The 143569-nt window shown below is 44.0% G+C and overlaps 4 protein-coding genes across 8 annotated transcripts; 1 reads left to right on the forward strand and 3 right to left on the reverse strand.

Moving 5' to 3' along the window:
• Positions 1–1311: 1311 nt before the first annotated feature.
• LOC113447504 (SLAM family member 5-like) lies at positions 1312–50343 on the reverse strand. 2 transcript variants are annotated; one of them, XM_087914129.1, is made up of 10 exons: positions 50212–50343; positions 33763–34077; positions 31097–31351; positions 29144–29179; positions 20257–20358; positions 14806–14841; positions 10970–11022; positions 8210–8308; positions 4537–4638; positions 1312–3295 (listed from the first exon to the last, which is right to left on the reverse strand). In XM_087914129.1, the coding sequence occupies exons 1-10, from the start codon at positions 50264–50266 to the stop codon at positions 3218–3220; spliced, it is 1131 nt and encodes a 376-aa protein (XP_087770255.1). In that variant the 5' UTR covers positions 50267–50343; the 3' UTR covers positions 1312–3217. The 2 variants fall into 2 exon arrangements, with proteins under 2 accessions (XP_087770255.1, XP_087770256.1); XM_087914130.1 differs by lacking the exon at positions 29144–29179 and having other exon boundaries at positions 50212–50336.
• Positions 50344–56904: 6561 nt separating this feature from the next.
• On the reverse strand, positions 56905–76783 carry LOC113447473 (maestro heat-like repeat-containing protein family member 7). The gene is made up of 19 exons (XM_087914176.1): positions 76664–76783; positions 76318–76397; positions 75461–75596; positions 73898–73987; positions 72533–72637; positions 70333–70468; positions 69761–69879; positions 69263–69412; positions 68564–68718; positions 67788–67935; positions 65668–65849; positions 65059–65196; positions 64387–64501; positions 63514–63657; positions 61597–61773; positions 59907–60056; positions 59106–59231; positions 57428–57530; positions 56905–56963 (listed from the first exon to the last, which is right to left on the reverse strand). Exons 1-19 carry the CDS (start codon positions 76757–76759, stop codon positions 56905–56907), a joined length of 2409 nt encoding a protein of 802 aa, XP_087770302.1. The 5' UTR covers positions 76760–76783.
• Positions 76784–104580: 27797 nt separating this feature from the next.
• Positions 104581–115443, forward strand: CX3CR1 (C-X3-C motif chemokine receptor 1). Its single transcript, XM_026717741.2, has 2 exons — positions 104581–104660; positions 114030–115443. The coding sequence occupies exon 2, from the start codon at positions 114042–114044 to the stop codon at positions 115092–115094; it is 1053 nt and encodes a 350-aa protein (XP_026573526.1). The 5' UTR covers positions 104581–104660; positions 114030–114041; the 3' UTR covers positions 115095–115443.
• A 2785-nt stretch (positions 115444–118228) lies between these two features.
• On the reverse strand, positions 118229–130659 carry LOC113447451 (SLAM family member 5-like). Of its 4 annotated transcripts, none has more exons than XM_087914132.1 (6): positions 130367–130659; positions 127809–128126; positions 126472–126726; positions 125942–126001; positions 122839–122958; positions 118229–121264 (listed from the first exon to the last, which is right to left on the reverse strand). In XM_087914132.1, the coding sequence occupies exons 1-6, from the start codon at positions 130419–130421 to the stop codon at positions 121191–121193; spliced, it is 882 nt and encodes a 293-aa protein (XP_087770258.1). In that variant the 5' UTR covers positions 130422–130659; the 3' UTR covers positions 118229–121190. The 4 variants fall into 4 exon arrangements, with proteins under 4 accessions (XP_087770258.1, XP_087770257.1, XP_087770260.1 ...); XM_087914131.1 differs by having other exon boundaries at positions 118229–121267; XM_087914134.1 differs by lacking the exon at positions 125942–126001.
• Positions 130660–143569: the final 12910 nt, after the last annotated feature.

Consider the following 143569-nt stretch of genomic DNA (forward strand, 5'->3'; position numbering starts at 1 on the left):
GGGGAGGTCCAAAGACCAGGAGGTGGTCCTTCTCCTCTTTCAAAACAGCTGGCTCGGTTCAAACTGGATCCGACCGAGAAGGAGGCTCAGCAGAAGCGCCTCACTGAGGACTACGAGCATGGGCTTTCCAAGCAGAAGGAAGACCTGCAGGAGTGCAGGGTGAGGTCACGGCGCCTGGAGGCTCAGCGGGCCGAGATGGTCAGCCAGTGCCAGGCCCTGATGCAGTCCCACTGGAACGCGGCCCTCCGGCTCTTCGCCATCACCGGCCCTTCCCTCTGCCCTGCCCCAGGAGGCTGAAGCAGACCCCAAGTCAGAATTTCTGCCCCACACCCTCTGCCCCACACCAAAAGAAACTCTCTGCTGCAACACAAACGTTCATTGCACGTATCCGGCCCCAGGGGGCGTAGTTTGAGGCCACCGGATTGAATGCAATATTAAAAAATGCCAATCATTTTTCTGCGGACCATCAAAATTTTCTCACAGACCACCAGTTGGTGACCGCTGTTCTAGTCCAACCCCTTCCAACAGAAGACCTTACACCATTCAGACCAATGGTGGTCCAATCTCTGCTTGAAAAACTCCGGTGTTGGAGCACCCATGCCAAGGATTGATTGTCCGTCAGGAAATTTCTCTTTAGTTCCAGCTTGGATCTCTCCTGGATAAGTTTCCATGTGTTACGTCTCGCCCTGCCTTCAGGTGCTTTGGAGAATAGGTGGACCCCCTACTTTTTTTGATATTGGAAGACATATCCTGTCACCCCCTAATTCTTCTCTTTATTAAACTAGACTGTTGTGGTTTGCCGGCAGCAGGTGCGGACGGCTGAGGTCTCGGAGAGCGAGGACTCGGAGGAGGGGCCTGCATTTGAGGCAGGGATGGGGCCAGGACCATCAGGGAGTGGAGTGCTGCCTCCGGAGATTGTGGAGGCTGGCAGCAGTGAGGAAGAGCACCCCGAGGAGCCTGTGCCCAGGGTGCGTGCACGCAGGGCTGCTCAAAGCAAAGAGCAGCTGCAGCAGCACAGGTGACTCAGAAGTAAGGCTGCAAGGTGATGGCCTCTTCCTTAAGGGATAAAAGCCAGCTGAGAAACCGGAGTTCTTTGCAGGAAGCAAAGAAGTTTTTGCGCTCAGGCCTTGTGGACATGAGAATACCTGAATTGGTGTTTGGAGATTCTTTGATTTATTCTTTAGGAAATTTATCTGTTGTTCTTGGCAGCCTTGCAAAACCTTGGCAAGGCTCTTTCTTGTCAGAGCTAATTAGTTGGAAGCAGCTTTTTATCTGTGAAGGAACAAGGTTCGTAAATGAAACAGTAAACGGTTATGCTGTTACCTTTGTCTTGTGTTTACTCGCTTGGAACCACAACCATTTCCTACAACCATTCTTCATACGTTTTAGCCTACAACCTCCGAATAATCTTTGCCACTCTTCTCTGCCCTCTTTCCAGGGTTTCAACATCTCTTTTTTATCAGGGTAACCAGAATTGGACACCAATTCCACATGTTTCCTGACCAGTGCGGTATAAAGTGATACTGGCACTTCTCATTAATGCAGCCACAATTGCATTGGCTGGTTTGGCAGCTGCAGCACACAGCTAGCTCATATTTAAGTCGACAGGACATTTATTTCTCTACTTGATATTAAAAATCTCCAACATTTCATACCATATATATATATAAATATTAGGCTGCCCATTTATCTTTTTTTTTAAAAGCACTTTTTTTTACACAAAATATCTACCAAGACAAGCTTCTATAAATCTTCCAGACATTATTTCACAAAATTACACATTTTACAGGTGTAGGTCCTTGATTTACGACTGTGATGGAGCCTGCCCATCTTCGTTGTAATTTGTGACAATTCTAAAATAGCCCACCCATGTGACTGACGTGCTCTTGTGACTGACGTGCTCTTGTGACCTTTTTGTGACCCTAACCCTGACCCTAACCCTAACCTCATGATCATAACAGAGCTTAACCTAGCCGGTCATAAGTCAAGGCTGGTCATAAGTCGAGGATTATCTGTACACAGGTTTTCCCACTTAATGCCTTTTTAAAAAAATAACACTGTTGAAACAATACTGTAACATTCAAAGAACTTCGGAGCGGAACAGATGAGGTTTCATTTGTCTATCATTTAAAATTAAGAAACAAAGAGGAAAGAAATTATTCTCTCGCACACACCCCTCCTCAAGGGGTCTAGGACCATGATGGAGAACCTATGGCATATGTGCCACAGGTGGCACGCAGACCCATTTGTGTCAGCACACGAGCCGCAGGCAAACTTACCTCACTGCGCATGCATGTGCCTCTCAGCTGATTTTCGGCCCATTTGAGGCCTTTTTTGGCCTCCCAGAGGCTTGAAGAAAGCTTCTGTAGCCTTTGCAGGCTGAAAAATAGGCCCATTTCATCACTTCCTGTATTTCCGGAAATACCGGAAGTGACAAACGGGCCTATTTTTCGGCCTGCAAAGGCTACAGAGGCTTTCCTCAAGCCTCTGGGAAGCTGAAAATCAGCTGGGAGGCGCAGTGCAGGTAAGGGGCCGGCGGGAATTGTGCGCGCATATGCGGGAGGCATGGGGGATGTGCACATTGACTTCTGGTTGCTGCACAAAAGCACGCATGCAAGCGTACACACAATTTTTGGCATAGGAGCCCAAAAAGGTTAGCCACCACGGGTCTAGGACAACTCACCACGGCCAAGTCACCGTGGGACAATTCAACCCTGTATTGATCATTTCATTCCGTTACTTTTATCATTGGTGACCACGTTTTCGTTGAAATTCTTGTAACTCTTCTTTTTTTCTGTACTGACTCTTCTGTTTTGTTGTTTTTAATGACCCCTTTTTCTGGACGGACTGTTTTATTATTATTAGGCGTACCTCCGTCAAAATTAATTTGACTTTGTATCTGTTGAATTGTCCTGTGGCGAGTCGTCCTGCAGCAAGTCGGCTGTGGTGAGTTGTCCCATCCCACTCCCCAAGAAGTCCAGGAGTGAAAGTTGGTGGCGATCCTAGAATGACCATGACTCGTCTTCTCCACTTCTCTCTCTCTCTCTCTCTCTCTCTCTCTCTCTCTCTCTCTCTCTCTCGTGCGTGGAGGTCTTCTGCAGGTGTTCCAGGCTGCCATTGGGAGAAGGAGCTCAGGCATTTCCTAGCTCTGGTGGTGGGGAGCGCATCTCTTGCTGGCTTTGCAGACGGTGTGTGTGTGCGTGTGTTAAACAAAGGCTCACGGGCCAGAGGATTTGATAGAAGGGGGACTTTGCACCGTTTCATAGATGGTCCTGCAGCTATTTGGGTCTTCACTCTGCCAAGGAGAAGACAAAGAAGAGGCTCTAAGAGAGCTGAGACCTACTTGGAAAAAGAGGGATTATGGGGTGGCGGGAAGGCTAAGCGGTTTGGTTTTTCTCCCGCAATGAAGGTGAGAATGGACAGGAATACAGAATAACAGAGTTGAAAGGAACCTTGGAGGTCATTTAGTCCAGGGGTTGCCAACTGGTGGGCTGGGGATCATTGGTGGCCTGCGTGAAAATTTTGGTGGTCCGCAGAGAAATCTCACCCCCAAAGCAATTAATCCAGGCTGTGCGGGAACACAAGGCTGCGCCACCCACAGGGCCCGCGGGAACACAAGGCTTCAGTCGCTTGCATTGCAAACAACATGAGGTAGTGAGGGGAGTGGGGGGAAGGGTGGAGGGCGGGGGAACTTGCCCCATGCACCCCACGCGCCTGGCCTGCCCACCGGGCTGCTTCTTTCCGCTTCTTTCTTCTGCTGCTTTTGCCTGAACACAAGGAAAGCAGCCAAAGTCTTTCTTTCTCTCCCCCAAACTCCTCCAGAAATGAGACTTTGGACCCTGCAAGGCCTCCTGCTCCAAGAGGCTGCGCCGGTGCGACAAGTCTCACAAAGACTCATTTCTGGTGGAGTTTGGGGGAGAGAAAGGAAGAATTCTGCTGCTTCTGCTGTTTTCTTTGCATGAAGCCAAAAGTCTCTCTCCGTCTCTCTCTCTCTCTCCCTGAGAACGGAGCTGCAGATGGTATCCTGTGATCCCAAATAAAGAATGATCAACGGGATGGGAATTTTTCTGCAGACTTTTTTGGGGGATTTTCCCAGGGTCTCTGTTGCTTTCTGCAGAGACCCTGGGAAAACGTCAGCAAGCCACCATCAGTCAAAATTCATATTAGTGTCCGTGGGATTTAAAATTATGAGTTTGGTAGTTCCTGAGGCCCAAAAGGCTGATGACCTCTATTCTAGTCTAACTCCTGCTCAGGGCAGGAGACCCTATATCAGAGGCACCAAATGGGCCATTTCATTTGTTATTAACTGGCCAAGTATCTCAACTGTTATGCATATTTGTTTTGCATAAACATTTTTATGTAGCTTTTCAAAAATGGTTTTAAAATGTTTTTACAGTTTTAACTGTATATTATACTACTAGCTGTAGTAGGATGTGTGAATGTAGTACAGCTGATGGTTTTCAATTCACAACCTCAGGAACTAGATTCATTTAGGGGAAATGTAGACTGGGATACTGAGGTGTCAAAGCCACGTGCCTCCTGAGCCTTGGTGACCTCCGAATAAATGGTTTTCTCTGCCTGGTTTCGGTGGCTGCGCTGTCCCTTCTGTATCTTCTCATCATCTGTTTGCAAAGGATTCTGCAAAAGACAAGTTGCGGTTAGCTCAACGTTTCTCAACCATATCAACTTTAAGATGTGTACTCCTAGACTTCCCTAGTCAGGCATGTGTCAACTCGTAAAGTATTCCTGGCTTGCTCTCGAGTTGCCATAAGGAGGAGGAGGGGAGGTCTGACGGAGCAGTTCATTGCTATGATCAGAAGCACATTCCACACGTACCTTTCTCCAGATTGTGTCTCAAGTTACCAAGCCCAGCTGGAGAGGCGTGTTTTCCACAGCCCGGGAAAATGCTTCGTTGACAATGTGATTTATGACACACCTTGGGAGGAGGTGAGGAAACAGGATCATAGGTGAACAGTAAATGACGTAGGGCAGAGCTGACTGCACTTGGGAAAAGTGCCGACGTGTTGCTCCTAATAAATAATTGGATTTCTTTTGAAACTTGGCTCGAGGCTCATGAATTAATTAGGGCATTCGTCGGATGGTGGCTGGGGAATTCTGGGAGTTGAAGTCCACATATATCTTATAGTTTCCCAGTATGAAAAACAATGTATTAGACTAAGTCTGGAGAAATTAAATCTTTGCCCTCCCCATAAATATCTTTAGAAAAGGCCACTACAGGTAGCCCTCAAGTTATGACCATAATGGAGCCTGCCCATTACAGTTCTAAGTCATGACTGTCGTTCAGCAAGATCTTCGAGATTGATTTTGGGAAGAAGGGCGGGCTGATTTGTCGCCTGGTTTCCCTGTACCACATGGCGCCATCTTCCCCCCGTTCAATCACATTGATTCTTTGCACCTGTTTCCAAAATGGCACCCACTTCGGAATAGGGCCGCGGGGCCTCCGTGTAGGAAGGCAGTGTGGCACAGAGGCTACTCCCTGAAGGAGAATCTATGGAGAAGGTAAGTGTGACAGGAGGTGGAGAGGAGGAGTGGCTGGGACACAACAGGGAGGGATGAGGGCTTGATAAGCAGGGAGGCAACTGCAGAAGAACAGATTAACAGAGTTGGAAGGGACCTGTGAGGTCATCCAGCCCAATCCCCTGCCCAAGCAGGCGACCCTACACCGTTTCTGACAGATGGCAGTCTCTTCTTGAAAGCTTCCAGGGATGAAGCTCCCACAACTTCTGAAGGCAAGTTCTGTTCCATTGGTTGGTTGTTCTCCCTGTCAGAAAGTTCCTCCTTATTTCTAGATTGAACCTCTCCTTGGTCAGTTTCCATCCATGATTCCTTGTCTGGCCTTCAGGTGCCTTGGAAAATAGCTTGACCTCCTCTCCTCTCTGGGGCAGCCCCTCAAATATTGGAAGGCTGCTCTCCTGTCTCCCCTGGTCCTTCTCTTCCCTAGACTAGCCAGGCCCAGTTCCTGTACAGTTGGTTGTAAGGGGCTACATTTTGGTCATGTGATGCTGCAGTATTTGAAACTTTGGGTAAGGGTCTTAAGTCTCTTTGCTCAGTGCCGTCACAATTTCAAACCACTGTTGAATGAACGATCACAAATCGAGGACAACTATTTTTATGAATTTCCAGACACCCTAAACTATTTAAGTATTCTAGTTTCCCAGAGTGGCTTTGCAGAACAGGTGGCCAATGTATTGTTCCTTCTGAAGAAGAAATATATGATCATATTTATGACTTTTTGAAAAATACAAAATTTGCATTGTATATTTTTAGCGCATTCGCAGGAAATTGAACTCTGCTTTAGAACTTGCACAATCCTTTTTGAAACCAGGAGCAATTAGGGGAAGCCCAAAGGGCCATAAAAAAATCCAAAGGTCTAAGACTGCCACCTGTCAGAAATGCTGTAGGGCCTCCTGCTTGGGCAGGGTGTGGATGGTTGGACTGGATCAGAGGTCACCAACGGGTGGCCTGGGGACCACTGGTGGTCCGTGAGAAAATGTTGGTGGTCCGCAGAGAAATGTCCCCCCCAAAGCAATTAATCCAGGCTGTGCAGGAACACAAGGCTGCACCGCCCACATGGCCCACGGGAACACAAGGATTGCGTCACTTGCATTGTGAACAACACGAGGTAGTGAGGGGAGAGGGGAAGGGCGGAGGGGGGTAACTTGCCCCACTCGCCCCACGCGCCTGGCCTGGCCACTGGGCTGCTCCTTTCCACTTCTTTCTTCTGCTGCTTTTGGCTGCAGGCAAGGAAAGCAGCAAAAGTCTTTCTTTCTCTCCCCCAAACTCCGCCAGAACTGAGTCTTTGGGACCCTGCAAGGCCTCTCCTGCTCCAAGAGGCTGCGCAAGCAAAGACTCATTTCTGGCGGAGTTTGGGGGAGAGAAAGAAAGATTTCTGCGGCTTCTGCTGCTTTCCTTGCATGAAGCCAAAAGTCTCTCTCTCTCCCTCAGAATGGAGCTGGAGACAATATCCTGCGATCCCAAATAAAGAACGATCGATCGGTAAGAAAACGGGGCGGGGAATTTTCCTCCACTCTTTGGGGGGATTTTCCCAGGGTCTCTGCAGACACCAACATCAGCAAGCCACCGTCAGTTAAAAATCATATTAGTGGTCTGTGGGATTTAAAATTATGAGTTTGGTGGTCCCTGAGATCCAAAAAGTTGGCGAACCCTGAACTGGATTCCATTCCATTCCATTCCATCCTATTTTCTATTCTATTCTATTCTATTCTATTCTATTCTATTCTATTCTATTCTATTCTATTCTATTCTATTCTATTCTATCTGCATTCCCCAACAGAAAGTCCAGGCAAGAATCCTGCACGAGGTTAACTGAAACATTACTCCTTAACAGCTTGTTATGATAAAGGCAAGGCCGTGAGCTCCCAGTTTCAAATTAAGTCAGTTCAAACAGAGAAATAGACAAACCTCAGTTCGGGCAAGGCGGTCTTTGTCTCACAAAACACACAAAGAGAAATGCAAACAGTTGTGTGCAACAACAAAACCACTGCCCTTTCCTCCTATTTATTCCCCAGCCAGGGAGGGGCCAGTCAGCACCTACAAGCCTTGTCTGGCTTCCGGAGATGACTCATTGTCCTCTGTTGTTCACCTCTCTTATCTGCTCTGAGCATATGCATATCTGGAACAGGCCCCAGCTGTTCCTCCTCCTCGCTTCTTTCTGACTCCAAAGGCAGCTGCCTCTCTGGCTGGCAAATGCTGGCTGGCCCTGACTCTATCTCTGTGTCTCATGCTGACCATCCGTCAGAGCCTTCCCTGAGCTCCAGAACTGACCCAAGTTTTTTTCCCAACCTCCTTCTTCTCTGAGTCTGCCACCCACTCTGCTGGTGGCTGGCGGGCCACAACACCCGGCCCACCAGGCTGGGAAGTCGAGGCGGGTTATGGGTCCCATCAATTCGGGATGTACGTCTGGTAGGAGTATCGCAAAATGGCCTTCTTGGTTTTGGCGCCTTGTCTAGGGCGCATCATTCTCCTATAGCTATAGTTGTCCCCTGTCCCATTGCTTTTCAGAAAGGCCCTAACAATATGGTGCTATCGGTGGTCTCCTGGGAACCCTGAAGGGAGAAGGAGCTTTTCCGTTGTGATTTTTAATGTCGTGAGACACCTAGAGTCATCGATGTGTGAATTGGGCAGCCATAGAAATTGAATAAATAAATAATCAAGAAATATTTCCCACCGGTTTGGGATGCTGCACAGAAGCATAAACCGTGTAGGGCATCTCCTGGATGTTCTTTGCGGCTCTTCTAGCTGGCTGATTTGTCTTCCTCCTGGTTTCCTAGGAGTTTTAAAAAAGAGAGAGAGAAGTTAAATATTTATTGTCACCTGCCAGGCTTTCAGCAATTCTGAACTGAAAGGGAGTAGATGCTATGGGGAGAGATGGTCTCCTGCTTCTTCCGACTCTGGTTACAGCAATGTGTGTGTGTGTGTGTGTGTGTGTGTGTGTTTGTGTGTGTGTGATTCACCCCAAGGTACCTGCATAGACAGGTAAACTATTTTATTTTAGTTCTTTATCTTTAGCTTACATGTGACTTTTTACCTTTTCGTTTGTTTGACTTTTACTTTTCATTCATTTTTTATTTCACCTTATATTGCCTCACTTTTCCTTTCCCTTTCACTTTTTGCATTGCTCTTTACTTTACTTTCTTTTTCACTTTATTTTACCTGACCTTACTTTACTTTCGTCACTTTCAGTTTTACTCTACTTTTTACTCTACCCTTTACCTTGATTTTTTACTTTCACTTTCACTTTCACTTTCTCCTCTTTACTATACTCACCTTATCTCAGTTTACTTTATTTTCCTCACTTTCATTTTTTACTCTAGTTTTTACCTTTACTTTATCTTACCTTGGTTTTTACTTTCACTTTCTACTCTTTGGTACACTCATCTTATCGGTTTATTTTTTTTTACTTTACCTTACTTTTATTTTTTACTTTCACTTTCATTTTATACTCTTTTTACTCTACTCTTTACCTGACCTTTAATTTTTATTTTCACTTTCACTTTTTACTTTACTTTTTATTATACTCCTTACTTTACCTTATTTTCCTTTTTTATCTTGCCTTTATTTTTTACTTTCACTTTCACTTTCTATTCTTTACTATACTCACCTTACCTAATTTTATTGTTACTTTTTTGTTTGCTACTTTCACTTTCACTTTCCACTCTACTTATTATTTTATTTTTTACTTGGCTTTATTCTATTCTTTCCTTTATTTTTTTCAAAATCACACAGCCTCTCTAACCCTCCGTGTGGCTACAGCGGGGATCTTCAAACCTGACAGCTTGAAGACTGGTGGACTTCCACTCCCAGAATTCCTCCTCCTCCAGTCATGTTAGCTCAGGAATTCTGGGAGTTGAAGTCCTCATATCTTAAACTTGCCAAATTTGAAGACCCTTGGGCTACAGAGTCAGCCCCACAGTCCTCTTTATGGCAAAGGGCCACCAATGATTTAGGCAGTGATGATATAGTTCAGTGTTGGACCAACAAGAGCTTTACTTCAAGGTTCATTGATGGTGAGTGTCCCTCTGGAAAATTTAAAATGAAGAAGCTATGAGTAATTTTAGTGAGATTTATTTTTAATTGTATATTTGCCGTAAGATCAAAAGCTAACATGTTTTTTCCTCTTAAAGAAGCCAAGGTGTCATTTCCTACCATATTATCTGAAAGTTATCAGTCAGTTTTTTCTTTCCTTTTAAGAAAAATTTAACCGTAGGATATGCGGCACAAAATTGGACACGGCTCAGACTTAAAAAAGAAAAAAAACCATATAACTTTAGAACCACAGTGCCTCAAGGAACACCCACAACACACTGCAACACACAGCAAGTGGGTGCCCGTCTCCCAAATATGAATCTCCACCCGCTTTCTGGCCTCCAGCTCTTAAGGAGCCTTGTGCAAAATCCTCCTTTGAGAAGACCTACATCCAACCCTGTTTTACTCCGTTGAGAAGAGTATTCTTTCTTTCCCACACAGGGGATGTCTTTCTGGAAGTGTGGATTTCAATTTCCAGGCACACAATCCTGCACACAAACCTATGATTGAGAATCCTGGGAGTTGACACCACTTGCCTTAAGGAAGACTCGGCTTTGAAAACCGGACGGCCATTTCAGATTTCATCCCATAAGGGGCCTTCCTTCCCTTTGTGGAAGATATGAGATTGAGTTGGTGACACTCAAGAACAAGGGTCTTCAAAACTTGGCAAGTTTAAAAGTTGTAGACTTCAACTCCCAGAATTCCTGAGCTAACATGACTGGAGGAGGAGGAATTCTGGGAGTTGAAGTCCACAAGTCTTAAAGCTGTCAAGTTTGAAGACCCTGATCTCTCTCTCTCTCTCTTTCTTTCTCTCTCCTATCTATCATCTACCTATCTAACTATCATCTCTTTCTCTGTACCTACCTACCTACCTACCTATCATCTATCTATCAATCTATGTATGTATCTATCATCTATCATAAGGGTCTTCAAACTTGGCAAGTTTAAAACTTGTGGACTTCAACTCCCAGAATTCCTGAGCTAACATGACTGGAGGAGGAATTCTGGGAGTGGAAGTCCACAGGTCTTAAAGCTGTCCAGTTTAAAGACCCCTGCACAAGAAGAATCTGAGCTCCTCCATAGTAGCTGAATGAGGTGTGTGGAGGAGGAGGAGGAGGCAAGTTCAAGGGGGTGACTTGGACTTCAGTGGACCAGTCCAGAGTTCTTCAAACTTGACAACTTTAAAACTTGTGGACTTCAACTCCCACAATTCCTCAGCCATCTGGGGAATTCTGGGAGTTGAAGTCCACAAGTCTTAAAGTTGCCAAGGTTGGAGAACCCTGATCACCTTGGTCCATTCCAGGAGCTTTGGAAGACCTTTGTGAGGAGGGGGTTGGACTAGAAGACCCCCCAAGGTCTCTTCCAAGCCCTATGATTCTGTTTCACGTTCTTAGGAACTTACCTTGGGCTGGTTTCCTATTAAGGTGGAATCAATCCTAGGTGAGTTTTCGATGTCTGCAAAGAAAAATTGTGATGGTTATCCAGATGGACCCTGGTGGAACTCAAGGGCTGGTTGTGACTGTTTGGGATGATAACTGCCAAACCTTTTTAGGGCAAGATAAAGAAATAAAATTAAGCAGTGAAAATATAATTCCCTTTCCTTTCCTCTGGCTTGGCTTTTTATTTCTTTGTTCCTAAAGGGTGTCTCCCTTTCCCAAGCGATGCTGAAAAGAGCCAACAGTAATTATTGTGTTGATAGTCACTGAAGCAGACAATTAATTTAATTAAAGGGCTCATTGCTGAACATCAACAGAAGTGGAGGAAGGTGCATTTAATAAAGCCTTAATGATTGTGTGCAAACTTCATTAAGTGGGCCACAAGTCAGTCAGTTAGTCAGGCAAGTTGAATCAAATAATATTTTATTTCAAAATTAGCACAAACAAAAGAAGCTTCCCTCCCCAAGAGAAGACATGTACAACCAAAGTAAAAAAAAAATACTACATTTAGTAACAGAGAACAAACCCCAGTTTGTACAAAACAACACAGGCAAACGAAACAACCCACACAGTTATGAATCCTGTCTGATCCTTTGGTTCCGGAATAAAATGAAACATTTCCCTGTACATGTTGTGAGCATTCCAAAGCCTGAAACAAAAAAGCCAAAGAGGTCTCAGCATTATTTTAAACCCATTGGTGTTTCTTGTTTAGGAACAAGAGGAATGAAATTAACACATGTTAAACATGTTCCAGCTATAAATGTAGGCGTTGCTTTCTATTCAGGCAGAAATGCTTTGCACCCCCCAAAAAATGCACCATTTTTTTTTCCTCCTATCTTTTTGACAATAAATGTATTTTCTTAGGAGTCCGACCATTTTCTCCTCCGTTCTGTCGGGCCTCTGTCTCTCCAAGTTAATTTCCATGTCTTTTCTGAAGACAAGACATTTTCCTTCTCCTTCACCCAGCCAGGTTGTGCTTGTGGGTTGTTGTGCTTCCCAAGAGGATGTTGTGGGTGCCTATCTGCCCTCTGAATTCTTGTTTTCCAAAGCACAACTTGTAAAAGCAAAATAGGTACAAACTTTCTAAGAAAAGCATCCGAGGACGGTGTCAGTTTTCGTCAGAAGAGAACGAAGAAAGGACCTTCTTCAGGTTCTCAGATCATGGACCACAAGCCAGAATCAGAGTCAGAATAGAGCTGGAAGGGACCCTGGAGGTCTTCTAGTCCAACCCCTTGCTCAAGCAGGAGACCCTATACCATTTTCAGACCAGTGACTGAAAAAAAATCTCCATTGATGAAGCACCCACAACATCAACCCACAAAATGAAGTTACAACAAGCCAGATTCAGAATATTTGTCTTGGCTACTTAATCAAACCAGATGACATTGGATTATACAGCACGCAGTGTCATATAAGCTAACCAGACAACACACTAAGACACACACATACACAAACCCACCCCAATGTTTTAATATCGTCGACTCTCCCCTATTTCACAGGCTTTTGCTTTGTCAGTTTTTAATTTTGCTGTAATTCATCTCCTTACACAGTAAGAAGTTCATCTACTCTCCCTTTTGTTTAGAAAAAGAGAGACGGAAAGAGGAAGGAAGGCGAAAGAGAAAAGAAGGAAAGAAAAAATAGAGAAAAGGAAGGAGGGGAAAGAAGGAAGGACTACATGTTTAGTTCAGGAGTGTCAAACTCGCAGCTTGTCAGCTGGATGCATCACATGTTGGCCCCATGTCCACCCCCGGTTTAGCAAAGGGGGAAAAAAAAGTCACGATACACAATGTGACAACTACACGGCACCGCAAGTTTGACACTCCTGGTTTAGTGGGAAAACAGCAGAACAAAAGCAACGATTAGATTGGCTAGTTGTGGTTGTTATTTACTCTGGGGCAATCAGATGCTTGTGCCCTGTTCCCAGTCCTGGGGAAAGCAGAGATGGAGGAAGAAGGAGGGGTACGAAGAAAATCTCTCTTGTCCCACTCAGGAACCTGTAGCCAAATAATTGGGAGAGAAAAAAAAAAGAAAGAAAACCCAATAGCCTGTGATTAAAACTTGGTCATTAGTGAGAATTATCCATGGCTCAGCAGTAAAAGGGCTCTGCCTATTTGCAGGGGCCTCGTTAATCGGAAGGGAGAATGGTTTAAAAGAGCTGCAACCCAACCCTCATGCATGAATGATCAGGTCCACCTCTGCTGAGTGCAAAAGCTAACTACTTCATTGTGTTCTGCCTGTCGTATAGGAATCTCCCCGCTCTGGCAGCTTTCCCTTGGGATCAATTAGATGAGGCTCCAAGGAATTCAGGAATGGCTGATTCTGGTCTTTTTTCTGGTTGCACCATGACTCTAGACTAGCTCTGTGCTTGATTCCTCCTCCCTTCCCAACACCAACCCTATCCCAGCTGCAGTTTTCAGGAGATGAACAGCGGAGCGGCTGCTGGCTTGACAGCTTCTTACTGCAGCCGGGGCAAAATTAGAGCCAGTTGAACTTTACCAAAATGAATATTGGGATTTATTTTCATGATCAGTCATTAACTTTGCTTTGCTGGTGTTGCGTTTTCAATTTTTATTAGGGTCCCCCCTGCCCTAAGCAGCCCCATGATAAGATGGGCAGCAAATTTATTTAAGAAATAAATAAATAAGTGATATCAGAAGGTTAAAAGTCCACGCTGGTGTTGCCTCTCCTCTGCCCGCTTCCCGCTTGTCCTTCTAAATTTTGGAATTGTTCCATTTTTTAAAAAAAAAAAATGTGAGGGGCAACTGCCTCAAGCATCTCAAAACATTTATGCTAACAATGATTCTGGTTTGGCAGCCTTCTCAGAGGAGAAATTGCAGAGTGGACGGGCTGTCCTCCACTCTCGTGACCTGGTGGTTCGTTGCAAGAGTGTTATATAGGATAACTGAGTCGGAAGAGACCTGGGGGGCCTTTTAATCCAACCTCCTGTTCAGCAGGAAACCCTACGTCATTCCCACCAGGCTCCAGGTTGACTCCGCCTTCTGTCCTTCCGAGGTGGGTAAAACGAGGACCCCAAATTGTCGTGGGGAAGAGGCTGACTCTAAACCACTTAGAGAGGGCTGGAAAGCACTGAGGTCTATTGCTATTCGAGACAAGCGATCTTCCAATCTCTTTTTAAAGAGATTGGAGCAGCCCCAACTTCCGGTGGCAAGTTGTTCCACTGGTTAATTGTTCTCACTGTCTGGACGTTTCTAGGTGGCTGCTCTCCTAGTTTAGTTTCCAACTATTGCTTCTGGTCCTGCCTTCAGGTGCTTTGGTCAATAGGTTGACCCCTTCTTTCCGATGAGAACCCCTCAAGTACTGGAAGATTGCTACCGTGCCACCCCTAGTCCTTCTCCTCTCCAGACACACCCAATTCTGACAACCATTCTTCTTCGGTTTCAGCCTCTAGTCCCCTAATCATCTTCGTTGCTCTTCTCTGCTCTCCCTCTGGGATCTCACTTGACCAGTCTTCAATTGATCAACGCTGCCAACCCCACCCGACCCCCGAGCATCCTGACTGTGCACCAGTCTCCAAAACCCGGGAGCCCCTGACAATTAGCAGTGTGTGTATCGTGCCAACAATTGATCTTCTGAACATCTATCCCTGGAGGTGTTCAAATCAATTCTCTTGTCCTTTGCTATGGTGGTTCCATATATATATATTTTGGGGGGGGGCAGGGGCGTGTTTTTGCTTTTTGTCATCTTTCTCTGTGGGTGGGTGTGCCTGTGCAGCACATCTTCCTGTCTTATGTGGCAGGGGTTTGCAGTCTCTTGGGGGTGGGGGTGGGGGGGAGCTTGTTACCTGAGCGCGTTGTGAAATGTTGATTCCTCTTGGCAGCTGTGGAAAGAACAGAAGCCGAGTGAAACGCAGGAAGTGGGTGGGTTGTGAGCCGCAACTGCTGCCTTGGTGCAAAGTTGCGGTTGTATGCAAATACGTTGTGGCTAATCTTAGCAAAACTGACAAGGAAGTGTGGGTGGGCGGGGAAGGGGCAGGGTCTAAGGTCGATTCTCCAGCAAAGAGGAGAGGAGTAAAAAGAAAAAAAAATCAAGATGGTGGACACAGCCACGGGGCTCCAAATCCTGCCCTTTGGGTTGTGTGTTGGCTAGGAACTCACCTGCCGAGGAAGGAGGTGGCTTGGAGGCCTGAACGACGCAAGGAAGAGCCCAGATTAAAATGGTTGGGCCCTCCTATCCCTGGAACATCCATGGAGAAATACCATATTTCTCGGTGTATAAGACACCCCCCGCCTCAAAGTGGATGGAAATTCTATGCATCTTATACAGCGAATGTTGCCAAAGCCCCTCCCACCCACCGCCCCCCACCCTTTGGCCTCTGCCTCCCAGCAGTTTACCTCCTTGCAGCAAACAGCAGACAGCCTGGTCAACTTCAGCACAGCCTGATTTAGCATGAGTAGCTGATTGTCGGTTGGATCGGCCTCCCGGTATACCAACAATCAGCTGTTCCAGTCTGCAGGCACAACCATTGCCTATCGCCATCTCTGCATGCCCCATTTTCAGCCTCCATGCGCCCCACGGGATGCGTGGAGGCCAAAAATGGGGTATGTGGAGACCGAAAATGGCATGTGTGGAGGCAGTGATAGGCTGTGGCGATCCCTGCAGCCTGGAACAGCTGATAGTCAGTATTCTGGGAGACCGATCCAACCGACAATCAGCTGCTTGTGCTAAAATCAGGCTGTGCTGAAACTGACCAGGCTGTTTCCTGCAAGGAGGCAAATTTATTTTATTTATTTATTTATTTTTGAAGCATGTTTTAGATAACAGATATAATTAGGAACATGATTATGAGTATATGAAATGGGTATGAATAAAAGGGGACATTAGGACAGGGACGGTAGGCACTTTGGTGCGCCTATGCCTGCCTCTTACAGACCCCCTTAGAAAAGGGGTGAGGTCAACAGTAGACAGTCTAAGGTTAAAGTTTTGGGGGTTTAGGGAAGAGACCACAGAGTCAGGTAGTACATTCTAGGCATTGACCACTCCGTTGCTGAAGTCGTATTTCCTGCAATCAAGTTTGGAGCGGTTTACTTTGAGTTTGTATCTATTCTGCGCTCGTGTATTGTTGTGGTTGAAGCTGAAGTATTTATTCATTGACAGGTAGGACATCATAGCAGATAATTTTATGTACTACGTTTAGGTCAGTCCGAAGGCAGCGTAGTTCTAGGTTGTCTAAGCCCAAAATGACACGTCTGGTGGCATCAAGTATTCTGTTGTGAGCAGAAGAATGGACGACTCTTCTCGTGAAATATCTCTGGACTCTCTCGAATGTATTAATTCTGATATATGTATATGTATATGTATATGTCATGGCCTTGTTGGAATCTGATTCCAAGGGGGTGATCGAACAGCTGACAGGGAGTGGGAGTGTGGCTCCGGTGACTGTGGAGGAAACGGGGGAAGGGCAAAGTCTGGCTGGGCATTCAGAGGAAGACCCAGGCCCACCCCCACTTCATCCTAGGGCATGCAGGGAGGAACGGAGAAGGGACCAACGTGGCTTACGGGAGAGGAAAGGGCCCTGATTCCCTTCATTAGCTGCAGCTGGGAAAACAGGATTTAAACAAGGCGTTTGCGCACAGCACCTGGCTGGAAGCAAAGCATGCATTATCTTTGTTTGTCAAGTCCTATCTGGGTTCTGGCGTCCTCCCAACTGTATGTGTTTCGTTATCTTCTGCAATTCCTTCTCCTGCCCTGTTTCATTAATTGTTGTGGTGTGGTTTGCGTTGGTTTTTATTTATTATTTATATGTACTTTTGGTTTGGACTAAATTTCTTCCCTTTAAAAACTGATCTTGGGAGAGTTTTTTTTCTCCAGCCGACAATAACTGGACATTTGAGGTCAAGTTGGAGGAATTAAAGAGACTTTACCTACTTTTTTTATTTTGTTGCTTTTGTGCCATGCCCCGGGTCATCACAGTAAATATATATGCAAATGTATATGACGAGGTCCCACTTGCCATCTTCAGACTGGTGCTTTGGGTTTCATGCTTGTGTGAGCAAAGTGTGATCGGAGCTGCCGTCTCCCTATATATACTGGTGGGGAGGTTGGCTGTGTTGTCATTTCTTGATTGGTTGATGGAGTTGATGTTTGCAGATTGGCTGGCTTTTTCATAAGAACATGTGTGGCTGAGGTATTGGCTGTGTGTCTATCAGCCTCCTGTGTTGTAATGACCTGGGTAATAGGCTGTGTGATGACCTTCTGAGTTCTATTGTTGTGATATCCTGGGTCTTGTCCAGAAACGGCTGTGAAAGTCTGACTCACAGTCGAACACTATACAGAAGCCTGATGATGGCAGATGAGATTCTGCCAAAATGTTGCTACAACTTTAAAAGCACAACTATAATGACGTGGGAAAATATCTGAACAAAGACCTAGAAAACTTTGAATTACACCATCTTCGGTCTGATCTAAGTATGGTATATAAAATCATACATTGCAATGTCCTACCTGTCAATGAATACTTCAGCTTCAATCATGACAATACAAGAGCATATAATAGATACAAACTCAAGGTAACCATACCAGACTTGATTGCAGGAAATACAACTTCAGCAACAGAGTGGTCAATGTTTGGAATACCCTACCTGACTCTGTGTTTTTTTTCTCCAAACCCCAAAAACTTTAACCTTAGACTGTCTACTATTGACCTCACCCCCTTTCCTAAGAGGTCTGTAGGGGGCGTGCATAAGTGCACCAAGGTGCCTACCGTCCCTGTCCTATTGTTTCTTTTATTTTTCTGATATGTACACATTTCATGTATTCATAACTATGTATATACTTATACCTATTATCTTGTAAGCAATTGACAAATCAAATCAAATCAAATCAAATCAAATAAATAAATAAATAAAGCTGATATATATATATATATGTATGGATCTTTGGTTGTTCAGGTTTTCTCCCGCGTAAGATTCGAAGTATCTAGGCAACGTTTCGATGAAGTCTCATTCATCATCTTCAGGCTTCTGTCTTCAGCTCTGTGCTTCTCAGAGTGATGTGAGATTGCAGCTGCTTCTTCCTTTTAACTGCTAGTGGGGGTGTGACTTGATTGGGTGGGGGCTTGGCTGTGTTCTGATTGGGTGGGGTGTGTTCTCATTGGTAGGGGGTTTGGCTGTGTTCTGATTGGTTGGGGGGTTGGTCGTGTTCTGATTGGCTGGAGGCGTGTTCTGTTACCACCACCCAGCACAGATCAATTCCGTGACACCACCACCCAGCACAGATCAATTCCATGACACCACCACCCAGCACAGATCAATTCCGTAGCCAAGACACTCATCTCCAGAACAAAATGCTTAGCCGATGAACAACACCAAAAAACCGAACTACACACTCTCACCAACGTACTTACAGCCAATGGATTCCAAAGAAAGAAGATTACCCACCTAATCCAAAAAGAAACCCCAACCAAAATCCAAGACAGAGAACAAGAAAACGGCAAAGCCCTCCTCCCATATATAAAAGGCACCACAGACAAAATCAGCAAGATCCTCCAAAAACACAACATTAAAACAGCATTCTGCACAAACAGAAAAATATCCACCATCGTAAGAAACCCCAAAGACAAAATCGAATTAGAAAACCAAGGAGTATACGAAATCCCTGCACTGCCTGCCCTACTACATACATTGGACAAACTAACAGAAGAATAAGTGCACGCATTGAAGAACATAAGAACTCAATCAAAAAAGAAGAAACGACCTCTTCCTGGTCCAACACCTCAAAGCCACAGGACATGAGATTGACTTTATAAATACCAGAACTATCGCCAAAACTGAACACTTCAACAGCAGAATAATCAGAGAAGCCATAGAGATAGAAAAACGTCCACACAGCATGAACAAACGAGATGACACCTCCCGCCTTCCAGCCATTTGGAAACCCGCCCTCATGAACAGACGAGTACCTAACATGAAGAATGACACCGGACCCACACCCATGAGAGCCACACAAGATGCCACCACCACACTTCCATGTAGAAAACAGACTCACACCCACTCAGAAGATGAGACACGACCACGGACCAGAAGCCGCACTGCAGCTGCATCACTACCCACTTCAAACCCCTCCGAGCCATACATGAAGCAAACCGACACCCACTATGAAGATGCAGAAGGACCATGAACTCGAAGCCAAACAGCAAGATCACAGCTCACCAACTCAAATCCCCCAGCAACTAAGACTAACCTGAGCACAACCAAGCCCCCACCTGAACAGAACACGCCTCCAGCCAATCAGAACACGACCAACCCCCAACCAATCAGAACACAGCCAAACCCCTACCAATGAGAACACACCCCCACCCAATCAGAACACAGCCAAGCCCCCACCCAATCAAGTCACACCCCACTAGCAGTTAAAAGGAAGAAGCAGCTGCAATCTCACATCACTCTGAGAAGCACAGAGCTGAAGACAGAAGCCTGAAGATGATGAATGAGACTTCATCGAAACGTTGCCTAGATACTTCGAATCTTACGCGGGAGAAAACCCGAACAACCAAAGATCCACATACAAATACCATGAGAACCTCAGAAATATATATATATATATATATATATATATATATATATATATATATATATATATATATATATGGATCTTTGGTTATTCGGGTTTTCTCCCACGCAAGATTCAAAGTATCTAGGCAACGTTTCGATGAAGTCTCATTCATCATCTTCAGGCTTGTGTCTTGGCTCTGTGCTTCTCAGAGTGATGTGAGCTTGCAGCTGCTTCTTCCTTTAACTGCAAGCTCACATCACTCTGAGAAGCACAGAGCTGAAGACACAAACCTGAACTTGATGCATGAGACTTCATCGAAACGTTGCCTAGATACTTCCTATACATATATATATATATATATATATATATATATTTGTTTTCTGAGGTTCTATATTTTTATGTGGATCTTTGGTTGTTCGGGTTTTCTCCTGCGTAAGATTCAAAGTGAGAAGCACAGAGCCGGAGACAGAAGCCTGAAGATGATGAATGAGACTTCATCGAAACGTTGCCTAGATACTTCGAATCTTACGCGGGAGAAAACCCGAACAACCAAAGATCCACATATATATATATCTCCAAAAGCTAGGTGTGTCTTACAGTTTGGGGCGTCTTATAGTCCGAAAAATATGGTAGATGGTGCCTTGGGATGGGGTGAGGGCCTGCCAACCTGGTGATGGGGAAGCTGGTCAGTGGAGGGGGCGCTTTCTAACAGGCTCTGCAGCTGAGAAACGCCACCCTGTACCTTTCTTCATCAGCACACAAATGACGATAGCAACGACAAGCAGCAGTATGATAACAGCTACAATCACTGCCACGATCCATGCATTGCTTGGAAGTTGTTTGTCTGCAAGAAAAAAGAACAGAGGTTGCGTCAACCCTGGTCAAACAGGAGGAATCCTGCAGAGGTCTGTTCCCTAGGCCAGTAGTCCTTGATTAGTGACTGTTTGCAGTTCTGACAGTGGTGAAAAAATAACCAGCCGTCTCATTGGTGACCTCCGCAGGTCTGTAAAGTGAAGAAAAACTGGAGTCCTATCATCAGGGGTTTTGTTTAGAAACTGCTTTGTTTAACGGCCAGGTTGCCGGTTCCACCTGTGGTTGCTAAATGGGGACTCTCTGCATGGGATAATTTTCCTCTATCCACCATTCCCAGCAAATGGCGGAGCTGAGCTGGCAACAACAAAAAGTCACCAGAATAAGGCAGCCTCAAATCTCCCTTCCTTCCCTGTCAGGATTATGCTGACCTCTCGTAGAACATAGAACGATACAGTTGGAGTCAGGGGTGGGATTCAGCCGGTTCTGACCAGTTCTGCAGAACCGGGAGCGGAAATTTGGAGTCATTTGGAGAACCGGCCAATCCCACCTCTGATTGGCCCTTCCAATCCCATCTATTCTCTGCCTCCTGAGTCCAAGCTGGGGCTCCTTTGGTTGCCCTGCACAGGAGAAGGGAGCTGGAAAGCAGGTTAGTGGGGTTGAGGGAGGAAGGGGGATTTGGCAGCAACCTTCCCCTGCCACGCCCACCAAGCCTCGCCATGCCATGCCCACCATCCATCCCCACAGAACTAGTAGTAAAAAAAAATGTGAATACCACCCCTGGTTGGAAGGAACCGTGGAGGTTTTCTAGTCCAACCTGGTACCCAGGCAGGAGACCTTGTGCTTCTACATCTGGAGCATGAGGTGAAGAAACGTAACTTTGACTAACTCCGCTATGCAGTTGGAGCAGGAATATTATCCCAATCGCCGAAAATCCCTTTTTAAGCATCTTTTCCAGTTACAAGTGCCCAGAAAGTCTATGGCTTCCTATTGGACAGATGTTGAGAAAACCCCGAGCCATCGAGAGATTCAGGTCAACAGTTGAATAACTTTCAAGATTTTTATTTATAGCTTCAAGGTAATATAATTTCCCTGTTCCTTGTGCTCCGCCATGGCACAAGAGCTCGGCAGACATTGCAGTTATTTATTTATTTATTTATTTCAGATGTTGTTAATCTGCCTTTATTATTATAAATAAGTCAAGATGGTGAATGTATATTTAATATTCCATACTTCTCCTCTGACTTTCTCCTAATGATTGGCCCAAAGTCACCCTACTAGCTTTCATGCCAAGTTGGGACTCGAACTCACCATCTTTTGGTGATTGGCCCACTTAGCCAGCTGACAAGCTTAAGGCGGGACTAGAACTCTCAGTCTTCCAGTGATTGGCCCAAAGTCACCTGGCTAGTTTTTATGAACTTAGACCTTAGGATCTCCTAGTTTCTAACCTGGTGCCTTCAACCAACCTCCTGCTTAGGCGTGGGGGTTGGACTAAATGACCTACAAGGTCCCTTCCAACTCTGATTATCTGTATCTACCACTAGACCAGACTGCCTAAATGGAAGTAAGTGGAAGACATGAATTGCAGGAGAGGGATGTGTAACTTGCACAAAAGAAGATTTGAGAGCTGAATGCCTGCCCTAAGCCAAGGACTAGATTTCATGATGTAAATCATTAACTATAATAGTTTCATATGATTTAAACCATTTACTTGGTTACCTAGAGTGGCCCCAATAATAGCTAACCATAATTTACAAAGTTCATCACTACATATATCTCATGGATAAGCATATCTGATCAGGAAGTCAAAATAAAAAATAAATTATTTCTCAGCGTAAAATGTCTCAACACAATCATTTCTCAACATTGCAACAAACCTCATCCTGCCTTTAAAAATTGTCAAATCATCTCTGTATACCATATATAGGAATACATTTGCAGATGGGCCACCAGCAACAGTTAAAATTCACATCCTGCAATTCATTTCGAGTTTTTCCCCCCAAATAATACATAATTAAGAGCCCAAAGCAGCAACAGGCCTGCAATTTTAACCACTTTTTTTTTTACATTTGTTAACTGGCCCCATGAAAGCAATAATTGTGATTATAGATAAATTATAGATAAAAGCAAATGATTGTATATAAAGATGTATCAATGTAGATATTTGTACGAGATTGATGTGTGGAATAATTTGTATAATAATGATGACACAATACTGTTAAAGTCAAGATTAAAGTGTGTTAAAGTTGAAAAAGAACAATAAAAATCATCAAAAAAAAGAAAAGAAAAGAAAAAGAAAGCAATAATTATGTTTGGGGATTATGCACTTTGGCTGAGGAATTCTGGGAGTTGAAGTCCACAAGTCTTAAAGTTGACAACGTTAAGAAACTCTGTTTTAGGAAGTTGCCTCAGTACCCTGGACAGGTGTTTATGGCTGTTTTTACTACCGGTTTGGTCGAACCGTTCCGAACCGGTAGCATACCACCACTGGTTTGGAGTGATTTACACAATTTACAACATTTTTTTTTCCTGAAAATTGCCCTTTACTTCTGGTTTTCAGCAAAAATGCCTATAACGAACAACGACTTCTGCAAAAACAGTTGTAAAATTGGGTCTGCTGTTGTGATAATCTGCTTTATAACTGTCATGACCCACAACCATAATTCAGCTTTTGGGGCTGTGTGCGCTGTGACCCCTGGGTTTTGTTATCCAAACTTCGAGGATTCATGAATTGTGGGGACACACAGCCTAAAATTCATTCTTGCATTAATCAGGATAAGTCAAGTTATAAATACAGTATTTCTTTCTTTTTTTTAAATTAGTTTGTTAAATTTATGTCTTGCTTTTCCTTCCAGGCATTCCCTGCCCTGGGGGGGTTGGAGGAATTTTCATGGGTACACAGGTGGCTACATGTCCTATGAGAGCCAGAATCTAGCAGAGAGAACAGATAAAGCAGCGAAAATTAAAGAAATACAGGTAGTCCTTGAGTTAGGACTGTAATGGAGCCTGACAATTACATCCGTAACCCGAGGATTTGCAGCAGTGAATTGCGTAGCTTGACCGCAGTCCCTCCTGGCTTTTGCCCATGCGTCCCCTAATCAAATGGGTAGGTCATTAACTGCCCATGAGGTATCTCAAAGTTAGGGATGACCATGCAGGGGGCCTGCAAATGAGAGAGTTCTGCAAATGCACCGAAACAGGCGAAGGAACGGCCGGCTTGCAAGGTTAAGGCCTAATGGCTGTGGAGACCCAGCGAGGCAAATATTGTAGCACCTCTGCTGTTATTTGTACCGTGTTTCCCCCCCAAAAATAAGCCCCCGTCTTATTTTCTTTGGGGCTTGAAAATAAGCACTAGGGTTTATTTTGAGGGGGATGTCTTTTTAAAAAAAAATTAACAGGAGGCCGCGAGCATGGGGGCCGATGGGAGGGGGAGTGATGCTGCCGCCAGCCCACCCTCCATCTCACCGCCTACTTGCATTCAGTGCAATGGGCTCTTGGGGCGCCCCAGCCTCTGCCCACTCTGCCTGCTGGCCTTCTTCTCGTGGGACACTGGAGTTTGGGTCATGCTCAGGCTGTTGGTAAAATGAGGCAGGAGGCTGTTCAGCGTATCAGGATGGCATCTCCCTGCTCCCCATGCCTCTGCCTGGCTGCTGGGCCTTGCAGGGGCTCTCCACCCTCCTGGCCATGTTGCTCGTGGGGCAACTCGGCCCAGATCTATGACCTCTAGAGAGCCTAGCCTGTTGACACCTTCGGGCTGTGCCCCTACCCTGCCCTGTGCGAGTTCTGTGTTGGCCCTGCAATGGGTCGGAGGATGGAGGGGGAGAACACTGCTTCCTCTTCTGTGCCTCCAAACCCCAACTTCCTTGGCCAACAAGCACCCAACCTGCGCTCCTCTCGCTGGAGCAAGACATAAAATGTTGCCCGCGGAGGCCTGCAGAGGCAACGCTCTGACGCAGCTCCAGAGCAAACCTCCACCTTCCCTGCACAGGACTGCAGGGCTGGAGGCCTCCACAACCTCTGCAGACCAAACCCACCTCCTGGCAATGCTAGCTCGGTGGGGGGCACAAGGCGGGAGGGGGAAGCAGGCAATCCCGATGTGATGCATGGCCTTTGTCAGAGTATATTCATGAACTGGAATAGAGTTTAGTAACAAGGTCAGCCAATGAGAGCAGACTTGAGAGCTGAAACTTAAAGAGAGAATCTAGGCCTGGTTTATCTCTGTTCTGGCTTAGCTCTAAAAGTGAAAAAGACACTAACTTGCTGGCTTGTCTGCTGAAGTTGAGTTGCTGTTCTGCTCTGAACTTGTAACATGTCTGCTTCTGTTTGAGTTTGCTTCCTGTTGGGGAAATCTACAGCTGGTATTGTAAAATGTACTTCATGTGTTTATAAAGAAGTTAAACAAAGCCTCAGCCATCTGTCTTTACTTTTCTGGCGCTGAATTTATGCTGCAATACTCTGAACAGCCTTCTGCCTCATTGTACCGTAGCAGCAGTCTGAGGAAGACCTGAACTCCAGGCCTTGGAGAGTGCCAACTGTGATCTCCACCTGCTCCGTAGCCATAAGGTGGGGCTGTGGAAGAGAAGGGACCCTTGGCTGCGAGGTTACTTGGTGCCGTGGGCAGAGCCAGGCCTGGTGAAAGTGGACCTCCAGGCACATGGAGAGACAGAATGAGAGGCAGCTCCTGGCCCTTCCTTGACTCAGCCAATCTGTGGGTCTGTGGTTAAGGGACCGAGCCTCCATGAGGTGACCAGGGAAGGGAAGGAGCTGCCATGCTAAGCACTGACTCAGGGTTCCCTGCCCATATTTGTGAGGGGACACATGGTTGGGCTGCCTCTTTTGCTGTCCACCTCCACCCCCTTAACTAGGGCTTATTTTGGGGGCAGGGCTAATATTAGGTGCACACTTAAAAATCACGCTAAGCCTTATTTTGGGGGGAATCAGGGTAAGTGTGAATGATGGCCGTGGTGCTGCAACATTTACAATTTCAAGACTGCTATAAGTACTTGGGGGTGTGTGTCTTGATTGCAACTTTGAACAGTTGCTAATTGAACTGTTGTAACTTGGGAATTACCTGTAAACTCAAACCAGACATAGTTAGCTTAAATAGTGTATCTTTATAACAACATCCTTGTTACTGTTCTTTGGGGTTCTTTTTATTTATTTACTTATTTTATTTGTTTGTCAAGCATGAATGAGAAAGCAAGTATAAGTATGAACATAACATATAAACATACAAGTATAAACAGGCATAAGTACATACATCATAAATGAGTATGAATAAATGGATAAATGGAAACAGTGGGACAGGGACGATAGGCACGTTGGTGCGCTTATGCACGCCCCCTTACAGACCTCTTAGGCATGGAGTGAGGTCCACGGTAGGCAGTTTAGGGTTAAAAGTTTTGGGGGTTTGAGGATGTAACAACAGAGTCAGGGAGTGACTTCCAGGCATTTGCCACTCCGTTGCTGAAGTCGTGTTTTCTGCAATCAAGTTTGGAGCGATTTACTTTGAGCTTATATCTATTGTTTGCCTGTGTGTTATTGTGGTTGAAGGTGAAGCAGGTAGGATGTTGTAGCAGACAATTTTGTGTACTAAGCTTAGGTGAGACCATAGGAGGCATAGTTGTCTGGGTCCAAAATTTCAAGCCTGGTGGCATAAGGTACTCTATTATGAGTGGAGGAGTGGAGGACTCTTCTCATGAAATACCTCTGGACTCACTGAATTGTATTAATGTTGTTAGGAACATAAGTCACCTAACAGGTATTTGGGTTAGAAATATATAAACCAGGATAGACATTTTAATACTGTCTCTTTAAAAGCATGCTAAAAACTGCAATTGGATGTGGTTACTCAAACGGCCATAAGATGGAGCTAGAAACCTGGGTTGTTTTAGTCTTAGTCTGAGTCTCAGAAGAGAGTGTGAGTGTATCTCTGTTTCCTTCTGTTGGAAAGTGTTGCTGTTCCTCCATTTTTCCTAATTGACTGCTATATTCATGAATTTAATGTAAGTCTGATACTGAACTGTTTTTGACACTGGAATTTGATATTTGGATTATCCCTGGATTGAAAAACTGACTGATTTACCTGTGAATGACTTTGGACTGCTTATTTTGGACTTTGCTTAAACCTTTCTTGAAGTAAAAACCTACGTTTACTGTACAGTGTATCTGTGTACTGTGTGTGTATTATTCAAACACTTCTCTCAAATACATCTCCCTGTATGTGCTCATCCTCCTAATGGGGAATTACCTCAACAAATGTCCATTATACAGTGTGGATTCCAGGCAGATGAGCTGTATTCGAGTATTGGTCTGGCAAAGGTTTTGTATGCCCTGGATTGCAGTTTGATGTTACCAGAGAAGAAGCTTTGCAAAATTAGGTTAACACCTCTTCATGCCTTTTGGGCATTGCTGTTACAGTGAGCTCTGGGGCTTAGACCTAGGTTCTTACACAGAGTGAGGGTCGTCTACGAGGTTATATCTGCCCAGGTTGTATTTAGTGCTCTGAATTTTGTTGCCAGTGTGTAAGACAGAGCATTTGTTGATTGAGATTTGAAGTTGCCAATTGTTTGACCATTCTGACACATAGTCAAGGTCCTTTGTAGGACAGCAGCATTGTCAGTGGTGTTAAATAGTTTTAAGTCATCAGCGAAGAGGACGCAGTTGCTTATAATGTGATCACAAAGGTGATTTCTGTAAATTAGAAACAGAGTGAGTCCTAGAATGCTTCCTGGGGGACACCACAGTTAACTGGTACAGGGTTAGAAAAGGCACTCCTTATTTTGACTCTTTGTTGCCTGTTTGATAGGAATGCAGCTATCCATTTGTGCAGTAATCCAGGAATGCTGTAAGAGCATAGTTTGAACAGTAGCTTGTCATGCGCCCTGAATCAAAGGCTTTGCAGAAGTCTATGTAAATTGTGTCTATTGCTTTACCCTGATCGAGTTTGTGTAGTCCAAATGTTTCTGCAGTGTAGGAGTTGTAGAATACAGGACAATTTTTTCCTGAAACTAAACTATTTGTTAGAGAGTACATCGTTTGTCTCTAAGTGGAGAGTAATGGATTTTACAGACTCACTGTTTTATGTACAGCATTCACAAACACATCAGCGTTATTAATCTACAACATACGAAAACACACCACTTAGCTTTATTAACGTCCAACATACATAACATACATGTTTTGTTAATCTACAAGATATATAACACACTTTATTAAGTGCAACACATATACACACCCCTATATCAAAATCAACAGAAATGGACACAGAAAACTTACAGATTGGGTGAACAGTTATAATTCTGATAAACTATTCAATGGTACCCAAGGGTGAGTTGAGTGATTATAATTTCCCCTAATTTAGCCAATTGTATTGTTCATATTGTCCTATTGTTCCTTTCCTCTTTATGACTCTTCCCATTTACAACTTTTCCTATATTTATTCCTGTTTTTCAGCTGTTCGCTTTAACTTTTTGGATAGTTTTTTATTTTCTTTGTTTAATCGTTGATTGATGTTTTGTGCTAGCACTGATGATATTACCCAGTTTGAGTAATGAAACATCTGCAAGGAGACAATTCAGCTCGGAGAGCATTAAAGACCCCACAGTTCAACTCTGAGCTATAAAGATTCTCCTCTATTTTTATCAATGTTCACTTCCCAGAAGTGTACTGCAGGTAGCCCTGGACTTATGACCACAAGTGAGCCCAAAATTTCTGTTGGTAAGCAAGACAGTTTCACCCCATTTTATAACTTTTCTCGCCACAGTTATTAAGTGAATCACTGCACTTGTGTCAACTCATAAAATATTCCTCTTGTCTTTTTAGAGTTGCCAACAGAAAGGGAGAGGGGAGCATACAGCAGCTTGCAAACAGAAACTGCATTCCACAAATGTTTTCAAAGATGGTAACTAGATGACTGGAGTTTCTGCCTTGCAAAATTCTAACTGGAGAGCCTGATGGATGACTCTTAGCTATGGCTGTGTCCCATTGGAGAGGGTAACTGCCCTGACACTTTGCTTGTCAAAAGGTCGCAAAAGGGGATCATTTGACCCTGAGACTGTCATAAATAGGAGTCAGTTGCCAAGCCTTTAAATTTTGATGACATCCTCATGGGGATGCTGCAAAGTGCATAAAATGGTCGCGTCCTTAATAAGGAACTGTTGTAAGTTGAGGACTAACTATATAGGAGACTCATTAGTTCCCGTCCCTCTCGCCATCCTTCAAGGATGGGTCTCTTACAGGGATGGTGAATCTTTTTGTTGGGGTGTGTCAAAAGCGCATGCGCATGCTGGCACCCACAATGCAATGCACCCTTCCCCCCTGTGCATGTGCATGCCAAACCCCCACCCCACCCCCTTACCTGCCCTGCGCATGCGTGCACCTCCCCGCTGGTTTTTGGCCTGTTTGAGGCTCTTTTGCCCTCCCAGAAGCTTGGTGGAAGCCTCTGCAGCCTCGGGAGGCCGTAAAACGGGCCTGTTTCAGCACTTCTGGTATTTCCGGAAGGCCCATTTTTTTGGCCTACCGGAAGGCCCATTTTTTGGCCTCAAGCAAAGGCTTGAACCTCCGGGAGGGTGAAAAGGCCTCAAATGGGCCGAAAATCAGCTGGGAAGAGCACGCATGCACAGTGCAGGTAAGTTTAGCTGGGGCTCGTGTGCCTGCACAAATGGCTCTACTTGCCACCTGTGGCGTGCGTGCCATAGGGTCGCCATCACGGGTCTATTAGGTGCTTTTGGGGGATGGGGGGGGGAAACCCTTTGGAAAACTGCCAAGAGGGAGGGGCAAGGAAGGGTGGAAGCTATAAAGAGGGGGTTGGAGCTCACCGTTTATTTGGGGGGCCTCCGTCTCAGGTTTCTCCTCTGGGGTTCACCATGTTGGGCAGAAGGCAAGTGCAAGAGAGCAGATAGAAAGGAAACAGAGATCAGACAGTGAGACATTGCGCATCTCTGGCTTGGTGAAGCCATCCGATTAACAGCTACCAGACCCCCAATAACCCTCCTCGGAGCCTATCGTCAAACCTGGTTAATTTTGCAGCCATTTTCTCAGGTCAAAGCCCTTTTCCTCTGTTCTTCACAACCAACGCAAAACAATGGCAAATGAAAGCGAGGAGGAATGAGAGCAAAAGTAAGGCAGGAAACGCATGCAACGAGATCATTATCGTGTGTGTCCGAGTTAAGGCTTGCAAAAGGAATTGAGCAACTGCATTCGTCAAATGCCACCGAATGTCTTGAAGCATTAATCTCCCTCTTAAACACAGGACACAGGCATCATTAGCTATCTTAAGGTAAAATCGTCTTCTCTACCAAACTGCAAAAACATATTTCTATCCAACAGCTTTGCCAATGTAGGAAGTAGATTTAACTAGGTAACATATCTTCCCAATAACTGGAATGTCTGTGCAGGGTCATCGTCACCTCCATCCTCTAGAGATCTGTCCCAGCAAAGAATCCCAATGAGGAATTTTGACTCCTTCCCGATTCCTAACTCCCCTGATTTAGTGTCCCTGTTGGGAGCAGGGGGGCTCAGGTGGGAAATTAGCCTACAAAAACACAAGCAAGCGAACTCTTGGAAACTCTTATCTGGCCTTTCCCAAGCGAAAACTGCCAGTCAGGAGATTCCTGTATTATAGGCAGAGAACAATAAAGTTGCTAGCTTGAGCTCTACATGTGTGGGTCAGGTTGACAGTCTGTAGATCCTACAATCGGGGCACACCAAAGCAATTTGGCTGCGTTTCCCCAAATTCACCGGTCAGCTTTGCTGAAAGCCTGTTCTGCATCCCATCAGCCCCAGAGCCAGTTTCTTTTGCTTAGAAGATGGTCTCTGTGTGGGATTCGCTAAGAGAGACATCCCAAGGAAACATGGCTGGTGGGGCCACAAGGGAAAAATGCACCCCGGTGTGCCTCGGTTGCCAATCTCAGGGGAGCTGAGATGCTCCAGAGACCAGAGAAATTCAGCCACCAGCTGCTTTCAACTTCTCGATGTAGGTGGTCAATGCAGGGGTGGGATTCACATTTGGTAACAACCAGTTCTGTGGGCATGGCTAGGTCATGTGACTGGGTGGGCGTGGGTTTTTTTTTTTTGCAGCAACAGCCCCCCCCCATTTTTTGGCCCTCCTGGGCCTCAGGGAAGCCTCCTGGGTGAAGCAGTAAGTAAGCGAGGGGAATCCCGGCACAGCTGATCGTCAGGAACAGCTGATCGTCAGGAGGGGAAAAAAAGAAATACCTTGAGGAGTGACTGGGCAGGGGAGAATGCAGTCAGCGATGTCGGGCATGCGCGCAATGTTGCGATAACATTTGCGATAAGGCCTGACTGGGCGGGGAGGGGAGGGGCAGGTGGAGAGGGGCGGGGCAAGCAGAGAGGGGCGGGACCAGCCAGGGGCACAATTTGCTGGTTCTCCGAACTGTGCAGAATCATAACAACCGGTTCTATAGAACCGGTCCAAACCGGTAGAATCCTACCCCTGGGCCAATGGAAAATAGAAATCTAGGGAGCCGAATAAGATTTCCAGTGCCATTTGAAGATCCCTTCCCCTCTATCAAAAGAGGAATTATAAATGGAAGGAATATGATTGGTGATGGTGGTTAATGTCTGTAATTCATATGCCTGCACTGGATTCTGATTTTTCTGGATTGTGGTTGCAGCGCAACCCCTTTCCAATCGGTCTCCTGCACAAATAACAGAGGGAAGTTGGGCCTTCTGAAGGACCTTTTGTCTCCCAGCTAAATGTCATATTCATCATTGGTCCCGTGGACTCTTTCAAGGAGAGAAAAACTTACCAGCACAAACTTTCTTTAAAGAGACTGTTGTGGACGCCTTGCTAACCGGGTTTTCTGCTGCACAAGTGACGTTGAGATTGAGATCGTGGGAGGTGACGGTCACAGAACTCCCAAGGGGGGGATTCTTGCTTTGGACATCTGAGGGCCAACTGAATTTCACCCCATCTTCCCAAGTCCCTGCAGAGCAATTCAGCTTCCAAGTTCCATTTCCAACTCCAGTGCAGGACACTTTCATCTCAGAGTCCAGCAAGCGCCCTGAGAAGAAGATGGAGACATCACATTGTGAAAGGACACAGAGTCACAGGGGGGCCAAGGAGGAAGGAGGACAGCAACAGCGGTGGCTCAATCCATGGACTTGCTTAGATTAGAGCCGGGAAAATAATGTGCTACGCATTTCAGTCACAAATAATAGCAATCCCAGAATAATTCCCCCCGCTCACATATGACACTCATTGGACAGGGAGAGGCCCATCAGGATAGAGGGGGGCAGGCACCCCTCATCCTTTGCAAGCCCTTTTCATACCAAACCAGGGATGGAGGGCAAGATTACAGATTAACAGATTAACAGAGTTGGAAGGGACCTTGTTAGGAATGTGGGTGGGGGGAGGGGGAGGAAGGGAGGGCTGGGAAGCCAAGCAGTACCAGCCTGTCCAGGAGATACTCCCATCTGGCCCAAGGTTCTAGAGGTGGAGCTCTCACCTCACAATCAGGAGGCTATGAGTTGGATCCTAGGGAGAGGCTAATATTTGGAATAGACTCTCCTGCTTGAGCAGGGGGTTGGACTAGATGACCTCCAAGGTCCCTTCCAACTCTGTTATTCTATGTGTCACCCAAAGGAAAGAGTAGATTTGATCACTTATTGTACCCTATGACTATTATTAAGTGTTGTACCTTATGATTCTTGACTCTTGGCGGATGTATCTTTTCTTTTATGTACACTCTAAAGCATTTGCACCAAGACAAATTCCTTGTGTGTCCGGTCACACTTGGCCAATAAAGAATTCAATTCAATTCAATTCAATTCAATTCAATTCAATTCAATTCTATTCTATTCTATTCTATTCTATTCCATTCCATTCCATTCCATTCTATTCTATTCTATTCTATTCTATTCTTTAAACTGACTGTTTCCTAATATGATTTGATTGCTTATTATTCTGTCCTTTGATTCAATTGTTGAATATAAAGACAGAGAGATAACTCTACAAATTCTTCCATACAAAGTTTCTTTTATTGGATTATATTAGGTATCCTCAAGGTAACTCACAGTTATGTCGAGATGCGTCTAATGTCCAATTCTTTGCAAAGTTGAAATCATAGTGTAAAATGATAGTAATCTTTCCCCTATTTCATCCCATAGTAGCAGAGCCAAAGGAGAAGCGCTAGCATGAAGCTGGGATCCAAGCAAGAGTAAAGAAACCCCCCCCCCAACCCACCAAGGATCAATTCAGTGACCAATCAGGATTACAGATATGGCCACATGACATGAACTACATTTCCCAGGATACCTTAACTACATTTACCATGATGCATTCCCTTAAGGGGACAGCTCCCAATTCCTAACTAAACGTACCAATTCCCATTAACTATAACTGGCTGGACAGCACACTTATTGTACCCTGTGACTATCGTGAAGTGTTGTACCTGATGATTCTTGACTCTTGACGAATGTATCTTTTCTTTTATGTACACTTGAGAACTTATGCACCAAAGACAAATTCCTTGTGTGTCCAGTCACACTTGGCCAAGAAAGAATTCTATTTATCTATCTAGATGGACAAGGTGCAAATCAAGGGTCCATTACCCAAACAACAGCAATACTTCTAACTGGACAATGACTGATAACAAGGAGGAAGCCGGGGGTGGGTGGGTGGGAGGGAAAGTTAACTCTATCTATTTTTAGGCATCAAAGCAACAGATTTCACCCTGCTACTTCTGTAACCACTTTTGCTCCAGTAAAGTATACTTTTCGGGTCTGTGTATCTGCCATTCTTCAATGGAAGAAGAAGGTGATAGAACTAATCCTTTCTGATGTAACCTGAATATCTTAATTCTTGTAATGAATCTGTATAACTTGCCCATGATATACAACTGGGGGACTGGAGCCCAGGGGCCTGGAAACTTGTCACCTCTTGGAGAGACGGCAAGCGGAGAAGGGGCCATAAAAATTTCAGCTCTGAAAGAAACTTCCTGGGAATTTCTTCTCAACTACGTTCCCAGAAAAAAAAAGGGGGGGGAATTAACACGTTGATTCTTTGTATTGACAAAATCCACACCAGACTAAGGTGGGGAGGGGTTCTAACTCCCTTTATCTAAGCTGCATGCCTGGAGGGATATCAGACCCTGCTTTGAATATCGCCTGGATCTTTTTCCTTTTCAATAAAGAATTCCTTTTGAAATACCCAGTTTTCCAAAGTTCATTCTTATCGTCTAAAGGGGAAAGAGTCTGGGCCTTACAATACTCTTGGTCATGTGAATGACCTGGGAGTCTTTCTTTACTGACTAACTGAAGTGGGATGGATGAAACCAGGTTCCATCCAGAATGTGTGTCTCTTCAGAAACTGGACACCAACACCCACCCACCCACAATGCCCCCCCCCCATCTCCATATCACATATCACAAAGGAGGGAGGCCCGGAATTGACTGCCATGGGTGGGATACTTACGAAATATTTGCAGATCAAAGGACTCATCCACCTTTTCTGCACCTAGTGGAATAATTCCTGCTGTGAATCTGCCAGCATCCCCTTTCTTGAGATGGCTGAGATGTAATTCTCTGCAGTCCTTGGAGACGTTCACTCGCTTTCGATAGGCTGGGTCGGGGACCAGGAGGCCACAGGGATCCTTAAAGGTCCCCACAGCAATAATTTCAGACTTATTGCTGGCAACTTTAGTCCAGGAAATTGAATCAAATGGTGGAGAGAACTTCACTCGGAACGTGACAGACTGTCCCAGAATGCCATTCACTTGTGCTTCGATGTCTTTGGTAAAGTCAGAGAGAAGAGAGAGGAAGCCTTCAAAATTGGCTCAAAAGAGACCTTCTAAGAGACATTTAATTTCTCACTCAGAGAAACCTTTTCTGAGAAGGGACAAAATTAGGGGTGGGATTCAAATTTCTTAACCACTGGTTCTGTGGGCTTGGCCTAATTTCACCTCCGGGAGGGTGAAAATGGCCTCAGACTGGCCAAACATCAGCTGGGAGGCGTGTGTATGCACAGTGCAGGTAAGTTTGGCTGGGGCTTGTGCGTCCACACAAATGGCTCTGCGTGTGTCACCTGTGGCACACATGCCATAGGTTCACCACCATGAGACTATTATATCCCAGAGGTCTTAAAGGAGCTGGCAGAGGTCATCTCAGAACCACTGCACCACATCTTTCAAAAATCCTGGAGCACCAGGGAACTCAACCAGAGGACCGGAAAAGAGCTGATGTGGTTCCCATCTTCAAAAAAGGGAAAAATCAATCAGCCTAACATCAACACCCGGGAAGATACTGGGAAAAATGATAAAAAACCAAATCTGTGAACGTCTAGTTGGCTAGCTGTCAGGATTCCGTCAGTTACCCCAATTAAATCATGAGTCTTGAGCCAAACTTCCAAAACTTCAAAAGGATTTCCGGCACTGCCTGGGTAGAGCCGACTCTGAGGCACATCATTCACTGTCACCCTTCACCTTGGTTTTCCCTCCACCCCCTGAGTGTATCATGATTCATATTCTCCAATGGGACACCTCCATAGCTCAGAGTCATCAATCTGGCTCTCCAGTTAGAATTTTGCATAGCAGAAACTTCAGTCACCTAGTTACTATCTTTGAAAACATTTATGGAATGCACTTTCGATTTCCAAGCTGCTGCACTGCTTTTTCAAACCCCTTTCCCTCCTCCCTTTCTGTTGGCAGCTCTAAAAAGACCATAGAAATATTTTATGAGTTGGCAGTTATAATTAGTTGAACCTGATAATTCTTGACCCTTGACGAATGCATCTTTTCTTTTATGTATATTGAAAGCATTTGCACCAAGACAAATTCCTTATGTGTCCAATCACACTTGGCCAATAAGGAATTCTATTCTCTATTCTATTCGATTATTCTATTCTATATTCTATATTCTATATTCTATATTCTATTCTATTCTATTCTATTCTATTCTATATTCTATTCTATTCTATTCTATTCTATATTCTATTCTATATTCTATTCTATTCTATATTCTATTCTATTCTATTCTCTATTCTCTATTCTCTATTCTATTCTATATTCTATATTCTATATTCTATATTCTATTCTATTCCATTCCGTTCCATTCTTATTGCTATTCTATTCTACCCTACTCTATTCTTATGGCTATTCTATTCTATTCTATTCTATTCTATTCTATTCTATTCTATTCTATTCTATTCTATTCCAAAAACCAAAGGTATAAGTACCTTTAGGCAAAACCTGGCTCAAAACCAATAACTGTGAGAGGGACTTTGGAGTCCCAGTGGACGATCACTTAAGCAGGAGTCCTCAGTGTGCGGCACCAGTTAAAAAAGCTAATACTTTTTTTCTGTTTGGTTGTATAAACAGAGGCATAAAATTGCGTGAAGTACTAGTACTGCTTTATAAAGTCTTAGTAAGACCACACCTGGAATATTGAATCCAGTTTTGGTCCCCGCATTACAAAAAAGTTGTTCAGACTTTGCAGAGAAGACCAACTAAGATGATCAAAGGCCTGGAGACCGAAATGTATGAAGAACAGTTGCAGGATTTAGATGCGGCTAGTCTAGAGAAAAGAAGGTCTGGGTGGGACATGATAAGAGTCTTCCAATATTTGAGGGGCTGCCCCAAAGAAGAGCCGGGGGGGGGTCAAGTTATTCCCCAAAGCACCTGAAGTCGGGAAAGAAGGGATGGAAATTAATCAAGGAGAGAAGCAACCTGGAACGAAGGAGGAATGTCCTGAAAGTTATGGGAGGCTGCTCTTTGCTAAGCACTTCGCAGTGGCTTCTTGGATTGTGGACAAAGGATCCCCAGGTTCCGTTTCACGGTTATGATGCCCTCACTATCAGCTTTTACAACATGACTTCAAAAGAACAGTGTTGCTACTCATGCGGTCTTCACTTCTCCTCTCTCCCACGTTAACAGCTTCCCTTATGATTCTCCTTCCCCATTTTTGTGTTGTTTACTCTAGATGCAAAGCCAAACAAAACCCTCAAAATATTATTGCGGACAAATTCTCTTGAAAACTCCTTTTGGTCACATGACTCTGGGGTACCCGGTGCTCAGCACCTGGGAGAGCATGTTATTTGGCAAGTCTCATGCTGAGATGTAACTTCATACCCTGACAGTCTTCAGGGTCTCCATGACTGAAATAAGACATCTTCAGAGCTGCCAAGAGTCTGAACCAACTGAGGTGGGCTTACTCTGCCAATTTTGCCAAAGGTTAGGATGGATCACCTTCTTTTTTCCCAGGACTATCACATGCCTTTTTCTCAAAATAGTTGGTCAACAAGGGCATGAGCCTTGTTTGGGAAAGTCTTGGGTGTTTTTCAGCACAGGGGAAGAGAAGGATGCCTATTCCTGGTTCTCCTTGACAACCTGAAAGGAACCTGCTGAGATATTTTGGATCAGGGCTTCCTAACCTTGGCCTCTTTAAGATATGTGGACCAACATCCCCAGAATCCCCCAGTCAGACAGCCATTCAATTCTGGGAGTTGAAGTCCATGTGTCTTAAAGGGGCCAAAATTGGAAAACTGTCCTTGGAGGACCACTCTCTGGACGTCAGATGAGTTGGAGAGTTTCAGGCTCCCTCAGCCATGTTCACTGACATGTACCTCCTTCAGATGGGTCTTGGATGACCTCCATCCTCCTATTATGCACAAACATTGAGCTGAGAAAGGTCCCCAAGACAGTGAGAGAACAAGCTGGAGCATCCCAATGTTCATGTGATCAACATTAAAATAGGTCATCCAGGTTTTGTGCAGCAAAATCTTAGATAAGGTGCTTACATGCTCCACCAAAAGGGAAGGGTCTAGCTTTATTCTCTTGTAAGACGGAGCAGCATTGCTAAAGATGTGACTAACTAAGAATTAGGCAAGTAAGGAAGATGTCCAATGGCTTTGAAAGAGTCAGTCTTGACCATAAAGGGGAACTTTAAAAAAATGTCAAAACAGTAAGAAAGGTGAAGTCAAATTTCTTCACACTTAGAACACAGAGTAATAGTGTTGGAAGGGACTGTGGAAATCTACTAAGTCACCCCTAACTGCCTGCTCAAGCAGGGGAACTTACTGTAGACCATTCAGGCCAAATGGCTGTCCAGTCTCTTCTTAAAAATCTCCATCAATGTTGGAGATGTCGGGTTCACAGCCTTGGCTGAGTAGCTGAACAGACCAGGGTCATCCCTGGTGTAAATATACACTTGAGAAAGGAGAGGAGGTAAGGTCCTCATTAGTTAGGGCTAGAGAATATTTGGACAATAGAGTCAACCTATTCTCCAAAGCAGGGATCTCCAACCTTGACCACTTTAAGACATTGGACTTGTCCACAAGTCTTAAAGTGGCCAAGGTTGGAGACCCCTGCTCCAAAGCACTTGAAGGCTAAACAACAGTGGTGGGATTCAAATATTTTTGCCACCGGTTCTATGGGAATGGCTTGGTGGGTGTGCTTTGTGCGCGTGCACATACATTGCACGTGCGCGAGCCAAACACACACTTTGCGCAGGCGCAGAGGTGTTCTAACTCACCTCCTACACGATCCCGGTTGCTTCAGCAGCTGCCACGTGGCATCCTTCTGTGCCATGCAAAGCAGCCGCGTTTCAAATTCAGCAGATAAAGGATGGGCCCAGGAGCGGAGCGGCGGAGAGAACTGGTTTGGTCCCCGCTGCTCATCGCTGCTACTGGCTCACCAGAACCGGGCTGAGCCGGTAGAATACCACGACTGCTGAACAGGAAGCAGTGGATGCAAAGAAGACACAGCCAATCAAAAACTAAGGAGAAACTTCCTGACAGAACAATTAATCAGAGGAACAGCTCGCCTTCAGAACTTGTGGGTGCTCCATTTCTCTAGCCGTTGTTGGGCAGCCATCTGTCTGAATTGGTGTTGTCAGCCTTCAAGATCTTCTACTATTGCTTTGCATCTTTCGGCTGCCATAAGTAACGGGGGGAGGAGGGAGTAAAGTCTGGGAAGCGAGCTGGAGGTGTTACATTCTTGTGTTGTGTAAATGAGGAGTGGGGGGGAGTAAAAATTCCTGCTTTTAGGTTTCTATTTCTCGCTTAGCTTTCTTTTCTCTGCGCAGCTGCAAACCTTTATCAAAATATGCCAAGGTCAACGGACAGAGGCCTCATCACCACCTGAAGGTGTCCACATGATCATATCCAGAACTTTTAATTGGAAGAATCTTTTGAACTATGGGGAGTGGGAACAATTCCATCCCTTTGTATATGTGATCTGTGCGCCTAATTTCTCAGATTCAGAATCCTACCGATGCTACCACTTCATTTTCAGTAAAAAGAATTCTTTTCTCTAATCTATGGAGTCTGAGTATTTCTTTCTTGGATTTTGAATGGAGCACCGCCTGACAGGTGTAGGGTCTCCTGCTTGAGCAGGGGGTTGGACTAGAAGACCTCCAAGGACCCTTCCAACTCTGTTATCCTATTAGTTTTCTCTCCATTCTCAAGATCCACCAAAGCAGAAAGAGGCGTCCATCTTTCTTGCGATATTCAGGTAACAAGACTTCCTTCAGGAACGGAAAAGCCATTCTCACAATTATCTCTCAAAAAGGTGTAAGGTGATAAGAAGGCAGACCAAAGACAAAGAAAGGATCGAAGAGTTGAAGGCAGGAGTGGGGTGTTTCTGGTTCTGTGTTTGCTGCTGTTCGGCCCACCTGGGCTCTTACCTGTCCTTTATTTCCTGCTTTTTCTACTCCTTTGCGCGGCACAGAAAAAGAGGCTTTTCAAACACTGCGCATCTGCGCACAGCGCTTTTCAGCTGTTTGGGTGGCACAGCTTAAGGTTTGTTTACACGCGTGCACAGCCTATGCAAAATGTAGTCGCTGAACCGGTAGTAACACCGGTTGAATTCCCACCCCTGGTTGAAGGACTGTTCTTTCCCATTCTTATGGTAGAAGATATGGACAGGTGGCTGAGCTCATATTGATTCTTGCAGGGAAGGAATCAAATCCGCTAAAAGAAATATATAATGGAAGATATCCTGAGAGACCTTAAGACAGTGGTCTTCAATCTTGACAGCTTTAAGACTTGTGAACTTCAACTCCCAGGATTCCTCTTCCTCCAGTCATGTTAGCTCAGGGATTCTGGGAGTTGAAGTTCACAAGTCTTAAAGCTTGTCAAGTTTGAAGAACCTTGTGATAGATGATAGATACATGCATTGATACATGCATAGATAGATAGATTGATAGATAGGTAAATAGGTAGGTAGGTACAGAGAGAGAGAGAGAGAAAGATGATAGATTGATAGATGATAAGTGATAGGTGATAGATGATAGGTGATAGGTGATAGATCAGGGGTCTTCAAACTTGACAGCTTTAAGACTTGTGGACTTCAACTCCCAGAATTCCTCCTCCCATCATGTTAGGAATTCTGGGAGTTGAAGTCCACAAGTCTTAAACTTGCCAAGGTGGTGAGCCAAGGATAGATCACCAGGTCCTTATCGCATCCATTTGAGAGCTCTTGAAGAGTCCAAATGGGATGTAATTTGTCCCTCAAACCCAGACATATTACAAGCCAGGCTGGAAAGAGTTAAGGAGACATTCTGAGGGATAAGGGCAGAGGTGGAATTCAGCAGGTTCTGACCAGTTCTGGAGAACCGGTAGCGGAAATTTTGAGTAGTTTGGAGAACTGGCAAATGCCACCTCTGACTGGAGATTTTACAGTACCCTTCCCCTGCCACGCCCACAGAACTGGTAGTAAAAAAAAGTTGAATCCCACCACCGGATAAAGAGATGGTGGGCCACCTCTGCAGATTATAGCGCACAATTCAGAGAGGGAGGAGCCAAGAATGATGGTTGTTGAAGAACTCTAGAACTCTTTTTGGGTAAACTGGCAGCCAAGTGGCAAATATAAATGTGTTGCAAAATGGACAGAAATGCTAACTTCAATGTGTTTGGCACCCTTTACCATGGGGAAAAAAAATTGTTTGTTAGGAGACATGACTGAGATGGCATGAAGAAGGCGGGAAGAGACAAGTTCGTCTCTAACTCCCCAAATAACTGGATAATTAGGGGTTAGGTATAAAGATGATAGGACTAAAGAAAGACTGTCAGATCCGTGTATCTGCCATTCTTCAATGGAAGAAGAAGGGTGTGTGTGTGTGTGTGTGTGTGTGTGATATAACTAATCTTTTTTGATGTAACCTGAATATCTTAATTCTTGTATTGAATTTGTATAACTTGCGCATGATATACAACTGGTGAACTGGAGCCCGAGAGGCTGGAAACTTGTCACCTCTTGGAGAGACAGCAAGCGGAGAAGGGGCCATAAAAATTCCGGCTTCGAAAGAAGCTTCCCGGGAATCTTTTCTCAACTATGTTCCCAGAAAAAATAATAGGGGGTGGGAGGAATTAACACGTTGCTTCTTTGTATTGACAAAATCCACACCGGACTAAGGTGTGTGTGGAGGTTCTAACTCCCTTTATCTAAGCTGCATGCCTGGAGGGATATCAGACCCTGCTTTGAACATCACCTGGATCTTTTTCCTTTTCAATAAAGAATTCCTTTTGAAATACCCAGTTTTCCAAAGTCCATTCTTATCGTCTAAAGGGGAAAGAGTCTGAGCCTTATAAAGACTTTCTTCACACAGTGCATGATAAACTTCTGTAACTCATTACTATAAGACACTCACCCAAATGGCTTTCTTAAGATACAATCATGGAGGAAAACTCAGTCTTGGGTTATTGTTATTGATACAACAGTGGTGGGACTCATCTTCAGGGGTGGTGACACTGCCTACCGAGATGAGGTGGGCCAGTTGCTTTTGTGGTGTGGAGACAATAACTTGGTCCTCAACACCAATAAGACCAAGGAGCTGATCTTTATCATTGACGTGATCTGCCTCGTTACAATAACTCCTTCGTTCTTTTAATGTTTTAATTTCTCTATATAGTTTATGATTAAGTGCACATCTTCTGTCATTTCCATCACTTATCCAAATATCAAATATTACCTTTTCTTTAACCACTCATACCAAATGTTCCATATTTCATAATAGTCACTATCTTGTTTATTTTTTAACCATTTGGTTAAGCTATCCATCTCAGCGCATTCATGTATTTTTTTAATTACCATATCCTCTGAAGGAATGGGAGACAGTTTCCAGTTTTGTGCGCAGGTTATTCTGGCCGCAGTTATGATGTGCAAAATTAAATATTGATAATTTTTCTCCATGTTTAAATCTACCATACTTAGCAGAAAGGTTTCAGGTTCAAGTTTTAAATTTCGTTTTGTTATATTTAAAATCCAATTTCTAATATTTCTCCAAAACTTCTGAGCACATGGGCAAGTCCACCGCATGTGAAAATATGCTCCTCGTGCGTAGTTACATTTCCAACAGTTGGGTGGTAGGTTGGGGAACATCAACTTAGCCAGTCTCGCAGGAGGTAGGTGCCAGCGATGAACCATTTTATATAAGTTTCCTTTATACGAGACTGACATGGTTAATTTGTAATTTGTTTGCCAAATGTGTTCCCAGTTATCTAATTCAATACTATGACCCACATTTTTAGCCCAAATGATCATAGATTCTGTAACTGTTTCTTCTTTTAATTTGTAGTCCAAAAGATATTTATATGTTTTAATAATTGTTTTCTTTTCTTTTTCACCCTCCCTGAGTCTCCACGCGTGCCCTGCACTTACCTGCATCCAAAACGGGTTGCATGGGGACTCCTGAGAGGGGGGAGGGGAGGGGTGGGCAGCGCCAGTCAGGAGTGGGAGTTGGGGTTCTCTGAACTGCACAGAATCTTAGCTAGGGGCTCCTAAACCCCTGTGAACCCCAGCAGCCCACTCCTGGCCAGGGCACATCCGAATGCCAGCCAAGCATCTCAGCAGCATCAGGTGAACCATCCGGAAGTGCAATAATGGGTGTGGATGGTCGTTTGGCCTGACTCAACTGGGCCATTCTTATAGAAATCCCAGAGGAAACCCATTCATACCCCTGTGATCTGTGACTGGAAGAGAGTCCACTTAAAGTTTGCATTTGAAATTATGCAAAACCTGATCCCAATGAAAGGAAATGCTGCTGAATATATCACAAAGCCTTCTGTGTAAGATGCTCGTGACAGCAATAGAAACGGGGAGAGGGTTATATATGTCCATTGATGGACTTCCCCAACTGGAGGGTGACAAGAGGTCACGAGGATGACTGGGACGGGAATTGATTCAGTATTGCCACATACTCATTTCAAGCAAAAGAGAGTATTTTTAAGCTTGGGACTGAAACGAGGGAACCTTCATCAGGCGTGGGATTCAAATTCTTGAACAACTGGTTCTGTGGGCGTGGCCAGATGGGCGCGGCCATGTGACTGGGTGGGTGTGCGTCTTCTTCTTTTTTTTTGTAGCACACACCACCACTACTACCCGGGGTTTTTTTTGCCTCCTGGGCCTCAAGGAAGCCTCCTGGTCGAAGCAGTAAGACAGCGAGGGGGATCCCGGCACAGCTGATCATCGGAACAGCTGATTGTCATGAGGGGGGGGGAAGAAATAAGGACTGACTGGGTGGGGAGGAGCTGGCCCAGCCTGGGGCACAATTTGCTGGTTCTCCGAACTGCGCAGAATCACAACAACCGGTTCTATAGAACCAGTCCGAACCGGTAGAATAGCAATAGCACTTAGACTTATATACTGCTTTATAGTGCTTCACAGCCCTCTCAAAGTGGTTTACAGAGCTGGGTCCTCATTTTACCCACCTCGGAAGGACGGAAGGCTGAGTCAACCTTAAGCCTGGTGGGATTTGAACTGCCAAATTGCAGTGGGAGTAGCTTGCAGTACAGCACTCTAACCACTGTTCCACCGAGGCTCCACCCCTGTCCTTCATGCTCTTCATGAGCTTGTTGGTTTTCTTGCAGATGTTTTATGACCCAACTAGGTAACATCATTAGTAGAAGGGAGCGTGGAGTTTGCTTTCAATTTATACTGCTGGTCCTTAGCTTACAACCACAATTGGGACCAGACTATTGAAACTGGATCTAAAGTGGATCCATTCTGGGACTCCTGCCCCTCATCTCCACCTGATTTACTTAATTTAAGTAAATTGCCAGAGACGTCCACAAAGTGCAGTCAAAAGAAGTCAAGATGGCAGTTGTGGTGATGCATTCAAAGCCCTTCAGATGCCATCTTGACTTTTTTGACTCCCAAGGTAAAAAATGATTGCTGTTCCTAAATGGCTCTGTCTTGCTGTTCAGAGGACTTTCACGGCTACTGAAAATAAAACCCCAAACAGCCAGTTTGCACAACTGTTACTAGTGATGACTTATTTTGTGGTTTCATTTCCTGACTGTGCAGGAAAGAGGCCCACTTTTACCCCATAAAAAGGGCCTTTTTGTGGCTATTTTTCTATCGATCATTTGGGTTGGATTGGGATAATTTGGATTCAGAGGGCAAGGAATTTTGGACATAATGTCATGCTTGAACAATGGGAAAATATGTGGATGAAGAGTTTAGAATTTACATTAAATTATAACCTCAAAGAGAATTTGTTTAAGATGATGCATCGTTGGAATTTAACACCAGATAAATTATTTAACATGTATAAAGGATGTCACATGAATGTTGGAAGGATAAAAATAAAGAAGGGACTTTTTAACATTTATGGTGCACATGTGATAAAGCAAAAAAAAAAAAAGGCATATAATTCATGTGCTGGTCAGACAGTATATAGTTAATTGGGAATTGGGAGCTGTCCCCTTAAGAGAATGCCTCATGGGAAATGTAGTTCATGTCATGTGGTCACATCTTCAATCATGATTGGTCACTGAACTGACCCTTGGTTAGGTTTGGGGAGTTTCCTTTATTCTTGCTTGGACCCCAGCATCGTCCTGGTGTCTTTCCCTTTCCTTCATCGTTATAGGATGAAGATAACTATATTTTCACACTATGAAGATAACTATGCAAAGATTGGACATTAGATGAATCTCAACATAACTGCGAGTTATACCTTGAGGATGCCTATTACAATCCAATAAAGAAACTTTGTATGGAAGCCTTTGTAGAGTTTATCTGTCTAATTCTGAAAACAGAAATAAAAATGAAACTTTTCATTTTCCTTTTGGGTCTCATGGAAAACGAACTGGAGAAAAAAAATGGAACATTTGTTGCAGCAAGACTATCGTATGCACAAAAATGGAAGGACACTTCAGTTCCTACTACAGAAGAACGGTTGCAGAAGTTGATGGAGTTGGTGGAAATGGCGAAAATGACTACTCCGATTACAGGAAAGAAAATAAGCACTTTTATTTCCACATGGAAACCACTTCTGAACTTAGTGCTTGATGTGGAAAAAAGAGTAACCCGGACTTTGGGTTTTATAGATTAGATGGATAGATCTTTGTTGTAATGAAATAACTTGTTCTTATTATTATGGAAAAGCAAAACGTTGTGATTTGATGTTAATGCCTTATTTTACTATAACAGAGAGAGCCAGAAGTCAATGCTCTCTTTTCTTTCTCTTTCCTTCCTCACTTCATTTCCCCCTTTCTGTTCCCCTCCCCACTGTTCTTCTATTTACTTTTCTTTTTCTTATTTTATAATACTCTATATTGTGACATAAAGATAATTCGGGTCGGGGTAGCTTGCTGGTAGTGTCAGAATTCCAAGTAACAGACCCAATGCAATCAAAACTCTGAGGCCAAAGCTTCTCCTCAAAATCCAGATTTATTAGGCGTGTCGTATTGGCACATCTGATGAAAACCCGACTCTGAAGGTCCCGAGTTTTTCCCCACGCAAATTAAAAATCAAAGTTCTTCCCACCCCCAGTCCACGTGTCCATCACATGATCCAACCAGGTCAGGGCCCCAACTCCAGTTGGTTTAGTCCAGAGATCTCCAAACTTGGCAACTTTAAGATGTCCACACAACTTCAACTCCCAGAATTCTCCAGCCACACGTCTTAAAATTGCCAAATTTGGGGACTTCTAGTTTAGTCCATCCCTCCCCAGCACCTGGTGAGAACGTCTTTGGTTCCCAAGAGAAAGAATTTTATTTTGGCTACAGATCAACCAAGTTGTGTGGTGGAGGTGCACCACAGCCAAACTCATTGTACATATGTTGTACTGGTAATAGGTAAAGGTAATAATAAAGGTAATAATAATCCCCAACTCTCTCTGTTCCCCACTCCCATTCCCACAGCTCCAACCAGCCTTGCTACGGCAGCCCCGAAGATGCACCAAATTGGCTTCAGGGTTGACAGAATACAGAACAGAGGAGAGTAGAGATCTAACAGCAAAGGCATTGAGGCTTATATGCTGCCCCATAGCACTTTACCGCTCTCTCTCTCTCTCTCTCTGGTCAGTTTACAATGTTGAAGCATGATTTGAATAATGCTCCCAACAATCTGGTCTTCTGAGATTCTCAACCATCCAGGTCATGGTTGTCCCAACGAGGCTTTTCAAGAGAACTTCCTTGTTTGTTTTTTCCCCCTTTTGCTTCTCACCATTCTTCAGTTCTTCTTCTGCTTCAGAACTGAAGAAGCTTCTTGGATGAGAAGCAAAATGTTTTCAGGGAACAAAACCCCCAGAAAGTCCTTTTGGAAAAACACCTTCATCCTCATTTATCAACCTCGGAAGGATAGAAAGCTGAGTCCGCCTTGAGCCCCCTTAGGATCGAATTCCTGGCTGTGGGCAGAGTTAGCCTGCAATACTGTACTTTAACCACTGTGTCCCCAGGCAGTTATTATTATACGTTGATTAGGTTTATAATATTAACAATGTATTATTCGTGTATTATTCTAGTAAATAAAAACCTGGGTTGTATGAACAGAGACATAGAATCAAGATCACGTGAAGTGTTAGTGCCGCTTTATAAAACCCTAGTTAGGCCACACCTGCGATACTGAAACCAATTTTGGTCACCATACTAGAAAAAATATGTTGAGAGTTTGGAAAAAGTTCAGAGAAGAGCAACTAAGATGATCGAAGGCCTGGAGACTAAAACATACGAAGAGCGGCTGCGGGATTTGGGTCTGGCTAGTCTAAAGGAAAGAAGAATTAGGGGGGATAGGATAGCAGCCTTCCAGTATTTGAGGGGCTGCCCCAGAGAAGAGGGGTGGGCTCCATTTATTCTCCAAAGCCCCTGAAGGCAGGACAAGAAACAAGGGATGGAAACTAATCAAGCAAAGAAACAACCAGGAATTAAGGAGAAACTTCCTGACAGTGAGGAGTATTAGCCTGTGGAACTGCTCGCCACCAGAAGTTGTGGGTGCTCCATCACTGGAGGTTTTTAAGAAGAGACTGGACAGTCACCGGTCTGAGATGTTATAGGTTCTCCTGCTTGAGCAGGGGGCTGGTCTAGTTGACCTCCAAGGTCCCTTCCAGCTCTATTCTATACTAAGAATAACAATGCCCTAAACCTAATGCTGGTAATTGGTGCAAGGTGTGGAATGGTTTTGTTTTTTTTTGAAAGATCCATAATTGCTAAAAAGTTAAGAGAAAACCGAAAGTTTGAAATTCGTTTGCAAACAGGCTGCATCCTAATCTAAGCAAGCAGTTTTTATTCCTGTCTTCCCACCCCTTATCTGCAGCAACTTGCGTTCACTAAATATGCTGAAGAGTCTTATCAGAAAAAGACAAAATGCTTCGTTTGGAAGATCCTCTTTCCACCCCTGAAAATTCCCATCTAATTTTGCATTTTCATGCTCCTTTCATGCTTCCTTTCCAACTTCCTCTGTGACTGTAGATTAGGGCCCCACTTCCTTGAGACCATGCCTGGTCTGTTGGGGTGGCGTTTGCTCCAGGCTAAAATATCTCACATGCTGCTCACGGGATGGGCTGCTCCTTATTTTTCTCTAACCCTGCCCCCCGTTGTATATCCTTGCGTGCATCTTTTCCACAATGCCCTTGTTGCAAACCAGGAACAGAAAAACAGAGTTAGAAGGGAGCTTGGAGGTCTTCTAGTCCAACCCACTGCTTAAGCAAGAAACCTTGTAGTAAGGGGTGTCCAATCTTGGCAACTTTAACAGACTCAGCCTTGTCACAGCTATGCTGGCTGAGGAATTCTGGGAGTTGAAGTCTTAAATTGGCCAAGATTGGGCACTCTAGCCACTCACACCACTTTCAGACAAATCCCTTCTCGGAAGGCGGCATATTGCGTTCTTCATAGTTTTAATGCCATTGCCAGGACTTAGAACATAGAATCATGGGATTGGAAGGGACCTTAGAGGTCTTCTAGTCCAACCCACTGCTCAAGCAGGAGACCCTACACCATTCCAGACAAACGGCTGCTCAATTTGTTCCTAAAAACCTCCCGGGATGTGGAGCTCTCACAACTTATGTATTTTTCTTTATTTATTTTTATTTGTCAATTGCTTACAAGATAATAGGTATAAGTAAAAACATAGTTATGAATACATGGATACATATAAGAAAAAAATATATAAAAGAAACAATAGGACAGGGACGGTAGGCACGTTGGTGCACTTATGCACACCCCCTACAGACCTCTTAGGAAAGGGGGTGAGGTCAATAGGAGACGGTCTAAGGTTAAAGTTTTTGGGGTTTGGGGAAGAAACCACAGAGCCAGGTAGAGGATTCCAGGCATTGGCCTCTCTGTTGCTGAAGTCATATTTCCTGCAATCAAGTTTGGTGCAGTTTACCTTGAGTTTGTATCTATTGAAGCTGAAGTATTCATTGACAGGTAGGACATTGCAAGGTATGATTTTATATACTATACTTAGATGGGACCGAAGGCGGTATAATTCTAGGTTTTCTAGGTCTAGAATTTCGAGTCTGGTGGCATAAGGTATTCTGCAACGAGTAGAGGAGTGGAGAGCTCTTCTTGTGAAATATTTCTGGACTTTCTCAGCTGTGTTAATATCAGATACATAATGTGGGTTCCAGACTGATGAGCTGTATTCGAGTATTGGTCTAGCAAATGTTTTGTATGCTCTAGTTAGTAGTGTGATATTACCAGAGAAAAAGCTACATAGGATTAGGTTAACAACTCTTAATGCCTTTTTGGCTCTGTAGTTACAGTGGGCTCTAGCACTTAGGTCATTTGAGATGAGTACCCCAAGATCCTTGACAGAGTTTGGATCCTCAACAAGTAATTACAACAACTTCTGAAGGCAAGCCATTTCAATTGATTAAAGCAAATATACATATCCCAGGATAATGATGAAAATCAAATTTGGGTCGGCCACTGGGACCAGAAGAGTAAATCTCTGGTGCCAGTGACCAACCCAAATTTGAATTCACAGTATTAGATACTTCCCCAAACCCCAAAAACTTTAACCTCAGACTGTCTACTATGGACCTCACCCCTTTCCTAAGAGGTCTCTAGGGGGCCTGCATAAGCGCACCAACGTGCCTACCGTCCCTGTCCTATTGTTTCTTTTATTTTTCTTTTATTTTTCTTATATGTACCCATTTCATGTATTCATAACTATGTATACACTTATACTTATTATCTTGTAAACAATTGACAAATAAAATAAAATAAATAAAATATCTTCACCACTTTGAATTATTTATAAAAATATTAACAGTGGGATCTCAATAAATCAAATACATTTCCTTTGCCGTTGATGTAAAAGCACGCTGTGCATGAAACATGTGCTGTAGCAATGGGTGGCATTAATCTTCCTCAATCGAATCTCCTTTAGGGTTCAACTTGGAAATTGTCCCCGGGTTCATTAAAATCAAGGATCTACCACAATATCCCCGACTGAGAGATATCTGAATTCGTGGAATTCATATCTTGCCCCCAGAAGTTGTGGGTGCCCCATCGCTGGTAATGTTTGAGAAGAGACTGGACAGGCACCTGTCTGAAATAGTATAGGTTCTCCTGCTTGAGCAGGGGGCTGGACTAGATGACCCCCAAGGTCCCTTCCAAGTCCAACTTGTTATTCTGATACATGGATGAACTCAGATTAACTACAGTTCCTCTCTGAGGGACATGGGAAGTTTAGAAATATGAAATATAGGTACAAAGGTTTCAAACACCCCTTGAAGGTCTCATCAATACCAAGAATTTAAGTCCTGTCCTCTCTCTACACCCCTGTGTCCCCCGATTCCAATACCACTCCAAAAATGGGTGACAGGGCTCATGGAAGCTGCATCCAAGAAAGTGGTCAGAAGAGGGTCCATCAGATACTCTCGGATTTCGACATAGCAGTTTGGTAATTTAGCATGTTGTCATTTCAGTATCTAATCCCAAAGTAGTTTTTACAATTTTTTTCAATTGCCTTTCAGAATTGAGATATTTTTGTGTGTTTCACTTCTTGTCTTTGTGCTGTTTGGAAATTCGAGCTGTTTTATTTCCTTTCACTACTCTTCAAAAAAGTGTTTCTGCATTTTAACCATATACAAAAACGGTATTAAAATACCTCACTGACCCGAACAGAGATACTGCTGTTAACAATTTTGTCTACCTTTGCAAATGCATTTGATGATTAAAATATTAGTTAAGCATATTTTAAATGAATATATTTTGGGGTGATTACAGAACTATTTATGTATTCTCCGAACTTTGGGTTTTTTGCTGTTTTAAAATCTGTTTCCTATTTTTAACTTTTTTGGTTCTCATTTTTTTCAGTGTTTTGTAGTTATTTTAATCGACATAAAATGACTTTGAAAATGTTTACTTACATGCTCTGGACCAGCATTATTGTTATGTTTGAGTCTGCAATTGAATTTTTAGTCCTGTTAATCTAGACTATACTGTTGAGTAACAGATTATATTCATACGAAGCATAAATAATAGCATTATCTTTATGTTTCTTATGCTTGTAAAGAAAAATGCAGGAAATAGTTTCTGTCTTCTGCTAGAGTTCGTTATTTCAATCTTATCTGCCTTCTTGTTGACGTTGTTTTCCAACTCAGCTCTTTGGGGCAGCAAGAAATTTCCTTTAGAAATCCTGCCCAGCTTTGAATCTGCATCTAATGCTAGAACTAACACAGTAAGAGAAACACAACTTACCAGTTCCCAAGAGAAGGGCTGAGAACCACAGGCTGAGGACAATCTTGTGAGACATGTCAAAGAAATGAAACTTTCTAGCGTCTGCAAAATATATTGTCACTCACAATTCTCCCTGCAAATTGGACCGTCCCTTAGTGGGAGGGGCACTGCAATTTCAAATTGAACAAATTGAACAAATATATGTAGCTGCCCATCAAAAACCCCCAAAATGAAATAACCACGAAAGCATTAAAAACCATTGAAACTATTTAGTTAAACAAAATATGCAGTAAAACATTGAAGGAAGAAGGTAGCAGAATTCAGGGTGGGGCATGTTCCCATCAGACAGCGATTGTAGGACGTGTATGATAATTGTCCCAGGTGGTTTGAACAGGAGCCCAGGAGACAGGTGAAGCACATCTCGGTTTTTTTGACAGCCCTGGAGGCAAAGATGGACCTTGAGAGTCTTTAGAGCCCACGGCTGCTTCTCTATTGACCCAGACCATGTTGTGGTTCGCCGGCAGCAGGTGCGGACGGCTGAGGTCTCGGAGAGCGAGGACTCGGATGAGGGGCCTGCGTGTGAGGCAGGGATGGGGCCAGGAGCATCAGGGCGTGGAGATTATGGAGGCTGGCAGCAGTTAAGAAGAGCACCCCGAGGAGCCTGTGCCCAGGGTGCGTGCACGCAGAGCTGCCCGAAGAAAAGAGCTGCTGCAGCAGCACAGGTGACTCAGGAGTAAGGCTGCAAGGTGATGGCCTCTCCCATAAGAGATAAAAGCCAGCTGAGAAACCGGAGTTCTTTGCAGGAAGCAAAGACGTTTTTGCACTCAAGCCTTGTGGACGTTCGGGATATCTTGGTTGGTGTTTGGAGACTCTTTGATTTATTGTTTAGGAACTTTATCTGTTGTTCTTGGCAGCCTTGCACCACCTTGGCAAGGCTCGTTCTTATCAGAGACAATTCGTTTGAAACAGCCTTTTCACCGGAAAGGAATTCATGTATTAAAAGGTTTTGCTGTTACCTCTGTTTTGTGTTTGTTTCTTTGGAACCAGCTTTGGGTCAGAACAGGTTAGAAAGAAAATAGGTGGGTCAAATCTTCAAGGAAGGAGGTTCAGGGTAGACCTCAGAAGAAACTGCCTGACTGAACAAGTTGTGAGCCAATGGAACAGGCTGCCCCAAGGAAGCCATGAGCTCCCTTTCACTGGGGATCTTCACACAGAGCATAGCTTCTTTCGGGAATGTTTTAACAGCTCCTTACATGGATCAGGGTGTTAGACCAAATCAGTGTATCTCAACCTTGGCAGCTTGAAGATAAGTAGCTTTCAATTCCCAGAATTCCTCAGCCATACAGTGCTGGCTAGGGAATTCTGGGAGTTGAAGGCCACTCATCTTCCAGTTGCCCCAGTTGAGAACCACTGAACCACTTTCCCAGGCTATCCAAGAGAAGTAAGAATTGTTCCTGTAAAAAAAAGTGCAAAAGTAGACATATTTTTCTCTAGTATATTTCTCTTCTGTATAATCTGAGAAGCCCCTGATGAAATATTAACAAATACAGTTGTGCTAACAAGACAAAATCCATTAAGCATAAGTCCACATGAGGGCAGTTGTCATGAGGATCCAGAAAACACCCCAGTTAGTGTAAACATGGCAGGATATAGCAACTATTAAGCAAATGTTAAGTAAATGATTAATTGTTAAGCATGTTACTACCATGGAGATAGACTGTGCGCCCAGGCATCATCCTTAAAATCATCTGAGAATTTTCCAATGCTCATTTTAACCAATGGGGCAGTGATGAAGGTGGGAAGTTTTGGGGTCTTGAGTGTATAAAACGTTGCCATCGTTTTGTATAGGTGATTTTCGCGCTCAATTCCTCAGATTCAGAATTCCTTTGATGCTACCACTTGATTTCCAGTAAAAGATATTTTTCTAATTAACGGAGTCTAAGTCTTTCTTTCTTGGATTTTAAATGGAGCCCCAGCTGACAGCCCCTTTCCAGAAGGAGCCCCCTTGTGGAGTAGTGTGAAGCTGTTACCATGGCAACTTCACTGTGCTGTACAGTAGAATCCATTTGAAGTACAACAGGCTGTATTTTAACAGAACTTGAATCCAAAATGCACACTATCACTTTCAAAAGTGCATATATATATATATATATATATATATATATATATATATATATATATATATATATATGGATCTTTGGTTATTCGATTTTTCTCCTCGCGTAAGATCTAGGCAACATTTCGATGAAGTCTCATTCATCATCTTCAGGCTTGTGTCTTCAGCTCTGTGCTTCTCAGAGTGCTTCACTCTGTGCTTCACTCTAAGAAGCACAGAGCTGAAGACACAAGCCTGAAGATGATGAATGAGACTTCATCGAAACATTGCCTAGATTCCAATCTTCCAATCTTACGTGGGAGAAAACCCGAATAACCAAAGATCCACAAATACCCGCAAGAACCTCAGAATATATATATATTCATTCCTTTACATTTCAGCAGCCAAGGCGTTCCAGAGTTATGCTGTAACACACACACACACACACACACGCACACACACACACATATATATATACACCAAAGATGGCATTTAATTTCATCGTACGAGGTACAATGACAATAAAGTAAACCATTAAACTCTTAAATGATTTATTGCTGGGCCTCAGAGGGCTGTATAGAGATGCTTCCAATGACTTTGGCGAGGAGTTGGCTACTAACTAGATCGGGGTTTATCCTGTGGCCACACTGTCGAAATAGTTCTTCTAATGATGCAGCTGCCACCCGAGCCACTGAGGGTTCACAGTCACCTTCCAGATCCCGGAGAGCTGAAACGAATCCAAAAATCAAATTATTTCCAGGAACGACCTGGAGGACTGACCCTTGTCAGCAACAGGGCTTCTGCAGAAAAAGCCCTCTGGCTTCAAGCTAGCAAACTTTTAAACTCACCAAGGTAAACTCCTTCAAGCTGTCTGGAGGGGACAACATCTGGTGTTAAATACAGCGCACAGCAGGCTAGACAGATAAATAGAAAATGTTGATGGAATTAGCAGAGACGGCTAAATCGACTGCTTTGATTAAAGAAAAAAAAATCACCATTCATTTGTTTCGACATCATATCTGTCTGTGAAACATGGCTCAACGCATCTCTCCCTGGCTCCATTACCTCAGTAAGAGACTATCTTGTTTACCGATCAGATCGTGAAATCCGTAGAGGAGGTGCTGTTGCGATCTTCTATAAAAAGTCCTTACATCTAAAAAACATCCAAGTTACCCAAGAGCTTGCTCTTCCTGAGACCATTATCTGTGAACTGACCTTAAATATCACATTTCGGTTCTTACTATGTTACAGAGCCCCTGATTATGACATCAAACATGTAAACAAACTAAATTCACTACTAACATGGGCAACATCCTGTCCACACGCTTTTATCTTTCTTGGTGACTTCAATCTACCTCAGATTAACTGGACCCTAAACGAATGTAAAACTGAACCCATACACGCAAACTTCTACGATGCTGTAACAAATCTGGGACTGGAACAAGTAGTAACCAACAATACTAGGCTTAACAACTGCCTCGATCTCATCTTCTGCAATAGTTTGAATTAAATTTACAGAATACAAATTAAAGAACCCTTTTCCAACAGTGACCACAGCATGATTGACTTTGGTCTCAACATACGTCCACACAAAAATCAACACAACGATGTGATCCCCAATTATAACTTCAAAAAAGGCAACTATGATCTTATAAACAACGATCTCTCATCCCTTGATTGGCAATTTCTATTCACTGGATGCAATACTGTAGAAGACCATTACAACATATTTTTACTGGAAGTCAAAAGAGTCATCAAACTATATGTACCAATAACAACACCAAAAACCAGAAAAAAAAGATTACCCATAACAATAAGGAACCTTCAATCCCAAAAGAGTTCACTTTGGTGGAAAAACAAATCTGGTCACATTGCCAACTTCAAAAGCCAATACAAAAATTTATGCCACCGGATAAAGACTGAATGCACCAATTATCACATTAAACAAGAGGAAAACCTTCTATGCACCAATTCCACCCGCGCTTTCTACAATTTTGTAAACAACAAACTAAAAGACTCAAGGTCCATCCCACCCCTGAAAGGACCTAATGGCAAAGACTGCAACAATGACACCATCAAAGCCAACCTCTTTAACACATTCTTTGGCTCAGTATTTGTAAACAGCAAGGGATCAAGCCCAGTACTTCCTAGTCGAATTAAAGACAACTTCAATGATCTAATACATATTGATTTTACAGAAGACATTGTTGAAAAAGCACTGCGCAATCTAGAACCATCCCTATCTATTGGACCGGAGGGAATATGTGCCTACTTCTTAAAAAAGCTACCCACTGCCATAACTGAACCTCTGAGCATAACCTTTGAAAAATCTTTCAGGACCAGCTCCTTGCCAAAACGATGGTCTCAAGCCACGATCATCCCCATCTTCAAAAAGGGAGACCCCAGCCTAGTTGAAAATTACAGACCAATCTCCTTATGCTGCGTCACCTGTAAAGTCATGGAATCAATTATTAACCAATCCATTATCCTCCACTTAGAGACAAACAACCTACTCTCTAATAAACAATTTGGTTTCAGAAAAAAACTATCATGCAATCTGCAACTCTTACACTGCAAAAATAATGGACTACACAAATTGATCAGGGCAAAGCAATAGACGCAATCTACATAGACTTCTGTAAAGCTTTTGATTCAGTGGTACACGACAAACTAATCCTAAAACTAAAATCTTATGGTATCTTTGGACACCTGCATAACTGGATAGAGGCATTCCTGTCAAACAGGCAACAAATGGTCAAAATTAGGAGCGTCCTATCAAATTCTGTACCTGTCAACAGTGGTGTCCCCCAAGGCAGTGTTTTAGGACCAACTCTCTTCAAACTCTACATAAACGACCTCTGTGATCATATCAAGAGCAACTGCATTCTCTTCACTGATGATGTAAAGCTGTTCTACACCACAGACAATACTACTACCCTCCAAAAAGACTGACTATGTATCAGAATGGTCAAACAAATGGCAACTTCAAATCTCAACAATAAATGCTCTGTCTTACATATTGGCCAAAAAAAAATCAGAAAATAAAATACAAGCTAAATAGTACTCATCTCTAATGATCAAAGTGCTAGAGCCCACTGTAACTACATAGCCAAAAAGGCGTTAAGAGTTGTTAACCTAATCTTACGTAGCTTTTTCTCTGGTAATATTACACTACTAACTGGAGCATACAAATCATTTGCTAGACCAATACTTGAATACAGCTCATTAGTCTGGAACCCACATTATGTATCTGATATTAATACAGTTGAGAAAGTCCAGAAATATTTCACAAAAAGAGTTCTCCTCTCCTCTCCTCGTTGCAGAATACCTTATGCCACCAGACTTGAAACTCTAGACCTAGAAAACTTAGAACTACGCCGCCTTCGGTCCGACCTAAGTATAGTATATAAAATCATACATTGCATTGTCCTACCTGTCAATGAATACTTCAGCTTCAACCATAACAACACAAGAGCACACAATAGATACAAGCTCAAGGTTAACCACACCAAATTTGACTGCAGGAAATACAACTTCAGCAACAGAGTGGTGAATGTCTGGAATACTCCACCTGACTCTGTGGTTTCTTTCCCAAACCCCAAAAACTTTAACCTTAGACGGTCTACTATTGACCTCACCCCTTTCCTAAGAGGTCTGTAGGGGCCGTGCATAAGTGCACCAATCATGCCTACCGTCCCTGTTCTATTGGTTTTTTAAAAAAATTTCTTATAAGTATCTATCCCATGTATTCAAAACTATGTTTATTCTTATACCTGTATCTTGTAAGTGATTGACAAATCAAATAAATCCTAAAAAAATGCAAAAATACCCGGAAGAGTCGTTTGGGGCTTTACGGGATGGTTGCAGGAATTGGGTATGTCTAGTGGTCTAATGGAAAGAAGGACTAGGGGTGACATGATAGCAGTCTTCCAATATTTCAACCAACCCATCAGAATAGAACTGGAAGGACCAACCCCTCGCTGAAACAGAAGACCCTATACTAGCATTTCAGACAAATAGCCGTCCAGTCATTTCTTAAAAGCCTGCAGTGATGTAGCAGCCATAACTTCTGGAGGCAAACTGTTCCACGGGTGAATTGTTCCTCATTCCAAATGGCTTCTCTCCTTGGTTAGTTTCCATCCATTTTTTCTTTTCCTGCCTTCTGGTGCTTTGGAAAATTGGTTGACCCCTTCCTCTTCTTTGTGGCAGCTCCTCAACTACTGGGAGACTGCTCTCATGTCTGGTCCTTCTTTTCTCTAGACCGGCCATACCCAATTCCTCCAACCATTCTTCATACGGTTTAGGCCTTTAATTAATCCGGTTTGCCCTTCTTTGCCCTTTTTTTTTTAATCAAAGTCTTTTTTGTAATCCAAAACTGGATGCAGCATTCCAGGTGCGGCTTTATTAAGACTTTATGAAGCGGGAGTTATACGTCCCCTTGCCTGATTTTGATCCTACGCCTCTTTCTACAAGCAATGATGGTTATTAGCTTTGTAATTTGTACTTGAGGAAGATGGGGTGGGGTCACCCTCTTTTCCAGAGCAGCAGAAGGCAGGGCAAGAATCGATGGATGGAAACTAATTAAGGAAAGAAGCAACCTGGAACGGAGGAGAAATTTTCTAACGGTGAGGACAGTCGATCAGCGCCAACGGCTTTTGCTTCCGGGGGTTTTTGAGGGCTGCATGCAATGAAATTTCATTTTAATGTATGCCGATGAGTGCGCATTTAAAGTGACAATAAAGTTATTCTAAGTCTCTGTCAGGCTAACTTTGGGGTGTTGTTCCTCACTGGAGGCTTTTAAGAAGAGATTGGACGGCCTCTTGTCTGCAATGGTATAGGGTCCCCTGCTTGAAGAGGGCGTTTGACCTCTTAACAATTCATCCCTTTTTTGAACAATGGGGGCAATGGGGGCTGGGAAGGAGACCGGAAGTGGAAGTCATAGCGAGGAAGGAGGCTTCTGAAAACTCAGAAAACCGTAGCGGTTATGAAGAAGCCACGCGGTGCAACAGCAGCTTCCAGTCTGGTGCAATATTCCTTAATTCTGCAGGGTGCGTGTGTGTGTGTGTGTGTGAGAGAGAGAGAGAGGTATCAGCATGCATGGCCTTAGGGTCCCCTTCTTCCAGGTGTTGTATTTGTGCTTACCAATTAATTGGGCAGCTGCCTTTCGATACAGAGCCTTTCTGTTCCCCAGGAAATCCAGCATTTGATCCAACATTTTGGAGATATTTTGCTTGCATTTATTCATCTGGGGAAAAGAAGGCAAGAAAGAAGCCAATGAACTCTTATAGCTTTCTTTGTTTTCACAAAGGGGCCACTTCCTTGGTCAGGCTTCTAGTCCTCATGCCCTCAACAACCATGTCTTCAATGGCATATTATGTTTTACTGTATTGTATTATATCATGCTGTACGATACTAAACTATAATATGATTATACTTGTTGAGGTAATTCCCCATTAGGAGAATGAGCGCACACAGGGAGACGTAGTGAGAGTGGTGAAGAATAACACACAACCAGCACACAGATACACTGTATAGTAAAATGTAGGTTTTTACTTCCAATAAACGTTTAAGCAAAGTCCAAGCAAGCAGTCCAAGTCATTCACAGTTAAAGCAGTCAGTTTTCAGTCCAGGGATAATTCAAATTACAAAGTCCAGTATCCAAAACAGTTCAGTAACAGACTTACATCAAACCCAAGAAGAACGATGATCAGTAACAGTCAATAGGGCAATGCAGGAACACACTCTCAGCAACAGGACGGAACAAGACAGCTAGCAACTGGAACAGCCCAGGTTTCTGGCTCCATCTTACGGCCGTTTGAGGAACCACGCCCAATTACAATTTTAGCATTCTCTTAAAGAGACAGTATTAAAATGTCTATCCTGGTTTGTATATTTTCGAACCCGACTATTAGGTGACTTATATTCCTAACAATACTATACTATATTTTATTATACTAAGTGATATTATTTTACTATAATGGAATGTACTATCCTATTCTACAGTACAGTACAATGCAATGCAATACAATATAACATTATTACGTTATATAGTATAGTATATACACAAACACATTTATGTTATTAAAGACTATGATAAATACGTTGTGGTAGACCATGCCAATCTTTTGTCTTCGTATTGGGGAGACCAGGAGGACTCCGCGGGACGGATCTGAGCACCTTGTGGGTCCCATTTGGCCCTTGGGGCTTATATTTCACACCCCTGGATCAGGGCAGCCTACCTTCCAGCCCAGTCTACCCAATGATAGCAGGAAAGAGGGCCAGCCAGGCATCGACCCGTCTACCCAACGCAAAGAGGAAACATGCACGCGGTTTGGGGAGTGGAGTCGAGCTGGCCACGCCCACCCATTCAGCCACACCCACCCAGTTGGCCGTGCCTGAGGTCAACCACAACCCTGATGCAGCCCTCAATGAAATTGAGTTTGACACCCGTCCACTAGGAAATAGAGAGTTCTAGCCTTGCCTCAGTCATCATAGCCATCTGTGTGACTTTGGGAGTTTTAGTCCCGCCTTAGGCATGAAGGCTGGATGGGTGACTTTGGGCCAATCGCCAGGAGATGGAGAGTTCTAGTCCCGTCTTAGTCATCACAGCCAGCTGGGTGACTTTGGTGCAGCCCCTCTCTTTCAGTGCAACCCACCTCACAGGATTGTCGTGAAGGAAATTGGAGGAGAAGAAAAAGTATTAGGGAAGTCCACCGCCTTGAATTATTTATAAACAAAGGTGGGAGAAAAATAAAATTAAATTAAATGGTTAGCATACAGCAATCTGGAACCAAAACAAGCCAGCTTGGCTCACGCTTACAATGACGGCGCAGATGTCCTTGTACATGCTATGGGGGCTGCTGTACATTTGATGGTTGAACAAGTTGCTGGGAACATCCTCCCATTCCATGAATGCGATGCATGCATTGAGGGCGTTCCTGGAGACCTGGGCCAAGGGAGGAAAGACGGTGTCAGATAACCCGCTTCTGATTTTTCCCATGTTCCGCAGAGAAAACCCAGCCTTCTCCTTGCTCGGGGGATGGGAAAGCAGAGGAGCTACTCCAGGACCCAGAGATGGCCGGGCAAGGGGGCAGGGATGACCACAGATGCTCCGCCCTGAAAGGAGACCCCCCTCGACATCTCCGACAGGGTGATGGACAAGCTACCCAGGTGCCCAATCTCTCTACAGGTAGTTCTCGACTTACAATCGCCATGGAGCCCGAAATGTCTATTATTAAGCGAGACAGTTGTTAAGTGAGCATTGCCCCATTTGATGACCTTTCTTCCCGCAATTGTTGAGCGAATCTCCGCAGGGGTCAAGCTAGTAGCGGAGCCATTAAGGGAATCTGGCTTCCCCAGGGACTATGCTTGTCAGAAGGGGGGCAAAGAGGCTCACGTGAACCTTTTTACACATAAGTGCCTAATAAGGGAAATAACTAGCAGGCAGAAAACAACATTCCCACCAACACTGAAATGGCCAACCACTTCTGCTTAAAGAGAGACACCACGTCCTTCTAGCACTGATGATGTTATCGAGTTGGGTCATAAAAGGTCTGCAAGAAAATAGCCAAGCTCAGAGAGCACCAAGGCCCCCACAGTTCTACCCAGCTCTTCGACTCACTTCTTTGGTCTGACCATCTGAAAGTTGGATCAATAATGGAACAAGGCTCTGCATGATGTTTACTGTGATATTGTTGTTTTCTATAAGGTTCACCCCTCTCAAGAGAATGCCGAAAATAGAGATGGAATTATTTCGCAGTTCGGTGTCTTCCTACGAAGGAAGAGAAACAGGTGAGTCCCTCCAAAATTACAGAGGTGGGCAACTATGGCCCCTTTATGACTTGTGGACTTCAACTCCCCAAATTCCTGAGCTAGCATGGCTTGCTCAGGAATTCTGGGCGTTGAAGTCCATAATTCGTAAAAGGGCCATAGTTGCCCACCCTGCTCCAATAGATGAAAATCAACGTAGCTCAGTGCTCAACTGTCGGGTTCTTGGTCCAGTTAGTGGTGGCCAGGCTTAGAAGGACCTTTACGTTTTCAGGTGAAGAACACACGAGTTCAGAGCATATGTTTTTCCATGAAGATGTTCACTTCTCTTTCACTTCTCACTCAAGAAGCTTCTTCAGTTCTGCCTGAATGGTGGAGGGTGGAAGGATTTATATTCCTTGCAGTCACGGCTAAGATAAACTGTCAATGACCAGAATATTCTTCCTTCCATCCTCCACCGTTCAGCGAGGATGGCTGTCCACTAGATGTACTGTTAATGACTACTCTGGACATGACTATCAACCCAACTATGTATCTGTTTAATTATCCCAGAGGTGCTTTTTCCAAAGACAAAAGATTTTGTTGTTCCTCTTTGAACTGAAGTAGCTTCTTGGAGGAGAAGTGAAATGTCTCCAAGGAAAAATGAATTATTTTTTCTTTGGAAAAAGCAACTTTGGGAGAGCCATGATCCGGATGACTGACATGCTCTTCAGACATATCTGTTTACTCATTCAAGAAACCAAGTGAGATTAGCCTGGCCATTGTTCATCTTGACAATTCCACGCTAATCGTTGGCAATTGCTGTAAAATGTTTGCAGATCAACCTCTACGGTATGATGTAGGCTGCTGTTTTTCAGTCTGAGCGGCTTTAAGATGTGGGGACTTCAGCTCCAATATGCTGCTGGAGAGTCCTAGGAGTTGAAGTCCTCAGAAGTTGCCAAGGTTGAGAGATACTGATCTAGAACAGTAGTTGCCAAGGTTGAGAGATACGGATCTAGAACAGTAGTTGCCAAGGTTGAGAGATACTGATCTAGAACAGTAGTTGCCAAGGTTGAGAGATACTGATCTAGAACAGTAGTTGCCAAGGTTGAGAGCAGTTTTTTTTTCCGATCTGAGCAGCTTCAAGATGTGGGGACTTCAACTCCTGGAGTTCTCCAGCCAGCAGAGTTGAAGGCCACACATCTTAAAGGGTCTGAGACCAAGCAACACCCCTCTAGATTTCGTCTCGATACGGAGAATGATTGGGGATTTTTCTTTCTAGATAGGGTGCCTGGTCTTCTCGATTTTCTAGCCTGGCACATGCTTTGGGGAAGCTGAAGAGAGAGGCAACCTTCATTCTCCTTTGCTCATCTGGAACCTCTCCAGCTCCCTAGCGGGGCTCAAGGATCATCTGCAAGCCTCCACACTGTTTTATATCCCCCACCACACCGCTGTGGCTGAACTACTTCTAAGCATTTTTGATCCAGCTAGACTTCTGCAGGTGGTCCCCAGGCCGCCTGGATGGGAGCAAAAGAGCGAAAGAGCCGTTGTTTTAGCTGACTTACATCCCAAAAATACTGCAGGAGGTGGGGGATGAGAACAGCGGCCTTGTACCCGTATATCCTGACATCCAGCTGCCCAAACAGGATCTTTAGTGTCCTCAGCGCTTCCTTGGCTAGGCTGCTGTGGTGTTGCATGGCGCAGTTCACGACAGGTCCCAACATGGGCCTCAAAACCTTGGTCTGGATGAAGCAGGGAGAGAAAGGAGCCGTTAAACAGGGTCCCCGCAGTTCTCCACGTCTAGCAGAGGCCATGACAGAGAAGCCCACAGAACATGGAATCCCAGGGTTGAAAGGGAACCGGGAGATCTTCCAGTCCAACCTGCCGCTCAAGAAGGAGACTCTGCACCCCTGATGGAGCGAACCTACGCCACGCGTGCCAGATGTGCCCACGCAGAGCCCTCTCAGTGGGCATGCGCTCCCTTGACAGCGGCTCTCCTGGTTTCTGGCACACCGGCCAGCTGGTCTTCGTGGGCGCCAGAGGGCTGGGAAATGTCCCCAAAAGCAGCCAAAAAATAGGCCGGTATTTTCAGGCATTTTGGGGGGATGTTTTCAGGCCATTTTTGAACCTTTTTCTGGTCTGTTTCCAGGCTGTTTTCCAGGCCGTTTTCCATGCCATTTGGGGGCCTTTTTCTGGGCCTTTTTCAGGCCTTTGTTTGGGCTGTTTTCAGGCCATTTTCGGGCCTTTTGGAGGGCTGTTTTCAGGCCATTTTCGGGCTTTCTTCTCAACCCTTTTCAGGCCTTTTTCAAACCATTTTCAGGCCATTATTCAGGCTGTTTTCAGGCCCTTTTGGGGGCTGTTTTCCAGGCTGTTTCCAGGCTATTTTTCCAGCCATTTTCAGGATATATTTCAGGGCCTTTGGGGGGGGCACTTTCTGGAGCATTTTCAGGCCAATTTCAGGCTATTTTTAGGGGGAAACATCCCAGAAAAGCCCTGAAAATGGCCCATAAAACACCCCCAAAACAGGGATTCACGCACTGGCCAGATGGTCTTTGGTTTTCCGGCACTCCAGCACTCGCTCAGGCATGCGCCTGCACATGTCTTCCGGTTTGGGTGCCCAAAAGGTTCGCCATCACCACCCGATACTCTTCTGGATAAACGGATCTCTAGTCTCCTCTCGACAATCTCCCATGTTGGATCACCCACACCGTCTGGAGGCAAATGATTCCACTGACTAACGGAATAGCAGAATCGGAAGGGACCTCGGAGGTCTTCTAGTCCACTCCCCTGCTCAAGCAGGAGACGTTATGCCATCCCAGAGAAATGGCTATCCAGACTCTTCCTAAAACCTTCCTCTTCCGTATTAGCAGGCTTGAAACCCTGCACTGCTATTGGTCAACAAAGAGAACTACCTGATTGGACAGCCAAGACGGCTGTGATCGGCTCGCTAAGAGTCTACCGCGATTGGATGAAACCAATCACGGGAAACTCAAAGCGATGTCATTGGCCGCCTAGCCGCGGCCAGCTCTATAGAAAGAGCTGCCGCGAGCCCTGTTTTCTTACTCAGATCTAGCCTGTAAATAAAGGCTAAATTCACTTATTCTGAGTCTCTCGTCTCTATGAGCGCGACCTTCCGAACTCAACACTTCCAGTGTTGGAGGAAGTCGTTCCAATGATTAACCGTTCCCGGCGTCAGGGAATTTCTCCTTAGATCTAGGTCGGTTCTGTCCTTGATGAGTTCCCCATCCCTTGTTTCCCATTCTGCTTTCTGATGTTCTCCAAGAGGATCCGTCCTCAAGTGGATCCTTCCGATCTTCCAGGGGTGCACCCATCTTTGAAGAAGAGGCACCAGTCTAGCTGAGCCCACCCTCGTTCTGGCGCTTGTCCTCTTCTCCTTCTTCTATCCCGCCCAGCCTTGTGGACTTCCCAGAGAGGAAGCTTCTCCCTTGACCGTCAGTCACTTCCTGCACCCCATCTCTTACCTCCAAGGGGTGCTGGAGAAGGTACCCCAGGCCTCGGATGCTAAATATTTGGAGGAGGATATAAGATTGGCTCATCCATTTGTGGAGAGCATCCAGAATGTGCCGCATTGTAAAATGGTGCCCAACCTCCGGGTGGTACAGCAGCTGAGGAAGAAGCGTCGAGAAACCGAACATCAGCAAAGCAACGGAAGGGAAATTCCCTGAGAGCCTCTACTAGGAGATGCCACATTCGGCCATTAAGAGGAAGGAAATAGAAAATAGTCCTCATCTAGTGACCGTTGAATGTTGCAACGGCACTGACAATGCCCATTTTTCAGACTTAGGACCATTGTACCATCCACACCATCACGCGACCAAAATTTGGGTACTTGCAGGTGAATATTTATGACGGTCTCAATGTCCCGATGTCATGGGATCCCCTTTTGGGATTTTCTGATGAGCAACGTGTCTCTCCCTCCCTCCCTCCCCTTCCTTCCTTCCTTCCTTCCTTCCTCCCACCCTCCCTCCCTCCCTCCCATAACATCTGGAGGCAAGCCATTCCACCAATTAACAGAATAACAGAAGACCTTGGAGGTCTTCTAGTCCAGGGGTCTCCAACCTTGGCAACTTTAAGCCTGGAGGACTTCAACTCCCAGAATTCCCCAGCCAGCAAAGCTGGGAGTTGAAGTCCTCCAGGCTTAAAGTGCCAAGGTTGAGACCCTGTTCTAGTCCAACCCCAGCTCAAGCCGGAGACCCTCTACCATTTCAGGCAAGTGGCTGTCCAGCCTCTTCTTCAAGGCCTCCAGGGATGGAGCCCCACGACTTCTAGTTTCTAACCCGAAAGTTCTCGTGAGCCCAGGGAAGCTTCCCTTGACCTCCAGGATGTCTCCTCACCTCCGAGAAGAAGATCATCCCAATGGTCTTCTCCCTTATGTCAGGGCGGTGGAGGTAGGCGCTGGCCTGTATAAACATGTCCTTCAGCTCCACTTTGGAGAATGCGAACAAGTTCCTAAAAGATCAGATACGGAGAGATCAGAAAAAAAATCTGTTGGTTGCCTTTCTCTCTCTCTCTTTCTCTCTCTCTCTCTCTGCATCTTCTTCTTCCTCTCCCCTCCCCTCTCTCTTCCCCTCCCTCCTTGTCCCTGTCTTTCTCTCTCCCTCTCCCCGCCAGTCCCTCTTCCACTCTCCCTTCCTCTCCCTCTCCGTCCTCTTCCTCTCCTTCCTCTCTCCCTCTTTCTCTCTCTCTCTCTCTCTGCTTCTCTCTCCCTCTCCTGCTTTTCCTCTCCTTTTCTCTCTCTCCCTCTCCCCCTCCTGTTCTTCCCCCTCTCCCCTCCCTCCTTCTCTCACTTTTACCCCCTCTCCCTCCCTGTCTCCCTTTATTTCTCCCTCTGCACCTCATTCTCCCTCTCTTTCTCTCTCTCCCCCCTTCGGCTCTTCCAGCTCTCTTTTCCACACTCTCTCTTTTTCTCTCTCTCTCTCTCTTCCTCTTCTTCTTCTCTCCTCCTGCGCCCCCTCCCCTTCTATCTCTCGCCCACCGCCTGACTTTTCTGACTTTTAACTTCTTACCGGGCCAGGTGGGAAATGGCTTGAAACAAACCGTCTGGGCTCAGCAGCATTTCCCAGCAGCCGAGCAGCCCCAAGGCCTCGAATTCCCTCAGATAGCCAGCACACACGATCAGATTTCTGATGGCTTGCACTGCGGTGCTAAACGGACCAAGGGACAAGAGTCGGTGCCAATCATTCAGAAGACCTCCTGCCCCTTGTAAAGCGCAGGCTTCCGATAGCCATGATTGAACCAAGCCACGATGGTTGGCAGCGTCTATGGGCCAACCAGGGGTTGAGTGCGGCTGAACTTGATTACAATGACTGACCACAGTTCATTTATTGACCGTACAGAGTTACAACACCACAGAAAAAGGTGACATGGCCATTTTTCACCCTTACGACCCTTGTAGCATCCCTGTGGCCCATGGGATCAGAATTCAGACAACCGGCCACTGGCTCATATTTATGACAATTCATGAGTCCCGCTTTATGACTCACGCGATCTCCTTTTGCGACCTTCGGACGAGCAAAGTCGGCGGCGGAGCCAGATTCACTTAGCAACCGCGAGACCAGCTTCACCAACGCAGTGATGGAGGAAGAACCCAGGCTGGGGCCTAGGGGATTCCTTACCCCAAGAAGTTGATTTGTTGGGAATTCTCCAGTATTCGGCTTGATCGTCTTGACCCTCGTTTGCTGGCTCCAAGGAGAAAATAAATCTGGGTGACCAGCGCAATTAGCAGCGGAGGGAATTTGTTCTCGATAACTTCAGCCGCCTCAGGCAACGAGAGGATGAAGGACAAGGCATTGGTGGCCTAGAAACGGGATGACAGGAGAGTCACCTTGGGCATGCCAGGCTACGGAGTTTCATCCTCTTCTTCTTCTTTTTTTTTAAAAAAGTTTTTTATTTTAACAACAAAACAACATAGACATACCACATAAAACATAAAAATATCATCCTTCTTCATAAATTTACAAACAGCGCATCGGTTGGTTTACCACTGGTTGGTTTTTGTGTGCATCCATTTCCTAGTCACTAATATAATTATATTACATAATAGCTCATATTATCAATCAATAATTGTATAACCTAGTATCATCACTAAAAAAATCATTTATCTATAATTTTATTAATTCATACTTTAACGAGATAACTATAGTTTACTTAGTTTACTTTGCAATAAATCATAAGATCATACCAAATCTATCTTGATAACGTTTTATAAAGATAATATCAAAAAAAAAAAGAAAAAAATTTTTTTATGCTAAGTCTGAATGTTCTATTATTATGCTTTATTATCTAACCATTGATAAAAAAGATCCCAAACTTCATAAAATTGTTTATCTTCTTGTTCTCTAATTTCAAATGTCAATTTACTCATTTCAGCCCGATCCAATATTTTCTATCATCTTCTTCTTTTAACGACCCCATAATCCCTTACATTGAGGTGGAGTCTGAGCCATTGAATGGAGTTGAATGTTGACTGGCCAGGTGCCCTTCCTGTCGCCAGTGAAACGGGAAGGGCACGTTCAGCAGATACATTACCGTCGTGCCCAGAGAGAGAAATACCTGCCTCTACTTAGTATCCAACACCCACCCTCCTGACTGTGAGCAGAACCAGATGACTTACAGGGTCCAAAAGTGGGACTCCTTTGATGTGGGCCAACCAGGAGGAAAATAAAATCCCCATGTCCCTGAAAACTGAGCTAGGAACGTCCACATCTGAGACGGGATGCAAAGTTTTGCTCGAAGTGGGACTTCCAAAACACAGATTCTACTCCCCCTCCAGACTTTGAGGGGACAGTGGGGTGTAGATGCAGAACAGAAGGGAGAGAATGTGTAGCACAAGTGAGTGAGAACTGTGGACAAAGAGATCTGAGGAGTCTCTTTCTGTCTTCATTCCTACGTGGGCTCTTTGCTCTCCACCTAATAAGTGTTTATTTATTTGTGGGCTCCTTGGGGCTGTCTGAGTGTGGGGTTTTTTTGTAGTTGTTGCAGATGTTTCATGACCCAACTAGGTAACATCATCAGTGCTAGAAGAGTTACATCCAAGTTACGCAAGAGCTTGCTCTTCCTTGAGACCATTGTCTGTGAACTGTCCTTAAATATCACATTTCAATCCAGCTCTGAGCGACAGATATTCTCTTCTATTGGTCTTAATCCATTGTATTTCTATACCAGCCATCTCAGCTAACTGGCACTGGGCAGTTTACAATAATGTAAAAAAAACAAACCATAAAACACATAATAAAAACACAGATTAAAACTAAGAGGCGGTGTGCAGCTGGATGTTTGCCTTTCTTGGTTCCTATCGTGTATTTTCTGACATCGAACTCTTTTTAGTAATTTCTGTAAGCCACCCAGAATCACCCTGAGTGAGTTGGGCAACCGTAGGAGTTTTCTTATGGAATGAATGACTCAATCAATAAATACACAAATGAATGGATGAATAAAGGAACGGATACATGAAGGAACGGATGAATGAATAGATGAGCCGATGGATGGATGGAGGAATGGTTCAAAGAATATCAAAGTTGTTCTGGCCAGGAAGCCCACAGATGCTTTGACTTCCTGTGGGGCTTTTCTGGAGGTCCTTATGCCAAATTTTGCTCCAATTTCAGCCCCCACCTGTTTGCCCACTGCCTCCCTGCAACCTGCTCTTAATGGGGAGACCCCCGAGGGGGTGAACCTTCTCTCCGGCCTTCCCCACGCCTAGATAAAATGAAAACAGAGCCACCGGTCGATGGCTTACCGCAATGGGCATGACGGATTTGCAATTTCTCTTTCTGGTGGTTTCTGTACTGGGGTCTTCATCCTGGAGCCTTTTGAGGAGAGGTTTCATGATCCTCAGACTGGCATATGGATCTGCCACGAGAGCCCGCCATAGCTCTCTTGCGGTTCTGCAGAGGTGGAAAAATAAATTGGGGGGTTGCCTCTTTCCCCATTTGAGAAGCGTCCAGATATATTAACTGCCCCCCCCCCCCAACGGAAGAACAGATTAGAAAACTGATGGCCAAATGAACTGCTTTCATGCAAGAATATATATATATATTCTGTGCTTTTAAAGTTGTAGCAACGTTTCAGCAGAATCTCATCTGCCATCATCAGGCTTCTGTATTGGGCTCGTCTGTGAGTCAGACTTTCACAGCCGAACGCAGAATAGAGTAGAATAGAATGGAATGCAGAATAGAGTAGAATAGAATGGAATACAGAACCGTTTGCCAAGTAACCACTCAAAGTGACAACGGCATTGAAGAAAGTGGTGTGACCTCTCCCGTCACAAGACCTGCTGGCTACACAAAGCCCTTACAAGCCGAAGGACTCCAACACTGGCCTTCCCTAATCTCCATTGAAGATGTCACCTAGCCTGATAACAAAACGTTCGGAAACCAACCCACAAGCTTGGAGAACCGACCTCCACCCTTATCCTCCACCTGACCTACAGGTATCTGCCCCGATCGCAAAGGATTGAGAATCTCCGTAGAGTCCAAGCGACCAGGAGACACCTTTCCTTGAGGTTCTTCTTACCCGTCACACTCCACCAAGACCTCCAGGATGGTATCCACCACTCGGTTTGCCCTTTTCGAAGCCAGGTGGCACACGGCTTTTATGATGTCTTCCTTGGTGGAAGGGTCCAAAATATTTGGGAGGCACACGTACATTTCCCTTAGGATCATCGGTAGCTACGGCAAAACAGAGGTCCGAGGGACGAGATCCATCGTTGGTCTCCACTGGAGTTGCAGTAGAGCTGATAATTCCCACCCGTTGGGGGAAAAAAATGGCCCCCACAGTGTCAAAGTTTGCCTGACATTTTCAAAAAAAACACCTGATTTGTCCAGCCCTGTGTGATGTGGACAGCACTGAACCAAATTTGCACTGGCCATGATAGATGAGCAGACCCTCTCTGTAAATGGGGCCAAATATCATCATCGAGTTGTGACTGCGGGCCCCCAAAACACACTATCCAATGTATTTAGGTAGTCCTCAACTTATGACCACCACTGAACCCAAAATATCTCTTGCTAACCTCCTTCTGGAAGGTTTACCCAACTTTATCAACAGCCCAGAGGTCACTCAGTGGTCTGGCATCTAGCCCTAGCCTTCTTAAGACCAGCCAAAGTTGTGTCACCGAGTGGGATTCCAAACCCAAGGTCTTCCCCGCTCTCCTCTTTGTTTTCTACAAAATCTCCTATATCCCTTTCGCTCCAAACCCTCCCGTTTTCTTACTTCCTCCATCTCCATTCCACATTCTTTCATGAAGGAATTGAGAAGGAGCCCGGCGGCCTGTGAAATGTTTTTGTTGCTGTTTGTGACAACTTCCAGGGCTTTCAGGATCACATCTGTTAACTGGGAGGGAGTGAGATGCTCACCAAAGGCCTGTTGGAAAGAAGGAAAGAAGACCATGCAGAGATGCATCGGGGTTTGGACGCTCTTTTCTCGACAAGCCAGAGACTTTGACCCAGGTTTGGGGATAGCCCACCATGGAGAGAGGCAGGCCTTAGTCCATGTCATCCATCACGTGGAATTAGGAGGTGGGTCAAAGAAGCCGACATGGCGGCTGCACTTGCCCGCTCCTGGACATTGTGCGGGATGGACATCCAAACTCCAGCCTTTGGAGCCTGCCGTCCCCACTGTTACATTGACTTTTTGGAGTATCTCCCGGTCATGAGGAGGACCGAAAGGAAGGTCAACAAGAAGCAAGGCGAAAGGCTGAACTAAACACACCTTAGCCATTTTGGGGATGTTGTCATAAAATATTGCTGGGCCCGAGACGAAGAAGTCCTCCCTCAGCCATTCGACGATCTTCCCCTTCCTGTTTTTTCTCTTCATCTCCATTTCTTTAGCTTTGTAGGGAGGAAAAGGACACACTGTCAGATTTTGGCATTCTGAACTTCCGAACATCCTTCCTCTGCCTGCTGGTTTAGTAGTTCCAATAGAGGAGAAGATTTGTAGCTCAGGGTTGACACGAGGGGGTCCTTGGTGCTCTCTGAGCTTGGTGGTTTTCCTGCAGACGTTTCATTACCCAGCTAGGTAACACCATCAGTGATGCTGACCATCAGTACTGACAGGGCAAAAGCCTTGTATAGAAAAGAGAGACAAAAGCTTCCTCCCTTCTAGTACTGATGACGCTATCTAGTTGGGTCATGAAAAGTCCTCAAGAACACAACAAAGGTCCTCCCCCTCCCTCTCCTCCTCCTCCTCCCTCTCTCCCTCTGTCTCTCCCATCTCTCCTTTTTGGGGGGCCACCAAAGGGTCTCCTGGGCAGGGGGTCTCCCCTTGGAGTCCCCATTTCTCACCCATTTTGCTCATGAGGAGTTGGTGGAGGTGGTAGGCAGCCTCTGCAGACATCTGGCCAACTTCTTTGCTGGTGTCGCTAATGTGCAGGGCTAGCAGAGCTACCAGCTGTCCCAGCAGAACAAAGTCAGCTGTTGTCTAATGAAAAGAAGGAGAAAGGAGGAGAAAGATGAGAAAGTGGGAGAGGCGCCCTGAGGAACTTTTCAGCCACCTGAAATCAGAGAATATGTACCATAGAATCTTAAAATCATATATTTTGGAATTATAGAATCACAGAACCTTAGAAACATAGGAATTTTAGGAACATAGAATATTAAAATATCAGAACCACAGAATTATCAAATGGTTGAATCTTAGCATCATAGAATCTTAGAATTAAAAAGTGTTTGAATCTTTGAATCATAGAATCTTTGAATTTTGAAGCAGAAAATCTTTGAATCATAGAATAATAATCATAGAATCTCAGAATCATAGCATCATAGTGTCATCTGAGAATAATAGAATCTTTGAATAATAGAATCTTTGAACCTTTGACTCTTCAAAGCATAGAATCATACAGCCATAGCCAGGGGTGGGATCCTACCAGCTCGCACCTATTCGCTCGAACTGGTTGTTAACATTCTAAGCAGTTTGGAGAACCGGTTGTTAGAAGAAATTACTGGGCTAATCCTGTAAGGAAGGCAGGAAGGAAACGTTCTGGGGTTGCTTACAGAAACCGCCTCTCCATTAACTCTTATTAACATTCTTGGCAGGACTAGGCTTCCTGTCTCTGGAACTTCTCTGGAGGTCTTCTTTCCTCCTTTGCTGGTATCCAGCTTGTGTGGAGTGACCATTCAAACTCATAAGGGCACTGAAAAAAGTGACTTGTGACCATTTTCACACTTATGACTGTTGCAGCATCCCCACAGTCACGAGAGGCCAGGCGAGGAGATGCGTGCCTCGATGTGAGTGATGTTGAGTTGGCCATGCCCAGCCAATAACATGAACACCAAGCCACGCCCACCACCTAAGCTATACCCAGAGAACCGGTTGTTAAAAAATTTGAATCCCACCCTGGTCGTAGCATCACAGCAACTTTGAATCATAGAACCTGAGAATCACAGAATGATAGAATCATAGAACCACGGTTGCTGGGAGGGACTCTGGCGGTTTTCTCCTCCAACCTGCTGCTCAAGCGGGGCTCCTGATATCATCCTGGTCACATTCCCAAAGGTGCTTTTTCCAAAAGGCAACTGGACTTTCTTGGGTTTTTTTCCCTTTGAAAACATTTCACTTCTCATTTATTTATTTATTTGATTTGTCAATTGCTTACAAGATACAGGTATAAGAATAAACATAGTTTTGAATACATGGGATAGATACTTATAAGAAAAATTAAAAAAAAACAATAGGACAGGGATGGTAGGCACGATTGGTGCACTTATGCACGCCCCCTACAGACCTCTTAGGAAAGGGGTGAGGTCAATAGTAGACAGTCTAAGGTTAAAGTTTTTGGGGTTTGGGGAGGAAACCACAGAGTCAGGTAGAGTATTCCAGACATTGACCGCTCTGTTGATGAAGTCATATTTCCTGCAATCAAGTTTGGTGCGGTTGACCTTGAGTTTGTATCTATTGTGTGCTCTTGTATTGTTATGGTTGAAGCTGAAGTGTTCATTTGCAGGTAGGACATTGCAGTGTATGATTTTATATACTATACTTAGAATCGGACCGAAGGCGGAGTAGTTCTAGGTTTTCTAGGTCTAGAATTTCAAGTCTGGTGGCATAAGGTATTCTGCAATGAGTAGAGGAGCGGAGAACTCTTCTTGTGCAATATTTCTGGACTTTCTCAATTGTGTTAATATCAGATACATAATGCGGGTTCCAGACTGATAAGCTGTATTCAAGTATAGGTCTAGCAAATGTTTTGTATGTTCTAGTTAGTAGTGTGAACCAGAAGAAGAAGCTACGTAGGATTAGATTAACAACTCTTAATGCCTTTTTGGCTATATAGTTACGGTGGGCTCTAGCACTTAGGTCATTAGAGATGAGTATTCCAAGGTCCTTGACAGAGTTTGGATCCTCAACAAGGTCTTGACTATTCAGCTTGTATTTATTTTATTTTATTTTATTGACCATTTGTTGTCTGTTTGACAGGAATCCTTCTATCCAGTTATGCAGGTGTCCAGAGATACCATAAGATTCTCATCCTAAACTGTGACTTACATCAAAATTTTCATTTTCCGAAGCAAATTTGAGAAGTTGCCAGGTGATCTGAAGGGCCCTCTCTCTCTCGTGAGTTTTCTGGGATTCTATATAGATGTTTGTGACCTGCCAGGAAAAACAAAGAAGGAGGAAAGGAAGAATTTGTGATTCCCACTTTGAAGAGCCACCAGATTTTTCATGACTGGGGAGAATATCTAAAGAACTAAAAAAAATTGTGACATTTGTCAGTTCTAGAATCAGTTCTAGGTCAGTTCTAGAATCGAAACTAGAGTAGTAATGGAAGATTTCTGGAATACAGCTACTCTTAACAACAAAGGACAGTAAAATCAAGGCAAAACCGGATAGTTGGGGACAACAATCTGTATCCTCATTTAAAGAGATGGCTGCAAAGCACAGGCAAGCGGTATAGAAGTCTAAGTGCTACTGGGATTTAGTGATTGTTCAAGATTAGAACAGCCCATGGCCGGAGTTTTTTTTATTGGGAATCTTACCAGATACATACAGTAAAGATTTGAAATATCTGATTGTAAATGTATTAACAGCGGCTAGGATTGTATTTGCTAAAAACTGGAAAAATGAGAAAATACCATCGCAGGAAGAAATTATTAAGAAAATATTGGAATGTGCTGAGATGAGTAGATTGACGTTTGAAATCAGAGAGCAAGAGGATAAACAATTCTATAAAATCTGGGACCTTTTCTATCAATGGTTGGATGATAAAATACAATAATAGAATATTTAGAATGTTAGATAACAAGGAATATATAAAAAGATATCTTTTCTTTTTTTTCCCTTTCTTTTTTGTTATTTGACATCATATCTATAAAGTGTTTTTAGGATAGATTTGGTATGACTATATGATTTGTTATAGAATAAACTACCTAAATTATAGTTATCTCATAAAGTATGAATGAATAAAATTATAGTCAAATGATTTTCTAATAGTGATACTAGGATATATAAGTTTTGATTGATGATACGAGTTATTATGTAACGTAACTGTAATTGAGACTACGAAATGAATGCACAAAACTGATAGACCAACCGACACACTGCTTGTATATATGTATGGAAGAGAGCTGATGTTTTTATGTTCTGTTTGTTTTGCTTGTTTTTAAAAAAACAATAAAATTGTTTTCCAAAAAAAAAAAAAGATTATAACAGCCCATGGCCAGTTGTCCGGTGGGGAGTTGGCTGTGACAAGTTATTGCATTCAGCCACTGCGATGATACCCTTCCCACCCAAAAGGCCACATTTGCCTATCCCAGGTCCTTGGAAGGACTTGACAGGTGGACAGAAGTGCCAAATCCAGACTAAACATCTGGCTGACCGTATGACCAACCCCAAGAAAGAATAAATCTTTACCCTTAAGATATCCTGCAGGGAATCCAAATTCGGGTCCTCGGAGAGCAACTCGGTGAGCATGACATTGCAGGCTGTCACGGTCTGCTGATCCTACAAGAAGGGGAAAAATATCAGAAGGAAGAAGTGGCGTAAAGCAGGGGTCCCCAACCACCGGGCCATGGACCGGTCCCGGTCCCAGTCCGTGGAACATTTCCTACCGGGCCGCCGGTTTGCTGGGCGCCGCCATCTTGTTTGACAAGAAAGTGCTTCTGGGTGAGCTTTTCCGGTTGCAAAGCGGCATTTGGGTCCTGAAGGAATCCTCGCGCCTTAGTTTCATCAAAGGGGGGGGCGGCTTCGAACGAAACTAAGGCGCGAGGATTCTTTCAGCACCCAAGGCAAGGCGAGCCGAGCGGCCATCCCGAAGCGAAGCCCATCGACAAAGCTACAAAGGAGGAGTTGAAGGTGGCGGGGAGAAGCGGGGGACGGCTGGCTGGCCGGTCGCTTGGCTCGCCTTGCCTTGTCATGCGTGCTGATGCCGGTACCGGGCCGCCAATCATTTTGTGATGCCGGTACCGGGCCGTGGCACAAAAAAGGTTGGGGGCCACTGGCGTAAAGGAAGGAATGGCCCCTAAAAGAGGGAGGAAACCAGGGGTGGGGGAACTTGTGGTCCTTTGATGATGTGCACAGTAACCCCCATCATTCCTGAGCCCGCCATGGAATTCTAGGACTTGAAGTCCACAAGTCGACGGTAAAGGGAGTGGCTGACCTTGCAGGGTTGGCTTTTCCTCCAGAGTTGGAAGAAATGCTTTTTCTGCTGAACACCAGGAACAAAAGGACTTCCTTCGTGCTCTCATTCAGAAAAGAATGACTAAGAAGTTGAATGTCTTCCTTAATATTCTGGGATGTTCAAATATAGGCAGTCCTCACCTTATGACCACAATTGAGCCTGAAATGCCTGTCGCCGAGTGAGACATTAGTGAAGTGAACTTTGCCCCCGTTTTATAACCTTCCTTGCCACAGTGGCGAAGTGAATCACTGCAGTTGTTAAGTGGGTCGCGTGGTTGTTAAGTGAATCTGGCTTCCCCATTGACCGGTGCGACCATTGCGAAGGACCATTCAAGATGCTTAGCAACTGGTCATTGTGAATGACCAGTTGCTAAGCCTCTGAATTTTGAGGGTTATCTGAGACTACCTAGGAATCATAGCTAGCGCATGCAGAACATGGTTATTCTGCACCAGCCTGGGCCTCCTTTTGCTTGGGGACAAAGGAGGGAGATGGGTAGTTGGTCTTGAGAAGACACTCCAGCCAGAACATAAAAGAGAAGTGGAGGAAGAGAGAAAAGAGGGTGAGGAAAACCATATGGAGATGTTTAGGACTTAAAAATAGGGAGTCCTACCCACAATAACGTGCAATGAGAAGCGGAAGCACCCTTGCAAGGCCAAAGATGAAGGGACAGGCCAAGGTGCCCTTTGGCTCAATGGATGGATCTAAGAAAGAGCTTTTGAGGAGATCTTGAATCATGGTTACCACCTCCGAGTTCCCAGGTGGATCTCATATTTCTCTGCTCCATCTGGCCTGCTCACCTGAGTTTGAGTTGACTGGGCTGGGCTATCCGCTTTCATTGGGGTCATCTTGAGATCAGGTAGCGAAAACACCTTCCGGACACATTTGCCCACCACATTAGACCTCAACTCTGAATTCAATGGGGGCTTCAAACGCCTGGTGAAAGACAAGACCAGAGGAGGGCATTGAGAAGGTCATAGACCCATAGGGCTAAAAGGGACCTTGGAGGCCTTCTACTCCGACCCTTGCTTGATGGTCCTTACCCCATCCCAGTCATATGGCTGGTCCCCTACTTCTGCAGGGAAACCATTCCATCGATTGCTTGTTCTCGGTGTAAGGAAAACTCTCCTGGGTCCCTCTTTGATAAGTTTCCATACATCGCTTCTTCCCCCCCACCCCCCACCCCCATTTTACAAGGCTAATCCTTTCAAGAAAGCAGAACATGGGAAAAAGTTCTGTAGCCTAACAATGGCTTAGGTTTCCATGATGGCTGTGACTCTCCTTGATCCATTTCTAATCTAATGATTGGTATTTAGGGCAGCTTTTTGCAAGCAAAGAAGCTTTTTGTATTTCTGTACAGGTAATCCTTGACTTACAACAGGTCATTTAGTGACTATTCAAGGTTACAATGGCGCTGAAAAAAGTGACTTAGGAACATTTTTCGCACTTACGACCTTTGCAGCATCCCCGTGTTCGCTAGAGGCTGGGCGAGGCGAAGGGCCCCTCGACGTGAGTGATGTTGACTTGGCCACGTCCAACTAGTCACATGAACCACCCAGCCACACCTACTAATGCATGGTCTGGAAATCCCATCCCTGGGTCCAACTCCAAGTTCCAACCTAACTGGTGGGAAGATGAGGGCGGAGCAGATACGTACGTCATGCAGGTGATTGTGATGATCGCTTGATGGAGAATTTCGACAGACAAGGGTCTCCTGGGCTCCTCGTCAATGATTTCCTGAAAGGAGAAGGAAACACAGCTAAGAAAGCTCCTGAGATATGGCCACCATCCAGCTGGCACTACTCAGGGCAGGGTTTCTACTGGTTCGGACGGGTTCTATAGAAGCAGCTGTTTCGATAACTCTGGGGCAGGATTTACCTAACAGAGGTCCCACTTAGCAACAAAAACATTTTGGGCTCCATTGATTGACATTCAATTTGATTCAAAAATAAATACACCTAGGAGCACCTGCCACCCCCCCACCCCCCCATTTCCCCACTTACAATGATGTTTATGACCAGTTCCGGTTTATGGGGTAAGCTGACATCTTGCCTCTTGCTGAGGGCAACAGCTTTGACTATCATGATCACGGACATCATGAAGGCTTTCTTCAGGCCTTCATCCTGGAAAACCCAAGTGGGAAGAGGGTGGGGTCAGAAGAAACCAGAAGGAAGAGGAAGTATTTATTTATTTACACCTTTATGTAGCTGACCGCCTTCGGTTGAACTCCGGGGGCTCCCGATCCAAATATCACCGGTCATTCTGGCTTCTAGTCCTGCCTTAGGAATGAAAGCCAGCTGGGTGAGACTTTGGGCCAATCACCAGGAGACGGTGAGTTCTAGTCCTGCCTTAGGCATGAGAGGCAGCTGGGTGAGTTTGGGCCAGTTCTTCTCTCTCTCAATCCAACACAAATCACAAGGTGGTTGTTGTGTGGAAAGGAAGAAAGAATATAATGCACGTATGCCGCCTCGAGTATAATAAATGCGGCATGACCATAGATAAATAAACACCTGCATTTTAAAACATACATTGGAATTGGAACAGGGAGCAAATCTGAATGAGAGGCATAAACAGGGGCTCGAGGTTGTCTGCGGAGCCGAGATTCTTCCAAGCAACCTCTGAGAACTGCAGTCAGATTGTAATTGTTCAATAAAAGGGAATATTTGTAGCTCAGGGATGAAGTGTGGAGTCCTTGGAGCTCTCCGAGCTGGGTTGTTTTTTGACACAGGTTCCTTCTACTTTGTCACCAGCAATTGAAATCCAGATAAGCAGGGATTAACACCAGACAAACAGTGCAGTGTCAGAGTAGATTCGTGAACTGGAATAGAGTTTAGTCACAAGGTCAGGCGATGAGAGCTGAGCTGAGGGCTGAAAGAACCTGGGCCTGGTTTATCTCTCTTCTAATAGCGAAAGAAAAACTAACTTGCTTGCTGAACTAAAGTGAAACCGATGTCTGTTTCTGAGCTCCTGAGTTGCTGTTCTGAACCTGTAACATGTCTGCTTCCGTTTGAGTTTGCTAAATGTTGGAGAAATCTACAACTGGTATTGTAAAATGTACTTTATCTGTTTATAAAGAAGTTAAATGAAGCCTCAGCCATCTGTCTTTACTTTTCTGGCTCTGAATTTACCCTGCAATACTCTGAACGTGCAGCAGTAAACAATAGATCAAGGAACTACCCAGGAGAAAAACCACAGTCCTGCCAGCACTGACAGGACAAGCCACTTATATAAAAACGGAGAGCAAACCCCACTCACTTTTGGCACTGATAATGTTACCTAGTTGGGTAAGGAAAATCAGCCAAAAGAAAACCAAGTTAGCAGAGAACACTGAGGATCCCATAGTCCTCTCCCTCCTCCTCCCCCTCCTCCTCTCTGCAAACCTTACTCCCTTCTAGCACTGATGGTGTTTCCTAGTTGGATCATGAAACGTCTGCAAACTCAGAGAGCGCCAAGGACCCCATAGTCCTGCCCCTCCTGCCCCTCCTCCTCCCTCTCCTCCTCTCCCACAACACGCCAGTCATGAAGTGCCTGCAAGAAAGCAACCAAGCTAAGGACTCCAGATTGTAACTGTTCTCATAATTAAAAGGGGAGATAATGAAAGGCGATGCTGGAAAAATCATCATTTTTTTTTTTCATTTTAATGCAGAAGGAAGACCTGTGACGTGACTCCTCTTTTTCTGAGGAAAGGGGAACTCAGCATTAAGAGAAGCATATGGGGTGGACACCAGCTCACCGTGTTCCTACTCGAATACTGGACCAGAATCTCAGACACAATGTGTTCCATTGAAGGAATCATCTCCTCTGGTGGGGCTCCCAGGGCCGCTTGGCCATAGCACAGGATCAAGGCTGTGCGGATCTGTCTCTCTGAGAGGTTCTGTGAATCCTGCCAGTGCAAAGACGAGAGGAGGGTCAAACTATTTCCCAAAGCACCAGAAGACCAGACAGGAAGCAATGGATGGAAACTGTGAGGGAGGTTCTTGGCCATCCAGGTCACGGTTGTCCCAACGGTGCTTTTTCCTTGAAGACGTTTTGCTTCTCATCCAAGAAGCTTCTTCCGGTCTGACTTTGGTCCAAACCGAAGAAGCTTCTTGGCTGAGAAGTGAAATGTCTTCAGGGAAAAACAAAGTCCAGTTGCCTTTGGAAAAAGCATCTTGGGGTCTCCTTGGGATGTTTGTTGGGGCAACTCATAGTCTTCTCTAGCATTATAAAATACTTGACCAGGAGATGGAGAAATTTCCAGCACCACCTGCAATCTCAGTCTTGGGTCTTTGAGATCTATGACCAGTCGGAGGAGGCCGGGCAGTCTGGAGCGCAAGTCCTCCTAAACACGTTGGACTTTCCTTCCCAGAATCCCCCAGCCTTCTCCTGTACCGAGTATCGGCCCCCATCCCTGGTCTCACCTGAAAGGGGTCTTCTAGCAGAGAAGGTCTCCTTGCGTGCATGAAGTGGCCAACATCTCTCAGGACCTCCAGGACTTCAGGGAGGTGGCAAAATGCAGCCATGCCGATGGTTTCAGAGATTCCCTAGGCGAAGCGATGCTTGCGAATTAGGACGTTGTCACGTTTTCTTTATCTTCCTCTTTCTCCTCCCCACCTCCTCCTCCTCTCTGCGAATCCCAGACCCTTCTAGCACTGATGAAACTACCTAGCTGGGTAATGAAATGTCTGCAACAAAACAACCAAGCAGAGAGAGCACCAAGGACCCCACAGTCCTCCTCTCTTTAACCCCCATTCGCCTCTGATGTTACCTACCTGGGTAATGAACTATCTACAAGAAAACAACCAAAGACCCCACCGTTCTCCTCCTTCCCATCCTCCTCTCCTCTCTCCTCCTCCTCCTCCTCCTCCTCCTCCTCCTCCTCCTCCTCCTCCTCCTCCTCCCCCTTCACCTCCACTCTGCAAAACGTGTTCCCTTCTAGCACTGAGGATGTGCCTTGTTGGGTCTCGAAACGTCTCTCAAGAAAACCACCAAGCTCCGAGAGCTCCGAGGACCCCACAAAGATGGAGGGCTCGGCCCCCGCAGGCACTGCACTCCCACTCACCTCCCTGTCTGCTTCGTCTTCACATGAAAAACCTAGGAGCGTCTTCAGCTGTTCTTTGACTAGGTCCTTCTGTCTCGAATTCCTCAGTTTCACCCCGTAGTATTTGTAAAGGGAAATCTGAAGATTGGAAAAAGAGTCCGGGTGTCCAATCGGCCAGGAAAAGGACATACGGGCAAAAGGTCATTGCCGTAGCTCGTGGGCAGCGGTCAAGTTGGCCATGGCAAGTTGTCCTCTTCTGACATTGTGTCTAAGACAACTGCGGCCCTGAAAGTGTAAGACCTCCGCATCTTTACCTTCTCTTTGGACAAGAACTGGGAAGCGCCTTGTTGTTTTGCAGGCTTCTGGCTGATGGGCAGCAGTCCGCTTATTTTGCTCCTGGGCTTGTAGTCTACAGGAATCTGCTTTGACAACAACAAAAACAACAACAAAAAAGAAGTTGTGACCCGGGGAGGAGCAGAGGAAGGAACAGCCTTTGGGGGGATTTCCCAGGGGAGGGTGGGTTTCCCTTCTGCCTCGGGATGCATATTATAATTTATTGGACTTTTCTAGCTGGGGCAGACAGGAAGCACATAGGAAGGACCATCCAGATTGGATCAGCTGGAGCTGGGATAGCTTTGGAGGTGAACGGTTGGAAAACCTCTGCCACATATTGTGAGAACGGTTGTCCAGAGGAAGAGCATGGATTTTCTTCCTCTGCCTGGAATGGCAAGTGAACAACCTGTCTCCAGATGTTGGTGGTTCTTCACCATTTATTATTATGACCTGTCGGCTGCCGGCCCCTCCAGCAGCTGAATCAGAGGAGGAGGAGGAGGAGGAGGAGGGGTGGAAGTCAAGGTCAACTTCAGGGCAACCTGGGAGCTCCGAGGGGGAAGAGGGAATGGAGCTGTTAGAGAGAGAGAGAGAGAGAGAGAGAAGGAGGGAAGGAGGGAGGGAGGGGAGGAGAGAGAGAGAGAGAGAGAGAGACAGAGGTGGAGCCTGGGCTGTCCATCAGCCCTCAGATGGAGGGTCCACAGCCCCCAGATCTGGAGATGGCTGATGAGGAAGAGGAGGAACAGCCAGGTCCAGTGCCTGATGTGTGGATGTGCAGAAGGCAGAGGAGAGGAGAGCAGTGGAAATCTATGGGCCGGTCCTTGGGACGGAAGAGCCACCATTGCTATTGAAGCCCACCCTAACTCGGGGGATCAAAGACAGGGGGTGGAGATGAATGGATGTGGTAGACAACTGTTACGTATATGTAAATAATGTAGGGTTGACAATATATAAACTACAAATATATATGTTTGTATCTTTAAGGAAAAATACTGTAATGTATTATACTGGGTTCTGGTTGGTTAATTATGCTACAAGTTGCCATAAAAGGGAGCTATAGATCATGGTTTAATTCTCTTTCTCTTTTTCACTGATGACCTCTCTTGATGCTAATACTACGGACTGATATTGATTAACCCTGTTTATTTTGATATTCTGTTGATATCGAAGGTTATTTGTTGTATTACGGTTTGATATTTGTCTGCTGTAAAAGACATGGCACCGGTAAGAAGACTTATAACTAGATGTAAGAAGACCTTTTAACTGGATATTTCTGGACTGTTGTATGACATGGACTGTTTATTGGACTATGCTATTTCTTCAAGTAAACATTAATACAACTAGTTCAACTCTGTGTGGCTGTATATTTCTTCATAATTGTTCTCATACACCATTTTCCGTGTACATATCCTTTTTATAAAAAGGGTTACTCTGCACATATCCTAACATTAACTACTCATCTCCTGCATAGACGGGCTTGTTAGCCTGCAGTGAGAGAGAAACGTTTTGCCGGGGCTGCTGGCGCCCCTAATAAAGGAATATTTGAGTAAACTGCAGAGGGTTTGTTGTGTTTGGGGAACTGGGTCAGAATATTAATTTACTGACTGTTTGAAGTTGTGATGAATAGTTTAGAATTGAAAAAATGCTCACACTCAGGGCCCTGGCAGCATCCCCGTGGTCACATGATCAAAGTTCGGATACTGGCCTGTACTTGTATTTATGACGGTCGCAGTGTCCCATGGTCACGTGGTTCTCTTTTGTGACCTTCTGCCAAGCCAAGTCAAGGGAGAAGCCACAACCGTGTGACTAACTTAACATCTCACTTAACCACTGTGACAAGAAAGGACAGAAGATGCGGGCAAAACTCATTTACAAAATGTCCCGCTCAGCAACTTAAAATCTGGGCTCCGTTGAGAGGTTGTAAGTGAAGGACCGACTACAGTTCTCTGAGCTTGGTGGTTTTCTTTCCAAATGTTTCATGACCCAGCTAGGAAAAGTCATCTGTGCTAGAATGGATTGGGGTTGGCAGAGAGGAGGAGGAGGAGGAAGAGGAGGACTGTGGATCCCTTGGTGCTCTCTGAGCTTGGTTCTCTTCTTGCGGGCGTTTCCTGACCCAACTGGGGAACATCATCAGTGCTAGAAGGGAGTGAGGTTTGCTCTCTGTTTATCGACAGTACCTTGCTCCGAAGAAGCAGGAAGCAAACCTCACACTCACCAGCACTGATGATGCAGTTGGGTCATGAAACGTCCACAAGTGAAGAACCAAGGTCAGAGAGCATCTAGGGCCCCGCCTTCTTCTTCCTAGCTTACTCCTGCAGGTGCAGAATCTGCTTTTCGGGTCGTTGAAGGCCACGTTGCACGGTCAGCTGTGTCTCCAGGGTGAAGGCCCGCGGCTTGCATATCTTTGTTCGGTGGTGTCTTCCCATCTCTGTTTTGGATGCCCATGAGGTCGCCGGCCATTGACTTCTAGTTGGTAGGCAGTCTTGGCCACGGTGGGAGGTTCTCCTCTCTGCTCATGGTCATACCAGCAGAGTTGGCCTCCTCTCATCTTCTCTGTAAGTGGTGCCACACCAAAATGTTGTCGAATGGTGTCATTTGTGATGTGGCCAGGAAGGGAGGTGCCCGATATCCAACGGAGCCTTTGCATTTCCATGGCGTGGAGAGAACTTTCAGTCCCAGTTGCTGCTGACCAGCCTTCAGTGCCATACGGTGCAACAGGGGGGAAGGTTGTCTTGTAAAGCTTAGATTTAAGGCACGTTGTCCGTGCCATAACACACCGGGGAGTTTTCCCAAATGCATCCAGGCTGCATTCACCCCTGCTCACACCTCGCCATTGAGGTCACCATGGCCTTGGAGGTGGAGATCCCAGATACCGAAAAATGTCCACCTTCTTTGGGTTTTCTCCATTGATTTGAAGCATTTCAGTGGTGGTGACTGTCTTGAAGTACCCAGTTCTCTTGATGTTGAGGCGGAGTCCAAAATGGTTGAAGAGATTGTTCCATAATCACTCCATGGGGTGTAGGGGGTGTGCATAAGCGCACCAATTGTGCCTCCTGCCCCTGTCCTATTGTTTTTTTATTTTTCTTATAAGTATCTATCTCATGTATTCAAAACTATATTTATTCTTATACCTGTATCTCGTAAGCGATTGACAAATCAAATAAATACTAAATACTAAATGATCATTCCACCAAGGGCCCGCGTAGTTCAGCAAATTCTTGATAACCACATTTGTCTATTTGGGGGATAAATTACCTCCACCAAGGCAGACCTTGCTTCTGCCACCACTCCGCAATGGACCTCCGGGCCCAGCGTGACACAAACCATCCTGCTTACCTGGGAAGGACGGAGATGTTCCAAGATGGTGTCTAATATTTCTCTCTCGTCCATCAAGTCCAAGGCTTCTTCGACGGGTCTGCCTCTTAGCGGCTTCTTGCTCTCCCACAAGTTTCGGAAGCATTCGTCGGAGAGTTCTGAGAAGAAGAGACAGAGTGAGATGGATGAGCAATTTGACGGGACAAGCCTTCTCAAAGCGAAGGGAGAAAAGTGGTGTGTGACCAGGCTGAGCCTGAGGGAGGGGTCAAACATGTCATAAGTCTTGAGTCCCTGGTCCTCATGTTCTTCCGCAACTGCCTTGAGGAGGAACCCTGTACTCCAGTGCAATCAACATATAAAACATCATATAAAATGAGCCATTAAATATTAAGATTAATTTAGAATAATATTTTTTAAAAAATAATAAAATTAAAACATTGTGAAATTTCAAAGCAGTAAACATTCCAGGTCCGTCTTTGAATAGGTTAGAGCTTGATGGGTCACTGAAGGTCTTCTAGTCCAACCCCTGCTTGAGCAGGAGACCCTGTACTTTCCATCTATTTTTCTATCTATCTATGGAACAGGTATTTTTTTATTGCTTTGAAATTCCACAATATTATATTCTTATAATTTATAGACCCACTTTGAAAAGGGGCCAAGAGAGAGGGGTCTTTCCTCAGCTCTGATGGCAAGAGAAAAGACTCTCTTCTGAACCCCACCACTCACAATTCTTTGACTGATGGGTCTGCACCATAACTTCCCTGCCTGATGAAGGACAGCTGCAGGATTTGGGTTTGGCTAGTCTGGAGAAAAGGAGGACTGTGGACACTCGATAGCAGTCTTCCAGTACTTCAGGGGCTGCCCCAAAGAGGAGGGGTCAACTTATTTCCCAAAGCACCAGAGGGCAGGAAGAGAAACAACCCATGGAGACTCATCAAGGAGAGAAGCAACCTTGAATGAAGGAGAAACTTCCTAACAGTGACGACAACCAACCAGTGGAACGGCTTGTCTTCACAAGTCATGGGTTCTCCATCACTGGAGGCTTGTGAGAAGAGACTGAACAGTCACTGGGCTGATATGGTACACGATCTCCCGCTTAAGCAGGAGGCTGGACTAGAAGACCTCCAAGGTCCGGGCTGATGTGATAGGACAAGGCTGTTTCCATAGGTAGCCCACCCCTGTAGCATGTATACCTGGATAAAAAGGCAGGACGGTGTCTGGAGAACATTTTGTCTCCTGGGCTACGTTGCTCGTCTGAGCCCTTTCCCTCTCAGGCGCCCTTGGCAAGGGAGTGGGCTCTTTCAGCGCTTGCTTGATCTCCACCTGAGGAGCCTTTGGAGGGGTCTTGGAAGTTGTTCTCTGTGCCAAATCAGGAGGCACCAGCGCCGGAGGCTGAACCTTCTTGGTGACCTCCATCGGAGCTGGGGGAATCACAAGAGAAGGCAGGACCTGCGAGGTTTGCTGAGCGGCTGAGGAACTGGAAGGGTGGGATCCGGAGAAGTGGGCTTCCTGGCTGTCCGACCTTTGTGGGTCGTTATTATTGTTCTGTGGATTGGACTGTCCATTGCTGTCCTTCTTCTTTAGGAATGGCAGCTTGTTCAGCATAGGACTCATCCTGCCATGAAGAGCGAGTGACCTCTAGAACTGGAAGGAGATCCTATCAATAAAGGAGAATGCTTGTAACTCCAGGTTGAAATGAGGGGTGCTTCCTACTCTGTCTGTCTCTCTATATCTATCTATCTATCTATCTATCTATCTATCTATCTATCTATCTATCTATCTATCTATCTATCTATCTCTATATCTCTATCTGTATATCTATCTGTATATCTATCTATATCATATTCTATCTTCTGTCTATCTCTTATCTATTTATCACATGTTCTTTCTGGGTCAACTCAGAAAGCTCAGACTGCCCAAGGAGCTGGAATTATTGAGTCTGTCATCTGCACCTCTATAACTGTCTGGTTTAGCACAGCAACCAAACTAAAAGTCCACTGAAGAGAGAGGACGACAAAGAAGTAACAAGCAACAGAGAGAAAGCAGACAGAGAGAAAGCAGAGCTGCTTAACTCGTTCTTTCCATCGGCCTTCAGGCAAAAAGAAACTATAGCCCAAACTACCAAAAACATAACTGTAAAAGACAGACTAGAAATAAAAGTTAAAATGAGTAAAAAAAAAAAAATGAACACCTGTCTGATGTTGAGAAATATAAATCATCAGGACCTGACGGATTACGTCCCAGAGTTTTAAGTAGCTGGCAGATGTTATCTTAAAACCACTGTTCCATATTAGCAGGCTTGAAACCCTGCGTTCCTATTGGTCTAGAAAAGCCGGATCGTGATTGGATGGCTTGAACGTTCCTGATTGGCTCATACAAGGTTTGCTGCGATTGGCTGAAACCAAGAGCGGCAAACTCAAAGAGTTGTCATTGGCTGCCTAGCCGCGGCCAGCTCTATAAGAAGAGCTGCCGTGCGCTAGGGTTTCCCAGTCTCAGAATCTATCTATTAAATAAAGAGCCGTTGTTCACTACTCAAGCCTCGTCTATTCATGGGACCCACCGACCATACTTAACACTGGCGACGAGGGTGGGATACTGAGGGATACTCCTATTGTTTCTTTTTTATTTTTCTTACGTATCCATGTACTCATAACTATGTTTTTACTTATACCAATTATTTTGTAAGCAATTGACAAATAAATAAATAAATAAATAAATAAATAAATAAATAAATAAATAAAATAAAATAAAATAAAATAAAATAAAATAAAATAAAATAAAATAAAATAAAATAAAATAAAATCTACTCTTTGCTCATTGGATTTCCATACTCATAAAAAAGATCCTCCTCTCCTCTCTTTCACTCCACTCTCCTCTGCTCTCCTCTACTCCACTGCACTCTGTTCTCCTCTGCTCCACCCCGCTCTACTCAAGAAACGTAACTCTACACAACTCTCCTCTCCTCAGTTTTGCCTTTATATCTCTGCCCCGGGGGCCATGACATCACAGCATCGTTTATGTTAGGGGTCTTCAAACTTGACAGCTTTAAGACTAATGGATTTCAACTCCAAGAATTCCGTCTCCAGTCATGTTAGCTCAGGAATTCTGGGAGTTGAAGTCCACAAGTCTTAAGCTTGCCAAGTTTGAAGACCCTTGGTTTATGTTCTCATGGGGGATAGCTGATGTCACGACCCAAGGGGTCTCTTACTTCCCAAGATAATGGAGATGGGATATGGAGGGTCCCCTCGATACACCCCTTGATAACCTTCATGATATCATGGGGATCAAAGCCAGGGGTCTCCTATTGAGCTTGTCTTGTTTTTAATTTATCATCACATCATGTCATATAATAAATTATATTATATTAAATTTAAAATAGTTAGTCCCTTGGAATAATTTAAACAATACAAAAGACAAACAGAGGCAGATGCAAGCCTTTGATATTGACTCATCAGTACCTACGTTAATTTAATTAATTAATTAAACTTATGGCGTATGCAGGAAAGCAACCAATGGCAAGCCTTCCACCTATGGGAGGTATAGATTTTTTATTTTATTTTATTTGGCTTGTCAATTGCTTACAAGATAATAGGTATAGGTAAAAACATAGTTATGAATCCATGGATACATATAAAAAAATAAAAGAAGCAATAGGACAGGGACATTAGGCACGTTGGCGCGCTTATGCACGCCCCCCTACAGACCTCTTAGGAAAGGGGTGAGGTCAATAGTAGGCAGTCTAAGGTTAAAGTTTAAAGAAATGACATAAAGCCATTTCTGCAACCACAAGGGGGGCTTCAAAAGGTTAATGCCAACTGCCTCAGCCAACTGCAGGAAACGAGGGTTCCAAGGGCATCGTAGAACTTTAAATGCAGAATTTTGATCCACCTGGTGACCAGTAGATAGTAACTGTCTTGCTGAAGAAGGCATTTTATGGCCACGATTTGCTGGTGACTCCACGCTTAAACATCTTAATTTTGGGGGGCTGTACCTGCTGACAGACAAAGACTTACAATTAAATCAGTGAAGACTTGGACTGAGCAGGAAAAGCTAAAATTACAGGCTTGCCTTGGACTGCACTGATTGGAATGTTTTTGAAGATACCTCTGCAGACTTGGATGAACTCACGGATACTGTAACATCATATGTCACTTTTTGTAAAGACCCAGGTGTGCCGAAAAGAAACCTGAGAGTATACAGTGACAACAAACCTTGGTTCACAGCTCAACTTAAGCAGCTACGTCGTACCAAAGAGGAAGCCTACAGAAAAGATGATAGAAGGCTGTACAATCAAGCCAGAAACGTATTAATGACGGAGATCAGAGCAGGAAAAAGAAGCTGCTCTGAAAAGCCAAGGAATCCGTTCTCAACAAATGAACCAGCAAACATATGGAAAACGCTTAAAAATATCACCGGTTACAGCTAAGCCTCCTTCCCATGCTGAAGGGAATCCACAACTGGCAGATGACCTTTTACTGTAGGTATGAGAGAAAACGACCACCACCCATCTTCACAATCCCCATCTCAGACACACCAACTTCAGCCAAGCCTCCTACAACCTACCCCATCCCATTGGGCCCACCACCTCTGGGGATTACCGAGAACGAGGTGCAAGGTCTATTTCACAGACAACAGCCAGGAGAAGCACCAGGCCCAGACAAAATCTCGTGCCCCCATCTTCACCCGCATCGTTAATAAATCACTAGAGATGTGCTATCAAGACCAATCTAGATTTCGTCTCGATACGGAGAATGATTGGGGATTTTTCTTTCTAGATAGGGTGCCTGGTCTTCTAGATTTTCTAGCCTGGCACATGCTTTGGGGGAGCTGAAGAGAGAGGCAACCTTCATTCTCCTTCGCTCATCTGGAACCTCTAGCGGGGCTCAAGGATCATCTGAAAAGCCTCCACACTGTTTTATATCCCCACCACACCGCTGTGGCTGAACTACTTCTAAGCATTTTTGATCCAGCTAGACTTCTGCAGGTGGTCCCCAGGCCGCCTGGATGGGAGCAAAAGAGAAAGGATCGGTTTGCCATGTTTGGGCTGACTTACATGGGAAAAGTACTTCTGCGGGTGGGGGATCAGGCTGACTGCCTTATAGCCATAGATAATGGACATCCAGCTGCCCGAACAGGATCTGAAGTGTCCTCAGTGCTTCCTTGGCTACATTCCTATGTTGTTGGCTGGTGCAGTGGATCGTAGGTAACAAAACTGGTCGCAAAACCTTGGTCTGGATGAAGCAGGGAGAGAAAGGAGCCGTTAAACGGGGTCCCCGCGGTTCTCCGAGTCTAGCAGAGGCCATGACAGAGAAGCCCACAGAACATGGAATCCCAGGGTTGAAAGGGAACCGGGAGATCTTCCAGTCCAACCTGCCGCTCAAGAAGGAGACTCTGCACCCCTGATGGAGCGAACCTACGCCACGCGTGCCAGATGTGCCCACGCAGAGCCCTCTCAGTGGGCATGCGCCCCCTTGACAGCGGCTCTCCTGGTTTCTGGCACACCGGCCAGCTGGTCTTCGTGGGCGCCAGAGGGCCAGGAAACAGCCAAAAAACAGGCTGGTTTTTCAGGCATTCAGGCCATTTTTGAACCTTTTTCTGGTCCATTTCCAGGCTCTTTTCCAGACCGTTTTGGGGCCTTCTTCTGAGCAATTTTCAGGCCTTTTTGGGGACTGTTTTCCAAGCCGTTTTCTGGATCGTTCTGGGGGCTTCTGGGCCATTTTCCGGCCTTTGAGGGGGCTGATTTCCAGATCATTTTCGGGTCTTCTTCTGGGCAATTTTCAGGCCTTTGAGGGGGCTGATTTCCAAGCTGTTTTCTAGACCATTTTTGGGCCTTCTGGCCATTTTCGGGCCTTTGGGGGCTGTTTTCCAAGCCGTTTTCCAGATTATTTTTGGGTTGTCTTCTGGGTAATTTTCAGGCCTCGTTTGGGGCTGTTTTCCAGGCCATTTTCTGGACCATTTTTGGGCCTTCTTCTGGGCCATTTTCAGGCCTTTGGGGGGCTGTTTTCCAGGCCATTTTCTGGACCATTTTGGGCCTTCTTCTGGGCCATTTTCAGGCCTCTGGGGGGGCTGTTTTCCAAGCCATTTTCTGGACCATTTTTGGGCCTTCTTCTGGGCCATTTTCAGGCCTTTGGGGGGCTGTTTTCCAGGCCATTTTCTGGACCATTTTTGGGCCTTCTTCTGGGCCATTTTCAGGCCTTTGGGGGGGGCTGTTTTCCAATCTATTTTCTAGACCATTTTTGGGCCTTCTTCTGGGCTATTTTCAGGCCTTTGGGGGGCTTTTTTCCAAGCCGTTTTCCAGACCATTTTGGAGCCTTCTTCTGGGTAATTCTCAGGCCTCGTTTGGGGCTGTTTTCCAGGCCATTTTCCAGACCATTTTCTGCCTTCATTTTCTGGATGACGCAGGGAGAGAAATGAGCAATTAATTCTGGTAATCACAAAAAAAAGAAGTGCAAGATCTATTCCACAGACAAAAGCCAGGAAAAGCACCAGGGCCAGACAAGATAACGCCTTCTTGCTTAAAAATCTGTGCTGACCAATTGGCCCCCCATCTTCATCCGAATCTTTAATAAATCACTAGAAATGTGCTGTGTTACTTCTTGCTTCAAATGTTCTACTATCATCCCATTGCCGAAGAAACCCTCCATCAAGAGACTGAATAGCTTCAGACCAGTTGCTCTAATGTCTGTAGTTATGAAGACCTTTGAAAGGCTGGTGCTGGCCCACCTGAAAACCATCACAGATCCACCATTAGACACCTTGCAATTTGCCTACCGAGCAAATAGATCGACAGATGATGCCGTTAATATGACTCTGCGTTACATCCTGCAACACCTTGAATCTCCAAAGACCTACGCAAGGGTCCTCTTTGTAACTTCAGCTCGGCATCCAACGCCATCATTCCAGATATTATTCTCACTAAACTAAATCAGCTGGCTGTACCCAACCACACTTGTAAATGGCCCAGTGTTCTAGTCTGTCAAGATCCATCCGGAACTTGAGCCTGAGTGTACAGTTTGCCACTAAGTTCTGGAGGGAGTTTTTAAAGTCCATTGGGTCATCCTATTCTGTCCTTTGATTCAATTTTTTGGATGCGGCACAAATTGATGTCTTGATGGTGTTGGACCCTAGGGTTGAATTTACCAGGGATTGCTACAAGCTAATGAATTAATTTAGAAATTTCTGTGAAAATTCATCGCTTGCCACAAGGTGGAAATATACCCTTGAGTTGGGTGGCGAGGTTTGGCTAGTTTAGCAAAGAAAGAAAGAAAAATCCTCTTTTTTTGGGGTTTAGAATTTCCTGCGAAATTTTCTACTTGCCACCAGATGATGCTATAGGCTGGCAGTTGAATGGTAGCCGATTAGACTGGAAGGAAAGGTCATTAAAGGGATACAGTAATTCAGTAGTTGCATGCACTGTGGTTAAATAATTTCTCTTTGCTTTTAGATTGCTTCTAATTTTGTTAAAGGAAAAATCTTTCTTGACTTCAGCAGTTATAGCGAAAGGCTTTGTTAAATCGCTTGCTAGATTGTCTCCCTTCAAGGGGGGGAATGTTCCCCATTGCTCTGGAGAGAGTCCTTCACTAATGATTTACAACCCCCAATAAACTGGCCGGAGACCTCTTTTAGGACCTCATTGCTTGGATACCAGGTTGTAATGTGACTGGAGAGGCCTCTTTCATTGCTTCCTTCCTGTTGCAAGTTGGATCAGAAAGGGAAGAAGAAGAAGAAGAAGAAGAAGCAAACCCTCTCCAGCTGCTGAGAAATATGTAGTTTCAAATTCTTGTTTTTTTAGACCACAAGAAGAGGTTCCTTTGACTCTTTTCATCTGCATTTGAAAAAGAGTTTGTAGGTAGTAACTGGAGGGAGACAGGGACAGATGGGGAAAGCCTGGACCCTCCCTTTGTTTTGCAAATCAGTTCTTTTTGAGCTAGCAGAGATGTAACCTGAGACAGAGAAACTTCTCTTGCTGAAGACAGGGGAGGAATTTTGGCTTCTCTTAGCTATTCACATTCTCCTTCTTGTTATGCAAACTGAGTCTTTGAGATGGAAGATAAACAGAGATGCCAAGACCCAGAGAGGAGTTGTTTGTCTCTTTCACGATCTAACTAGGAAACATCATCAGTACTACAAGGGAGTAGATGTACGGAGTAGAGAAGAATAAGGGGAGGAAGGGGAGGAGGGAGGCAGGAGGAGGCAGGAAAGAGGAAGTAGGTGGATGATGATGAGGACAATGGGGTCCTTGGTGTTCTCTGAGCTTGGTTGTTTTCTTGCAGAGGTTTCCTTACCCGACTAGGTAACATTATCAGTGCCAAAAGTGAGTGGGGTTTGCTCTCCGTTTTTATATAAGTGGCTTGTCCTGTCAGTGCTGGCAGGACTGTGGTTTTTCTCCTGGGTAGTTCCTTGATCTATTGTTTACTGCTGCACGTTCAGAGTATTGCAGGGTAAATTCAGAGCCAGAAAAGTAAAGACAGATGGCTGAGGCTTCATTTAACTTCTTTATAAACAGATAAAGTACATTTTACAATACCAGTTGTAGATTTCTCCAACATTTAGCAAACTCAAACAGAAGCAGACATGTTACAGGTTCAGAACAGCAACTCAGAAGCTCAGAAACAGACATCGGTTTCACTTTAGTTCAGCAAGCAAGTTAGTTTTTCTTTCGCTATTAGAAGAGAGATAAACCAGGCCCAGGTTCTCTCAGCCCTCAGCTCAGCTCTCATCGTCTGACCTTGTGACTAAACTCTATTCCAGTTCACGAATCTACTCTGACACCGCACTGTTTGTCTGGTGTTAATCCCTGCTTATCTGGATTTCAATTGCTGGTGACAAAGTAGAAGGAACCTGTGTCAAAAAACAACCCAGCTCGGAGAGCTCCAAGGACTCCACACTTCATCCCTGAGCTACAAATATTCCCTTTTATTGAACAATTACAATCTGACTGCAGTTCTCAGAGGTTGCTTGGAAGAATCTCGGCTCCGCAGACAACCTCGAGCCCCTGTTTATGCCTCTCATTCAGATTTGCTCCCTCTTCCAATTCCAATGTATGTTTTAAAATGCAGGTGTTTATTTATCTATGGTCATGCCGCATTTATTATACTCGAGGCGGCATACGTGCATTATATTCTTTCTTCCTTTCCACACAACAACCACCTTGTGATTTGTGTTGGATTGTGAGAGAGAAGAACTGGCCCAAACTCACCCAGCTGCCTCTCATGCCTAAGGCAGGACTAGAACTCACCGTCTCCTGGTGATTGGCCCAAAGTCTCACCCAGCTGGCTTTCATTCCTAAGCCAGGACTAGAAGCCAGAATGACCGGTGATATTTGGATCGGGAGCCCCCGGAGTTCAACCGAAGGCGGTCAGCTACATAAAGGTTTAAATAAATAAATACTTCCTCTTCCTTCTGGTTTCTTCTGACCCCACCCTCTTCCCACTTGGGTTTTCCAGGATGAAGGCCTGAAGAAAGCCTTCATGATGTCCGTGATCATGATAGTCAAAGCTGTTGCCCTCAGCAAGAGGCAAGATGTCAGCTTACCCCATAAACCGGAACTGGTCATAAACATCATTGTAAGTGGGGAAATGGGGGGGTGGGGGGGTGGCAGGTGCTCCTAGGTGTATTTATTTTTGAATCAAATTGAATGTCAATCAATGGAGCCCAAAATGTTTTTGTTGCTAAGTGGGACCTCTGTTCGGTAAATCCTGCCCCAGGGTTATCAAAACAGCTGCTTCTATAGAACCCGTCCGAACCAGTAGAAACCCTGCCCTGAGTAGTGCCAGCTGGATGGTGGCCATATCTCAGGAGCTTTCTTAGCTGTGTTTCCTTCTCCTTTCAGGAAATCATTGACGAGGAGCCCACGAGACCCTTGTCTGTCGAAATTCTCCATCAAGCGATCATCACAAACGTCTGCAAGAAAACCACCAAGCTCAGAGAGCACCAAGGACCCCCTCATGTCAACCCTGAGCTACAAATCTTCTCCTCTATTGGAACTACTAAACCAGCAGGCAGAGGAAGGATGTTCGGAAGTTCAGAATGCCAAACTCTGACAGTGTGTCCTTTTCCTTCCTTCAAAGCTAAAGAAATGGAGATGAGGAGAAAAAACAGGAAGGGGAAGATCGTCGAATGGCTGAGGGAGGACTTCTTCGTCTCGGGCCCAGCAATATTTTATGACAACATCCCCAAAATGGCTAAGGTGTGTTTAGTTCAGCCTTTTGCCTTGCTTCTTGTTGACCTTTCGATCCTCCTCATGACCGGGAGATACTCCAAAAAGTCAACATAACAGTGGGGGCGGCACGCTCCAAAGGCCCGCAGTCACAATTCGATGATGATATTTGGCCCCATTTAACAGAGAGGGTCTGCTCATCTATCATGGCCAGTGCAAATTTGGTTCAGTGCTGTCCACATCACACAGGGCTGGACAAATCAGGTGTTTTTTTGAAAATGTCAGGCAAACTTTGACACTGTGGGGGCCATTTTTTCCCCCAACGGGTGGGAATTATCAGCTCTACTGCAACTCCAGTGGAGACCAATAATGGATCTCGTCCCTCGGACCTCTGTTTTGCCGTAGCTACCGATGATCCTAAGGGAAATGTACGTGTGCCTCCCAAATATTTTGGACCCTTCCACCAAGGAAGACATCATAAAAGCCGTGTGCCACCTGGCTTCGAAAAGGGCAAACCGAGTGGTGGATACCATCCTGGAGGTCTTGGTGGAGTGTGACGGGTAAGAAGAACCTCAAGGAAAGGTGTCTCCTGGTCGCTTGGACTCTACGGAGATTCTCAATCCTTTGGGATCGGGGCAGATACCTGTAGCTCAGGTGGAGGATAAGGGTGGAGGTCGGTTCTCCAAGCTTGTGGGTTGGTTTCTGAACGTTTTGTTATCAGGCTAGGTGACATCTTCAATGGAGATTAGGGAAGGCCAGTGTTGGAGTCCTTCGGCTTGTAAGGGCTTTGTGTAGCCAGCAGGTCTTGTGATGGGAGAGGTCACACCACTTTCTTCAATGCCGTTGTCACTTTGAGTGGTTACTTGGCAAACGGTTGTAAACTGAGAATTACCTGTATATATATTCTTTCATGAAAGCAGTTCATTTGGCCATCAGTTTTCTAATCTGTTCTTCCGTTGGGGGGCAGTTAATATATCTTCTCAAATGGGGAAAGAGGCTGATTTTTTTCCCCCAATCTATTTTTCCACCTCTGCAGAACCGCAAGAGAGCTATGGAGGGCTCTAGTGGCAGATCCATATGCCATTCTGTGGATCATGAAACCTCTCCTCAAAGGGCTCCAGGATGAAGACCCCAGCAGAAGACCGCAAAATGGCCTGGAAAATGGCCTGGAAAATTTGCCTGAAAACAGCCCCCCAAAATGCCTGAAAAAACCGGCCTATGTTTTGGCTGCTTTTTGGGACATTTCCCAGCCCTCTGGCGCCCACCAAGACCAGCTGGCCGGTGTGCCAGAAACCAGGAGAGCCGCTGTCAAGGGAACGCATGCCCACTGAGAGGGCTCTGCGTGGCACATCTGGCACGCGTGACGTAGGTTCGCTCCATCAGGGGTGCAGAGTCTCCTGCTTGAGCAGCAGGTTGGACTGGAAGATCTCCCGGTTCCCTTTCAACTCTGGGATTCCATGTTCTGTGGGCTTCTCTGTCATGACCTCTGCTAGACGCGGAGAACTGCGGGGACCCCGTTTAATGGCTCCTTTCTCTCCCTGCTTCATCCAGACTCTTAGGAATCTGTCCACCAATCAGTTGGGTTGGCAATATATAAACCAACAATGTATGTTTGTAGCTTTAAGACAAAATCACTGTATTGATTTATACTATGTTCAGATTGGTTGATTATATTGCAAATTACCATAAGAGGGAGCTAGAGATCATAGCTTGCTCTCTCTGCCATTCTGTCTCTCTGACATTCTGTTGCTATCTAAAATTCTCTGTTGTATTTATGCTGCGCTTATACTTTGATATGTTTGTTTACTGTAAATGACAAAGGCAACCGGTAAGAAGACTTTGTAATTGGATATTCTTTGGACTGTTAAACGTATATGACCTGGAGCGTTTATTGGACTGTGCTATTTCTTAAAGTAAACTTAGTGTATCTCAATTTAGTGTATCTGTGTGTGGCTGGATAATTATTCATAACTATTCTTATAAACATTTCCAAGTGTAAATCCCGATTACTCAAGGGTTATTCTGTACTTATCATAACACAGACTAAGGTTTTGCGGCCCATGTTGGGACCTGTCGTGAACTGCGCCATGCAACACCATAGCAGCCTAGCCAAGGAAGCGCTGAGGACACTAAAGATCCTGTTTGGGCAGTTGGATGTCAGGATATACGGGTACAAGGCCGCTGTTCTCATCCCCCACTTCCTGCAGTATTTTTTGGATGTAAGTCAGCCAAAACACAGCCAACTGATCCTCTCTCTTTCGCTCTTGGTGTTGATAGCACATCTCTAGTGATTTATTAAAGACGCGGGCGGAGATGGGGGCACAAGGTTTTTAAGCCAGAAGGCGTTATCTTGTCTGGGCCTGGTGCTTTTCCTGGCTGTTGTCTGTGAAATAGACCTTGCACCTCGTTCTCTGTAATCCCCAGAGGTGGTGGGCCCAATGGGATGGGGTAGGTTGTAGGAGGCTTGGCTGTAGTTGGTGTGTCTGAGATGGGGATTGTGAAGATGGGTGGCAGTTGTTTTCTCTCATACCTACAGTAAAAGGTCACCTGCCAGTTGTGGATTTCCTTCAGTATGGGAAGGAGGTTTGGCTGTAACCGGTGATATTTTTAAGCGTTTTCCATAGGTTTGCTGGTTCATTTGTTGAGAACGGATTCCTTGGCTTTTCAGAGCAGCTTCTTTTTCCTGCTCTGATCTCCGTCATTAATACGTTTCTGGCCTGGTTGTATCGCATTCGGTCACCTTTTCTGTAGGCTTCCTCTTTGGTACGACGTAGCTGCTTGAGCTGAGCTGTGAACCAAGGTTTGTTGTCACTGTATATTCTCAGGTTTCTTTTCGGCACACCTGGGTCTTTACAAAAAGTGACATATGATGTTACAGTATCCGTGAGTTCATCCAAGTCTGCAGAGGTATCTTCAAAAACATTCCAATCAGTGCAGTCCAAGGCAAGCCTGTAATTTTAGCTTTTCCTGCTCAGTCCAAGTCTTCAATGATTTAATTGTAAGTCTTTGTCTGTCAGCAGGTACAGCCCCCCAAAATTAAGACGTTTAAGCGTGGAGTCACCAGCAAATCGTGGCCATAAAATGCCTTCTTCAGCAAGACAGTTACTATCTACTGGTCACCAGGTGGATCAAAATTCTGCATTTGAAGTTCTACGATGCCCTTGGAACTCTCGTTTCCTGCAGTTGGCTGAGGCAGTTGGCATTAACCCTTTGAAGCCCCCCTTGAGGTTGCAGAAACAGTTTTATGTCAATCAATGCCTCCCGTGGGCGTAAGGCTTACCATTGGTTGCTTTCCTGCATATGTTAGAGGTTTAATTAACTTAATTAATGTAGTTGCATTGGCCTCTGTTCATCTTTTGACTGTATTCTTTAAGCTATTCAAAAAGACGATTTTAAATGTATGCATTTGCACGTGTGTATCTGTGTTTCTCAAGTCTGTGATCTTATATCTGTCAGCTTGAATGAATGGATGGATGGATGGGTTTTCCCATTCAACCGAAAAGGATGAACTTCTTTTTTTAAGAGAATTTTTATTTTTTAAGACAAACATACACATACAAAACATAAACACATAAAACCTTCTTCCATTTTATATACATACAGTGTGTCAGTTGGTTACAAATCTTTTGTGCTATCCTTTTGTAGTCATTACTCACAGTTTATATCAATTTTCACATTGTCAAACTAATGTATACTTATATATTTATCAGTTATTAATCATCCATGACTAAACTATTTATTCCATCATTTTATACGAGATATTCCAAATTTTATCTTAAAATTTATGTTATACTTTCAACCAATGGTTATATATGTCTATATTATGTTTTATATCAATCTATTAGATTTCTATCACAGAATTATCTAGTCTATTACATTACCATGTCTTTTTGTCCAACCGTTGATAAAACAAATCCCATATCATATAAAATAGTTTATCTTCTTGTTCTCTAATGTCTAATGTCAATTTACTCATTTCAGCACAGTCCATAATTTTCTTAATAACTTCCTCCTGCATAGGTATTTTATTGTTTTTCCAATTCTTAGCAAATACAATCAAATCTTTCAGCTCTTTGTTGTATATTTCTGGTATAATTCCCAATAAAAAGATCTCTGGTTTAAAGTCTATATGTTGTTTTATCATTTTTTCCAACCATGTGTGGATTTTAGTCCAATATTTCTTTGCGTCCGAACATGTCCACTACATATAGTAATATGAACCAGGTATCTGATGACATTTCCAACATTTATCTAATTTATTCTTCTCGCAAGTCCCGTCAGGGTTGATGCCACCTGTAAAACATCTCATACAAATTTTCTTTATATGCAGTTGACATTGTCATTTTATAATTTGCAATTTTTTCTAAATCAATCCCATATCCAAAATTTTTCCCCCAAGCAATCACCATTTCTTTAACTTGTTCCTCCTCCAATTTAAATTCTAAAGTTTTTCAATTACTTTTTCATCAGTACCCATCAAAATCTTATCTAAATCAGTCAACTTATCATAAATACCTTCTTGTCAGCCTTCAAGATTTTCTCCCTTTGCTTTGCATCTTTCGGCTGTCATAAGTAATGGGGGGAGGAGGGGGGAATGGTTGTGGGAAGTGAGCTGGAGGTGTTACAAACCAGAACTGTATAAGATGGGGGGGACATTCTCGTTTAGGTTTCTATCCTATGCTATGCGCAGCTGCAACTCTTTATCAAAATATGTCAAGGTCAACGGACAGAGGCCTCATCCCCACCTGGAGATGCCCACAGGATGATATACACAACTTTTAATTGGATGAGCCAGTTGAACTATTGGGGCTGGGAACGTTGCCATTACTTTGTATATGTGATTTACGCGCCCATTTTCTCAGATTCAGAATTCTTTTGTTGCTACCACTTGATTTCCAGTAAAAGATAAACTTTTCTCTGATTAAAGGAGTCTAAGTATTTCTTTCTTGGATTTTGAATGGAGCAGCAGCTGACACTTCTGTTTTAACATCTTTGTCAAATCTAGATTGTATTTGCAAATATGAAAACCGATTCATTTTTACACCTTGTTCTTCCAATGCTTGCATAGATTTAAGTTCACCCTTTTCATTCAATATCTCACCATATCTAACTGTTGGTTTCTTTTTATACATTATTGGATAAGAAAAAGCTTCAATGGTAGATATCCATAATGGAATCTTTAAATAGTATTGTTTTTTTATCGTCTCCCAATTCAAAAACAATGCTTCTCGGATGTAATGTCTTCTAAAATACCCCTGTGTTTTACTTCCCTTCTACCAAAGGAAGGCATGCCCTCCCAACAGCAAGTCATGCCCTTCTAAGGTCAATAGTCTACTGTTCCTTACTGTTATCCATTCCTTTACCCACATCAGATTTGTCGCCTGGTAATACAACTCCCAATTGGGCAAAGCAAACCCTTCTCTTATTCTTGCATCTTGTAACAGATTTAGTTTTATTCTTGCTTTTTTGCCCTGCCAGATATATTTCAGCACAATTCTATTTAAGTCTTCAAAAAACTCTTTCCCTAGTCAGATTGGAATTGTCTGGAATAGATATAAAATTCTAGGCAATGCATTCATCTTAATTGTAGATATTCTCCCAATCAATGATAATTGTAAGTTTCCCCATTTTGTCAAATCTGTCGCAATCTGCGGTTTGAGTTTAAGATAATTATCCTCCTTCAATGTGCTACATCTTGGTGTAAATTATACCCCTAAATACTTAACCTTGTTTGTGACCTGTATTTCTAAAACTTCTTCCAACTCTTTCTTTCATCTTGCTAACATATTCTTTGTTAATATCTTTGTTTTATCTTTATTTATTTTCAAACCTGCTACTTTTCCATATTCTTCTACTTTTTTTCTATTAATTTAGGCGCTGTTTCCAATGGGTCTTCTAATATGAATACCAGGTCATCTGCAAAGACTTGCAGTCTTATGCAGGAAAGCTTGATGATTTTGCAAAAATAACCAGGAGGTGGTGAGTATTTGCAGAATCTTATACAGGAAAGCAGCTTCATGATTTTGGACCAATAATCATGACATGGTGAGTTTTTGTAGGACCTTATACAAGAAAGATAGCTTCATGCAAAAATAACCAGGAGGTGGTGAATGTTTTTAATATCTTATGCAGGAACCCCTTCCCTTAGTCCAGTGTGGATTTCATCAATACAAAGAAGCAACCTTTTAATCCCCCCACCCTTTTTTGTGTTTCTGGGAATGTAGTTGAGAAAAGTTTTCCGGGAAGTTTCTTTCGGAGCTGGATTTTTTATGGCCCCTTTTCCTCTTGTTATCTCTCCAAGAGGTGACAAGTTTCCAGGCATCTGGGCTCCAATCCCCAGTTGTATATCATGTGCAAATTATACAGATTCAATACAAAACTTAAGATATTCAGGTTCACATCAAAAAAGGATTACTTCTACCAAAAACCACCACCCCTTCTTCTTCCTTTGGAGAATGCAAGATACATGGATTTGACACATGGACAGGTTGATAAAGTCACAGATTTTACTCATTAGAGATAAAGATGGAGACTTTAAGTAAAATTATAGGAATGCATGTGTCATTATTGCATTAATTCAACATTTGTTTGAACTACAGAGGCACTTGTGATTGTTCAGTTGTAGACATCTGCTTTATCCATAATCTTCAAAAGTAGCTACAAAAGTGACAATATTTACAGCCTGTTTTTTAAAATATGTTTTATTAAATTTTTACAGAAACAAATGCATTCTTGTTCTATTGGTTTTTTATATTAGGCCAGAAGATCTTGGACATCGGTAGCATCCGGTTTTCTCTAGCTAATTCAGGGTGTACACTTCTGTTCCTTTGACTGGAAATAGTAGTAACTAAGACGTGACGTAAGTACAGGTCAGGCACCGTACCTTTGGTTGTTGTTTTCTGTCCTCCATTCCCTACTAGGACTGCTAGTAAAATTATCGTTCTTTATTATGTAGATGGAGGTAAAAGGACACTATCATTACTGCATTATGAACATAAGAATTCTCCAAAAGGAACGGAAGAAGGGAGAAGAACAAGAAAACTTTAATTTGTATGAAACCATATCAAAAACTTAATCTTCCTGAATTGGCAAGATCAACAAACAGTAAACGTTACCAAACATCTGTAATCAGTCACTAAGCTGAATAAAGGACAAAATACTACAGTTTACTTCTTATCTCAGAAATACGTTTAGAGTTGGGAAATAGGAATAATCTCAGGAATAGGAAGTAAAAGGAGGATGTATTGTAGATAGCATCTGGACGTGGTAGCTTAATGCATTTTTTGTTCCTTGTTTTTTTGCTTCAGTGTGGTTCTGGCGATGTGAGCCACGGTCTTCTGGATATTGGGTGAGCAGCACTGTCTTGCAAGTTTGCTCATGGCTTGCATTGGGAGTTTCTCTGAAGCTATTGAAGTTGACTTGTGGTGACAGAGACTCAACTAATTGGAAGAAAAGGAGAAGAAGGATTGAAGATTGTAACAGTTCCTGCTACTGAGGGTTGCATGATGTATCCATGAACGACCAAGTCCCTCGATTTGGCACTCCTTACCCTTGCAATCTGTTAGGACAAGGGTTTACAAACTTGGCAAGTTTAAGACTTGTGGACTTCAACTCCCAGAATTCCTGAGCTTTAAACTTGGGGTATCGAATGGTTGTAATCCTAACAGCTAATTGTTAAATTTCTAGTGTACTCTAGCATTAGAGTTCATAGTTTTAAACCCTTTAGATAACTGAAGCACCATAAAGGTACAATTTAAACTTATCAATCCAATGGACAACATTTCCTAAAACCAGACTGCGTAAAAGAAAAATTTAAAAAAATGCAGTATATAATACCAAGTGGTATGGTACGCATACTAAAAAGGCGTCAAATTGTGCTTATTCTGCTTTGATTTGCCAGCATCTTGGCTTCAATCAATTTCAAAGTAACTGGTATATACAAGAACATAAAGAGCAGGCCTTCAGAGAAAAAGAAAGCATGGCTGCTAAATTCCTGGGAGCATTCATTCAGAGAAATGTATTTATTTATTTATAATTTTATTTGCTGCCTACCTTCCCATGAGGCTATCTAGGCACATCACAACAAAAAGAAAGGAATGAAAAGAGAGTGGCCAGAACAGAAATAAGACAAAAGAACAATAAAATAATGAAAAAGAGCCCAGCAAGAAATAAGCTACATGATTACCAAAAAGGATATGAGTGTATTGATTCCCTAAATAGTGTACTATGAAGTACTTAGAACAAGGAATTCTTTTTATTTGGGTCTTTCAAGTCTGTCCAAATACATCACCTTTGTTTTTTTCATAATTAAGTTGTAAACTGTGTTACAAAAAGATATCAGTGTCCCATGGCTCTTCTAAGATATAGATCTTAGCATAGTATAACAGCAAAACATCTGTATAAATGGGTGGGATTCTCCTGGTTCAGGCCGGTTCTATGGAACCAGTGTTGTGATTCTGCGCAGTCTGGAGAACTGGCAAATTGTGCCCTTGCTGCCCCCCCCCGCCTGTCTCTCCCCTCCCAATCACTCCTTAAGGTATTTCTTTTTCCCCCCCTCCCGACGATCAGCTGTTCTGATCATCAGCTGTGCCAGGACCCCCCTCACCGTCTTACTGCTTCGCCCAGGAGGCTTCCCTGAGGCCCAGGAGGCAAAATGGGGCATGCAGAGGTGGGGGGGGGAGAAAATGGGGGGAGGGTTCTTTGCCTCCTGGGCCTCAGGAAAGAGGAGGAGGAGGAGGAGGAGGAGGAGGAGGAGGAGGAGGAAGAGAGAAGAAAAAAAGAAGAAGAAGAAGAAGAAGAAGAAGAAGAAGAAGAAGAAGAAGAAGAAGAAGAAGAAGAAGAAGAAGAAGAAGAAGAAGAAGAAGAAGAAGAAGAAGAAGAAGAAGAAGAAGAGAGCAGCAACAACAAGAACAACAACAACAACAACTGTGGTGTCCTCTGAACTTGGATGTTTGGTTGCAGATGTTTCATGACTCAACTAGGGAACATCATCAATGCTATTAGGGAATGGGGTATGAGGAGGAGGAAGAAAAAGAGGAAGAGGGGGAGAAAGAGGAAGAGGAAGAAGGAGAAGGAGAAGGAGAAGGAGAAGGAGAAGAAGAAGAAGAAGAAGAAGAAGAAGAAGAAGAAGAAGAAGAAGAAGAAGAAGAAGAAGAAGAAGAAGAAGAAGAAGAAGAAGAAGAAGAAGAATGAGGAGTTCTAGCCCAGCAACAGTCAGGGCAGCCAGGTGGGCGCCTGGGCCAAACCCCAGGAGGACCAGGTGGGTCCCACATCAGCCACAGGCATGTAGAGGGTGAGTCCTGCGGGACAGGTGGCAGCTGGCTGACGGACTTTGGGCTCCAACAACCAGCACACGGTGGCTTCTGTCCCTGCAACAGGTGTGGTAAGTTTGACTCAGAGTTGGGAAGAAGAAGAAGGAGAAGGAGGAGGAGGAGGAGGAGGAGGAGAAGAAGAAGAAGAAGAAGAAGAAGAAGAAGAAGAAGAAGAAGAAGAAGAAGAAGAAGAAGAAGAAGAAGAAGAAGAAGAAGAAGAAGAAGAAGAAGAAGAAGAAGAAGAAGAAGAAGCCATGCCCACCAAGTCACATGTCCATGCCCATCTAGCCATGTCCACAGAACCGGTTATTTAAAAAACTGAATCCCACCCCTGTATATAAAGCAGTATAGATATACAGTAGATCTACTGGCCATTTTGCCGGGGAGGGGGGAGATACTCTTCCTTGCTCAGGAGCCAAAGTACACCTTTGTTTGACTCCCTTACTCTGGCTTTATATTTGAGAATGCCCGGTATAGTGCATCTCAGCATCAAAGTGATATCCCCCTGGAGCATTTGTAATATTGTCACTTGCAGGTGCTTTGAGTTTGTTCCAAAGCGTTTCTCTAAAGATGCAGTCAAAGGCCTCCTTGAAACCTAGAAACAGCATTGACGCTAAAAAAATATTGGACTAGAATACACACGTGGTTGGAAGAAATGATAAAACAACACATAGAATTAAAACCAGAGACATTTTTATTGGGAATTTTGCCTGAAGGTTACAATAAAGAGATATTGTGCTTGATTATCAATGTATTGACAACAGCTAGAATTGTATTTGCACAAAATTGGGAAAATGAGAAAATTCCAATGGAAGAGGAAATAATTAAGAAAATAACGGAATGTGCAGAAATGAGTAGATTGACAATGGCAATTAGAGAACAGGAAGAAAAAGATTATTATAAAATTTGGAATCTATTTTATGAATGGCTAGATAGAAGAGTAAGAAATTGAAATATGTAATAATAGCATAATATAATTGATTGAATTAGTGTGAGTTAAAAATGAATACAATTTAAATAAAGATGAAATATATACTTGAAAGACAATAATTATAATGTTAATTGATAAATGCAATATAAAATATTGATTAGAATGGCTATAAATATAAACAAGTAAGAAATGTATGATAACATGATTACGAGCACAAGAGATGGGTACCCAACTGACACACTGTAGAATTGAAAAAGGTGGTTTCGTTTGTTTATCTTTGTTACAAAATAAAAAAAAAACTTTTTTAAAAAATCTAGAAACAGGGCGAGGAAAGGCTTTGTTTAAGCGGCTGAGTATATTTCACAGTCGAGACTGAGAATATCAGTTCTGAATCAAGCGTGGAACGATCTGCCTGTTCAGACTACTTTCTCAAACTAATTTTGTAATTCTGTTTCAGAGTTGTCTCTGTCACTGACTGGTCTACAATGGGCTAAGATACCAGGCTGCTGTCTGGAACAGCAGCGGAAGGTGATAATCCACTCCGCATATAAATTAGGACACTGAGTTGTCAGAGCTCTTGATGTAAAATCTGAGATGAATAGAGAGAAACGTTTTTTTGAGGGTGTGGGGGTTTGGGCGTAAATTTTAAACCCAAAATTTAAAAGAGAGGGGGAAAAAAGGAGCCAAATACAGGTGCTTTCATGAGATTTAAGGAAATACCAGATGAAAAAAGCATGCAGTAGCTCACACTTCCATGCTTGTGGTTATTAATGTGTGCAATTTCTTTTAAGGAAGCAATTTATTTCCTTTGCTTATTTTGCAACTGAGAAATAGAGTATTTATACAAACGCTGACCGTAAGCTAAAGCAGATATAAGACTCATCCAAGCCAGATACGGAAAGTCTGTTTTCAGAGCAAGACAGAATTATTTAAGGTAAGATTGTATATATACACAATATCTCAAAAAAAGAACATCAGGGTTACCCCTCCCAGTTCTTCCCCTGAGGTGTCCTCCAAAGTATCAGCACCCCATAATTGGGATCCTATTCCATAGATATGATAGATGAATCATACTTTAGTTAATTAATTGGCTACAAATTTGCATACAATGTTGCTTACAAATTGAATACAAGTGGCTCTGAAGCAAGGTATATACAATATGCTTAATAGCAATCTATTCTTCTCTAGAAAAGAAGAATGAGGTGTCTGTTTAAGATAGTCTTAACAATTTTCAGCTTTTTAAAATACTTGTTAAAGTTTTTAATAATAGGAATAGCAGTTAAGACTTAGAATACTGCTTCAAAGTGCTTTACAGCCGTTTACAAGTTAGCATATTGCTCCCTGAAATCCTGATCCTCATTTCATCCATCTCGGAAGGAAAGTATTATATAACTTCCTACCCAAATTTTAAAATATGGATTCATATTGGAAAACATGCATGATAAGTTAAAATTATAATATTTGCCAACGATATTACCAAAGTATAATGATATGTCAGCCTATAGACTCTCAATATTGTTAATTTCTGTACATTGTATAGTGAAGTGAAATGTGAATGTGAAATGTGAAAATTACAATTTGAAACTGAAAGCAGATTTAGATGTTTTTTACTGAAGCACTATTTTTGATGGTAGCTAGAAAATAAATCATATTATTTCATTAATGCAACATTGTTTGCAAATTATATCCAATATGCACTAATATTTCTTTTTCTGTTGTTCGCTAATTTTACAAAATAAAGTTATAAATGTTCCGTTTACTATGTACTGTGTGTGCTTTGTGCCCATATGTTAAGAATCTGGGAAAAGCAAGCAGAGCACTTTCCCTTCACGTTTTCTTCACTCTTCCCCTTTTGTGGTTTCTTAGCGAAGCACGATCATATTGTTTGGATAGTTAGCATGAAAGCCCAAATCTGAACCTGGAATTACTGTTCTTTCTACTCTTCTTCTCTCTATCTGCAGGAAATACGGACTTTCTCTTCTTAACATTTTCTATAATTATTGGGTAATTGTTTTCCTACCCTTCTTCATCTAATCACCGTCAGATTGATGATGCACTTGCTTTTTATAGAATTCTTTATAGAACAGGAATTCTTTATGGGCCAAGTATGACTGGACACACAAGGAATTTGCATATGCTCTCAGTGTACATAAAGAGAAGAAAAAATAAAATACATTCATCAACAAACGTATGATACAACACGTAGTGATAGTCATAGAATACTAATAAGCAATCAAACCAAACTAGGAAACAAATAAAACAATATAAATTGTGAAGATACAAGCAACGTGGTTATAGTCATAAGTGGGAAGAGGTAGGTAATAGGGAAGATGAGAAGAATAACAGTAATACAGTCTTACTAAGTAGTTGAACAGTGTTGTGGAAATTAGTTGTTTAGCAGGGTGATGGCATGGGGGAAAAACTCCCCTTGTGTCTAGTTGATCTGGTGTGCAGGGCTCTATAGCGTCGTTTTGAGGGTAGGAGTTGAAACCGTTTACGTCTGGGATGTGAGGGGTCTGTAGATATTTTCACAGCCTTCTTTTTGACTTGTGCAGGATCCAGGTCCCCAACTGAAGGCAGGTTGTTTTTTCTGCAGTCCTAATTACTCTCTGGAGTCTGTGTCTGTCTTGTTGGGCAGCAGAACAAAACCAGACAGTTATAGAGGCGCAGATGACAGACTCCATCATTCCTCTGTAGAAGCGAATCAGCAGGTCTTTGGGCAGTTTGAGCTTTCTGACTTAGTACAGAAAGAACATTATTTGTTGTACTTCTTTTGATGTTTTTGGTGTCCATTTTAAGTCTTTAGATATGATAGAACCTGGAAAATTGAAGGACTCTACTGTTGATACTGTGTTGTCTAGTATTGTAAGAGGCGGTTGTATTCCTTTAGGAGGGTTTCTCCTAAAATCTACCACCGTTTTACAATTTTGAGTGTATTTAGTTCAAGATTGTTCTCGTTGCACCACAAGGCTAGCTGTTCAACTTCCCATCTATATGCAGATTCATCGTTGTCTCAAATTAGACCAGAGACTGTTGTATCATCTGCAAACTTCAGTACTTCAACAGAAGGATCATTTGAGATTGCAGTCATTGGTATAGAGGGAGAAGAGGAGAGGGCCCACAGCCTTGGGGGGTGGGGGGGAGGAGCTGTGCTAATTGTACAGGTATGTGATTTTGCCTACCTTCAACCTGGTGCTTCCTGTCTGTTAGGAAGCTTATGAGCCATTTACAAGTGTGGTTGGGTACAGCCAGCTGATTTAGTTTAGTGAGAAGAATATCTGGAATGATGGTATTGAATGCTGAGCTGAAGTCTACAAAGAGGACCCTTGCGTAGGTCTTTGGAGATTCAAGGTGTTGTAGGATGTAATGCAGAGTCATATTAAAGGCATCATCTGTCGATCTGTTTGCTTGGTAGGCAAATTGAAAGGAGTCTAACAGTGGATCTGTGATGGTTTTCAGGTAGACCAGCACCAGCCTTTCAAAGGTCTTCATAACTACAGAATATTAGAGCAACTGGTCTGAAGTCATTCAGTTCCTTGATGAAGAGTTTCTTCAGATTTAGAATGTATATATTTAGTTATAGAAGCAAAAGGAACCTAAAGTTTTATTTCCTTTAAATATACATATTTGCCTGTATAAACCCAGTCTCGGCTCCCCATATTGAATGTGTTGTTATCTGGTCATTGCCCTCAGGGAATGGCCGAACTAATGAGGTGACTCCGTTACATCTGCTATTTTTTTGTTCTTGCTATTTTTATAGTGTTTTTGAGGATTTTCACCTTTTTTAATAATTAAATAATACTGTTGGTTTTATCTATTTGTAAACTGTTTAGCTTTGTTATATTAATCACTTGCTAGTGAAACAGCCAACTACATAAATTGGATAAATAAATAAATAAGTAAATAAATATAATCAATCTAACCAGAATTGGTGTACTCAGGGAAGTGGAAGAGCATGTCACCTATATTAAGTCTCATCAGCCTATATTTTATGGGAAATGAAGTCATCACAAAATGAAACTTGGAATATGTCAGCAGCGTCTATTAAACTGTCAGAGAAATACAGCATTCCACTATTATTTTATTCATTATTAGTTAAGTTAATAAGCCCTTTAAAGCTTTCAGTATGAGGTTACAGCCTTTTCAAAGACCCAGAGTATCCCACATGGATCTTTCCATCGACATAATGGAGGCTTTCAAGATGGAAACTCCTCTGCTGGACTGGTTGCTTTCGTGGTGTGGAGACCATAACTTGGTCCTCAACTCTAATAAGACCTAGGAGCTGATAGTGGACTATATAGAAGGAATAGATCAGACCTCCAGCCTTGCTTATCGAGGGAGACCGAGGGGAGCAAGTGGCCGGTTTTAAGTTTCTGGGTGTTACCCTAAAAGAGGACCTGACCTGGGGGGCTCATATTGCAGCCCTGGTCAAAAGGGCCCAGCAGAGATTCTACTACCTGAGGCTTCTCAGGAAACAACAACCGAATGGAAAACTGCTGGGGACCTTCTACCGCTGCACCACAGAGAGTATCTTAACTGACTGCACCTCTGTAGGGTTTGCCAGTTGCACCAGGGCAGATAGGACAGCACTCCAGAGGGTGAATGTCATTGCCCAGAAGATCATTGGTTGCCCTCTCCCCTCTTTGGAAGAGCTTTATAGTTCCCGCTGCCTTTCAAAACATCCTCAAAGATCCATCTCATCCTGGGAACCCTTTTTTTTTTTTAACTATTACCATCTGGTAGACAGTACCGGAGCATAAAAACAAGGACAAATAGGCTGAAAAACAGCTTCTATCCCAGTGCAGTAGCTCTGTTGAATTCTACTGTATAGTGCAATATGAATGCAATATCAGGGTTTTTTCCATTCAATTGTATAGAATGTGAAGGATGTATGTTTGTGTTTTAGTTTTATGGTCATTATGTACACTGAAGATGCATTTAATTTTGTTGTATGAGGTGCAATGACAATAAAAGTAAACTAATTCCTCTCCATCATCATAGGGACAATCCCGTCCCATCCCAGCTTCTTCTGTTAATCCTTCTTTTCCTTGACTTATGCTGCAAACAGTTTATTAGATGTATTATGTCTTATGCATTTGACTTGATAGTCAAAATAAAACCATTAGACAAAAGAGCAGTGGAATCTGTCATATCCTAAAGAGCAAACATTTAAGAATCAAGCTTCCTCTACAAGGAATCAGGCTTTCCCTGAATTGAACTTTAACACTAGAGAAGCGTTACAGGAATTTCTTGTTAAATTTTGAGAGAATAGCAGATCCCTTGGTTTTATTAATGATTAATCAAACATCACTTTGCAGTCATGGAGATAACTTGGAGAAAAACTCTGCAGAAGGATCTATTCCTTTTTGTTGTTGTTACATTAAAGTGTATTTTGTACATAAATTGATATACACTGCAAGACACTCTTATTTGTAAGAAAATTCTAAGTTGCACACTGGTAAAGATGGGGACAGTCTGGTTTTTCTCTTTCCATGCATTTCATATATGTGTATATGTGTGTGTGTATTTGTGTGTGTGTGTGTGTGCGTGTGTGTGTAAGAGAAGAAACAGACATCTTGCAGATCTCCAGAACTAAAATTATATTTATTATACTTACTAAGCTTTCGTCATGACATCTCAGACTATTAAGCTATTAAGCTACCATTACAGAGATCTATGCCTTTATATATCATTAATCAATTTAACCCTTGCATAGGTAATAGGCTCTTCCAACTGCCTCCCACCTGCGATTAACTCTGTTGTTTTTGCTTCAGTCAGGTCGGTTGAAGGAGATTTAACCTTTGTTGTTTCCGCCCTTGTCAGACCCAGCCTGGACTGCTTATCTCTAAGAAGTGATGTTAACCTGCCAGCTATTTGCAATTTGCTGCTTTGCTCATGACCTTGTGTCCGGCCTGGCTTGTTCTTCATTATTCCTGTCTGTTATAATGGTAACGGTATAGCGGTATATAAGCTGAAATGGTAGCTTAATACTCTGACAATGTCAGCGGAAGCTGACAAAAGCTTAGTAAGTATAATAAATATAATTTTAGTTCTGGAGATCACAAGGTGTCTGTTTCTTCTCTTACAAGTATACCTGGAACTAACTAACTAACTAAAACACTCTCTCTCTCTCTCTCTCTCTCTCTCTCTCTCTCTCTCTCTGCTGTGTGTGTGTGTGTGTGTGCATTCCACATATTAATTCTACAATGTTAACATAATAATATCCAGCATACTAATCATAATACTTACTTATCTCTTTTAACATACCTTCTTTATTTTGTTTCCCTGTTTCTAACTTCCATTTTTATTATTTAACCATCTGATTCATCCACAGAGTTGACAGAACTAAGGTAGGCACCACAAGTTAAACCTGCATAAGACATGACAGCAAGGAATCATTTGAGGAAGAAATCGAGATACCATTGATCTCTCGCGCGGCTCGCCCCTCCAAAAAGAACAGCACCAAGGGAAACAGGATGTCTTGGTTTTCAGTCAACACATTTCTCACCAACTTCCCTGTTGCTTTGTTGTGGACAATTCCTTTGTTAAGAAACAGGCAGCATATCTTTGACTTTAGTTGTCATGACCCCTGACCAGCAGATCAGAAACTTTTGTTGTTTTGAATGTTGAAATAACAAAGAAGTCGGTTTAGCAGTTGCAAAATCAAGAAGTGTGTTAGTATCACAAACCACTCCTTTACCCTTCATAGTATTTCTCCTGAAAATAGACGCCAGAACATTTCTCAAGAATTCATGTATTCAGTTGTAGCACTTGCCAATCTAATTGAACCCAACAAGACAGGTGGGAAAAAGGAGCATAAGAAAAAAATGAAAGAGGCTGTACAAACACCCAAGATTGGCAAATTATGTGCAAATCTACACACTTTTTGGTGTTTTCTTTTAGTAATAGTCAGCCAGCTCTGAGGCTAGGTGTCTGTATTACTTCAGAATGTGGGTTTTCTATTTCTGTGATTGTTTGTTTTTCATAAATTTTCTGTCCAAAGAACACAAGGCAACTTGTTGGGAAACAACAACTGTAACACAGCTGTATCACAACCAATTGTAACACAACTAACAGGAAACTCCGAGGATCCCAGCTATGATTAGAGGTGACTTGGAGATATCGGTAAAAAGCATCAAGTAGAATTGATCTCCGCAAGTAGCAGCATCTCCTCAGCCCAGAAATGAAGCAGTTGAACCTGACCTGTATTTAGATAGGGAAAAAAAATCAGAGAATCCCAGGGCTAATAGCAAAAAACATTTTGGGAAATAGAAAAACATCCTGGAAGCAACCAATGGCAAATCACATCCCTACGGTAGCCAAGAATGGTGCATGGGTAAATCAGTGAAACGAATAGTAGTCACATTTCACTCTGTGTATTTATCTTCTAAAATTTATTAATATTGTATTTCTACTTTAGTGGAGCGGGGGGGGCAGTGACATTTGTGAAATCTTCAGCTTTAACCGCAAATAGCTTGCCTCGCCTTAGATCTTGTGCATCTTGTCTAGGTATTTCCGGCTACTTCATCTGAAGAAGCGGAAGAATTGGGGACAGGCCAGGTATATATGTCCTAGTCACTGAGCCTGTTGACTAAGAATGAAGAATTTTAACAATTTCCAGTGCTCCATTGAAGCTTTTAGCGGATGAAACAAAAAAATGTATATTTATGGCAATTACTGTATAACTTGCACATCCTAATAACCCATGCTTAAGTGTGTGTGTGTCTAACAGATAACAGATAACAGAAAATCAGACTTGGAAGGGACCTTGTAGGTCATCTAGTCCAACCCCCCGCCCAAGCAGGGGACACTACACCATTTCTGACAGAGGGCAGTCCAATCTCTTCTCGAAAGTCTCAAGTGATGGCGCTCCCACAACTTCCGAGGGTAACTTCTGTTCCATTGGTTGATGGTTCTCACTGTCAGAAAGTTTCTCCTTGTTTCCAGGTTGAATCTCTCCAGTTTCCATCCATTATTCCTTGTCTGGCCTTCAGGTGCTTTAGAAAATAGCTTGACCCCCTCCTCTGTGTGGTAGCGCCTCAAATATGGGAACTCTGCTATCCTGCCTCCCCTGGTCCTTCTCTTCCCTAGACTAGCCAGGCCCAGTTCCTGCAACCATTCATCATATGATTTTAGTCTCCAGTCCCCTCATCATCCTGGTTGCTCTTCTCTGCACTTTTTCCTAGAGTTGAGAGTTCTTTTTTATAGTGTGGTGACCAAAACTGGATGCAGTACTCTAGGTGTGGTCTTACTAAGGCTTTATAGAGTGGTATTAGTACCTCCCTTGATCTCGATTGTATCCCTCTGTTAATACAATTTAGGATTGCGTTGGCTTTTTGGGCTGCTGCTGCACACGGCTGGCTCCTATTTAGCTGGTTGTCCACTAAGACTCCGAGATCCCTCTCCCAGTTCCTGCTATTGAGCCTGGTTTCACCCAGTCTATATGTGTACTTTTGGTTTTTCTTGCCTAAATGTAGGACTTTACTTTTCTCTACACTGAATTTCATTTTGTTAGATATGGCCCAGTGTTCTAGTCTGTCAAGATCCATCTGGATCTTGAGCCTGTCTTCTTGGGTGTTAGCTATACCTGCCAGCTTAGTATCATCTGCAAATTTGGTAAGTTCCCCTTCTATTCTATCTGTCTATTCTGTTCTATCTGTCTATACAGATAGATTTTGCATCTTCACCAGTGTTCATATCTCATAATAGACATAGACACATACATGCATACTTATTTTGTAGACTGGTCATTTTTTAATATTTAGTTGATAGCAATACAAAAGTCATTTCCCACTGCCTTCTTCCAGGATGCAGTTTCCACCTTCCTCACTCCATCTTTGAGGTCCACTGCTAGTTTCCCATCCACATACTAACTCTCCAATTCTGCTGCATTTTTCAAGATTAGCCAAGATTGGATAAACGTTTTTTAATATTAAATTTTATTGAATTTTCACCTTTAAAAAATGAATTCTATATACATTTTTTGCAGTTGTTTGTAGCATCAGTTATTCCATTTTCCTGTATGTATGTGTGTGTATGTGTATATATATATATAATTCACAATTGCACTTTTGCACTTTTACGATATTTTTTCTTTCGATTGTCTAACCAGACATACCATTTTTCCCAGACCGTATTGAATTCTTTTTCTTTCCTCTCCTGCAATTTCATTGTGAGTTTCTTCATTACAGTCCAATCCATTACTTTCTTTATAATCATATCCTCTGTGGGGCTATTATCTAGTTTCCAATTTTGAGCATATGATATCCTGGCCGCGGTTAATGTATGAATTATTAAACATTTGATATCTTTTGCATATTCCCCTTTAGTTATCCCTAATAAGAATGTTTCAGGTTTGGATACTATCTTTAAGCCTGTTATTTCCTGTAACCAGATCTTTACTTTATTCCAAAATGTTATCGCTTTTGGACAGGTTCACCACATGTGAAAGAAGGTACCTGATTTCTTTTTGTATTTCCAACATTCTGATTTCAAATTTGGATAGATTTTGGCCAGTCTCACCAGTGCTAGATGCCAAAGATTGGATAAATATTTTTAATGTTGGAATACAGTATTATCTATTATTTTCATAAGACAATAAATGTTTATGAAGCTACCAAAAGAGCAGTCACAATTCAATCTATTAGAAAGAGTTAAAAGAGAAGCCACCCCTCTGACATCATTCATGGTCCCCAACTCTTTTTAATGTCCCAATCCTCAGCCAAAATCACCCCAAATCATTAGCAGTTTCTCATGACCTACTGTAATAGAACTCACCTGCTATATCTAAATATTATCGTGGGTTTTTTTAATCAACAGTTCCTGCCAGTAAAAAAAGATACACATCCTATTCATATTTGTAGCATGTCCTTTTCCATTTCATCTTGTAATTCTGCTCCCTACAATCGCATACTAACAATTTAAATACAACTCTTGCCCATCCAGAGGTTGCCCAGAGTAAAACGTATAACACAAACCTGAAAAACCTAAATGTAACTGAAGTCCTACTGAAATCGGTTGATTCACAATGTTTTCCTCTATGTTTTACTCAGAACTAACTCCCTTCAAATTTCTCCCCAGAACAAATTTAACTAGTAAAATTAAGTTTGACTTAGTAGCTTGATAATGCTTGCCTATATATTACAGAAAGGTGCTATAATATAAAATTCCTAGTAGTACTAGGAGTAGTATATATAGTAGTATATATTATAGTAGTATAGTATATAGTATATATAGTATAGTATATAGTAGTAGTATATATTATATAGCGACATGTGTTTCTCATTTATATTTTTATTTTAAGCACATATTCGCCATGACTGAAGAAACTACTGAAGTAATTTACGAGGATGGAGCCATTCCATGTGATAAAACGGACATCCAGATGCTTGGAAAAATCTTCCTGCCCGTATTGTATGGCTTGGTGTTCACCATTGGGATGGTAGGGAATTTTCTAGTGGTTCTTACCATTCTGAAAGCCAGACGCCAAAAGAGCATCACTGATATTTTTTTCCTGAATTTGGCCATCTCTGACCTTCTTTTTGTGATCTCTCTTCCTTTTTGGGCTTCTTATATTATACGTGATTGGAGACTTGGGAACTTCACGTGCAAAATGGTTTCCTCTTTCTATTCCGTGGGCTACTTCAGTGGCATGTTTTTCATCACCATCATAAGCATTGACAGATACCTGGCTATTGTTCGGGCAACATGTATTATGAAATCGAGGACAGTCACCTATGGGCACCTTATTAGTATATCAATATGGGCCCTAGCAGTTTTCTTTGCAAGCCCCCATTTTATATTCATGCAAGAGTCAGACCGAAAGTGTACTTCATCGTATCCAGAACATCTTCATATAATATGGCCTGTTTTCAGCTACTTGGAAATGAACGTCATTGGATTTCTTCTCCCGATGTGCATCATGAGCTACTGCTATCTGCAGATCATCAGAACATTACTGTCCTGCAAAAACCAGTGCAAACAAAAAGCTATGAAAGTGATTTCACTTGTGGTAATCGTATTTTTTCTCTTCTGGACTCCATATCACTTATCACTTTTTCTGCAAGTGCTACGGTACTTTGAAGTCTTCAAAGACTGCAGTTCCTTAAGGTCTCTGGATTACACTGTACAAGTGACTGAGACAGTAGCTTTCAGCCACTGCTGTCTTAATCCAATCATCTATGTATTTGCTGGTGAAAAATTCAGAAAGTACCTTTCCCGTTTGGTTCTCAAGTGCATTTCATTCACATGTGCCTGTGGGTATTGTGGCAAATATAGCAGTGGAGTGCCTACTGCTATTCCAGATTGTGCTATGACCAGCAATCACACCCAGAATACAAGTGACCGAGAAATGTCTCTCCTTCTTTGATTGCTAATAGTTCAATAGTATTGAATACTGTGGTATACTGAATACTGAACTATTTTATCCAGACTATTCATAGTCTTCAGGTTCTCATATTCCTAGCACAACAAATCTTGTGTACCATAGTTAATAGGATTATATTTCTTTTTTATTATTTTTATTATAAAAAGTTTTTATTGTTATTTTTTTAAAAAACAGGACAATATTTCAAGTATTCTCTTTACAGGCAGAAATATAAATTTATTTTATTTATGAAGTAATGTTACTCCACATTCCTGCTTTAGTATCAGTTTATCCTCTTTATGAGGAGCAGCAAATAAGTAAAATTAATAACCAATAAATTCTTTATTGTTTACATCCTGGTTTCTTACTATTTATTGTTTAAGCAATTACATCCTTGTTCCACTGTTGAGGTAATTCCCCGTTAGGAGAATGAGCGCATACAGGGAGACGTAGTGAGAGAAGTGTTTGAATAATACACACACACAGAGCACACAGATACACTGTACAGTTAATGTAGGTTTTTACTTTCAATAAACGTTCAAGCAAAGTCCAAACAAGCAATCCAAGTCAAGCACAGTTAAATCAGTCAGTGTTCAGTCCAAGGATAATTCCAATATCAAACTCCAGTATCAAAAAACAGTTCAGTAACAGACTTACATCAAAGAGCAATAACAATCATAGGAGGAACAACAATACCCTCCAACAGAAACAACAGAGAGACTGAGACCTCTGAGACTCAAACAACCCAGGTTTCTGGCTCCATCTTATGGCCATTTGAGAAACCACAGCCAATTACAGTTTTCTTAAAGATACAGTATTAAAATGTCTATCCTGGTTTATATATTTCCAGCCCAAAAAACTGTTAGGTGACTTACATTCCTAACATCCACAACATATTATTCAGAGGGTTTTTTTATATTGGAAGCTCTGCCATGAAGCTCTGCTTTGAGTACTTCACATAAATGGAGGTGTAGGAAGAATTACTGCAAAATAAAGCTATAGTGCCGAGGTCTCCAAACTTGGCAACTTTAAGGCTTGTGGGCTTCAACTCCCAGAATTCTCCAGCCACCTATGTCCACAAGTCTTAAAGTTGCCAAGTTTGGGGATCCTGCTATAGTGGCTCACTTTCTTGGCACTATTCTACACAACTGAAACTGTGATGACCCAAAGGGGCGTGGCACAAAAATAACAAAGTCACCAAAGTAGATAAATTCCCTTTAATGCCTCCAACTTGGCCCCCAATGTCCAGTTATCCTCACTGGGAGATCAAACTCTTTCAAAAACAGTCTACAAAGGGAAGAAATGCAGTCCAAACTTTCATCCAAATTTCATCCATGGAATCTTTCTCAAGTTCTGTCTGAGTTTATTGAAATCAGCTCTTTTAAAATCCAAGACTCTGGCGTCATTATGTTCTGTTGCTTGTGTTTGTATTATGTTGTTCTTGTATGACATGGTCACTCCCACCCAAGGTTCCTGCAGTTTCAATTCCCTCTATCACTTCTTCTCTGTTTGTAAGAATTAAGTCCATTATGGCTGTCCCTCTAGTTTCACCCTCTACCTTTTGGACAACAAAGTTGTCAGCTAGTTTGGTTAGGAACTTACTATTGTTGTATGATTCCTGCGTATGTTAGTTAGTTGGCCGGCAAAAAGGACATCATATATTCTGCTTGATTGGGTGGCCTATAATATACATCTATGGCCATGTCATTCTTTTTTTCTTTTATATTGACCCATATGCATTCTAGGAGGTTTTCATCTTTGGTTTCATGCATTTCTGTAGCAATATAGCGGTCCTTTACATACAGTGCAACTCCACCTCCTCTTTCATGGGGTCTGTTTTTTTTTAAAAACAAGTAACAATAAAATATTTTGAAGTTACTGTCTATGCTTTCCTAAAATGGGGAAAACTGAGAAAGAAAAAATGACCTGCGGGGGGGGAAGTAAGAACACTATATAATTATTCTTATTAATTGTTCAACTTTGATTAAAAAGGAATATTTCTTCTGGCAAAGATCCAATTCTATTTCAACTGTGCCACAAGTTGTAAAAGGAGAAATGATCCGCCTTTTTATACAGGGAACTTGTAAAGGAAAGACCTAAATAAAGCTAACAAATCAGACAGATTAACCACTTCTGTTTTTTTGCCCTCCATATGTTCTGTTTTGAAACCAGCTTAAATAGCTCAACCATATCATGAAAGTGGTTGTCAGCATTCCAACCAGCGCTGTCTGAAGACGTCGCCGTGGTCATGTGGCCAGCATGACTAAATGCCTTCGAAGGCGCATGGAACGCTGTTCCCTTCCCACCAAAGGGGTCCCTATTTTTCTACTTGCATTTTTATATGCCTTCTGATCAACAAGCTCAGCGTCTTAGCCACTGAGCCACCGTGTTCCCTTTGCTGGACTGGGTAGCTTACATCTATTAGAACATAAACAATACCAAAACAAAAGCAAAATATAAAAGGGATGAAAAAACATTTAAACAATGTTTTTTAAAAGGTAGAAAAAACCCAAGAAAGAAAATAGCAAAATGCAGTGTGGGGCATGTTCTCATCAGAGAGAAAACAGACCTGCAGGGGAATTTTCCCACATACATTTGAACTGGAGACCAGGAAATGTAAAAATTTACAGAATGTTGATAAAATGAAAAAATTTAAGACTTTTTTCTTAAATAGAAAAATAAAAAATAAAATAACTTTTCCCCTTGATTTCTTTCAAACTTCCCACCCTATCCTACTTGTGCAATTATCCCATGTTTAATGACCTTTGCTCTTTAATGGCCAACCCTTCTCATTTTTCATGGTTGTCTCCTCCCGTTAGCCCTGTGAGGTAGTCCAGACTGGAAGCACAACTTAATTGCAAGGCTGCGTTCACAGAATCTTGCACATCCCAAATTGCATCCGCTTGTTTCTCCCAAGGCCATTCCCCCAAACCATTACACACCCTCGGTTAATCTCCTCAAAGTGAAATGGGAGGAAGCGGGCAACTTAGGGTCATTTTATCAAACATCGGATAGAAGTGTAGCACGTTTTTCTGAGTCACATATTTTACTGAAGGGCAGAAGCATTTGTGGATCAGAAAAGATGCTAGCCAATGATGATCAAATCCATTATCTTACTTAAAGTAAAAAGAGATAAATAGTTTAATACAACACATTTTTATTAGGGAAAATGAACAAGAGGACTATAAAACAACATATCTAATTAGAGGTTTTACACAATTGTATCCCATGGTGAAGATATTTGTCCACCTGACATGTAAGTGTGGGATTCTCATCCCTTAAAAACAATAAAGAGAAAGTGTAGCAATAAATCTACCCTTTAATTTGGTGTTGATTTCTATAAATTTTCTGAAACATTCTTATATTCTTCACACTTAGTACAGATATTTTCTATTCATACCTTAATTTCTTTCATTTTTCTTCAAATATTCTTGTATCTTCTTTGTATAATATTTAAAAATCTTATTTCTTGTTCTATACTCATTGTACTTATACTTTTATCTGTCACATTTGCAAATTCATCGTGTGCTCTTAGTTCATCGTTCAAAAAATTCCATCATAGTTCTAATAATTCAAAAATTCAAAGATCTTTCCCTTTAACTACTAATTTGAGTGTACCACCCCTTTGTCTTATGCATCATTCAGTTAACTCCCCTTTAAGTCATAGTAATGATTTATCACAGTATAATCATATTTTAGTTATCACTTTTTGAGTTAATAACAATAATCTCCTAGCTACTGCATAACACGTATATATTTTAAGGCAGATTCCTCATGGTATTTTCCCCTTGGTTACATTCTAGTTCATTTATTATTTCAAGTACATTAATCTATTCAATATACCATGTAATGATATGATATGAAATTGAATGTGAAAGATGAATATGTAACTAAGGTCATGTCTGTATGGAAATGTAAACATCTGGAACCACGCTGCTGACCAAAAGAGACGTTTTTTTGAAACATAAAAATAAAAAGCTTTTTACAAAAAAAAATTTGGAGGTGATCATGGACAGATCAGAGACTGTCCTGGGGTGGATGGGATGTTTATTTGGAAAAGGGGGTCTCTGAGACCTTTTCGAGTGGGGGTGGGGGTTGGGGAAGGTGCCCCTCTCGTCACGGGAAAACCTATGGATTCACTTTTGCGACAGCAGGATCGATCGATGGGCCCTCAGCTTCTCCCGCTTGGCACCATGAGCCCTCTGCTTGGCCAGGGGAGGGAGGGCATGTCCCAGGGGTACTAGATGCCCCCATGGAAATGGGGGTGGGGGTGGGCTGCCCTATGGCTCCAATCAGGATTGGTCGTAAGGAACTTTCTGAGCTAACTTTTCAGGAAAGCCTGACTCCTGGAAAGAAGTGGTATTTCCCAAGGAGCAAGAAGCTGTGATGACCCAGGATGTGGCACAAAGGCAACACAGTCCTATAAGTAAGGAGAGTCCCTTTAATTCCTCCAACTTGGCCCCCAATGTCCAGTTATCATCGGCTGGAGAAAAAACTCTCCCAATAACAGTTCTTAAAGGGAAGAAATTCAGTCCGAACCCAAAGTACATCTAAATTATAAATAAAAACCAACACAAACCACGCTGCAGCAACTAACGAGACAAGGCAGGATAAGGAATTTTAAGACTTCAAAAGCTAACGCAACACACACAGTTGGGTGGACACCAGAACTCAGATAAGACTTGACAAACCAAAATAATGCACGCTTTGCTTCCAGCAAGGTGCTGTGCGCAAATACCCTTTATATCCTGTTTTACCAGCTTCAGCTAGTGAAGGGAATCAGGGCCTTTTTCTCCCCAGGAACCCACGTTGCTCCCTTCTCCATTCCTCCCTGCGTGCCCTAGGATGAAGAGGGGGTGGGCTTGGGTCTTCCTCAGTTTCCTCCACAGCCACTGGAGTCACACTCCCACGCCCTGTCAGCTGTTCCACCTCCCCCTCGGAATCAGATTCCAACAGGGCCATGACAGAAGGGATTGCGGAGAAGTCAGGCAGAGTCTGAAAATTCCCACACGAAGTATTAAGCTAATTTCCCCTGTTCAGCCCCCACCCAATGCCCCACGTAGCCAATATGATGCCACAAAAGATGTTATGAGAACTCTGAGGCGGGATGATGATAGCAGGTCATCCTTGGAATAGTGCGACCTTGGGTAAGAGGTTGGAACCAGCAGGGAGGGAGTCCATCCTGATGGTCTACTCCCCCTCCCCAATTCCCATGCGGTTACAGCAAAAGCATTCAAAGCAATCAGCCCCCAAAAGCTTCTCCCCTCCCCTTTGGACTGGTAGCATTCTGGCAGGGACCTGACAGTTGGATTTGAAACCAGGGGAAGAGAGGAGGAGTCTGCAAGAAGGGGGAGGAGCAAAACCAGGTGTCAGTGTCCCAACTAGCAGGCTCCAAGCCAATAAACTCCGAGACAAGCATTTTTCTCGAAGTTCCATTTTTCCCCTCCCCAAAGAAATTCAAAATCCATCCCCTGCACCCACCCACCCATCACATGGTCCAATCAAACCGTCTTCCCAACTGGGGACATCCCTCCAGACACTTCTATCCAGGTGCAGGGCAACATGTCCTTGACTCTCTAAGAAAAGAATGTTGTTGAGTCTAATCTTCCACCTCTCCACTCCCAAATTCCGGGGCAGTAAATGTGGCGGCCTCAAAGCTTCCAAGTAAAATATGGCTTCTAAGGCTGACACCAGGGTAGTAACCCTTCATCAAGCTCTAAGGGGAGAGAAGGGAGCAGATCTCCCGAGGCCACAGAGTAACCATCAGGCAACGGAAGCTCCCTCAGCCTACCTCACAGGGCGGGGAACTGTACAAGCTCCTGAGTGTGAAACAAACAAACCAACATGGTCTCTTTGGGGTCCAGACAAGGCAGCAGCGAAAACAGATCGAGGGGCAGTTGAGATACAGGAGAGGAAGGCATTGGGTGGCCACAGAGAAGTGACGTGGAACAGCCCTGCAGCCACCCTGTGAGCCCCTCCCACTAGCCACATTGGGAATAGAGTCCATTGGGTGGCCCCCAAAAGCATCTTTGTCCCAAAGGTTCCTCTTGAAATCCACCAAGGAGACCATGGATATGTTAAGAGGCAGGAGGGGACGACTCATCTGAGGCCTCTGTCTGTAGGATCCCATGGTGGCGGGCTCCTCTGCGAGTCTGTCGGCCTCCCTTTTCCAACTGCTAGGAAGGAAACGAAGGAGATGGTTGAGCTTCAGGTAACAGGAAGCACCCAAAGGCAGACCTCCAAGGGGCCATCAAGTGGAGTAGATTGGAGGACTCAAAAGGAGAAGCTTGCCAGGAAGATCCATTCATTCATTCATGCATCCTGTGTCATTCTGCTACCATAACAGAAGTGGCCTCATAATGGAAATCCATCTTGATCTTACTGAGTCAAAAAATTTTTACTACCGGTTCTGAGGAGGGCACATGGCTCGGTGGGCCTGGCAGGGGAAAGATACTGCAAAGCCCCCCTTCCCTCCCCACCCCCACTAACCTCCTTTCCAGCTCCATTCTCCTGTGCAGGGCAACCAAAGAAGACCCAGCCGATCAGCTGGGACTCAATAAGAGGCAGAGAAGAGATGGGGTTGGTGGGGCCAGTCAGGGGTGAGATTTGCTGGTTCTCCCAACTACTCAAAATTTCCACTACCGGGTCTCCAGAACTGGTCAGAACCTGCTGAATACCACCTCTGTACTGAGTGATTCTACATAGAGCAGCTACTCTACACAGCCTCTTGAGTTGGGTGATTCTGGCTGAGGTGAGGGAGGTTTTGCACTGTGCAGGTGCTTGGGACCAGTCTAAAATTCTGGATCTTGAGGAATACAGAAGGTTCTCCCTGCTTTTTGATGTGCCACTGTCCTGCTGGTTGACCAGGGTGGCCAGGAATGTGCGAGGGGGGTGGATGCAGGTGGCGGTAAATGCAGCCTTTGTTGAAGATATGCTGTCCACTCTTCCCTTTTGGAGATGGTGGTTGGACCAGAGTTAGACAGAGCCCTGCGTGGAGCAGTGTTTGGATGCTTTGAGTCGAGATTCAGGAGTGGATGTGGGACTGAATGGACATTCAGTCATGACCTTTAGTGGAGGGAGAGTATCTGCTGCGTCGCTTGCATCTTCGATTCCATGGACCAGGCTGTCCTCCTGGATTGACCGGAAGGCATTGCGGGATCAGTTTTATCGATGTTAGGAAACATCAGGCTTACATGGCCAGATCCTGTTCTCTGGGCTTCAAGCCTTCTACCGGGATTTGAACCCATGGACCCCTGCACTTAGCTCAGATGAGCAGATTGGAACCATTAGGGTTAGCAGCTGTCCATGTCCTGGTGGTCAGTGGTTCTGTTGCAAGGCAGGCATGGAATTCATCAGAGTGGAATATTCACACACACACACACGCACACACACACGCACACACACCTTCAGGGGAGGGATGGGGGAGTCAGGAATGTGGCCTTGGGTGCTAAATCCCAAGACCATCATCCCTGCGTTCTAGGCTTCCATGATTGAAATGACCCCTGGATGGCAGCAAAGGGAGACCGGGAACTCCAAATACCTACTTATACCTACCTATATCTGCTTCTACCTCTGAGAAGGCGAGGCAAGGGGAGGGGAAGGGGAAGGAGAAGAGGAAAGGGGGAAGGGCACTTATTCAGTAGCTCCGGTGTGCCTTATTCTCTAATCTGTTCATTGTCAACTCCACCCTGTTCCTCTGGCTCCTCTCCGGGGCAGAAGGAGCAGGAGAAGAAAAGGGAGACAGTACCTTTTCTGGATTTCACCCTCAGGATGAGCCCCAAACAGCCAAGAAGGAGAAGACTTCCCACTTTGCTAAGGCAGACCAAGGCCCAAAGAGGCAGCCCGGAGGAGCTCTTGGATGTCCTTCCTGAAAGAGAGCAACCTGTTAACTCTTTCAGCAGGTTCTCCAGAACGGAGAAGAGCGCTTGGACTCATTGCAACGGACGTTCCTCCAACCCCAGGCAGATGACTGGACCTGGAATCCCACGCAGACTCCATCCAACAACTAGGGCAGGGGTTATCAGGTTGTGCTGATCCCCAGTGGACCAGCTGAAGCTCTTGCATGGCCTTCAGAGGCTGGTCCCAACACAAGTTCAGTCACCTCATTGGGAGAACCCACCAAACAAGATCCCTGAGTCCACTGTCACCCAGCCTTGCTTAAGGATGAAATCCAACCCTGGTCCTTTCCATCTGTGATTTAATGATTATCTCCAGATCAACTGTAACACGACACTTTCATTAATGTTATAGGGTACCCCATAATTTGAATTAAATACATGCATAATTTTTATTCTTCAGAATTGTTGGTTGCAGCCCAACCCCTTTCAACCTCCTGTAGTTCTCCTCCACAAATAAGTGTAGGAGGGTCTACTTTCTCCGAGACCATTTTGCTCCCGACTAAATTTATCTATGGCCCAGTAGTGGGATTCTATGGGCGTGGCTTGGTGGCCATGGCTTGGTGAGCATGGCAGTGGAAGGTTAATGCAAAATTCCCCTTCCCTTCCCTCCCCACCACACTAACCTGCTTTCCAGCTCCATTCTCCTGGGCAGGGCAACAAAAGAAGACCTAGCCGATCATCTGGGACTCGGGAGACGGATAATAGATGGGGGCACGGCCAGTCAGGGGTGGTATTCCAAACTACCCAAAATTTCTGCTACCAGTTTTCCAGAACTGGTCAGAACCTGCTGAATACCATCTCTACTTTGGCCCCGAGACCTCTTTCAAGGAGAGAAAAACTTACCAGCACCAATTATCACATTAAACAAGAGGAAAACCTTCTATGCACCAGTTCCACCCGCGCTTTCTACAATTTTGTAAACAACAAACTAAAAGACTCAAGGTCCATCCCAGCCCTGAAAGGACCTAATGGTAAAGACTGCAATGACAACACCATCAAAGCCAACCTCTTTAACACATTCTTTGGCTCAGTATTTGTAAACAGCAATGGATCAAACCCAGTATTTCCTCATCAAAACACAGACAACTACAATGATACATATCGATTTTACAGAAGACAATGTTGAAAAAGCACTACGCAATCTAAAACCGTCTCTATCTATTGGACCGGAGGGAAAATGTGCCTACTTCTTAAAAATGCTATCCACTGCCATAGCCGAACCTCTAAGCATAATCTTTGAAAAATCTTTCAGGACCAGCTCCTTGCCAAAACGATGGTCTCAAGCCACGGTCATCCCCATCTTCAAAAAGGGAGACCCCAGCCTAGTTGAAAATTACAGACCAATCTCCTTATGCTGCATCACCTGTAAAGTCATGGAATCAATTATTAACCAATCCATCATCCTCTACTCAGAAACAAACAACTACTCTCTAATAAACAATTTGGTTTCAGAAAAAACTATCATGTAATCTGCAACTCTTACACTGCAAAAACATACAGACTACACAACTCGATCAGGGCAAAGCAATAGACGCAATCTACATAGACTTCTGTAAAGCCTTTGATTCAGTGGTACACAACAAACTACTCCTAAAACTAAAATCTTATGGTATCTCTGGACATCTGCATAACTGGATAGAAGCATTCCTGTCAAAAAGACAACAAATGGTCAAAATTGGGAGCGTCCTATCAAATTCTGTACCTGTCAACAATGGTGTCCCCCAAGGCAGTGTTCTAGGACCAACTCTCTTCATACTCTACATAAATTACCTCTGTGATCATATTAAGAGCAACTGCGTTCTCTTCGCTGATGATGTAAAGCTATTCAACACCACAGACAATACTGCTACCCTTCAAAAAGACCTCGACTATGTATCAGAATGGTCAAACAATGGCAATTTCAAATCTCAACAAATAAATGTTCTGTCCTACATATTGGCCAAAAAAACCAGAAAATAAAATACAGGCTGAATAGTCAAGACCTTGTTGATGATCCAAACACTGTCAAGGATCTTGGGGTACTCATCTCTAATGATCTAAGTGCTCGAGCCCACTGTAACTACATAGCCAAAGAGGCATTAAGAGTTGTTAACCTAATCTTAGGTAGCTTTTTCTCTGGTAATATCACACTACTAACTACAGCATACAAAACATTTGCTAGACTAATACTTGAATACAGCTCATCAGTCTGGAACCCACATTACGTATCGGATATCAACACAGTTGAGAAAGTCCAGAAATATTTCCCTAGAAGAGTTCTCCACTCTTCTACTCCTTGCAGAATACCTTATGCCACCAGACTCGAAATTCTAGACCTACAACTATGCCACCTTTGGTCCGATCTAAATATAGTATATAAAATCATACAATGCAATGTCCTACCTGTCAATGAATACTTCAGCTTCAACCATAACAACACAAGAGCAAACAATAGATACAAACTCAAGGTAAACTGCACCAAATTTGACTGCAGGAAATACGACTTCAGCAACAGAGTGGTCGATGTCTGGAATACCCTACCTGACTCTGTGGTTTTTTTCTCCAAACCCCAAAAACTTTAACCTTAGACTGTCTCCTATTGACCTCACCCCTTTCCTAAGAGATCCGTAGGGGGTGTACATAAGTGCACCAACATGCCTACCGTCCCTGTCCTGTTGTTTGTTTTTCTTATTTGTATCCATTTCATGTATTCATAACTATGTTTATGCTTATACCTGTTATCTTATAATCGCTTGACAAATAAACAAAACAAAACAAAACAAGCTTCTTTTAAGGAGACTGTCCTGAATGCTAACCAGGTTTTCTGCTCAGCAGGTCACACTGAGAGGAGGAAGGTCTTGAGAAAGGTTGATGACAGAACTCCCAAGGGCGGGATCCTTTCTCTGAACCCCTGAGCTCCAGCTGAATGTACCCCCTCTTCCCAGGGCTCGTTAGAACAATTCAGCCACCAACCTCCATTTCCAGTTGCAACGGGAGTGCCGGTCGCGCTCAGTTGAAAATCCAGCAAACGCCCTGAGCAGGACATGGAGAGACACCATTTGGGAAAGAACAAAAACTCACAGGGAAGCCAGAGAGGAAGGAAAAACAGCAACAGCAAGGATCAATCAATGGTTTTCCTTAGATTAAAACGGGAAAAATATGTGTCACTGATTTCTGTCACGTGCCTACCGTCCCTGTCCTATTGTTTCTTTTATTTCTTTTATTTTTCTTATATGTATCCACGTATTCATAACTATGTTTTTACTTATACCTATTACCTTGTAAGCAATTCACAAACCAAATAAATAAACTAATAAACAAACAAATAAATAAATAAACAATTTCTTTTGGTTTGTGGTTGCAGCTCAACCCCTTTCAATTCCCGTGTTCTCCTGCACAAATAACAGAGGGAAGTTGGGCCTTCTGTAGGACCTTTTGTCTCCCAGCTAAATGTCAGATTCGTCGTTGGTCCCGTGGACTCTTTCAAGGAGAGAAAAACTTACCAGCACAAACTTTCTTTAAAGAGACTGTTGTGGACGCCTTGCTAACCGGGTTTTCTGCTGCACAAGTGACGTTGAGATTGAGATCGTGGGAGGTGACGGTCACAGAACTCCCAAGGGGGGGATTCTTGCTTTGGACATCTGAGGGCCAACTGAATTTCACCCCATCTTCCCAAGTCCCTGCAGAGCAATTCAGCTTCCAAGTTCCATTTCCAACTCCAGTGCAGGACACTTTCATCTCAGAGTCCAGCAAGCGCCCTGAGAAGAAGATGGAGGCATCACATTGTGAAAGGACACAGAGTCACAGGGGGGCCAAGGAGGAAGGAGGACAGCAACAGTGGTGGCTCAATCCATGGATTTGCTTAGATTAGAGCCGGGGAAAATAATGTGTTACGCATTTCAGTCACAAATAATAGCAATCCCAGAATAATTCCCCCCGCTCACATATGTCACTCATTGTACAGGGAGAGGCCCACCAGGATAGAGGGGGGCAGGTACCCCTCTGCAGGTACCCCAATTCCTCTTTGGGGATGGAGGGAGAGAGGATGAGGCTCCAGGCTCAGACCCTAAAGGACCCCTTGATTTATCCCCGAGGAATTTGTAGATCCAGCCGGTTCCACCACATCCATGAAGAGGACCCTGAACTGCCTCTTGGGAGATTCCAGCCTCAAAGCCCACCTGCCTCTTTCTTCCTGACACCCCATCTGGGAGCCCACTTGGCCTTGCCCAATCCAGCTTGTACCCCATGGAGAGGGGAGCCTGGAGGGAGCTGCGGTGGACTCCCACAGGCCCCCTTCTAAGGGAGAAAGTAGGCAGAACCCAGCCTGAGCGCCATGGAAACGCGCGTCCTCAGGAATGTTAAAGCTCCAGGCCTGGAAGATGGTGGGCAGAGGGGAGCCTGCTGCTTCGGTGATAACTTTTGCTCCCGTAAAGTACACTCTTGGTCACCCTAACCTAAGTGGGATGGATGATCCTGGGCTCCGTGCAGCAAGTGCATCGCTTCAGAATGTCGACACACCCCCACCAAAGCCCCCCTGAAAAGCCTCCCATCTCCATATGGCGCAGTGGTCAGAGTGCGGTACTGCAGGCGACTTCTGCTGACTGCCAGCTGCCTGCATTTGGCAGTTCGAATCCCACCAGGCTCAAGGTTGACTCAGCCTTCCCTCCTTCTGAGGTGGGTAAAAGGAGGAGCCAGATTGTTGGGGGCAAAATACTTAGACCGCTTAGAGAGGGGGTTGTAATAGCACTGTGTAGAAGTATATAAGCCTAAGTGCTATTGCTATATCACTCTGGGCAAAGGAGGGAGGCCTGGAATTGACTGCCATGGGTGGGATACTTACGAAATATTTGCAGATCAAAGGGCTCATCCACCTTTTCTGCACCTGGTGGAATAATTCCTGCTGTGAATCTGCCAGCATCCTCTTTCTTGAGATGGCTGAGATGTAATTCTCTGCAGTCCTTGGAGGAGTTCACTCGCTTTCGATAGGCTGGGTCGGGGACCAGGAGGCCACAGGGATCCTTAAAGGTCCCCACAGCAATAATTTCAGACTTATTGCTGGCAACTTTAGTCCAGGAAATTGAATCAAATGGTGAAGAGAACTTCACTCGGAACGTGACAGACTGTCCCAGAATGCCATTCACTTGTGTTTCAATGTCTTCTGTAAAAATCAAAGAAAAGAGAAAGGAAGCCTTCAAAATTGGGCCACAAGAGACCTTATTTAAGGTCCAGACTCTCTCCCCATCAAAGGATAAGAATGAACTTTGGAAAACTGGGTATTTCAAAAGAAATTCTTTACTGAAAAGGAAAAAGATCCAGGCGATGTTCAAAGCAGGGTCTGATATCCCTCCAGGCATGCAGCTTAGATAAAGGGAGTTAGAAACACCCCCACTTTGTCCGGTGTGGATTTTGTCAATACAAAGAAGCAACGTGTTAATTCCTCCCACCCCCTATTATTTTTTCTGGGAACGTAGTTGAGAAGAGATTCCTGGGAAGTTTCTTTCGAAGCTGGAATTTTTATGGCCCCTTCTCCTCTTGCTGTCTCTCCAAGAGGTGACAAGTTTCCAGGCCTCTGGGCTCCAGTCCCCAGTTGTATATCATGTGCAAGTTATACAGATTCAATACAAGAATTAAGATATTCAGGTTATATCAAAAGGGATTACTTGTATCAACACCCCCCTTATTCTTCCATTGAAGAATGGCAGATCCACGGATCTGTCATACTGCCTTCCTCAAAAAAATTGAGAAATCCATCTGGAAACATAAAACATATATTACATTTACAACTTAAGATGGTTTGTGAGGGCATTTCAGGTGGAACTTCCCTAGTAATGGTGAGGCTTTTACACGTCGTTTGGCTACCCATACATTTTCTGAGGAGGGAAGGTGTTTCCATGCTACTAAATATTGTGTGGATCCACGGTGAGTGTGCGGATATGTTTAATTTCAAAATGTTGTTCCCCGTATACCATAATGGGAGTTGGAGGTGTGGGAAGGCGTGGTCTAAGGTTTGAAGTGATCTCTGGTTTGAGTAGGCTGCAGTGAAATACTGGATGAACCTGTTATATACGAAAGCAAGACCGACGTCAGTGTTCCAGGGAACATCCATTCCTGTCAGTAACTCCAAGACAAGTATAATCTCAAAGTACTTTTATTAGAAGAGCACCTGGCACATCTGTGGAATTCCGAAATTAAAAGTTTTCCATCATCCCCACAATGTTTGTCCCGGGTTTGTACTAACCTACAAACCATCTCCTTTTTACTCATCATCCCATCGCACGAACCAATCCCAAAGTAAGTCCCAATTCTTTCTGCGCCCCACACTCTTTAACCTTGACCTATCAAACAAATTATATTTTGTCTACTAAGAGCTACTCAGTTAACACCCCCACTCCCACTTTCTCCAGCTATGCGGCAGTGAAGAATCATGATTCCATAGCTGAGAGTCAAAATTAAAGGGTTGCCCCAGAAGGTTCTCCAATTAACGTCCCCTTTCTTTCTTCCTCCTACCCTTTTATCTCCTCATTGTCCAGTCATATTAAAAAGAATTGTTTTGGTAATGTTCCCTGCACCCGTTCCAAGATGTTGATGAACCGACCGACGTCTAAAGAAGGAACAATGAGTAGCTTCAGTTTCCCAGTATGGCAGGCTGGCATCTAGAAGAGCAAGGCTGAATCTCTCCCTCTGATATTGTAAATATATATAAAAGTAACATATATATTTTTTATCATATATGTATTTTCCCAACAGGCTGTGGTTTTGAAACAGAAAGATAAAAGCAGAATTTATATTCCTTTGGAGAAATATTAAAATGTACAGCCTGTGCCTACAAATCAATATGATTTTACTTTGAAAAACAATAAAACAAGCATTAACATTTCACTACAACAAGAAATTAAATCCACAGTAAATGTTAGGTTATGTTTGTTTGAGATCTTGGAGGCAATGAAGATTTTGTACGATCTTCCTATTAATGGAAAAATTATCTGCGACTTTTGACATTTTTCTTTACATGGTCTGGACCTGCATTATTGTTACATTTTGGTCCGAATTTGGGGTTTTGGTCGTGTTAATTTAGACTCTGCTGTTGAGTAAACATAATGCATCCATATGAAAAATAGGTAATGGTGTCATCTTTATGTTTGGTTTGTAAAGAAAAAAATGAGGAATTATCGCCTATCTCTTCTGATAGAGTTTGTAGTTTTGATCTTATCTGCCTTTTTCTTAACGTTTTTCTCCAATGCAGCAGTTTTGAATGGGATCCAAGTCCCTCCAGAGTTTTATATCTTTTCCTGTAATGATCCAAGCTGGACTCAAGGAAACAAACTGCGTTTTGAGCCCCAAATTTCAGTCCTGTTTTGAAACTAAACCTAGAAATACAGTAAAACAGACAGAACTTACCAGCTCCTAAGAGAACGAGTGAAAACCACATGCTGAGTAGGTTCTTGAAGGACATGTTGGTGGCTGGTGTTTTAACAAGAACTGCAGACAAATCTAGACAAACTTCTGCAAAATATACAAGGACCACCTGTTATCGTGCGATTTTGAATATCGGAAAAGCTGCAGTCATGTCAGCTGCTTTAAGTTCTTCAAGCTCTTGGGGAGTTCTTTTTTTCCTCTTTTTCTCTGCAGTCCGCAGCTGATTTTTCTCACAGAGAGGGGGACCTCAGAGGCTTTCGTCCTCCCGCCAGCTGATACGCTGCTTCCTGAAGACGGAGTCAGCTGTGTCAGCACTGATTTTGGTTCCTTCTCCAGCACGTGAAGGTTTCGCACACTTAAAGAAATAAATGCACATTTTTTTTATTCTCCTGGATTGTTGGTTGCAGCCCAAGCGCTTTCCAAATCCCATCCTTGTCCTGCGCGAATAATTGTGGGGAGTTCTTCCTTCTCCAAGTCTTTGTCTGTCCCAACTGAATGTCAGCTTCGTCTTTGGTCTCAAGGCCTCTTTGAAGGAGAGGAAAACTTACCAGCACAAACTTGCTTTAAGGTGAATGTCCTGCACGTCATTTTCTGCTGTACGGGTGACTTCCTGATCAAGGTCTTGGGAGGTGAGCTCCATCACTGAACTCCCGAGAGTGGGAAACGTGTTCTTGACATCTGAGGTCCGGCCGGAAGGTCCGAGGCCCATCTGGGAAGAAGAAGTGGAATTCAGTTGGACCTCAGATGTCAAGAACACGTCTCCCATCCTCGGGACGGAGCTTCACGCTCTCACCCTCCAGTCCCCCTCCTCAGCTTTCCGCCTCTGCTGGTCCTCACCTGGCCATTCTCCCTGGCTCAAATAATAGATTAGAATGCTTTATTGGCCAAGGGTCATTGGACACACAATGAATGTGTCCGTGCAAAGGCTCTCAAGTGTACATAAAAGATACATTCGTCAAGAGTCAAGAATCATCAGGTACAACACTTAATGATAGTCATAGGGTACAATAAGCCATCAAATCATACTAGGAAACAGTCCATATTAAATCGTAAGGATAGAAGTGACCAAGTTACAGTCACAAGTGGGAGGGGATGGGTGATAAGGAGTGATAAGATTAATAGGAATACGAGCGCAGACTTTGTAAATAGTTGAGCAGCGTTGAGGGAATTATTTGTTTAGCAGAGTGATGGCATTCGGGGAAAAACTCCCCTTGTGTCTAGTTGTTCTGGTGTGCAGTGTCTATAGTGTCGTTTTGGGGGTCGGAGTTGAAACAGGCATCCAACCCTCCACCCCACACCCTCAGGCCAGGCCCATTAACCAAGATGCCGTTTGTCCTGGGCCTTTGGCTGAATGGGACAGTTAGCTGCCAGCAAATCAGGTAGCAGACAGAAGCCATGGTGTTGCTTGGGCAGTCTGGAGAGGATTTGGACAAGGGCCCTGCGTCCGACGCAGGGATGGGGCCAGGACCGTCTGGGAGTGGGGTGCTGCCTTCGGAGCCATTGGAGTCCGGAGCAGCAGAGGACCCCAGGGAGCCTTCCCAGGTCGCTGCTAGAAGGCAAGGGCAGCTGAACAGAAAGTGTGACTCAGGAGTAAAGCTGGGAGATGATTGCCCCTCCCATCAGGGATAAAAGTCAGTCCTCAGTGATGAAGAGCTTTGCAGGAAGCAAAGCAGTTCAGTAACCTCCGAGTCCGTCTTGAAGCTCTGTTCTCTGGTCGGGTTTTGCTGGGTTTTGGGGTTGGTTGGTGTTAGCCTTAATTGGGCTTCTCTTTCCTGGCAGCATTCGACTGCACGGAAAAACGTGCTCTTATCTGGAGGAACTGTGTCTAACGAGTTTTGGCTGGGAATGCAAGTAATTCCATCGTCACATTAAAAAAGGTTTTACTTTTAAATTCAGTTTGTGTTTCATTAAGTTTGATGAAGCCTGGGTCAGAACACTCTGCCCTCCTGTGTTGATGTTGAATTAGAAGCTAGGTGGTTTTCGTTAGAAGCTAAGTGGGGATGTTGTGGTAGTAGATCCCTAAGTTGGACTAGAACTAATCTTGAGAACCTTCCAACTGTGGAAACCTGAGATTTGTCAAGCGGCTCAGGGATGGGCTCCGGGTCAACGACGGGATTATTATGTGTAGCAACCAAGGCCGTGAACACCTCCAGCTTCGTTCTGATTTTCACTAAGACGTTTCTTCACGTCTACTTCCTCAGTGCATTTCCACAGAATTCAGTTGAAAACCCTTCCAGTTGTTTGGTCAAACTCAATTATGCCAGTTCTCATGAGAACTGCTCAGCAGTCAATCACCCGTAAAGAGAAGCCCACCAACCCTGTTGATATAATCACCCTCCCTCCCTCCCTGTTCCTGTTCTTCCCTCCCTGTTTATTTCACCAGGTTCATTTCACCAGGTTCAAAGTATGTTAGTAACTATTTTTCTTAATCCCATTAACGCACATTAAAACTGTTACTACTAGTAGTAGTAGAAGAAGAAAAAGGAAGCAAAGATAGTTCCAATACTGATGGGCACCTTCTTAAACACCCTCGGTATTGACAAAATCCCCATCAATCAATTGCAAAAAGTATTTGACTTGACTTGGAGTAGCATCCTCCGATGAGAACTTTAGCAGGAACAAAGAACAACAGGTGCCTTCTCCAGGTCCCTGGGAAGGACTCAAGAGATGGACAAAATGCCAAATCCTCTGGCTGACCATCTGACCAACCATATTAAGGTTCTGGCAGTTTTCTTCGGTTGTAACATCCATCTTCCCCACCCACCTGTTTTCCCCTCTACTTGCTTGTCATCAACTTCTGGAGGCAAGCAGTTCCACTGGTCCATTGTTCTTACTATCATGACATTTCTCCTTAGTTGACTAGGTTTGTCCCAAAGGTGCTTTTTCAAGAGGCAACTGGACTTTCTGTTTTTTTTTTCTTTGAAGATGTTTCGCTTCTCATCCAAGAAGCTTCTTCAGAGCTGAAAAAGCGTCTTGGATGAAAAGCAAAACGTCTTCAAAGAAAAAAACAGAAAGTCCAGTTGCCTCTTGAAAAAGCATCTTTGGGACAAGCATGACCTGGAGGATGGAGAGTCTCCGTAGAGATTTTAGTTCCAGGTTGCTTCTCTCCTTGATTAGTTTCCATCCGTTGCTTCTTGTCCTGCCTTCTGGTGCTTTGGGGAACAGGTGGAACCCCCCCTTCTCTGTGGCAGCCCCTCAAATATTGGAAGACTGCTACCGTGTCACCCCTGGTCCTTTTTTCCCCTAGTCTAGGCCTATCTGGCTCCCTCAACAGTTCATCATGTGATTCCTACTCTGTCTTAAAATGCACGATTTTATCTTTTCACAATCTTTTCTTTCCTCCCTCTTGTGGTTACTGTTGAAATAATACTTAAATGTTAGTGTTTTGCACCCTCTTATGGTCAATGTTGAAATAAAGTTTAAATGTAGCACGTTGAAGGCAAATCGGTTAGCAGTATTTCTAATTATCAGAACTGCCTCAAACTTGGGGTTCTAAAGTAAAAATGATCCTCAACTGGAGCCAGTGTGGCACAGTGGTCAGAGTGCAGAACGGAAGGCTACTTCTGCTGACTGCCAGCTGACTGAAATTTGACAGATCGAATCTCACCAGGGTCCAGGTTGACTCAGCCTTCCGTCCTTCTGAGGTGGGTAAAATGAGGACCCAGATTGTTGGGGGTCAAGAGGCTGACTCTGTAAACTGGTTAAGAGAGGGCTGTGAAGCACTGTAAAGTAGTATATAAGTCTAAGTACTAATGCTATTAACTCCTTTGGTGAGAAAGGTACAGTTTACTAGAAGTCAAGTGAATTACAAGAGTGCCTCTCTCTTATTGGTCAAATCCAGACAAGCCAAACCAGACAACACAAACATTTCCAATCCACAACAGATTCCACAATCCACATTCACAGTGACCTTCAGTCAGGTGATCACCATTGCAGTCTTAAATCGGCTAAACGTTGGAAATGCCACCAGACACCTGGATCATATTATCATATGTGGTGGACATCTCTTTAATCAACCTGTCCTGTTCCTGACCCTTTCTATTTTCTCCTCCCCTCCCTGGTCAGTCTCCACTGAATCCTAGGAATTTCTTCGTTCCTAACACTGACCATCCTGAAGTATAAGTTCAGTTGGAGCAACATTGTCAGATTCAAGGTTAGAGCCAGTAGTTTGGAGTAGTTTGGAGAAACGCCCAATCCCACCTCCGACTGGCCCCGCCAACCCCATCTCTTCTCTGCCTCCCACTGAGTCCCAGATGATCGGCTGGGTCTCCTTTGGTTGCCCTGCACAGGAGAACGGAGCTGGAAAGCAGGTCAGTGGGGTGGGGAGGGAAGGGGGATTTTGCAGTATATCCTTCCCCTGCCAGGCCCACCGAGCCACACCCACAGGACCAGTAGTAAAAAAAAATTGAATCCCACCACTGATCCAGATCATGGTTGTCCTAAAAGGTGCTTCTTCAAGAAACAACTGCACTTTCTTGGGCTTTTCTTGAAGATGCTTCACTTCTCACCCAAGAAGCTTCTTCAGTTCTGAAGACATGTCTTGGATGAGAAGTGAAACATCTTCAAGAAAAAACAAAGAAAATCCACTTGTCTTTGGAGAGGAAAAAAAAAGGCACTTTGGGGACAACAGCTCCAATCCAGATATTCCATCTGGGAAGTTTTGTACCAGCCTTCCAAGGTGGCACTGCCGGAGGGAGGCAGTGCCAGCCCGTCCTAAACAGGAGGTTCAGCCGTGACAAGATTGGCCTGCAAAAGACATTCAACTTTCCAAAGAAGCTAAAACTCCCAGGAGCAAATTTGGGGCAGGGAAGCTGAATCTTTCCTCTCCCTCCAGGTAAGTGATTTGCATACGATGCAGACTGAGTCACCTGATTGTGAGGTCTCAGCCAGAGAGGTGAGGGGGGCAGTGGGAGCCACCAGTGGCCGGGACCAGGTCTTTTGTCTTGGTTGAAGCCAAGCAGGGAAGTGTCTGGCATGCAACATAAGGATGCTTTCTGGGTGACACTCCTACTTGTTTACTTCCAAGCCGGTAACTTCTGCTACGGTTTTTGTTTGACAGGCAGCTGGGGGGTGGGGGCAGGAGCTTGGCCCATTTACACTCCCTCTCAGTCGAGGTTCAGAACCAGAGCAAAAAACAGGAATCCATACTTGGGGTCAATGCTGTACAGCTCAGGGATTGTGGGAAATAGTTCCTGCTAGAATGAAACAAGTCTGGAAAGTTGGGTTCCAATCTCAACCCAGGCTACTCAATGTTACCAAGCTGTTTATCTCCCCAGAGTAGGCAGAAATGCCTCTTTTTTTGTGCTAATTGCTGGAAGAAGACAATATGCCTTTCACTAGAAACAGCACTTAATCCCTTCTATGAATGACTGGCTAACCAGGTGGTTGCAAAATGCTTCTGTGCTCCAAAGAATTTCCTGCCTTAAAAGCAAAGGTCAGATGTGAATATTTTTATTGCCGGTTCTGTGGGCGTGGCTAGGTGGGAGTGGCCATGTGACTCGGTGGGTGTGGCTTCTTTTACTTCTTCCGCAGCCACACACACACACACATATCCCCGCTCCTTTTTTGACCCCTCCTGGGGCTCAAGGCAGCAGCCTCCTGGGTGAAGCAGTGAGACAATGAGGGGGATCCCGGCACAGCTGATCGTTGGAACAGCTGATCGTCGGGAGGAAAAAGAAATACTGGTTCAGCCGAACGGTAACATCTTTACTATCGGTTCAGCTGAACCGGGCCGAACCAGTAGAGTGCCTCCACTGCTTAAAAGTTAAAATCTCCTTCAAACGGGACACTTCTCAAGCTATAATAGTCTTCGACATAATACTAACATCCCAAATTTGGGCTTATATATGCATAGAACCTACATTTTGATTTTACAAGGGTTGAGTGGTGAAGGCCCCAAACTAAGCCAAGAGACGGTGAGTTCTACTCCCGCCTTACCTATTAAAGGGGTTGGGGGGGATTTTGGGCCAGTCCCTCTCTCTCAGCCCAAGCCACCTCACAGGGTGGTTGTGGAGAAAATAGGAGGAGTATTAAGCATGTTTGCCATCTTGAGTTACATTTGTAAAAATAATAAAAGTGGGATATAAATTAAATAAATAAATGAAATACCAAGTCAGAATAGATTCTCGCTACCATGGACCGAACACCATTCAGTGTTTTGTTGGCCATGATCTTTGGATATCCATTCTTAGTCCAAGTATGTTCCTTCGTTTTTTTAATGTGAAATACAATATATTTAACTAGTTACAACTAATGGATGAAATATTAAAAAGCAGTAACTTCCACAACATTTAAAATCCCCAATTCATCATCTGCCTTGCGTTCTTTTATTCTTTTTTCACTTTGTCTTTTATATTGAGTTTATGTGGCAGGGTTTAAGGGTCCAATAAAAGAAACCAGAAACCAGAGTGGCTTGGATAATGTGTCGCTTTTTGCTTCTAAAGCCTTTTTTTCCTCTTCTCAGTTCTCACAGAAACCTCGGCCATACAACTGAATGGCGTTCTGGGGGAATCCGTCACTTTCCAGATCAATGACTCCAAACCCTTTGCAACCATTTCCTGGTCCAAGACTGAGAAAAAGGACAGGGTCAGGGTCTTCGCCCTGGTGGCCCCCGGCAATCCCTGTAAAATTCTCGTCCCCATCCAAGCCTTCAAACAGCGCATCAGCTCCTCCAAGGACTGCCGGAATCTGCAGCTCAGCCATCTCAGCCGAGAGGACATTAACAGATACACGGCAAACATCGTCTTAACAACTTCAGAGACAATCAACGAGCACTTTGACCTGAAAGTTTACAGTGAGTGCTGCAGACGCGCAAGGGCGGAGAAGAGCAACTAAGAGGGTCAGGGGTCTGCAGGCTACCGTGTTTCTCACAAAATAAGGCCGGGCCTTATTTTGTTTTTGTTGACCCCCGAAAAAACGGCTAGGCCGTCTTTTCGGGGGTGACTTAATTCCCCTCCTTTGCATCCTGGGGCGGGCAGGTGGCGACGGTTTGGATGTTGCCTTCCAAAGGATACAGGGAACACGTTACAAGTGGGAGGAGATGATGGATGATAGGAGTGATGAGAAGATGAATATTGATAGTGATGTAGACTTTGCAAATAGTCGAACAGTGTGGAATGCAACAATTGTGGTTGGCCAACAAACCACATCCCCATAGCAATAGCATTTAGACTTATACATCGCTTCACAGTGCTTTCCAGCCCTCTCTAAGCGGTTTACAGAGTCAGCCTCTTGGCCCCCAACAATCTGGCTCCTCCTTTTACCCACCTCGGAAGGACGGAAGGCTGAGTCAACCTGGAGCCAGTCAGGATCAAACTCCTGTCTGTGGGCAGAGTTAGTCCCAATGCTGCATTTTAACCACAGGAAGGAAGGAAGGAAGGAAGGAAGGAAGGAAGGAAGGAAGGAAGGAAGGAAGGAAGGAAGGAAGGAAGGAAGGAAGGAAGGAAGGAAGGAAGGAGTTGTTTAAATGAGTGGTGGCATTCAGGAAAAAACTCCCCTTGTGTCTAGTTGTCCTGGTGTGCAGTGCTCTATAGCATCGTTTTGAGGGTAGGAGTTGAAACAGTTTATGTCTGGGATGTGGGAGGTCTTAAATCTTTCTTCCAGCTCCTGATCGTTTCACTTGCTGTCCTTCACCCCTCCTGTCCTTTCTGTCTCCTGCTCAGGACGGCTGCAGAGCACAGACCTGTCCATCAAGTGCAAAATCAGTAGAGGTCAGACAGAACTGTTCCACCTGATGTGCTCTGTGGGGAAATGGGAGGACCAGCTGGACCTGCAGTGGTTTGTGGCAGAGGGCATTGCCTCGCATGTCACCCACGAGAGTTTGCTGACCATCAACTACACCAGCAGCAAAATCTTCGACCAGGAGGTCAGCTGCAAGGTGGAAAACCCTGTTAGCCAGGTATCCAGAAACATGACGCTCAGTGAAGCGTGTCCACGTAAGTGGTGGTCATCTTAAGGAGTCTTTAGGGTGGCTGGCTGGGGAGAGAGCTGAAAAGGGTCGGCCTTGGGTGTGGTTTGAGGAAGGAGCAGCTCTCCACAATGACTGTGGAATACAACAGTTGCGGTTGGCCAAAAAACCCACATCCCCGTAGCACCGGCACTTAGACTTATACACCGCTTCACAGTGCTTTCCAGCCCTCCCTAAGCGGTTTACAGAGTCAGCCTCTTGCCCCCAACAATCTGGGTCCCCATTTTACCCACTTTGGAAGGACGGAAGGCTGAGCCGACCTGGAGCCTGGTGGGATTCGAAGTGCCAATTTGCTGGCAAACTGCAATCAGCAGTACTGCACTCTAACCACGGCACCACCGCGGCACCACGGCACCAATTTTCCTTCTACCGAAGTCACAAATTTTGGAAGAGTCCCAAAGCTGCTTTTCTAAAAGGCAACTGGACTTTCTTGGGGTTTTTTTTATCCTTGAAAACGTTCCGCTTCTCGCCCGGGGGTGGGCTGCTACTGTTCTGCCCCATTCAGGTGAACCGGTACCGAACCACTAGCTAATTTTATGGCTGGTTCCACGAACTGGCAAATCCCACCCCTGGCTGGCCTCGCCCACGGCACCTTGCCCCTCCCAGGAGCCCCCACGTGGCCTGTTTCGGATCCCAGGTAAGTACAGTGTCCCTGCAGAGGCTCAAGGAAGGCAAAACAACAGGCACACTGAGAGCCTTTGCACCAGAGATAAATCCAATCACACACGGCCAATAAAGATGTCTATTCTATTCTGTTCTGTCCTGTTCAATTCCAGGGGGGGGGGTCTCCTCCAGGGTCCCATGGCTGAGACTGCCACACAGGGAGGGGTGTTGGTAGGGGCCCAGCACTCTCCTCTCCTTGGCAGACTCCCCTGATAATCCACCGGGTACCCATGGGGACCCCCAGGGCTTCAGTGCTGGCATCCCAGGGAGTGGACCTGGAAGTGCTCCCCCTCGGAGACAGGCAACCAGTCTGGTGCAGGGTGGGGCTTAAAGCAGGTAACCACCCCCTTGGAATGCAGCTAGAAATATTGCAACCTTCTTTCCTTCCACCTCCCGAATTCATCCGTATTTTTCACAAGCTACTGAGACGCTTCTAGACAGGCGAGCAGCCCAGGGGTCAGCTTTGGAAGCCATGTTGCTTGGAAGCTTTGAGGCTGCCAGATTCAGTGCCTGGGAATTTGGGAGGCGGGGGGGGATTTCTTAGAGAGGTGGAAGATTAGACTGAACAACATTCTTTCTCGGAGTGTCAAGGACATGTCGCCCTGCACCTGGAGAGGAGTGTCCGGAGGAATGTCTCCAGTTCAGACGACGTTTGATTGGGCCATGGGATGGACTAATAGGTGCAAGGGATGGAGTTTTGATTTTCAGTTACGAAGGGAAAATCGAGAACTCTCAGATTCAGGTTTTCCCAGAAGTGCCAATATGACAACTCTAATAAAATGGAACACTGAGAAAATGTTCGTCTCGGAGTTTAATGGTTTGGAGTTGATTAGTTGGAACACTGACCCCCTGCTTAAAAATAGAATTCTTTATTGGCCAAGTGTGATTGGACACACATGGAATTTGTCTTGGTGTAAATGCTCTCAGTGTGCACTCAAAGCAACATAATAATTATAATTATCGTTATAATAATAACGATAACAATAACAATAACAATAACAACAATAAGAGGGGTCAAGTAGAGAAACTGAGAAGGATAATAATAGCAATAGTAATAATAATACAGCCTTACTGCATGGGTAGATATGCTTAAACCTAAGACACTGTGGTGAGGATCAAGTGTCCACAGGGATGGCACGGGGAAAAAGTGCGGAAGGAGATACTTCTTCCCGGCTCCTTCACTCTATCCCCCTGAAAGCAACATCCCTCAGCCATCTTGAAGTTCAGGCCAGCTTCGTGTCCCTCAGAGGCCTTGCAGCCTCCTCCAGAGTCTCCCTCCCTCTGGTCACATCTGCCCATCCCAGCAGAGCGGACAGTGGAGGTCCACTCCAGGTGCCCTCCCTGAAATGCCACCCGCTGGTTGGGCCTGCCTGGAAGGAGCCGCCTTTTCTGGGTCTGCTCCTACCCTCTGCCCAAGATCCAGCAGGACCCTAACCTTCTCTTTTTGGCTTTCTGGAATCTCCGTCAAGATTTGGCCCTTCACCAGGCTTGGGGGGTGGAATCCTGTGAATGGCTGCTGGGGCATCGCAAGGAGTTTGGGAACATAGACGGCAGAAAAATAACTTTGGAAGGGACCTTGGAGGTCTTCTAGTCCAACCCCATGCTACAGCAGGGGAGCCTATACCACTCCAGACAATTGGCTGTCCCGTCTCTTCTTGAGAACCTCCAGACCTTCTGGAAAGAAGCCGGACCGTTGGTGAATTGTTGAGGACATTTCTAGGTTGCTTCGCCCTTGGATGAGTTTCCACCCGTTGCTTCTTGTCCTGCCTTCAGCGCCGTGGGGGGATTCGAAATGTTTTACTACTGGTTCTGTGGGCGTGGCTTGGTGGGCGTGGCTTGGTGGGCATGGCTTTTTTGGGGGGGGCAGCCACCACCCCACCCACCCATTTTGGGGGCCTTCCTGGGCCTCAGAGGAGTCTTAGGGGGCTCCTCCCTCCATTTTTAGCCTTCCTGGGCCGAATCCCGGCACAGCTGATCATATGAACAGCTGATTGTCGGGAGGGAAAAGAAAGAAATAGCTTAAGGGTCCAGCGTCAGGTGGGCGGGGTCAGTGAGCATCAGGTGGGCGGGGCAAGCGAGCCGGGGCTACTGGGTGACCGGGTCGGGGGTGGAGGGGCATGGCCAGCCAGAACTTACTACCGGTTCAGCGACCCATGCCAAATCCTTACTAGTGGTTCGTCCGAACCGGTTGAATACCACCACCGCTTCAGGGGCTTTGGAGAATAATTTGACCCCCTTTTCTCTGGGGCAGCCCCTCAAATTCCCTCAACCGTTCGTCATATAATTTAGCTTCCAAGCCCTTAAATCATCTTTCTTGTTTTTGAGGCTGGCGGTTTTTATCCTTGTGGCGAGCCACAACAGAGTTGTACTCTAGGAAACCTGTCGAGTAAAGAAAGGAAAGGTTTCGCACAATTATCCTGTTCGTGCAAGAATGATTAATACACTCTCTGCTTTCCCCTCCCCCAGAATATCAGAGATCTGAGATCAAAAAGAACATGGTGGCCAAAGTCATTGTTGCTGGCCTTTCCTTTTCTTGTGTCATCGTTATTGCGTTCATCGCGTGGCTGAGCCCATGCAACGCCAGGCGCCTGCAGTGTCCAGACACGTCTTTGTCCAGGACTGCTGAAGCAGCCCAGCCGAATCCAGAAAGCCCTCTTCCTCCACCAGAGCAGCCACCGGGATGAGAGAGGTGGGCCCAAGGAGCTGTGAGGAGGGGGCTTCCCATGTGAACAAAGTAATAAACATTCACACCGGTTCTTCCAAGGATCCCCACCTACCCTGGTGTCCTAACTCCAGTTTCCCTTTTCTGAAACATAACCCAGCCTGTTCTACTGAAGCAGTTTCTTCTTCTTCTTCTTCTTCTTCTTCTTCTTCTTCTTCTTCTTCTTCTTCTTCTTCTTCTTCTTCTTCTTCTTGTTCTTCTTCTTCTTCTTCTTCTTCTTCTCCATTATTATTATTATTATTATTATTATTATTATTATTATTATAATTATTATTATTAACTTGATTTATTAAACATGAAACTCAGTCAACTGAACATTCAAAAATGCATCACAAATACCATTGACTGGTGCTAATGGTTCATACGGGTTGCTGCCAGCGTCCTAGGTGTCAATCAAGTACCTTCTTAAGATGTATGATGTTCCGGGAGCGCAGAAGGTTTTTTGCAGTTCCATTGGTGTTGTTGCAGGAAGTTGCGATTTCTTGATGTATTTTATAAAATTCTTGGTCACGGTACCAAGTGCCCCGATGACAATGGGTATCACAATTACATGTTTCATCCATAATCGTGTAGTTTCGATGACTAGGTTGCGATATTTTGTTATTTTTTCCAGTTATTTTTCTTCGACTCTGGCATCTCCTGGTACCACGATATCAATAGATTGTACATTTTGGTTTTCGATAACTGTGATATCTGTCATGTGTTCCAAATGACGATCCGTCTGTATTCGAAAGTTATTATTATTGTTATTATTGTTGTTGTTATTATTGTTATTCAGAAAAAACAACAGTGTACACAGCAAATGAAATAACTATGCTAGATTTATTATCACAAATCACTAGTTGAACACTTCCCAAGCAGTTAGGACTGCATGATGTCTCGGCGGGTTATGCGAGCAAGTCCCAGTAAAGTGGCCTTCTGCAGCTGACCAGTGGTGATCTTGTCAGTGCCAATTGTTTTTAAGTGCTTGCCTGGGTCTTTAGGCACAGCACCCAGTGTGCCCAGTACCCCTGGAACCACCTGCACTGGTTTATGCCAGACTCTCTGCAGTTCGATTCTCAGGTCCTGATATCTGGTGACTTTTTCAAGTTGTTTCTTGTCGATTCTTCTGTCACCAGGTATGGCCATGTCGATGATCCACATTTTTTTCTTCTCCACAATTGTGACATCTGGGGTGTTGTGTTCCAAAACTTTGTCAGTCTGTATTCGGAAGTCCCACAGTAGTTTTTGCATGCTCATTTTCGGCCACTTTTTCAGGCTTATGATCCCACCAGTTCTTTGCTGCAGGCAAAGTGGTAGTTGCGACACAAGTTCCAATGGACCATCTGAGCGACTGTGTTGTGACGTTGTTTGTAGTCAGTCTGAGCGATTGTCTTGCAAGTATGTTGCTCAGTATGTGACGATGGTTTCGTCCACTTCTTTGCAGAGTCTGCATTTGGGGTCATCAGCAGATTTTTCTATTCTGACTTTGATTGCGTTTGTTCTGATGGCTTGTTCTAATTATAATTGTTGTTGTCGTTGTTATTACACAGTCAGCCAGATGTTCAGGCTGGGTTTGGCACTTTCGCCTGTCTATCGAGTTCTTACCAAGGACCCGGGAGAGGGAAATCTGGTGGTTTGACAGCGTTTCAGATCTCGTCGCAGGGTGGAAACTGTTCCCAGTAAAGCTGCCTTCTGCAATTGACTGATGGAAAATCTGTCAGTGCCTGTGGTGTTCAAGTGGTCTGGCAAAGGTTTTGTATGCCCTGGTTTGCAGTTCGATGTTACCGGAGAAGAAACTTCGCAAAATTAGGTTAACCACTTTTCGTGCCTTTTTGGTAATGCTGTTACAGTG

The sequence above is a fragment of the Pseudonaja textilis genome, chromosome 16 (genome assembly GCF_049901715.1).
Source record: "Pseudonaja textilis isolate UNSWEBS1 chromosome 16, rPseTex1.2, whole genome shotgun sequence".
Classification (NCBI taxonomy): Eukaryota; Metazoa; Chordata; class Lepidosauria; order Squamata; family Elapidae; genus Pseudonaja; species Pseudonaja textilis.

Bases quoted from the DNA above. Each gene is read 5' to 3' on its own strand.
- LOC113447504 (XM_087914129.1), bottom strand. From the start codon at position 50,266: ATGTCTCACAAGATTGTCCTCAGCCTGTGGTTCTCAGCCCTTCTCTTG. The intron at 34,078-50,211 runs GTAAGTTGTGTT...ACTTTACCAAAG, and splicing joins AGCCCTTCTCTTGGGAACTG to ACATCGAAGCACAAGTGAAT. The intron at 11,023-14,805 runs GTAACAAGCTCC...TTTTCTTTGCAG, and splicing joins ACATTTCACAACGCGCTCAG to ACATCGAAAACTCACCTAGG.
- LOC113447473 (XM_087914176.1), bottom strand. From the start codon at position 76,759: ATGATGTCCGTGATCATGATAGTCAAAGCTGTTGCCCTCAGCAAGAGG. The intron at 72,638-73,897 runs GTAAAGATTTAT...TTTTCCTGGCAG, and splicing joins CCCTGCAGGATATCTTAAGG to GTCACAAACATCTATATAGA. The intron at 61,774-63,513 runs GTAAGAGATGGG...TGCTTCATCCAG, and splicing joins TTCTCCAGCACCCCTTGGAG to ACCAAGGTTTTGAGGCCCAT.
- CX3CR1 (XM_026717741.2), top strand. From the start codon at position 114,042: ATGACTGAAGAAACTACTGAAGTAATTTACGAGGATGGAGCCATTCCA.
- LOC113447451 (XM_087914131.1), bottom strand. From the start codon at position 130,421: ATGTCCTTCAAGAACCTACTCAGCATGTGGTTTTCACTCGTTCTCTTA. The intron at 122,959-125,941 runs GTTGGTGGCTGA...GCTCTCTTTCAG, and splicing joins CGTTGCAACTGGAAATGGAG to GAAGGACATCCAAGAGCTCC. The intron at 121,268-122,838 runs GTACTGTCTCCC...TTTCCTTCCTAG, and splicing joins GAGGGTGAAATCCAGAAAAG to CAGTTGGAAAAGGGAGGCCG.